This window comes from Camelus dromedarius, unplaced genomic scaffold (assembly GCF_036321535.1).
Source record: "Camelus dromedarius isolate mCamDro1 unplaced genomic scaffold, mCamDro1.pat HAP1_SCAFFOLD_37, whole genome shotgun sequence".
Lineage (NCBI taxonomy): Eukaryota > Metazoa > Chordata > Mammalia > Artiodactyla > Camelidae > Camelus > Camelus dromedarius.
Genome location: NW_026989785.1, coordinates 1,117,845 through 1,248,917, shown reverse-complemented (window position 1 = coordinate 1,248,917; position 131,073 = coordinate 1,117,845). Strand labels below are relative to the sequence as shown.

General features: G+C 42.3%; 1 long non-coding RNA gene and 1 pseudogene across 1 annotated transcript; both read left to right on the top strand.

Annotated features, from left to right (window-relative positions):
* Nucleotides 1-24: 24 nt before the first annotated feature.
* Nucleotides 25-2,656, top strand: LOC135320651 (uncharacterized). Its single transcript, XR_010379906.1, has 2 exons — nucleotides 25-487; nucleotides 855-2,656. It is a non-coding gene; the product is annotated as an uncharacterized LOC135320651 (long non-coding RNA).
* A 7,761-nt stretch (nucleotides 2,657-10,417) lies between these two features.
* On the top strand, nucleotides 10,418-128,307 carry LOC135320654 (trafficking protein particle complex subunit 9-like; annotated as a pseudogene).
* Nucleotides 128,308-131,073: the final 2,766 nt, after the last annotated feature.

The window sequence follows — 131,073 nt, the reverse complement described above, 5'->3', positions numbered from 1 at the left end:
ACAGTCGAGCGCTGCGTGATTTCGTATTCGGATGAGGCTGGGATACACCCAGAGCAGTATAAACCAGGCCCTACCTCCTGTCTCTTGCTGGGGCATCCCTCAGGTCTGTGCCTTCTACTCAAGCCTTTACTGAGCCCAGCTTTTGTCAGGAGCCCAAGTGCCTACCGGGATGGCAGGAGACCTGTCTCTCGTGGTCACGGTGGCAGACATTTCTATTGGTTGTGCTGAAACAGCTCTTCTGAGATCCTCCGGCCACCCTTGCTCCAACCTGAGGACAGACCTACCGTTCCTTTCCTAGGAGGAGGATCAATCCATGGTGCATTTTATGACAATCCTGTCCCCAGGAATGCACGGAAGGTTATCAGCTGAGTGAGGGGAAGTGCCTCTGTGTCTCTGTGTCCCTGTATCTCTGTCTGCTCACAGTGCCCTGCCACCGGCTACTGAACAAGAAAAGTGCTATTCACCATGCTGTGTGTTTTGCAGATGTGTAGGTGATGGTCTTGTGGCTCATGTGTGGGCTTTGTGCTGGGATGGTGAAGGGCTTATAAATACCTCATCAACATGTATTCGAGATGGCCTGGTGCCACACAGACTTGATTCATGAAGGCATCAAGCCTGCACACTGGTTTGGAAACAACTTGGTTTTGATCAGTCACACTGCATGCATGACTCACTGCTGATCTCTGGGTGGTTTTTTCATTTTAGATTTATTCACCCAGTGTCTTGCTTAAGCTGAAAAATACATTTATTTCACTAGAATATTCTCAGATTCTTTGTTTTCACACATCCAGTTGTTTAATTCCTTTAAAAATCATTTTGTGTTTATAATGCCTCCTAATATCGATCATCTCTAGGTTCCCAGTGGCCTGAGCCATGCACCAGATTTGATGTAGGAACTGTTCCACCAAAAGAAATCCCTTTGCCATAATATCTTTTGAGGAAAATATTATTCTTTAAGGCTCTAACAGTAAATCGTAGAACAAAGCATGGAACATTTATTGTAGTTAATACATGTTCATGCAAAAAGAAATGATATTTTCATTAAACAATGTTGATTTTAATAACTTTTACTAATGTGAATATTATTACTCATAATTTAAGTAACCAAATAAAACCAGTTATTTATTATGAAGTTTGAAAACTATTTACACTGTCTCTCAATTAGAGGTAGCTTTATTAGAAGACTGAAGGGTATTTAAAAGATGGAAAAATACCCATGATGACACCATCATTTTTATTAACTAAATATCAAGAACTGTGCAGGGTTAAGATTTAACCCTCTGCAAGCTGTCAAGTTAGCATGAGGTAGTTTGTGGATGCTGCCAGAAGACAGGAGACTCCCCCAGGTTCAGAGACAAAGAACTTCTTGCCAGCACAGCAGGCAGCTTGGGGTTCATGTTCATGTTGGTTCCTGAGTTTCTTTCCTTTTGCTGTTGTAACAAAGGACCACAGACTCAGTGGCTTAAAGCAATACACATTCATCGTCTCACTGTTCTATTGTGCAGAAGTGCAAAGTCATTGTCAGTGGGCTAAAACCAACGTGTGGCCGAGGCTACGTTCCACACCGAGGCTCTAGGGAGGGATTCGTCTTCCTACCTTTCCCAGCTTGCAGAGGTGTTCACACTCCTTGGCCCAGGGCCCTGTGTCACTGTGACCTCTGCTGCCACTTTACATCTCTGTCTCTGACTATATAGATATAAAGGAAGACTCTTCTACATCTGGTATGGACCCTTTTTCCTAAATGGACATTGTATCTCTATTTATGTGCAGATTAAAACCCCTTCCCTCCAGGGTGTGGTGGCATCAGCTCACAAGGTTACCACTCTGGGCTTTAAGTGTCCTCTTTGTATTGTCACCTGGGAACTTCTCTTTCCATAGTTAGCTCTGTGTTACATTTGTTGTTGTATTTTACCCGGCATTACTGAAAGTTTTACTTAAAAGGGATCCTAATTAGCTCTGTTTACCTGTTTCCAGAGCTGAAAGCTTCAGTTCTAGAGTATCTGTTTGATTTCTCTTAAAAATACATTCCAGTATATTTCTCTGGTGAAAGTCTTTACCCTGTTGTCTATTCTCCCATAATTTCCTTATTTTCTTGAATATATTAAAAGTATTTTATAGCCTTTATTGGTAACTCTGATGCCTACATCACCTGGGGGTTTGCATCCTTTGTCTAATGTTTCTTATTCTCATATTATCCGTTATATAGTCTTGACATGTTGCATGTCTTGAAATTCTTTATTACATGGCAGACATTGCAAATGAAAAATCCATATGTTATTTTCCGTGAGAGGTTTTCTACCTTCCTGTTAGGCAAACAGGGTGAGGGACTGATCATGTCGCTCCAATCAGGCGCTGAGGTGGATCAGGACTGAAGTGCCTTTTTTCTTAAAACAGCTTTGAGGTATACTTGGCAAAGTAATTTTCACACGTATAAAGTGTACAGCTAATACGTTTTGACATAAGTATATCCCCAAGAAACCATGACCACATTCAAGAGAGTGAACATACCCATCACCCACAAAGCTTCTCTCCTGCCATTTGTTGTCCCTCCCTCCCTCCCCATCTCTTCCCCTGGAAACCATTGATCTGCTTTCCATCACAACATATTGGTCTGCATTTTCAAGATCCTTGTATGAATGGATTAATGCAGTATCTACTCTATGTTGTCTGACTTCTTTCATTCAGTGTAATTATTTTGAGAGTCATCTGTGTTGCTGTATTAATAGCTTATTTTTCTTATAGCAGAGTATTGTTTAGTGCTGAGTTTTTACTGAAGAGTTTGTTGTGAGCAGTGTTTGGATAGACCATCATTTGTTTCTCCATTTACTTCTTGATGGATGCATGGGTTATTTACAACTTGAGCTATTATAAATAAAATTGCAGTGAATATTTGGTTACAAGTCTTTATATGGACATATGCTTTTCTTTTCTAAATCACCAGATGAGGAATATCTGGGTTATATGGTAGATAGGTATTTACCTTTTTTAAAGAAACTGTTAAAGACTTTTCCAAAATGGTTGTACTATTGTAAATTCCTTGTGGTGTGTATCAGCTCTGGTTGCTCTACTTCCTTACCAGCACTTTGTAAGGTCGGTCTTTCTAATCGTATTCATTCTTGTATGTATGTGTACTAGTATCTCACTGTGGTTTTTAAAAGCATTTCTCTAATGACTAATGGCATCTTTAATCAGCATCTTTTCATATGCTTATTATGCATCTGGATATCTTTACTGAAGTGTGTTTTCTGGCCTCATTCATTCATTCAGGTGTTTGCATTATTATTGAGTTTTGAGACCACTTTATTCTGGATCAGATACAAAGAGAGACCTTTATCAGATATATGATCTGCAAATAGCTTCTGTCTATGGCTTGTCTTTTCATTTGCTTAGCAGTGTTTAGAACAGCTTTGAAGAGTCTTCATTTTGATAAAGTTCACTCTATCACTTTCTTTTTAAAATAGATTATACTTTTGGTGTCATAGCAAAGAAATATTTGCCAAACCCAAGGTCATAAAGCTTAAGCCTATGCTTTTTCTCCTAGCTGTTTTATAGTTTTAGATTTCCTATTAAGATCTATGATCCATTGTGACTTAATTTTTGTATATTTTGTGAGGTGTGGATCAAAGTTCATTTTTTTTTTTTTTTGCATATCACTATCTAATTCTTCCAGCACTACTTGTTGAAAAGATCCTTTCTCCACTGCATCCTTTTTGAGAATCAATTGTCTATATAAGTGTTGGTTTAGTTCTGAACATTCTATTCTGCTCCATTATTCTATTTTCCTGTTTTACACCAACACCATACTTTCTGATTACTGTAGATTAAAAAAAAAAAAAAAAGGCTGAAAATCAGATAGTGCAAGTCTTCCAACTTTGTTTTTCTTGTTCAAAATTGTTTTGGATATTTGGGATCCTTTGAATTTTTATATGAATTTTAGAATCAGTTTTAAAATTCCTTACATCCTGTTCTGCCAAATTTCCACCCATGTCTTTGGCCATCTCCAAAGCCACATTTTCTGAAGAATTCTCTCTAGATCCCAGGTGAAAGGAATTTCTGTTTCATCTGTGCTCCAATCACATTTGATAATATTTGATTACCTTTATTCATATTTGGCTGGATGTACTTGTGTGATATTTCCTGCCGTATAGTAAATCTCTCAAGATTTGGAATCTTGACTTGGTTCCCTCTGTCTGCTGAGAAACCTAGTTCTATGCTTTGCAGGAGTGAGCCCTGCAGTAAGAGGTATCTGCAGCACACATCTAGCTCATTGCTTGCATATCGTCAAGGAATCCTGCAGATTTAGAATTGTTTATTGATTGTTGTCTCCAAGACGGCTCAGCCTTTTTTATTTCTATTGCTACTGCTGCAGTTTCAAAGGAAAATGGGCTAATTATTTTCCAAATATCAAAACATACTGTAATTGAGCTGTGACGCAAATTATGTGCTGCTGTTTCTTAACAACCTGCTTAGTGTTCACAGGTACCTTCACTCATGGAACTTTTGGGAGAATGTCATATCCTCAGAGATAGCAATGCTGTCTTTGGCAACCTGAGCGGTAGTATCTGAACTCCTGCTGTTTTTCCAGTGCCCCCTCTAGCCCTCCTCCAGCCCTCCATGGGGGGCCTGCAGTTCTTCCCTCGAAAATCCTGTTGCTTCTCAGGAAGAATTCCCTATGAAACATATTCATGTCCTTCTTGTGGGGACATTCAGTCCAGAGACCTGACAGCAGGGGAAAATGTTTAGACTGCTTTTGGTAGAACGTAAATTCTTCCATACTTGTTAGAAGCAAATCCAATGAGGAAACTGTGTTGGCATCTAACAAATCAGGATAAATGTCTGATGAGGAAGATCAGCTTCCCCATCCCACTCAGGTGTCATGTTGATGTGACGCTCACCTTGGCTAACATTTTCTCCTGTGAGCAACGTGAAGTTCAAGACGTTATGAATGGCTTTTTGTTTTTCTTCCTTAGTCTTTCCACATTCACTGTGTCTGGTGAGATTATATGAATCCTGCTTATTTTCAGCCCAGCACTAAGCTTTTTAAAAGATCACGTGTTTAAAAGGCTAGTGGACAATTTGTTAGAAGATTGAAATCCTTAGACTTTGGTCCTAGAGTTGAATCTTGGTTACTGGTGAATGAGAATTCCCGTTAAAATTTTAAATTCAGTGATATAAAGTTTTAAAAATAGTTAAATATTAGTCAATTTCATTAAACACTATAGCAGTTATTTACTTTTAAGCCTGTCTCTGGGGCAATTTTGCAATGATTCCCTCCCTTTATTGATTCCCTCTTTATCAGAATCCTTGAGAGGTCCCTGTCATCATTGTCAGTATCATCATCATCATCACCATCATCATGGAACTGATTCCTCTGGGAGATTCTAGGAAAATAAAGAGCTGGACGGGGTTATGTGCAGGTCAGTGTGTGCATATACAGTAAGAACAGTTGTCAGACATCAGATTCAAGATACCCATTCCATTTAGAGAAGAATGTGGTCATGAAATCCTGATGTGCTGAATGAAGGAAGCGATGGGAACAGGGTAGTCAATGGAAAGGAGGAGGAAGTGAGCGAATCGGGGAGCATAGGTCCTTGGTTAGGTGATCAGCACATTGGTGAGAATGAGGGGAGTGTGATGGCAGAATCATGTCCCTCCCCGGCCACAGGGTAGCCACCTGTGACGTTACTGTACATGGCAAAATGCATGACAGATATTTTAGGACAAAAATCTTAGAGGATTTCTGTCTTCTAAATTGTCTATCAGTTAGCATTTTAAACCCATGATACATTATTAAAGATTAGTGCAGGGGGACAAATAAAAAGGATTCATATAATCTCACCAGACATACTGAATGTAGAAAGGCTAAGGAAGAAAAACAAAAAGTCATTCATATGTGCCTTGAACCATAAAATGCTCATGAGAGGAAATGTTACACAAGGTGAGTGTCACAGCCACATTCATAATGCCTGAATGGGATGGGACAAGGGGATCCTGAGATGAGACAATAGGGTGAGTAGCCTGGATTGTCCAGGTGGGCCGAATGTAATCACAGGGGTCCTTGAAATGGAGGACATTTCCCAGCTGAGTTTAAAATCAGAGGGAGGTGTAGCCATAGAGCAATGTTCAGAAAGGCTGCTGACCATGAAAATGGAGGAAGTCGTGGGGCACAAGCTAAGGAAGGTGGGTGACCTCTGGAAACTGGAAAAAAACAACAACAACAAGGAAACATTCTCTTCTAGACCCTCTAGAAGGAAGGAACCCTGCTGCTACCTTGAATTTAGCCCAATGAGAACTGTGTTGGATCTCTGACCTCCACAGCCATAAGCTGATAAATCTGTGCTGGTTTAAGCTCTTAAGCTTATGGAAATTTCATACATTGGTAAGAGGAAAATAACATAGTGAGCCGTAGTGTAACGGATTAAAAGTACAGGATGGGGTGTGGAGAGGATTCTGACATTTACAACTAAAAAACAACCAGGTGAAGTGGGAAGGTGTTTTAAGGAAGACCTACCTGGCAGGGCTGTTAAGCAGACTGGAGCGAGGGGAGCATTGGAGTTAGAGGAATCAATTAAATCTCTACCAGAAAAATAAGGAATAAAATGTAACAGGGCTTCAGTGATAGTGGATGTAGGAATGGAAATGGGCAGAGAGACATAAATATTACTTTGAAATTAGCTACAGGTTTGATGACTGCATGTTGGGGAGACTTAGCCGATGTGTGGACTGAATGTTTGCATCCCCTCAAAATCCATATGTCGAAACCCCATCTCCCAGGGTGATGGTATTGGGAGGCGGGGCCTTTGGGAGGTGATTAGTAGGATAAAATGAGGTCATGAGAGTAGAGCCCTCATGAATGGGATTAGTGTTCTTATACAAGCCCCCAGAGTGCTTGCTTCTCTCTGCTCTCTGGGATATGAAGATATTGGGAAGACAGCCATCTTCGAGCTGGCAATCCTCTCAAGGATACATTGACCTTGAAAGTCTCAGCCTCCAAACCATAAGGAATATGCTGGTTGTTTAAGCCACCCGACCCACGGTAATTTGTTACAGCATCCCAGACTGACGAAGACAGTGGAGAATGCCTCTGAGTTTGGCACTGATTGCCTGGAGAATGCTGAAACCCAGGGAAGTGGGCAGCACAGACGTTTACTCATTTAATCCTGCCAACACAGTAGGAGATAGAGTCTACATATTCCTCGCTACTTAAAAGGTAAGGAAAAAGAGGCACAAATAATAACAACGACAACAAAAACAACAATAATTTGTCCAAGATTCACACAGAACCCCCTGGAGGCAGAGTGAGAATTTATACTCAGGCAGGCTGGCCCCAGAGCCCCTGCTCATAACTAATAAGTCAGATCACCTTGCTTATGTGGATCAGTTTTTTTCAACTGTGATATGAGGGTACTGTGTCCAGTAACTTATAATTTCAAAATACTTCACTGTAACGGAATCATTAGTCACAGGCCTTACAAACCACAGAAACCTACACATAAAAAATAACTCGTTAGGTCAAGATAACCAATAACGTTTTTAAATATTATACCTGCTGGACCTTTGCAATAAAATGTCTTTTTATAATTCTGTCTGGCTACAGAATAACTTCATAATCCTGCATGTTGCTGGTGGCTCCCGTGTTGGAAAGCACGGGCCTAGAGATTTTAAATTACTTGCCCAGACTCGCCCAGGAAGCTCGTGGTGGGATCCGAGCTATAGTCTGGGATTTTCCTTCCTATCCAACAAGTCCCTCATGGAAGTTTAGAAGCTTCTCCTTTGGTGCCCAGCTGTCTATCCGTACTTATAACATCTTGTCAGGTGTTCCAGCCTGCCCCTGAACATCAGCCAGAACCCACTTCTGCTCTATTTTGTCCAGGTAATACCTTCTAGCAACTTCCATTGCCTTCTTGGCATCAGTTCTTACCTGGAAGGGTAGTGGCTAGAGGTGGAAATGTGTCCACATGACAGGTTTTTCATAAACATAGCAGGAGTGGTCAAGAGAATAAAACGTCAGGAAGATGAGTAGAAGCAGGTCATTTAATATACCAAATGGGTACTCTCAATGTCTGTGTTTCCGAGTCCAGGCTTGTTCTGCTCGTGCATTACAGGCCAATAAATCGGGAGACCAGGTTTTGGGGGCAAGAAATAGCGACTTTAATTTGGAAAGCCAGCTGAGAAATGGTAGAATAATGTCCTGGGGAACCATCACCCCAAGTCAGATTTCAGGCTCTTCTTATATTAAAAATGGGAAGTGGGAATGCTTGGTTGTTGCAAACTTGGTGTATGAATTCTTTGTTGTTAGAATCCTTTGTTCTTGCAGCTCTTCACCTGGGTCAGATCCCTGTAAACCTCCAACAAACAAATGTTGTTTTCTATTCTGTAACTTGTTATCTTTATGTGAATAGAAAAGTGTTAATATCCTTTAAAGTCAGAGCCTTGAGAATAGGGTCTCCTGTATATTTCAGGCTCTAGGCAACATTGTTTTACAAAAGGTGCAGAACCAACAAGACTAAGCCTAGGAAACAGGGCACAGGGTTAAAGTCAAAGGAACAGATCTAATATGGAGTCAGATTTTTTCTTTCCTATTTCAGTAGTGCCATGGAGAAGGCAGTTTGGGCAGCTTTTTGTAGGGTCCTGGAGGCTTTCTCTCTCAGCCTCTGTGTGCCTCTGTTGAAAACCCTTCATAGCTATCTGGCCTGCTGGAAAACCACTCCGCCTGTTTTGCCCTGAAGATGTGTTCTGTTTATAACTGATCTCTACTTCTTGGAAAACAACTCAATAAAAACTCAGTTGGTTTTCCACCAGCCATGGGCAGGGGTGAGGAATAGCACTTTATTATTTTATGAAAAAAAATAAAAGAAGTCTTAAAACAGCACTGGGCACATAGGAGAGAGTCAATAAATGCTTCCTGGCTGAAATCAAAAGTGATGGCTCAGTGATTCCATGGCTGCTGTATTTGCTGAGCTTGCTACTCCTTTGCTCCATTACACATTTTTTTTAACTGAAAAAGAAATACATGCATGTGGTTAAAAAATTTCAAACAGAGCACAAAAATACACAAGTGAAAGAAGTTTTCCCTCATCCTCTCTTCTTTCAGCCCTCCCTGGAGATGCCACTGTTTACAATCCTTTGTGTGTTTTCCAGATATGCTATGCACATTCCGACCTATGTATGTAAATTCCTTTAAAGTATTACTTATTTTTAACTTAAAGGGATTTAAATCCTCAAGTGTCTTCTGCCCTGGTAATAGAAAAGAACAAATCTGACTCCATATTAGATCTGTTCCTTTGACTAAACCCTGTGCTCTGTCTCCTAGGCTTCATCTTGCTTGTAAAACAATGTTGCCTAGAGCCTAAAATATACAGGAGAGCCTATTTTGAATGCTCTGAACTTTAAGGATATTTAACACTTTTCCATTCATATAAAGATAACAAGTTACATAATAGAAAATAACGTTTGTTTTGTTGGAGGTTTACAGGGATCTGACCCAGGCAGATAGCTGCAAGAACAAAGGATTCTAACAACAAAGAATTACTACATCAAGAAGATTGCAAAAACCAAGCTCGTAGGAAAGGAGCCTGAATTCTGACTTGGGGAGATGGTTTTCCAGGACATTAGTTTGCCATCTAGGTCTACAGAAAGTTGCTATTTCATGCCCCAACACCTGGTCTCCCAACTTACTGGCCTGTCCTGCATTAAGGAGAATGAATTTGGACTCAGTAACACTCCTATCTTCCTAGCAAGCTGGGCACTGGAATTGAGGGCAGCTATCCCTCACCCAGGGACATACTGTGTGCCCTTGATGGTTCCCCGAGGGTGGGGAGTGGTTTACCCAGGAAGGATGGGGACTATGCACCAAAACTCAGGCAGTATGCTCCTTTTGGGATCTGACCTTGTACCTCCCGCTCCCCGCCAGCACAACACCTGGGACAGTGGAGGTAAGGCAGAGATCTTGCCTGCCTGTGTCCCAGCGTGTAAAAGGGGAATATGTACTCTTTCCAAGGTAGTTCTGAGCGACATCACCTGCGGGTGCTTGGTTCCCAGAGCAAAAGGAAACCCAGCTCCGCTTGGGGGCAACGGGTGTGATCCCCGTAGGGGTCCTGCAGAGGCCTTGGGTGGAGGGCTGGGCCAGGGAGGTAAAATATGAGCTGCGGGCCTTGAAGGGTTAGAGAAGTGTGCAGAGGCAGGACTGCTGCCTCCTTCAGGATGCCCCCAGAGTTAAAACTATTTCTCTCCATCTCTGCTACTCTCCTCCACCCTCCAGATCCCTGCCTTCTCTCTGCTCCTCCTGTCCATGTCTCTCCCTCCACTTTTCCCCTTCTCCCCTCCTCCTCCCATCTTCTCCGTCCCTCGCTTCCCCACCTTCTCTTGCAGAACCCAGAGAGGATCGCTGGCCCTCCTGCGCATGCGCAGGCTGTGCCAGCTGGACCGAGGGTTGGAAGCTGCAACTCCGAGCCGGGGATCGGCCCCAAAGGCTTCTCAGCTCTTTCGCCCGGTAGGACTTTGGCTCCTGCCCTGGCGCCCCGGCCACAGCTGTCCAGGGCCAAGTGTGCACCTGCCGCCTCTCGCCCCAGCCGGGCTCCCCTCAGTCCGCGGCTGGCGTCCCCTTCCCCTCTCCCGCCCGCGAGTCCTCTCCTCCCGGGCTGCCTCTCCTCGGGCGCCGGCCCGTCCCCGCCCCTTGGCGGGCTGTGTCCCGGGCGGGCGGGTTCTGCGGACCCGGACGGGGGCGGGCGGCTGGGGCTGGGGCTGGGGCTGGCCTCCGAGCGGGGCTACAGCCCGCGTCCCCCCCCCCCCCGCTTTCCCTGCCCCGCGACCCCGGGGCTGCCCTCCTCTCCCTTTCCCGCTCCCTGGGGACCAGCTCAGTGGTGTGGGCGCTGCTCCCCGGGCTGAGAGCCTCCGGCTGTGAACCCCAGCTTCTCCTGTTGGAGTCGGGAAAAGGGAGCGTCAGTGCTGAGCGAGCTTCCGTCTCCTCCCTCAGTGTTTCTGCCCCAGGTAAGTACCTTGAACACTTTCACGTGTTTTGATGGCGGTGCTTGATGATGTCACTGTTTTTATAGTGAGAGGGATTACAGTGTTGAAAGCAAGGCTTGGTTCAGTTAAAAATGAGCTGAAGGCATGAGGCTGTGACATCCTCCATCCTTCCCTCTCCCAGGGTGAAACGTGTGGCCGTCGATCTTAAAAAGATAGTTACAGTCCCTAACTAGCCCAGCCCAGCTAGGGTGTGTTAACAGGAACAGCACCACCAGAGGCGTTGGAGACTCAGGGACTTTGCAGTCCTAAAGAGCTCCTGGCAAAATTTGGTTTGTTTTGGTTTTTTTGTTCTTCTTAAATTGTGGGGCAGACTAGTAGTATAGAGGGAAAAATAATTGTCAAGAAATATTTTTTCATTTAACATCTTTATTGTGATATTGTTCACACACCATGAAGTCCACCCACTTAAATGCTACAATTCAGCAGCTTTAGCATATTCACAGTGGTGCAACCATTAATATTCCAGAACGTTTTCATCACTTCAGAAAGACCAGTGGAAATGAATGACCTATCCACCCCTTCCCAGTGCTGGTTCTAAAGAATTTTCTTGGTTGTTCCTGACCATAAATTATCTTGTTACCCATAAAAAATCTGGTAGGAAATCTAAACAGAATTGTATTGAATCTGTCTATCAAAGCAAGAAGAATTAATGTCTTTATGGCATAAATTTCTTCTACCCATGAATATATCTCGGACCCTATATTTTCATATTTCCAGAGCCTGGCCCATGGGAAGTCCTCTTTAATTGTTGGGTTTGTGAATGATGAGATTCTATACATCGTTAGTTGCAACTGTAGCCTTTCACAGAAGAGAAAAGTAAACTCACTGAAGCCAAGTGACTCTCTGATGGTCAGAAAGAGTGACAGCCAGTGCTGGAGTGATCCAGTGGACTTGGTGTTTGTAACCAGAATTCTCCAGCACCTACAGCTAAGGGGATCAGAGTATTCTTTTATTTTTTCTAAATGGCGTTGCTTTTCTTTTTACTTATTTTTTAAAATTATTTTTATTGAAGTGTAGTCAATTTAGAATGTTAGTTTCAGATGTACAGCAGAGATTCAGTTATAAACATATGCATATGTATCTACATATGTTTTAGATTGTTTTTAGTACAACTCATTACAAGAAATTGAATATAGTTCCCTGTGCTATATAGTAGGTCCTTGTCATTTATTTTATATTTATTAATGTGTATCTGTTAATCCCCCTTTTCCTGCCTGCTAAGCACAGTTTGCTTTCTATGTCCATGAGTCTATTTCTAGCAGCACCGTATTTGCTAATAATATATGCTGGTTGGCTGCTTTCAGTTTCAGTAATTCCACCTTATCTGTGGGCATTTTCCTTCTGGTGGACCTGTGTGTGGTTTGCACACGTGATATAAGAGTTGTGTATTTGGGAGAACTCCAGGCCTCATGTAGTGCCTGGTACAGAGTGCCCACTGAGCCGATGCTTGAACTGGGAAAAAAAACATAGTAAACGTTGGAATTTCCACTATGGTTGAGACTTCCAGGTTTCCATAAACTGTTTAGCCCACCTTAATGTTGGCTGCACCCATACTGGGTAATTTGGTGGAACTTCATGGTATGGTGGTGTAGAGACGGGGCCTTGTATGCTTCTTCTCTTTCCGTTTTCTAAGACTCATTCTCCTGGGCCTTCCAGATCCTCCCCCAGAAGTGCCCAAGGCTGGCTTGGTGCTTCGCTGAGGCAATATTTGTTAATAAGGCCCTTTCCTCATCTCTTCTGAGCCTCCGTTTCCTTCTCTGCACAATGAAGAGTTAGACTAGAAAAGTGCTTTTCAGTTTCTTTTAAGCCATGTTTCCTTTGAGAAACCGAATATACAAATCTCTCCTCCCATTCAACATACAGATTTTGACACATCCTCCAAGGAGTGACATAGCTCTTTGTGGAAAATTGAAGTGATTGTGATTCCAGGTGGCACAGAAAAGACTCTTCAGACATTTATTGCAGGGAGAGGGCAGGAAAGGGGCAGTATACCCCACTTTCTAGTGTGAGCACTGGAACAGGGGCTTGGGTTTAAATACAGTGTCCGATGTGGCCTCTCTCTAATCTTTTTTTTTTTTTTGCCTCTCTCTAATCTTGCACAATGTGATAAACCTCTCTCCCTCAGTTTCTTAATGCGTCAAGTTGGGGTGATAATAATTTAAGTCTTTTGTGAAACATTGTACACATAAGACATTTGTTTCTCGGTAGAAACAAAACCTGCGAGAGAATCTGGGATTTCTTTAAAAAAAAAAAAAATCTTGTCCACAGAACTCTGTCTGTGTCTATTTTGAAGTTCCTTGAGGGTGAGTGTTGGGTCTAAAGTCCATCGTGGGACAGGTGGCCCATGGGTCTGTGTGCCGCAGATTGCCCCCTCCTCCCCAGTCCTCTTCCTCTCAGTCCAGGATGAAGTTCCCTAGTAGATTTACACAGAGATCTTGTGGAAATGGCTTTTCATTTTATTGTTTCATGAAGAAGGGCTGCCATCATGATCTCTGTAGTCAGCTTTTGGTGACCTGAAGGCTATGCAATTACGTTTTTCTATTTAATAAAATTAAAAAAAAATTACAAGTACAAAATTAGACCTACGGTGGTGGCAGGGGCTCTTGAAAGTGGGGACCATTAGCTCTGTTAGTTTCAGGTGCAGGGGCCTCTGGCCATGAGGACACATCATCGTGCTCTGAAGTTGGAGGGACCAGTGGGCTCAGTGGGAATGTTTACTGAGTGTATCTCATGGGCTGGGCATTGACCTATTTGTACTGTGTGTTCCTTATTTGAGACAGTGAGCTCATTTAACCTCAATAGCCTCTTTAATAAATTAGACTTTTTATTTTGAGATATAATGTAGATTCCCATGTAGTTGTAAGAGATAATATGGAGAGGGCCTACGGACTTTTTGCCCAAGTTTCTTTAAAGGTTCCATCTTGCAAAGTTGGGATACAATTCAGTAATGACTCACTAACACTTTGAGGTTTGTGTTATTGCCCTCATTTCTATTCATGATTAAACTGGGGTTAAGAGGAGCACACAGGCCTGCCCAGGTCACCCATGGTTAGTGTAGAGTCGGCTGAAACGTGGGCTTGGGATTTACAGGCAGTACCATCATGATGCTCTGTGGCAGGGAGCAGCATTCACTTTGCTTGTTTATTCATTCATTCAACAAGCATTTATTGAGTAAACTCTGTGGGTCAGATGCTATCATAGGTTTATCTGATTCTTCAGCAGTATGGAGAATCCGGTAATGTTTCCTTCTTTTTTTTAATCTGAGAAAATTAGCTCTGAGAGGTTATAAACTCCCCAAAGGAAATATAGCTCATAAATGAGGGATAGTAAATTTGTACAGTTCCTTCTTCTTATGCAGGTGGGACCCTAGGCATTTTACATTTTTAAACTTCCATAATCCAGATATATTCTTGTAAGGCAAGGATTTTTTTTTAATTGAATTATACTCATGTTTACAATGTTGTGTCAATTGCAAGGTGTTTTTTTTTTTTCTTGAATTTGGAATTCAAAAAATATTTTTTGAGGGGGGTAAATAGGTTTATTTATTTGCTTCATTTTTTTTAAAATGAGGTACTGAGGATTCAACCCAGGACCTCATACATGCTAAGCATGTGCTCTACCACTGAACTGTACCCTCCTCCCCAAAGCAAGTTTTCTTATCAAGTATTCTGCAGCTTAGGAGTTCAAATAAATTGGAGTTGAAATCCAGGTCTTTTGATCCTAGTGTGTTTCTTTGCATTATATCCTGCTGAGGGGTGTGGAAGCAGTTCCTTTATTCATTCCTTTATTCAGCAGTTTTGAGCACTGACTTTGCATCAGGGCCTGGCTAGGTGCTTGGAAACAGAAAACAAGAAATGACCCTTTTCTGCAGAGGGCGGAGGCCTAGACCAAAAGCTGCGTAATGTGATCTGAGCTGCGGTAGCCATGTGCAGACGCTGAGGACAAACTGTACCCCCAGCTTTGCTTGGGCTTCCCCTGCCTTCTGACTGGTACACACCAGGTCACCGCAACCCAGTGAGGCCCGCAGCCCGCAGCACAGTATGTACCTCCGTCTCCTCTTCCCTCTCGTCAGGGCCTGCAACATGAACATCCCTGACTACGTGCAGTGTGCTGAGGACCACCAGACTCTCCCCGTGGTGGTCCAACCCGTGGGGATCATCTCAGAGCAGAATTTGTTGTGCATCTATAAGCGAATCTCCTTGGTGAGGCAGATCAGCCCGTGCGGCTCGCAGTGGGCACTCTGTATCCACTAAAGTCACCACTATGCGCCCGAGAATGGGTGGAGCGACTTCCAGACCCACCACAAGGTCGTGGGCCTTGTCACCATTACCGACTGCCTCTTGGCCAAGACCTTCGGGAAGCTCCACGTGCAGAGGAGCTGTATGGCACCACGCTCTATGACTCTCGGCTCTTTGTCTTTGTGCTGCATGGGGAGGTGGCCGAGCAGCCGCGCACCGACGTGGCCTTCAATTTACAAGGACTGCAGGGTGGTGGAGAAGAGGATCGAGGACTTCACTGAGTCTCTCTTCATCATGCTCAAGTCCAAGTGGCTGGACGGTGCATCCGACAAGTCTGGGGACAAGATCCTCCTGCTCTACATCCTGTTTGAAAATGAGGACTTCGTGGGACTGGACACAGAGAGCAGGAAAGTCTACCTGGATGCCCGGCCACCCTGGCTATGTGAAGGGTTGCTTCCCTACATCCAGAAAGGGATCAGCAAGGAGGAGGGCTGTCTTGTAGCCAAGGCGTGAGGGAGGAGCAACCCGCCGGTTTTCAGACGTTTAAAAGTGAATCCGCCTTTGTTTCGGAGAGATTCTTTTAGGGTTATTATGGACACTTACTCCCGCTTTTCAGCCAATTACCCTGGTGTGACCCCTGGAGTTGCTGTCCAATAGAGTAGCCAAAGCCACTGATGCTAGGAGAGCTGGGGAGGAGGCTGCTCTGAGCTGAGATGTGCTCTAGGTCAAATGCACATCAGACGCTGAGACTTGTCTAGTAAAAAGAATGTAAACTATCTTGTTACTTTCTTTATTGATTACATGTCAAAATGATAATATTTTACATACAGTAGAATAAGTAAGATATGTTCTTAAAATCAGTTTCTAGGGGTCTTTTTTGGGGGGTTACCTCTTTAAATGTGGCAACTGGGAAACTTTCTTTACATGGCTCACATTTCATTCCTGTTGGACAGCATGTCCTGGGACAGTCTCATCCCTGTGCTTATAGATGTCATGCTGAATCCTGAGATGCAGAATGAGGCGCTGGTTGAGCTGGGGGTGGAGCCAGTGTCTCCTGCTTCCCAGGTCCAGCACCTGCACGGCTCAGGCCCTCTCTCCCTGCCTGACAACCACCATGCCAATTTAGGACAACAGAAACACTGCCAGGGGCTTCCAAATGAGCTCCTTACGCAGGGAAAGGCGTGTCACGGAGTATGGGGCACAGCAGGGAAAGATTCGTCCTCACTTTGTCCCTGTGATTAGGTCAACGGACCCACTTTGCCTTGGAAGTGCAGACGAGTTCTTCTGGGCTGCCTACCCCCCCAACTTCTGCTCTGTTTCCCTGTGTATCTATTGAGATATCCCTCGAGTAGAAGAGGGTGAGATGTCTTTGCCGAGAGGTGGTCCCCCTTTGCTGGGGAGATTGTGGGAATCTGTGTCCCCCCGGCCTACGGCCTCGGGCCTTGACTCTGGAGAGGCCTCATGGTGGTCCCACAGGTGACGGTCGGAGGACCTGGCACGTGCTGCCGGGCCCGAAGTGGAGGAGGTGTTCTGCGATTCTCTGTGAGTCTAAAATCAGATTCTACTTTCTGGTTGTTGGTAAGTTGGAGGAGAAGATGCCAGAGAATTGATAAAAAGATAGTCCAGACCAGTCCTGTGAGTGACAGGCACAGGGGACCCGAGTCCCACCTGCTTGTGGTGCCTGGCGGGCTCTGGATGAATTTTCACTTCCTCCCCGGACATACCTCTATGGCTTAAGGAAGGGGCGAGGCATATCGTGGCCATGACCTGTACTTGTCCTCGCAGGGCCCTGTGATCTACACGGCTTTCTCCCCTTCTGTTTCTTGTAGATGAGCTGGCAGATGTAGTGGTCTGGGCAAAGCTGAGGGCACAGATGCCAGCACCGTGCCACTCCCAGGCTGGCTCCATTCCCGTCACCTGTCACCTCCTGCTCAGTCCCCAGGCGTCAGTGAATGTAGGTGCATCGGTGCAACGTAAGCAGGGACCACCTTCTCCCCCTGGACAGAATGGTGGGTGAGCAGTGGAAGCCTGGAGCCCTGCCCCAGCCCCCTGGCCAGTGCCTCCTCTTTTGTCACAGGAGGCACTGGTGATATGTTTGCTCAGCAACTGCTTGGCTCTGAGTCTGCAGACCCACCAGAGAATGCCAGCTTGTTTTTGCCTTTTGAAGTGTGTCCTTGGGATTTGGCGGAGTAGCTGGTTGTGTGCTTAGCCCATAGTGGTTGACACTGTCACCATTGTTTACCCAGAACCTCGTGTACCAGGCATGGCTCTCGGCATCAAAATACAGCAGCGCATTAAACCTCCCTCCTGGTGGGTCTGTCTGTTTTGGTACCATAAGGGCTCAGCCAGCATCTGAACGTCAGTGAGATAACGCGGCCAGTGAGCTCGGGTCAAGTACGCTCTCCTCCAGTCACTTTTACTCCATTGTTGCTTTTACTATTCCACAGTCATTACTTTTTTAAACAATGCTTTGGTGCAGGAACAGAGCCTAATTCTCTCCTGTTACTCTTGGTGGGAGTGAGTAAAATTGTCCAGCTTGAAATGCGACCACATTTTGTAGCTCAAAAGCTGTCTACACGCATCTAGGTGAAGTTTAGGTTTGGGGCGCTGACCACGTTGGGGTCCCCCGGCAGCGCCGCTCGCCTCAGGCCCCTGCCTTCCCTGGAACAATAGGTGAGGGTGGGTCTCACCGTCCCCTCGTCCCTGTCCTCACCAAACTCACCTAAATTCTTGTAATTGCTGTCAGTTATTTTTGTTCTCATGTGTTTCTAATTTTCGCTGTTCCTCTTTTCCTTTTTCTATTTCCCTTTCTATCTTGTACCGCCCTGTGAGCATGTTGTTGCGTCTGAAAAGTGGACTGTGCACACCCTGCATTGGAAATAGCCAGATTGTCCTCCGTGCTGTCCCCATCGCTTTAAAAAGCAAAAACCTTAACAGTTGCCTTGATCCATATATTATCCTAGTCATCTTTTTATTTTCTAGTTTTTTGGAATTTTTGCTTTGTTAGCACATCACCCACTGGTGTTTGATACCTGTTAAAATCCTTGCTTTGAGGAACCAGTTTGGTCCTCCTTATGTTTGGTGACAAATGCGCCCTTGTTAAATTTGTTTGATTGTTTTGAAGAAGTGAGATGCGAATTGATTTAGGTGGCTGCTGAGGGATTTTTTTCATGGAGTATTTAAACTTGGAAAGTCAAAATCTACAGCATCTTCCTTGATTCTGGCTTTCACACAAACGTGCTTGGCACGCGGTTCCGGGCTGTTGCCGTGTGACGTGCGTGACGGAGCTTCCTGGCCGGTGGTCACTGGTGAGAAAGTGGCAGGCTCGGAGATGAGCAGCTGCAGGGGATGCTGTTGGAGGAAGCAGTCACCGGTTTATGTTTTTTTGTTTTTTGTTTTTTGTTTTTGCATTCACCTTCCCCGTGCCATTTACTTTACTTTGCCTTCATAGAGAGGCAGGAGCGGGTCTAAACTCCATGCCACTCTTATTTTCCCTTTACGAGGCTGGATTTTCTGAGTATCAGAACAACATGGCCTTCTCCTAAGTAGCTGGCTCACTTGGATCTGGTGGACACAGGGACCGCTTAAGGGGACCGTAGCTTCCTCTCTGCTCCAGCCAGTGGGCATTCAGAGCCGGGTCTGTGGTTTGCCTCAGCAGCCATGCAGGCCTCCCTGTACCAGCCTTTACTATTAACCCATGTTGGCAGTAAATAGCTGACTCCGTGTCTGTTGCAGCTGACGTCCACCACTGACGGCCGTGTCGTTAGTTTGCGGTAGTGAGTCTCCAACACCCCAGTCAGCCGTGAAGTGACCTTGCATTCTCACCCACACCCTGGTTCATCTCACCCGGGGAAAGGGTTTGACCACCACCGTCATGCTGGCCATGAGACCTTGTTTCTCCTTTCATGCCCTGGTCCAATTGTGGACACTTCATCCTTCACTGACTTGGTCTCGCTTGAGACAGGCCAGACTTTCTGAAAGAGTCCATCACATTCTGGGGGGGAACAGAACAGAAGTAAGAGTAGCAAGTAGGTGTCTAGGCTATCTGGGTTGGCAAATGCAGGCTGGGATCTGTGAAGGCTGGGCTGTGCCTTGGACACAGGCCTTTCCCGTGGCTCCCGATAGCCCAGGGGTCGGAGTGAGAACAGCCTTGCCTGGGTTCCCCCATCCTCATCTGCTCACTGGCAGGTGTGTCTGCTAACTCGGAACTGCCCCAAACCTCGGGCCCTTCAAAGTTCAGACCACAGGAGAACCTTGAGTCCCTTCTCCTGGGCCTCCTTTGTGAGAATCCAGTGCCTTCTGAGGTGACCAGCGGCAGGAGATGCCTCCCCCTCCAGGGAGCTCTCTTCGGAGGACTGTGACGCACTGTACCTTGCTATGAGCTTGTGGGGTTCCATCCGTGGTCCTTGCAGAACCAGACTTGAGACTGGCTTAGCGATAGAAATGACAGGACTGATTCCAGGGCAGGGCCGGTGGGAGGAACAGGGGAAATTGAATGTGACCTCAAACACCTAGGTGGGTTCTGGGTCTGTTACTAAAATCGGGAGCCTGGGAGGTACCTGTCAGGAATCGAACTCTAGAGTAAATGGTGGACATGAGGCATTTTTAAGATTCCATTTGTCATCCAAGTTAGGACTTCAAAGAGGCACTCGGGTCTATGGCCCTGGGGCTCAGGTGAAGGGGCCGGACCACAGATACACGTTGGGAGTCGTCATTCTTAGCTGGTGTTCACAGCCGTGCAGGTGGATGAGCTCATCTCGAGAGGTGCAGACTGAGGCTGAGGCGGGGCAGGGCTGTGCCTGGGTTGGAGGAAAACCCAGACCATGCAGCTTTGGTATGTCAGTCAGTGGCGTTTGGGATTTTCAGAGCAATGGCATTTATCCTTAAGGGTCCTGGGGGTGGGCAGGGCCACCCAGGAAGAAATCTGAAGGGAGGGTTGTGGCCACGCGTGCGCGTCTTGGGATGATGCAGAGGCTGCATGGTCCGGGAGGGGAACCTCCTTGGAAGCTGGAGTCGGAGTGGGGAGTGGGGAGAAGGTAGTCACACTCACCTGTGAGGGAGGGACAGAGGCCTAGGGAGTCTCCACCCTAGCGGACTCTCTTTCCCACGAACAAAAGGCCAGCAGACAGAAGATTTGAGGTGAGAAGGGACGGGCACTGGGAGAGGAGCCAAAGTGGGGAATGGTGGTTGGACAGTTCTGGAATAGTCTCCCTGCAAAATAGAGTTAAAAAAACCCAGACTCTTAAGAACATTGATAGTGACGTTGGAGGAGATAGTTCTTTTTCTGGCCTCCTAAAGTTAAGGCATGTATCCGGGGATACACAGAAGAATCGGGCAGTCTGGTCCGGGGGCTTGACCCTTACCAGGGGGAACAATGCAAGTTTAAAGGGGGAGAAGGGCAGCGGAGGGAAACTAGCCAGGCCTCGTGTCAGGTACCAGTCGGCCGCACTACTTGCGTGTTGCATTCACATCCATGTCTCCCAGGTGGGCGGTGGCAGCCCCCTTTTGCAGATTGGGAAGCCTTCTCAGAGGGGTTAAGGGATTGGTCTTTTTAGCGGCTAGTCAATGCTGTAGCAGGATTCAAGCAGGGCCTTGTCCGACTTCAAGGGCATGTTCTATCTACTAATTCCGGTACCTCCCTGTTGTACCTGGATTGGTGAATTGGGTCAGTTTTGGAGCCTTTCTCAAAAAGTACGATTTAAGTGCCTCAGGACTGTTTCACAAAGCTCAGTGTTCTTTAATGGTTCAGAAGCACCGCAGTGATTTTCGCCCCACAGAAGTAAGGTCTTACTCCTTTGACGCTGACGTGGTTGCAAATGACGTACAGGTGCAAAACCAGACTTAGCAGCTTCTGAAGGGAAACTCTCCATTTCTCCCTTGATAGGCTTTCTTCCACGGGATGTAAACTGCTGCAGCGTAGATCTGAGCTTTCCGTATGGAGTGAGGGTTTGATATCCAAAGTTAGCAAAGAAGGGTCAGATGGAGAAAATCGACGTTAACAATTTATTTTGGGGTTTCATTAGACAAGATGCACCATCGCTTAATGGCCCATATAACGTATGTAATTGAATACAGAATATTGCATTCCTTACTTTCTAATGAGAGATGTCTTGCAACGTAAGGTTGTCTGCTTTGGAACTTCAGCACAGCCACTAGGGCGCCTGTCAGTGTGTTGGTGTGATTGTATTTACACAGTGCATGTAATCTGGGCTTCCTCAGCCCCAAACACTCCAGTGCAGAATCATAGGCTGTAGCCATCACTTACTTACACAAATACTTCTACAACTATATGATACAAAAAAAAAAAAAAAGAGAGAGAGAGAGAGAGAGATTGCCTTTATCATAGTTCCTTTGATTTTGACTGCAAACTGTTATTGAGCAGCTCTGGTTTCCTTTGGATATGAATATGTACATTTCTTTGCATGTAACTTGGATTTTAGACTAGAACACCAACCTCTTGCTTTCCATGAGCCACAAATCTCATAGCCAAATGACATACGTATGAAACATTTTATTCTTTTCTTCTGAGACAGAATCCTTGAATCTGGGACTTGGGCTGTGATTTTGCTTTTTGCTCTTCCCACCCCTCTTGTTGTCTCACTCCTTTTTCCCACGTGGCCTCCAAGAGGTCATGGTCTCCGAGGAGCAGGTGGACAAACACCAGTTGGTCGCCAAGCAGTCCTGCTGTAGAGGGAGCCCAGCCAAGAGCTAAAGGACATCATCAGAGAGGGCTTCCTTGAAGAAATGGGCTCTACATTCAGTTATGAGGGCAGAGTAAGAGTCAGCCAGGAGAAGGAATCAAGAGGGTGACTCAGGTGGCAGGAGCAGCCCGGGTAGAGGCCTGGAGGCTTGTGGGGTGGGGACTCGGGGAGAGTGCACTGTGTGGTCCAGGGTGGAGGGTGCCCCTGCTTGGAAGGACCCTGCAGTGGGCCTAGGGATGGAGGGCTTTGGAGGAGCTTGGTTTTTTACTAGAACTGACACAGAAGAGGCAGTGAAGGGTGTCAGCAGAAAGTGACCCTCAGGAGAGGTACTCCTGGTTTTGCTTCTGATGTTCTACAGAAAGAAGGGGTCGGGGTGGGCGAGAGCAGCTCTGCCCGTCCCTTTGAGACCCACCCCTTCATTCATTTATTCATAACACATGCAATTCTGAGTGTCCAGGGGAGAGAGGGTGGACTCACAGTAGTAAGCAAAGTGTATTGCTTCTTGAGAGCTTAGCAGTGTCAGAAGTTGTCTTAGAGTAGAATGTTCTAGGAACACAGCAGGGGCACCTAACCCAAAGTGCAGAGGTTCGAGGGAAGGAAGGCTTCCTTGACAAACCGTCAAAATGAGCCTGGAGGCAAGTGGGAAGTAGCAGCAGGTCAGGGGGCACCTGAGGTCATTGGGGACCTGGGTACTGAGGTGAGGCTGGGCGAGCAGGGTCGGGGGTGGGGCTAGAACTCTACCAGGGAGTCTCTGAAGGGTTTGAAGTGGGGGTGACGTAATCAAATTTGTGCTTTGGGAAGGCTGTCCTGGCTGTGTGTGTGTGTGTGTGTGTGTGTGTGTGTGTGTGTGTGTGAAGCGGGGAAGAGGGGGAGAGTGCCACCAACTGGGAGGGTCATTAGAAGACCATTGACAGGCTGGGGGGCCACCAGTGGGAGAGGGGCATCGGGGCTGCTTGGGGACGGCAGGGGCATTGTGGATGCCGGATTTCCTCATGGGGAGGGCTTATTAACGGGGACCCCCTAGCGGCACCTTGTGGCTGGAAGAAAACGGATGCAGCCAGGTGGACCTTTCTCTTCTTCCCTGCCTTGTGTGATGATCTTAGCTCAGCCAACATTTGGAACAGAAGAGCTAAGTTTCAGGGTAGTCCAGGACTTTATTGAGCTCGTTCGAGTGAGATCTCATAGGATTTATGCTTGTGTTGAGATCTGCATGTTCACTTAGCTAGAAACGTCCCGTCTTTTGGATTTCCATAGGGGTATTTATTCTTGATAAAGATTGCTTTCTTGGTGAGAGGAAATTTAATACACCTGCTGTCTTTCTCAAAAAAAAATCTTATCTTTTAAGAAATTTAATATTCAAAACAATAGCAAAATTTAAAAATGATAAAGTAAGGCTTTGGTGTAGTTTCTTTGGATTCTGAGTTAATGTAGAGTTAGAGCCTCTGCATTACTTAAATAGCACATCCTTGTCAGTATTTAAAGAGCTGTTAGTGAGCGTCCCAGGCCCCACTTCTCAAAGCATCATTAAATCTTGCTCTGAAATAGTGAAGTCATAAAGTTCTTGTTGGCAGAATCCAAACAGTTGGTTTATAATTTGCAGCATAGCACCCTTTATAAAATAATAATAGGTTCAAAATTAAGAAAGTGGAAGATAATTAATTTTTTTATAGCTGAAACATAAACTCTCTTGTGTTAATGTTGCAACTGGAAATTTCGAAAAGAAAAATCCTACTGTAATATCATCTACGTGGAATACATATATGTCTATCACGTTTGCAATGTAACTGCGCAGTGGTTTTTGAAGACAGGACCATTCCAGCTGAGATACTGGCAGTGATGCTTGCTGGTTTTCAATGGAAGACCCTAAATTTGCCTACTTAGCTTTATTCTTTTCTTTTCTGTTCTCTCTCTCTATCTTTTTTTTTTTTTTTTTTTTTTGTAGTGAGAGGGCTCAGTAGTGCTTTGCCAGCATGATTTTGGGGCAATTTGGGGGCAGATATCGTGCACAAGCAGTGAGATATTTCCATGCATTTTACTTTCCGGACATCACCATGGAACATGTGGGGGTTTGTGCCTGCAGGCCGGGATGCTGCAGGACTCCCTGGTCCATCACCGTTATGTCTTGGAGCTGCTCCAGTCAGTGAATGACTTTCTGTGCCTTGGAGGTAAGGTGATCTGATGCAGATGATCAGATGTGTAACAAAGTACTGTTACTTGAAATAGAAAACCTATCAAAAATGGCTCTAAAATACAGGATGAAGGAGGAGAAATGGCTGAGCTGCTTGCATGGGGAATATTCTCAGGTGACTCCCTCATTGTGACTCCTGTCACTCCCCACCCCCCCAGCCCTGCACGGCAGTCATGCTGAAGCAAGCATGCACTTTCTCAGAAACACGCTGAATTTCCTTGTGCCTCTGTTTGTTGGCTTTTTTTTTTTTCAAAGCACATCTTGCCCTTTGCTTAAATGCCATCCCTGCCTAGTCACCTCTTACACTCATTCTTCTGGACCTCGTCCGTACATAGCTGCTGAATGGATGAACAGAATGTAGTATCTCCATGTAGTGGAACATTATTCAGATGTAAGAGTGAATAAAAAAGGAAAAATAAATAAAGGGGAATATGAAAAAGGCCACCTGCTCTGGGAAGTCCACCCTGACTGCTCAACCCGCCCTTTTCCCTTTGAAACCCAATCACTTATGCTCCTCTCTACTCTTTTTCATAGTACTTACCAACTTCTAATAAACTTTAACACTTTCAAAAAAAAAAAAAAAGAGATGCTGATACCACTTCAACATGGACGAGCCTTCATAACAGCACGTTAAGTGAAAGGAAGCAGACACAAACGGCCACATATTGTTGACTTCAGTGATCTGAAATGCTCAGAATAGGCACATGCAGAGGCAGGGAGCAGGTGATGGTTGCAAGGGGCTGGGTGGAGGGGGGTTGGGGATTGACTGCTAGTGACAGGGGTGTTCTTCTGGGGTGATGAAGTGTTCTGGAAATAGATGGTGGTGAGGGCTGCACAACCGTGAGTGTGCAGAAGACTGCTGAGCGCTGTCTCTGGGAGTGCCTGTGGTTGGGGGCGGATTTATTTTGTTCTCATCCGTGAAGAGTCATCTTGTGCTGAGGCCATTCTACTCCTGTGAGTGGTGAGGCTCAGAGACTTTGCAGAGTCATGTGTTATTTTCCCCCTTGCTGAGTGTAAGCAAAAAATTTTTAAGCCTGAGAAAGTGCTCCATCTGCAGAAATGTCTTTCAGTTTTGCATGGTGTAAAAATCTTGAGAGATTTTTAATCGTTGAGGACAGCCTGTGGGGGGAAACAGCCCGTGAAGCCTGGGTGACACTGGGAAGAGCCGCGCTTCCATCCCTGACAGGGGTGGGGATTTCACCCCCGTTCAGGCAGTGAAGGGCCCAGACCCGTGAGCGGAGTTGACAATCGTGAATATTTACGTGTATCCGCTGCTTCATCTTGGATATTAATTTCAAGCTGAGTCAGTTTGTGGCGGCAGCCTCATCCTACATCAGGAATCTATACTATCTGCTCTTTGAGGTGAAGACCTGACAGACTTGATTATTTAACAGTCTCCCTTGAATTGATATCTCAGATTCCTTTGTCAATAGTAAAACAGCAGAAATATAGACGTCCTTTAATGCCGATGTGACCTGGAGCAGGTTTAGTCTCTGTGCCTCAGTGGCCTTATCTGCGGGTGGGGAAGATGATAACAGTGCTTCCCTCAGAGGGGCTGGTGAGGGGAGAGTGAGGAGCACAAAGGGAGGACTTACACGAGATGCTCATGAATGACAAAATTTAGTGCTCTCAGCCTGGTGAGGCCTCAGGGGCCGAGATGGCCGAACAGAGCAGTCCTAGCCGGAGCTCGATCCGTGTTGGCAGCTGTTATGATCAGTATCACCACTGTGGGTTATCAGGCAGTTTTAAGACTTGGTAATAGGAATTCATGAATAATGTTAAAGATTAGACAACTCAGATCCGGTTTACTTAGTTCTCAAGATTTCCTATGAGAAATGGATATTTTTCCCCCATCTTTAATCTGAGTTGAGTCTCTAAAAAACTTCTGTATTCCTCCATCTTTTTTATTTAATTCTCCATTTCTTGAAAAAAAAAGTCTTTAAATGGAGTTACTGGTGTCTGAACTGAGGGTCTCATGCATGCTGAGCACATACTCTCTCAAGTGAGGTATAATCCCCCCCGTGATTTTTTTTAAACTTTTCTTTCTTAGTATTCAGAGGTTAGAGGCCTCTAATTCTTTTTCTGGAGACATGTCCATGAACCTGTAAATCTATAATTAGTGGACAAAATTTGGTTTATGAAAAAATTCTATAAAACTTTCTGCAATCCATTCAAAAGGAAATGCTCATTGACATAAAATGTTTCTCCTTTATGGTGATTTCTAATTTTTTGTCTGCCTTAACTTATTAAAAGTAATCCTCATCATCATAATGACCAAGCTTGCTCTGAGTGGACACCTCCCTAAGGCTAAAATGCTTTCCTCATGATTTACCTCATAGCAAGTGTTTAAGGGTAGGTATCAGTGTCTCCTTTTTTGCAGCTGAGGGATTGAGAGATGGGGCAGCTTGTCCAAAATCTCACACAGCTGGCGCTGGCAGACTCAGGGCTGGAACCCAGGCTGTACAGGATGCTTTCTCAATGGCTCCTCTGATCAGCCCCGTGTTGAGTGGTTTCCCGAAATACTGTGAGTCCATAAATGAACGACTTTAGCGGTCTCAGTTGGATGAAGCCTTCAAAGGAGACACACCAGTGAGAATGTGAGACAGAGTGGCATAAATTGAAATTGTACATTTTCACAAATGTTGCATTCTCAGGCAATGACTTAAAAAGTTTATATATTTTTATTTTAGTGCTCTGTAAACACTAAAAACAAAACATTACAAATGATTATAATGCAAAATAGGAGTGGGCTTTGAAAGTCCAACCATTGCTAATGATGTTGCTTGTTTTTCTCTAGTGGTGCTTATTGACAGAAAAATTTACAAAGACTGAATATGTTCTATGTAGTCTTAGTATGGAGGAAAGTTTTGTCAGTGAATATTGTAAGTAAAATCTTTACTCTTTTCTTTCCTGATGATGAATATGTAAGTTGTTTTCATGGCTTAAGTACATTTCCTCATTTGTGAAATTTGAGTGATGCCGTTTACCTTGTTTGACTGTGAGATGTAGACGCCTTGTATACGAAGCACCCAAGAGCTGCTTAGTAAAAATATGCTGTCACAAGGACAGATAGTTTAGAAGGATCAACTCTGAATACTAAAGAGGGTGGCTTGTTTCTGATGCATATTCAATATGCATATATATGAATATATGAATATGGCTTAAAGTAACAAGGATTCAGGGTTTTGTGTGTGTGTGCAGTATGAAGGTTTAATGAAATCTGTATCATTCTAGTGAGACAGGGACTTGTTAAATCACCTTAAGCAGACGGCCTTGAAGATTATTTACACAGAATGTGTGTTGTTACAACTCAGAATTCATGTTGCCGTGTAACCATCCACTCAGACATTTAAATTCATAGAAATCTGACCAGAACTATTAAGTTTAGAAAAATCCACATTGATCACTTTAAGGGAATAAGCTTCTTTCTTTTGTGATTAGAGAAATTTTGATTTATTTTTCTGCATGCTTAATAGGTTTTAAAATATCAAAACATTGATTTGACATGTCACTTTTTTTAATAGAATAAAGCTCATGCTGTTTTAATGTGCAAATAAATGTTTTTGTATTTCAATACACTTGTATGATTTCCTGGCTCTTTGAGAAGTATTTTGCAAGATACTTAGATTACCTACTGTTGGAAAAATACAGATGTGACTTTTATGAATAGAGGTCTAGTACAGATCTGTTGGTTTTTGCTACAGTGCATGACATGAGGCCTAGGAGAGAGAGCTTTGCTGCTGATTGCCGGAAGGACAGATCCCAGATCTCAGTCTCCCCTCCTGTAAAATGAAGTGGCTGGACTGGATTCTTTCCTCTTCTAAGATGAGTTTCCATGAGCCTGTGTCTTTTGTTTATATTCAAGAGTATTAGCAATGTCAGATTAAATACTGAATACCCCTCCCTTCCCCGAAGCAAACTGCAGTATGTGCTACATAAGCTTTTAGTTATCTGATTCTTGTTTCTGATTCAACAGGCAATTTTTGTGTTGCATCTTTCCCGGCAACCTGGAAGGTCTTTTTAGCCATAGGAGGCGCTGTTGCACCTTCATACAGTCTTAATTTTCCTGTTTGTAAAAGAAGGCTTAACAAATATTTTTTTGCTTTGATTCCTTTGCTTAGTGCTTCAGAATAGCACAATGTCTATTATGTCTGTCTACCTGGAAAAATTATTCTGCTTATGTCTTTGTTTTATTCTGTCATCTCGCTGTGAACATTTCAGACTTGCTGTGCAAACAATGGCAAAATCGGTCTTTTATTCCAGTGTTAGCAACCAGTGAGCCGGGATTTCATAAAGCAGCTAGAAGCGGCCTCTTGAGCACCTTAAAGCTGAAAAGTGTACTGAGTTCCCTGAGTATTGACCCAGCCGCTGTGTGTCATTTGGTGGGAGGTGATTTTGTACATAGAAGAAGGGGTGTAGTGATTTGACTTGGGTTTGCGTGCACGCGCTGCCACTGAGCCACGTGAGCCTGAGTCAGTTTGTTCTGAGTTTCTCCCTCGTCTGTGAGATGGGGATGCTCGTATATGCTTTGCAGAATTGTGAGAATTAGAAATTATGTAAATTGTTTAGCACAGTGGGAATGTCAAAGGGCTCATAAAGTTTAGCTCCTGTTTTGTATGAAGCCATCATTTTAGAGTCTTTGGCAATTACTAAGAAACAGGAAAATAAGAAAAGCTGGTTTTATGATGAAAGATATTTGAGGGGGTTCCATAGTTCCTATACCCATAATTTAGCATCAGCAAAGTCAGGACCGTTACACAGTCGCCCTGAACCAATGTTAAGCCACAGAATTTTTTGGTACTTCATATATATTGGGGCTTAAGTGGACCCAATACTTATACACATGTTTTCTCCAGCAGCCAACTGAGAGATGACACAGAAGAACAGACAGGCGATAAATGTCTCCTTTATTACTGATGAAGCCACGTTCTCCATGAAATTCAGGGCTGTGGGAAAATGCGTGTCATGATACTGTGTCCCAGAATTAGAGACTCACGCAGTCCCAGGTAACTCTGGGCCACAGCGAGCCTTCCCTTAAGATGATCAGCCCCATCCTGCACAGGGCTGCCCTGCCATGGAGCTGAGCATCCCGGGTGCTTCCCAAGGGTGGCCAACACTGGAGGGAAAGGAAAGGTTTCATATGCCCTGCTTGTCTCTCCGGACTCACACCTCAATCTGTTATTGTGAAGAGTGCTAGCCGTTGGCCAGTGGTCAGGGGTGTGAAGGGGGAAGCACTCTCCATGGACCAGAGGAGTGTGGAGGAGGCATCCCTTCTCTCAGTTTAAACAGGTGGTGAGATGCAAGAGAAGGGTGCTCTCCAAGAGTTTATAAGAGGGGAAATAAGGATTTCATTTGGGACTCAGACTAGCCATGAAACACAGAAGATGATTAGTAGGGAGACTTGTAAATCACTTTCTTATTAAATTCACATTTGTTGAGCACCAAAAATGTGCTACATTCTTTTCTGAGCGTTTTACAGAAATGAATCCTTCAATCTTCACAACAAGTGAGTAAGGGAGATTTGATTGTTATCCCAGGTTTACAATGTGGAAATTGAGGCACGGAGAGAGTAAGTAAGTTGGCCAAGGTCACAGAGCTAGTAAGTGGCAGAGCTGGTATTTAAACCCTGGCTGTCTGGTTTCCAGGCTCCCAGGGATGGGCTTTGGGTGTTTAGAGGTATCTGCATCCCTGGATCTCTGTACCTCTGTGCATCACTTAGCCCAGAAAGGACAGGGAAAGGAGAGTTACACAGGTGCTCACAGTCGTGCCTCAGCCACTGTCCACGGACAGTGCACCGTGATTGGCGTTAAATGTCTTCTGGGCAGCAGATCTGTTCGTATAACAGAAATTTAGTCCATTGAGTTAATCTAGAAACCCTTCCTGCTCTGCTTCTGTCCATGGTTGCCATGTGACTGCCTGCCCGTGATTGGGCCGTTGAGGAGAATCTGTACTCATAGTTGAACTCTGATATTTCAGTCTGGTTCGTAGTTTCACATCTCCTGTTACATTAATAAATTCAATTTCTGGTTTTCTTGCATCAGTCTCTCATGAGTTTGGTTAATGTGACATCAGTCCATGGGAGCCCAGGGTTGTTGACGGTATATTTTCCGAGCACGTCGTGGCACTTCTACCCGTGCGGACCTGGGTGGAAGATTTCCGCCTTCTGCACTGATTTCTCCAAACAGCAGGGTCCTCTCCCACCCCCGGATGTGAGGCTGGGAGCTCTCAGAGTAGGCCAGTCAGAGGCCAAGTCCACCAAACAGAAAATAATGAAGTCGTTGGAAGTGGGTTTAATAGAATAAAAGGGCTTCCAGGTAGTCCGATGGGCTGTTCGAGTCCATTTGGTGAAAAGCTATCCACTGTTTCTGGTTGAGCTGCTTCTTTGTTGTTGAAAAGTCTGGATTACATGGAGGGATTTTAAAAAGCAGAAAGGTGTGATTTCATGTGGTACATCCACACCGGTGAGAAGTTATGGATGACCGCCTGTGTGAGGCACACAGTCTTACAAACTTCATAAAACAGCTTTAAAAGCTCTGCCATCTGAGTGTACTTCATATGGGGTCCAATTCATGACTGGGCATGCTGAGAGGGCAAATAATTGATAATGGCAGAAAGGACACGGAGGCATCAAAAAGGTCTCAGTATTGTTCCCTGTTTAAAGGATGTGGCACAATGTAATATATTTGAGCTGGTTCTTCACTGAACAGTTTTGAGTGTTTTCTGGGACTCCCCAGTGCACCAAGGTTCCGTGCAACTGGGTGTCCCCTCAGTGCAGCTCTGTCAGCGCTCATCCTGGGCTGACGTGGTGTCACGGGGAGCAGGACGGTCAGCGTCCCCGGCTCCTCCGAGCTCCGTTTCTTCATCCGCAATGCTGGGTTTCTCTTCAGTGTCTACTTAGTAGGGTTGCTGAGAATCACACGTGATGGTTTTCAGGGGCGATTTGTGGTTGTCTCTTTGATTGTCATACAGTGAATATTTGATAGAAACTCTTGTTTTTATTAAAATTATGGCTCCTAGATTGCAGTGGTTTTTAGTCTGCATTTACTCTTTTTATAAATTTATTCTTATTTTTAAATAAGCACTTATTTTTATTTATTTTTATGAAGGTACTGGGGACTGAAGCCAGCACATTGTGCATGCTAAGCAGGTGTTCTACAACTGAGTAATACAGACCCTCCTTGTCTGAACTTAAAAATAAATATTTCAATACACAAAATAGCTCTTAAACACCATCATGGGACCTATTTTCTGTATAGACAATTGAATACATATGCTATTTCAATAAGAATAAATGTTGTTGGGTCATACTTTCTGAATCTGTTTACGTGTTTAAAAACGATCATAGGTAGTGATAAACACGAGTCTTGGATCCACTACTTAGGGTCTGTTTTTCCATCATGGGAAATTATATTCTACAGAGAAGGCTAATTGGGTCTCGTTGATATTTGGATGATTTAGCAGATGATGAAGGCTTTCAAAAGCTAACAGTTTTGTATTTTAAACTAACTACAAAGTTATCTTCTATAAATTGGAAGTCCTCAGCTTGTGAATTGCCCAGTAATTCAGTGTGTACATGTCTGTGTCTCTGTGAACGTGTGTGTGTGTGTGTGTGATTTCAGGAAGGTAGAAATAAGTTCCATATAGCCTTCTGATACCTCTCTCTTCCAGTTCAAGGTGTAGGCATATATTTATACAAATAAATTGATACTCTTTTGTCATTTGGCATATTGGTGGGAATAAAAGGATCTCATACTTGTTTCAGAAGGGTTGGGGAGAATGAGCTTAGAAAATAGGAGGAGATAGAGGCAGGAAGGTTCTTTACACTTTGTGCAGGATGAGAAACAGTAGCTTTTCTTTTTTCTACTAAAGCAAACTGGCACTGAATTGTAACATACTATTACTCAGAATTGCTTTTCTGATCAGATACGAGTGCCTCAGATTTTTCAAGGCAACATGAATGATGAAATGTGTTTTAGCAGTTATCTTTAAATGTAGTTTTATTTTTTAAGTAAAAGGCTATAGACTGTTCTTTCTTCCAGCGTTACAAGAAGTTCCCATTGATCCAGGTACATGAAAATTGTGCTTAATTTCTCCGGGTTATTGTTTTTTTTTAAGTGCTTGTTTCATTGTGGTGTGAATGAATGTTTAAAATTTCTGGATTTTGATGTTTAGAACATGCTGATTTATCAGAACTGTTAAAAAACTGATTGCTGTTTGGTCCTCGTTTGGTGGGGCCACCTATTGATTTCTGTTGTCTGTTAAAGAGGGAAATTCTTCCTCTAGCCTGTAGATCATTAAGCGAATGGTTTGCAGTGTGCCTTTAAAATTCTTTGAATGCATTGAGCATGTTTGTCCAGTGAATTTTGAATTGACTCATAGTAATGACTTTGTTTGATTCTGTGGCTTTTGCTTCTCACCACATGAATTTGAATTCTCTGTTGCATTTTGTATACGTGTTCTTAACAGGGGAAGAAATTTTGCATTTTTTACATAGGTCGGTTTTCCTATCCCCTCTGAATGCCTTCTGTAATTGATACAGCGAAAATCTGTTATTGCAGTGCTTAATTATTTCATAAACTATTTTTTGGCTTAATCAGAAACAATGACAAAAAATGATAATAAAAAACATGAAAAACTTCCTTCCTTTGAAGAATAGAAATGAGGTGGTCAGGCTCACGCGTGCTTTGTACCTGACACCCTTAATTTCATGTCATTGTGTATCATGATTCGGAGATGGAGTTGCTTCAGGTTTGTAGATTTTTGTTTTAACATTTGTGTTGAATTCATTCTCTAGGCTGATGTTTCCTGTTGCGTTTGTGGAAAGTGTAGGTGAAGGGAAACAGATGCTACGTTTTGTATTCAGGAGGCCTGAGTTGCTGAAGAGAATAGAGTAGAGGGTGGGCTGAGGAACAGAGTGACACTCCCTCACCTCCAGGCTGAAATTGATGAACAATGAAATCAATTAGGTGTATCGGTATTTATTTGACCAATAGAAGTCAGAGGGCCCAGACTGTCTAGTTATGCGCAATGGATAGTACTGAATTCACCTGCAGAATTAGGTGATTTACCAAGTAGAAGCAGCTTAGAGCAATCAGAAAAATCAGTTCTATGATGAGATATAAAAAGAATATAATATCTATTATTTCTGAAACTTTTCTATGTTAAGTTGTGTAGAGCTAAAATTAAGTTCCAAGCACCAGGAGTTACGAGTCTGGGTGGTTCTGTGGGATCGTTATTCAGGGATGTGTCTAGACCCTGCTGGAATGGCCGAAGCTGGCAGGAAAAGACCCAGAGCCAGGATTTGTCATCCTTGGGTGTCCTCCATAATGGTTCCATGTGATAGCCCATGATTGGGTTAACAAATTTAACAGACTCCAGACGCATGTGAACCTTAAGAAGAAAAAGTGTGCTTAGTAACTGCTTTCAAGCAAGCACCTGTGCATCCTCACTCCTGTCTCCTTGCCATAAAAAGCAGAGACAATGCCTTGCTTGCATATTTGAGGTTTTAGATAGCACTCTGTTCATTGCACAGCAATGACCCAGGCCCTCAGCTATAAATGCTGGGCGTGCGTGCTGTTAGATAGTCTATTATCCCCAAAACACGGACCTGGCTGGACTGGTGGTCTGCTTTGTAATGAATATCTAAACAATTTATCTTGTTCCCCTCTCCCCATGACTCCCCTAAAGTAAACTAAGCCTTTTTACTCATTGTGGATTCTACAATCTCTGTCTCATCCTGTCTTTCCCCAAGTTCCTGTTTACTATCACACAACTGTTAAAGACTATTTTCTTTGATTATACACAATAAATATGGGAGCATTTGAGAGGCTCTTGGAGTTGGCTCCCTACTCCCTCTCGCTTTCTTTCCTTTTTCCACAGTCTTGAGTCATTCATTCCATGTCGGTAAGACTTCTGCCAGCCAGAACCCACAGTTCCAGGTGAGAAGGATGCAGACTTTATCTCTCCTACCCGAGGGAGAGAGAGAAGAGAATTGAGATCTGCTCCCCCGTGGTCCCTTCCTGCCCCAGGGCCATTCCAGTTCACCTGCAGCCTTCTGGCCTCTGCTCTCAGGGCCTCTGTCCCAAGACTGACATCAGCCTTTTTTTCCCTTGTCAATATTTCCTGTGCCTTTCAGGAGTTGGTCTCTTCTCTGCAATTCCACCCTGGCAGATGTGATGGTGGTCAGCGTGCTGGTGGGCCGTCATTTGGGGACTCCCAGGAGCCATTCTGATACTCCTGAGTCTCTCATTCGGGGTTACAAAACTGTCGAGAACCGGAGGAAGCCCATTCACGTGAGGTCAACACAATATTACATCACTTTCATTTTATTTTTGAATTTTCATTGGAGAAATTATTTGTAACAAACTTTTCCAGATTTTCGGCCGCCTGCTTTCCTCACCACTATTTCCTTGTTGGCTCTGGTGCTTGTTTAAAGAGCCAGGTTTCTTCTCTGGTCATTTCTAGCAGCTGGGCTTGCCGAATCCTTGATCTGCATTTGAAGCAGAATGCTTCTTCGTGATGTCAAACTGATTTTCCTTGTCATGTCTTAATATTTTGTGTACACTCAGCAACTGTTTCAAGTGAAATGCTCTTGTCCAATTTCGGTTAACTCACATTTGCTGATCTCCTGCTTTCATGCTGAGGGCAGTTTCTTCTTCCTGTAATAAAATTTAGCAATTTGCATTTACTATGGGAAGGTACTGGCCCGAGGTGCTCTAGTTCTTAACAGTTTTAATAACAATTCACCCATTAAAATGTACAGTGGTTTTTACTCTATGCCCAGAATTGTGCATCCCATTCAATCTTAGAACATTTTCATCCCCCCAACAGGAAGCTCCTTACGCATAAGCAGACATCCCCATCTTCCCCATCCTCCCACAGCCCCAGGGAGCCACTTTTCTCTCTCTGTGGGTTTGCCTCTGCTGGAAATTTCATGTAAATCGAGTTACTTCATGTAAGTGGAAGCATCTATTGTGACTGACTTCTTTCACACTGAGTAACGTTTTCAATATTTGTCCACGTTGTGGCCTGGGTCAGTACACTATGCTTTGCTATTGCTGAATAATATTCCTCTGTATGGCTGGGCCCCTCTGTTTACCCATTCATCACGTGATAGGCATTTGTGTTGTTTCTGCTTTTTGGCTGTGATGAGTAATGGCACCGTGAATATTCCTGTAGGAGTTTTTATGTGAACATTTGTTTTCAGTTCTCTTACGTGTGTGCCCAGGAAGCAAAATTGCCTGGTTATTCAGAAACCAAATGTTCAACTCTCTAAGGACCTGCCAGGCGTTTTTCCAAAGTGGCCAGGCTGTGTTACACCCTCACCAGCAACGGCTGCGACCTCTGCATCTTCTGTGTCCTCATTAGTGCTTGTTACTCTTTTTTTGATTATAACCTATTGTAGTGAGTGTGAAGCAGTTTCTCCTAGTGGTTTTGACTTGATTTCCCTTACAGCTAATGATATTGAACATCGTTTCGTTGTGCTTATTGGTCATTTGTATATTTTCCTTGATAAATGTTTTTCAGATCCTCTATTCATTTTTTAATTGAGTTGCCTTTTTATTGTTGAGTTGTAGGAGGTTCTTTTTGTTTTTGTTTTTGTTTTTTTTTTTTTTTTTTTTGGTAGATACAAATTCCTTATCAGATAAATGATTTGAAAAAATTTCTGCTGTGTGTTGTTTTTTCACTTTCTGGATGGTGTCTTTGAAGCAAAGTTTTGAAATTTGATGAACTCCAATTTATCTCTGTTTTCTTTTTCCTTGTCCTTTTGGGGTAATATTTAATATCTGAGGTATTTTATTTAAACTTTTATATATAAAATAACTTAATTATTAGGACCGTTCTAGGAGACGGGTGCTGTTGTTGTCCCCAGTCTATGGATAGGAGACTGGGATGCAGAAAATTTCACTGACTTATCAGTGTCAAAGCTACCCAGTGCTGTGGGAGTTCAGACCCTCATGTTTGTCCCCAGCATCTGTGCTCTTCACCACCATGCTCCACTCCTTCCTGGAATCGTTAATGAAAAAGTATTTTTTGATTTCTTGTTAGTTTTTGTTTTTCTCATTGGGGCCTCATCTCCTCATTTTCCTTTAAGAGATCAGTGTAGGTTTATTTTAGGTCTCATGTAGGCAGAAGCATTGCTATCAGTTAACTTCTTTATTATTCACTCCCCAGTGATGGCTGTTGCTAATTGACCTAATGAAGTCTTGCTTTAGTCTTTCCTTCTCATGACACTAACAACAGAGTCATGACTTACAGAATGCTTAAAGAAGAAAGTACTTGATTGATTTTATTTTGCTACCCAATCAAACCAATCAAATAAAAACCCCAGAGTTGACACAGACGGTAAGACCTCCAGAATAGGGTCACTGTCTTCCTTGTGTTTCATTTGTTTGGTCACAGTGTCTGGATAGTGCCTTGCTGTCCAGCAGTTTTGTTAGGATACAGTGCTCATGAATCATTGTAAGGACAGAATTTTGACAACAGACTGTGCTGTTCATTTCACGAGGGAAAAGTTAATATAGAAATACTGCTCAGATCTATTTTAAAATTAAGCTTGGAATTTTGAGAAGAGTTCAAGAAACCATACAAAGATCTTTTTCACTAATTTTAGATCTATCTTAGACACATTATGGTTACATAGCAGAGTACCTTATCAAGTAGATTTGACAAGAGGTGTGTATTATTGATTATTTGTTTTAGTTGAAATATTCTACCTGGGATAAAATATTCAGTGCCCATAAATGAACAAATATGTTTGTATTTCTATGCAACAAGGGAGCAGACTTCATATGTTTCTATATAATATATATGACTGTGTGTTTTAATCTGTCTTTCAGTGTTTTTATAGTTTTTCAGCAATGTTGTAACTTTAGAATTCTTCTAAGAAAATCACCCCAGATTCTAGTGCAGTTTGTACTGTGTATCCTGTCTTATGCATGGGATTCCACTGTCCCCACAGGGAGGAATTTCCTCTTCTATTGAGTTAGTATCAGAGTTAAAGGAACTGTGATTTCTAGGCCTTTGCTCTCCATGTGTTTGCAGTTGGCTGTCAATCGCGATTTTCCCTTTCTTGAGTTTTCATTGTTCAATTAGAATTTTTGAAAATAACTATTAATATGTTGCATCGATCTCCCTAGAAACTTGATGTGTTTGTGCTTTTCAGTTTTCAATCTATGAAAAATGTAAATACACACTTGTTTTTAAGTAGTCCTTTTTCACTAGATATTTGGTTACCTCTTTATAGTTAAAATATTTTTTCCCAATGAATGAATCGGTGTGCATTTTTAAAAGATACCTTACTTTTTATTTTTCTTATTGTAACAGTTATATTCATTGTAGAGAATGTAGAAAATACGGATAAACACATTAATAACTTAAAATGGCCTCTAATCTCACCTAGACATACAGTTGTAAGGTTTGAAATTGAGAATTACAAGTCCTCTCACATTGTTCTTCTTTTTCAAGTACGTTTTGGTTACTGAGACCCTCGAATTCCCATATGAATTGTAGCAGCAGCTAGTCAGTTTCTGCAGAGGAGACCGCAGGGATTGTGATCGAGACCACGTTGAATATACAGATCGTTCTGGGGAGCACTGCCATTCCAAGAGCGCTGTCTTCTGATCCAGCAATGTGCTTGGTTTGTCTGTCCAGGTATTTAGGTTTTGTTCATATTTTTTTTTTAACAATGCTTTGAGTTTACAGAGTTATTTTACTTTTTTTTTTTTTTTTGCCTTTATACTGAGGACAAGTGTGGCAGGTACCGGGATCAGAAGTGTATTTGAGCCCCGCCACTTGCTGCCACCATGGTCGCTGCGCTCTTGCTTCACCCGCTCTACAATCTTGCACAGAATAGGACCTCAGTAACTCTCTCTCTCGAATGATTATATGCTTGTTGGATGATGCTTGAGAGTCCGTGTGATGATTTTATTTCCCCAGCCTTTCCCCACTTCTTTACTATGCCCTTTCTCTTCCTTTCCTCCAGCCTGGGTTTCAGTTTACCTGTGGCATTGATTTTTCTTGTCTGTAGACAATTCCTTTCACTGGTTCACGATAATTTTACATGAGGGCTGTGGAAACTTGCTAGATGTCAAGAAAGAGCCAATCCATTGCATGCTAGTATTTTTAGAGTGCATTATTGTTTTATCGATTGAAATTAAATCAGGGTGACCCCCTGAGCCCTCCCGTGAGCTGTTTTTGCCTTCCTACATGTGATAAAGCTCTGGTTGCTGAATGTGCCCTTTCCCCAGACTTGGTTTTGGAGTTAAGTCACCATCAGTGGAGCCCTCTCTTTAAAAGATGAAGAAAACATTTGCTCCTTCTCCCTGGTTGGGGACTTGGATGAGATGAGGTACCAGATAAAGAATGGAGCCCCACCTCATTCTAACACCCGCTCGTTCCTTTCCTTTCTCCACGGAAAAAGAGTACAATTCAACACTATAAAGATTGATTGTGAGCAAATGAGATAGACAGGACAACCGATCATTTATTAAATATACTTTCATGCCAGAAACAAATGTATTATACACACAAAAAGCACACAAAGCACGGTAGTACCGTGATTACAAACGTGGGTCCGAGTTCGAGTCCTGCTCTGGAGTGACCAATCCTGTGAGATGGAGAACTGGTAGGTCGGCTTAGCCTCTCTCGGGCTTGTATTCTGTCCTGCAGAGACGGGGCTCGCTAGGCGTCCCTCCCCCGTAGAGGTGCTGTAGGGTGCAAATAATGCGCGTGGGCAGCCCGAGCACAGCTGCTCGTTCCTCGTAAGTGCAGAAGAGCATAGCTTTTGTGGTGAAGGCTTTATAACAGCCCCGTGTAGACTCTCAGTGCTCCGAAGGGATGCCTTGTGGTTTGGAGATGGGATTCTCATTTCTGTAAATACCCAAGGATTGTGTAATTGGGCCCTGCTGATTTGAATCTATTCTTTAGAAAGTACATATTGTAGATATATTTTTCAAGCATGCATGCTTTTTTCTTTTATTATTTATAGTTCAACCCTCTCCCTTGGTGGGACTTTTCATGGAATCCAGGAAACAGCCCTAAGCCACCTGCCTCTTCACACGTCTCCTTGGCGGTTTTCTTCCCTGACTAGAAGAGGATTCTGCATAGGGAATTTTCTTTGTTCCCCTTTTCTTGGAGTCTCTCTGTCTGTCTGCCCATCTCTCACCTGTCCAACTGTCCATTTCTCTACCCACTCATTCTTCTGACTTGTTCCAAAAAGCATTTCAGGCAGCTTACAGAAGAACAGATACCAAATAAACAGGTGAGAAAGTGGGGCCAAGTTCAGACAGTGAGGCTAGGAGGCGAGCCTGTGTGAGGGTGGCAGGCATGAGAGACACGCGTCTGCCCTGTGACTTATAAGATCGACAGCAACAGTGTGCCTGAGGCTCCCAGCAGACACAGGGAAACAGGGTGTGTGGGAGATGCTCACTGGCTGTGAAATAAATAAGTGGCTGAGGAGAAGCCCAGCCTTTCCAGCTACTAAGGCTTAGGAGAATATTTTGAGTGTCTTCAACATCAGATTATTTCATCTTTTCTTTTGTCAGATTTCTACATATAGTTGGTTACATTCTGTACCTTGAAATTTCTACAAAATTTCTTCCCACGTGAGTCCCATGACTCGGGAATGGGGTGGTTCTGCTCATTGACTGGGGATGGCCAGAAACCGAAAATGACAGCTTCAAAGGAGCCTGGGATTTGTCAGTTATGTTTTGTCAGTACTGTAGAGTTCAAAAAATGCTTTCACAGTATCTCTCCATCTGAGGCGGCAGCGTGCTCTCTTACCAGCATCAGGAGCTCAGGGCCACGGGATGGTGGGGGCTGACTGCTTTGCCGTCAAGACAGCTGAGCTAGTCACTGCAGGTGTGGTTCTTTTACGTAAGGCCTTTCATGTTCTTTACTTGAATGTTTCAACAGGGAGTTAATTAACTGAGTCAATTAACATTTAATGAATATGATGCTTTGTTGTAAAGACAGTTATAGCAGAATATAAGCTCTGAAGCCTTTAAAAACGGTTTCATTACTGAAATTTCAGTAGCGGAGGTACACAGTTTATCTTATTTATGCCTCTCTTTTAAAGTAACAAAGAAACAAGACAGAAAATGCAGAGGATGGTTTCTGTTCTTCCTTTCTGCTTACAGGTGCCCTCACCTCCAGTAGCATCCATCCAGACACCGGAACTGACACTGGCCGTGCTCAGAACTGCCTCAGCCCTGAAGACACAACTGACAAATAGAAGGGGACCACGCCCTGTTACAGCAGGTGCTCTCACTTTCTGGATCCTTATGTAACTGAGCGGTGTCAATCAGGATTGCCCGTTTTACATTGTGTGGCGCTGCTGCGGTGTCTCCTAGTTATTTGTTTCTGTAAGTATTCATGTATTATTCCCCAATGCGTGGTACTACACGTCTAAAAATGCTTTTTTCAGATGAAAAATAATGTGCATTTAATATAATATGTCTGAAAAAAGGGGCAAAAGATTCTATCCTGGTCCCGCTACTCAGAGATAATAATTAACAATTTAACATTTATTTTCTGTTCTTTTCATCAGTGTGTAGCATCTCTGTCATAAAAACCAGTGAGCACTCCGTCCCTGTTTACTGTTCGGAGACCTCCATTTTCCATTCGGCTTATTACATGTTTTTCTACAATATTCTATCTCCCCTGGCATGATTTTTAAAGACTAGTGTAGCATTCTGTCTTATGGAGGCATCGTCCATTTTACTTCGGACTTAAATAAACTTTTAAATTCCAAGTATACTTAACTGAAATACTGAAAAGAGAACTGTGGTGGTACAGGAAGGCCCCTAACTCCCTTCCCATTATTTCCTGAGAGTAAAAGCTGTTGAAAATTTGGTATATATATTTCATGACCTTTAGGCCTATGAGATACATATATATACACATATGAGAAATCAATGTATAGGTGTGTGTATATATGCTTTATTTAAAAATGAGACCATACTATATGTTTTTCTGCAGCTCGCTTTATTCACTCAGGGGTATATCATGGACATCCTCCCACTCCAGACTCACCCGGCCCTTTCAGATAGATTGGAGGGGTCTCCTGATGTGTGGGTGTCGTCTCTTGTCCACGGACACATTTGGTGGGAGAGTGCTGTGGACAAGGCCCTGGACCACGGCGAAACGCCGGCTCCCTCAGCGCCCGCAGCTCGCCTTGATTTACCGCATCATTGTCTTGATGGTGGACAGTTAAGTTTTCTCCATTTTCCACTGTCAGAAAGAATGTTTGAGTTGCATCCTTCTTGTACAGAACTTCCTGTGATCTTGTATGTGTATTCCTTTAGTTAAGGCTTCTGGAAATTTAGTCCCTGGATGTGACATTTACATTCATCACAGACTCCTTTCAAGTGACTAGAAATTCCTTCTCCATTGGGGAATGAAAAAATGCACAATTAATTATGTAACCAATTCTCTATCGCTGGATATGATTTCACTTTAGTTTTTCTTCCCACCTTTGTAAACAGTGCTGTGTAAATGCCCTGATGGGTACATCTTTTTGGACTGATTTTTTTTTCCTAAAGGAAACGATTCCTAGAAGTGGAGTTGAGTCAGTGTGTATGTACGTTTTTCAGAGCTTACAAATCCATTGATATGTCATCCTCTGAAAAAGTCGCTTATGATTTGTTCTCCCACAGATGGACACTAGCTAGAATATCTTAAAAATATTTGCCAATATGATAAGCAAAAATGCTTTTTCATTGTTTTTGTTTGCATTTGATGACCAGTGAAGTTTTGAGCATTTTTCACTCATTAGCCATTTGACTTTTTTAAAATGAATGATTCCTTCTGTCCTTTGCCCACATTTAAGTGAGGGAGCTTCTTGTTGCTTTGTGACAGCTTTTTGTATGTTATGAAAATTAACTTCGTGAATTCATCAACATGTATCACAGAGCTTTTTCTTGTCATTTCTTTCCTTTCATTTTGTTCAGGAAGTTTTCTGATTTTTGTTGTGGCTCAAACTATTCTTAGGATAGTAAATGTCTTCCTTATGGGTTTTATCTTTCACATTATTCTTAGAAATACTCTCTTATAATGGAATAAATCTCTTCTGTAGGTTTTTTTAATCTCTAAGATGGAGATTATAATAGTACATGTTATAGTGAGGAGAAGTTGAGTTAATAAGAGCAAAGAGTTGTATTTGCTGTTACTAGTACTTTTTAATATTTACATCGCTATCTGCAATTTATCTTGTGGTCATTATGACAGGAGTAGAATTTATTCTTTCCAGGTGATTCTCTGTCCCAGGACAATTATCGAATTCATAATTTTCTCTTTGATTTGAAATCCCACCTGTACAAAATACTTACATACACTAGAGTCTTTTTTGAGCTCATGGTTCCCTTCTGTCAATCTCCTTTCCTTACTCCAGCACCATATCTTACATGTTGTAAAAATTTATTTAATAACTGGCAGTCTGATTTTTTTTGATTCTTTTCTTCCATCCCAAATTTTCTTGTCAAGTATTATGACTTTATTATTCCTGAAGAATTCCAAAATATTTTGTTCAAGTTATAAAAAATCAGATTGGAATTTTCATGGGATTTTTTAGTAAGTTTTGAATTATTCTTAGGAGAACTTACATCTTTACAAAACTGCTTTTCTCCATGCAATATGTTTATGTCTCTACATTCATACCTCTTACTTTAACCCTCAGTACAGTCCTGAAGTTTCTCCATTTAGAATATGGGCATTATTTTTGAATTTATTCCAGATTATTGTTTATGTTTTTGTTAATTTTGTAAGTGAGAATTTTTTGCTATTATATTTTTAAATGTTTAAAACTGACATTTAGAAAGGAAGATTCGGTTTGTCAATACTCACTTTGTAACTTGTCATTTAAAATTGTAAGTATTAAGTACTTGTTCCAGAATCCTTTCTTTTCTGTTTTTTAAAATTTGTTTCCAAGATTCTCAAAATGTTCATAGCTAAGTAGTATAGGTGGGGACACAGATGGAGAGAGGAAGTGTGGCTCACGAACAAACTGTGAGCACTTTCATGGCTGCCTTTAGGCTGGAGAAGCCACAGAAGAGCCCAGGTTAGACCAAGGGTGGCTTTGTATGCACTTGAAAGCCAGCTTTCCTGCCTGTATGGTGAAGCCTGGTGGGCGTGGCAGGTAGATGATCAAGGTCTGATCAAGGTCATTGGCTGCACAGAGCACTGTGTCTGTGAGAACTGGAGACCATTACCATGGGAAATGCTTGGCGCCAGGAACACTGCAGGGGAGCTGGGGAGCCTGTGTGTTAAGGATTTTCCAGTCCTGGGAGTGGGAAGATGAGACTCTGCATTCAGATCTGAGTTTGAATTCATCCTCTCTTGTTTACTGGTCCTCTGACTTTTGTCAAGTTATCTACCCGCTTTGAACTCCTGTTTTCTTGTCTCTCAAAACAGGAGAATTACAGCCTGCTGCTAGAGTGTTTGATCAGGGTAAATGATTTGTGTCTATAAGATGCCACGTACAGTCACAATCTCAGTGAGAAATGGGCTGTCGCCTCTTCTTCTGCAACTCAGTGCTCGATAAGACATCGGGGGAAAGCCAGTCCCTAATTTGTATGTGATGCAATGAGGAACAAAATTAACGTCTTGCCTTTCCCTAGCAGTATTCTTATTTCTTTGCTTCATTTACCTCTTTCCTCCTTTACTCTCCCCTTTCACCTCCTCCACCAAAAGAGACTGAGTCTGACTCAGGACACTACATTCAAATTACTTTAAATGTTGGCTCATCCCCATGAAATTACAGTGAAATTAAAAATAATCTGTACACGTCCCAGACATGATTATATTTGATTTACACACACACACACACACACACACACACACACACAATCAGGCTACCTCCCATTTGCTGAGGGAGAAGGACCACTTTTTCTGAGTTTTCATTCACTGAGCGTGAGAGCAAAGTCTCTTAAGCAGAAATTCGCCTGGCTTCTTGCATGGTTTTTTAAATTGGATTTCTGCTTTGTGTCCACAGAAATAGACTCCTATTAGAAGAGGGGAAGTGGAGACATAGATATTCTGCTGAGATATTGGTGTCATCATATTTGAGTTCGAAAGGACTTACGACAGCATAGAGTCGTACCTTTTTATGGGTGAGAATCCATGATAGTGTAACTTGGACAAGAACCCGGGTCTTCTGTCTTCATGTCCAAGCGGATGAAGAGGCAACTGGGTGGGGGATGGCAGGGATCCTTGCTTGAGTTCCGGGGTCTTGCTAGTTTCCATTGTTCAGCTGCCTTTAATTTATGTCCATGTGGCCTCTCATGGGAAGGTCCCTCTATCCTGATAGATTGAGTTTCTAATCAGCAAAAAGGTCTGGACCCACTCATGTTTCCCAGTGATTTTCTGCTGACCTGCTGACACTTTATATACATGAGATCTAAGAAACTGCTGGATATAAAATCCTTATTGTTATCATTTGCCCTCGAGTTCCACAGGAATGGGGTGCTGTCTCAGGCTGTCTAAGGCCAGCTCTGAACAAAGATAGGGTGATAGGCTGTGCAGCTGGACACTGCCCAGTCGAATGGGATTTCCACCTTAGTTTTTAGAATCAGGCAGATGAGTTCAAATCTTACCTTTACCAGTTATTAGCTTTGTGACCTTGAGGAAGAAACTTTACTTTTTTGGGGACAAATTTTCTTTATCTGTAAATTAGTTCAGTATTTATTTTAGGGTTTTTGTTTTAGAATTGAATGAGCTAATTCCCTCATTTATTCCTAAAATACTGATCACATGGTTCTATGCTGGTGACTTAGTGGTTGATTACTAAGGGACTCAGTAGTGAGAATGTGGGTGAGGCTCCCTGGATAAAAGAGCTTATATTCCATGATATGCTTGTAAAAGACTGGATTGCAGTGGATTTTTAGTAAATGTCCATTCCTTTCCTAATCCCCATTGATTGTGTATATATCTTTATACTAATATATGAACAATTTTTTATTGCAATTTAAATATCTTTGTAGTATTTAAAGTATGTAGCTATAACAAAAATACGTGAAATAAAATGATTTGACTTTTATTTTCTTTTCAATAAGCAAAACAAAATAAAATAGAAAAGAAAAGAAAAAGTTTTGAAGGAGTAGAAATAATTATATTTCCGTGGAATCGACTCTCTATGTTAGGTTTTTCCGTTGTGTTCTTAAATAGCATATAAAATTGACAGGTTTTGACTTCAGTGTTGATAGCTGGGTGAGTATAGTTTCTTTTTGTGGTTGTCTTTGATGAATTATTTGCACTAGATCATAAATAATGTGCATGTTACATATTGGAAACGAGGAAAGAGTGGAGACATACTACCTCCAATGCAGTCATTTTGTTACCGAGTCCAAACTCATTCTGCTCACCAAATGACAGGCCAATAAACTGGGAGATGAGGTGTTGGAGCAAGGAATAGTGACTTTATTTGCAAAGCTGGCAGACCCAAAAGATGGCAGACTGATGTCCTGGAGAACCATCTTCCCCAAGTCAGAATTGAGTCTCCTTTTATACTAAAAAGGGGCGGGGCTGCAGTTGGTTGTTGGAAACTTCTTGTTGTATGAATTGCTTGTCCTTTGAATCCGCTGTTCTTGCAGCTGTCCATGTGGATCAAATCATGTTGCCCCTGTAAAACCTCCAAAAATAAAACAAAGTTATTCTCTATTTTGCAACTTGCCATCTCTACATAAGTGCAGATTAGTTAGCATCCTTCAAGATCACGGCCAGGAGTAGAGGCTGTCCTGGATATTTCAGTCTAAAGGCAACTTTCTTTTACAAATGGTGCAGAGATAGCAAGTCTGAGCCTAGAAAACAGGGCACAGGGTTAAAGCCAAAGGAACAGACCTAACATGGGGTCAAAATTGTTCTTTTCTATTACAATTCCCTTTTCCGCTTCATAGATAATTTTAGTAAGAAACATGAGCAATTTTGTATTTTTGCTCCTTAATAACCGATAAGTGGGCCAACTATATTTTTGTGAGCAGGGATGCTGTGCGGGCATAGGGGTCACAGCAAACTCTTGTTGGGGGTGGCCGACCCTGGAACATGTCTGATGCCCCGTGAGTGTTGGTGAGGGTCCCCCTAGCCAGCGGCTCTCTTCAGGAGCCAGCATATGGGCATTGATATCTGGAGACCTCATTTTCGGCTGCAGGAAATTTTTTAGATACTGCGATTGATAAATCACTCCAGCTGGGGATAATTAGGGAAAAAAGGAAAAGGAAAAGGGTTTGGAGTAGAGTAGAAGAGAAGGACATCAGATCACGGAGCCTGAGTGCTTGGCAGCGTGGCTTCGGTGGAGAGGGGAGCAGACGTGGGGAGGGGCCTGGCCCCGGAACCAGCTCCTGCACCTGTCCCCGTGCCCAAGCCACATAGCTTTTAATTGGGCCACCTCTCTGGGCTGGATGTCACCCTGGGCAGAACCTTGAGAATCGAAGGTAAGGGGTGGGCAGCACTCACCTAGGGGGTCACTGTGGATTTCGGTCAAGTCCACAGTGCCTTTCCTGGTCATGTGTCTTCACTTGTCCTTTATCTCAGGATCTGAGGAGGAGGAGAAAGGAACTCAGGTAGAGATCCAGGAAGATATCCGACTGTGTTAAGAGAGGACAGACACAGTGACACGGGGAGCGAGGACACTTGCAGCAAATTAAAATGACTTCACAACTATTGCTTCAGAGTTGCAGGTGTGAGAAATCCTAAGCCTGTCTCAGAGTGCAGGGGACAAGTGGAAAGGAATGGCAAAATTTCCGCTGAAAATTGAAATTTTGTTAAATAGCCTGCTACTGTTGCTTGTATCTCTTGAATGAATGCAGGCATATTTCTGTGGGCATGTATAGGTTCACTCAACCCCACCAGCCCCTCTTGCCCCTATCGGGGATGGGATTTCTCAAGCACAGTGCCCCTCCTGCTTGGGTGGGCCACGCTGCGTGTCCTCGCCTGGGGCCGGGCTGCTGCAGGGCACTGAGTCCCCGAGGCGCGGCCTGGGAGACACGTCAGGAATATCTCTGCTCTCGACTGAGGGCCTCCTTTTCTCCCTGCAGTGTAAGAATGCCGGTGACTGAGTTAGAAGCATACTCCCAAGCTGTCCACGTCCTTGCCATTAAGAAGCGGACCCTGGAAGCTTCCAAATTTCTCCAGAATGCGTTCTACATTCACCTTCGGCAGGTGAGGGTATGTCTTTACACAAGTGGAGGAATTACTGCCGTTTTCCTGGAACTTACTCACCACTAGTCCATCTGATTTTTCTCTGCTAGGATTCAGTATGGCCTGCTAAAATATCTGGAGTCAGATCTTGAAACACTGATGAAGAGGATCATTTATTTTATTTCTATATATGATAGCCTTTTACTTTCAAAATTCAGAATTTTTGGTTCTTTCAGGAATTTTTGGGGGGTTGGCGAAACAACTTTGCTCTTACCATCTTTAAGACCTGTTGCTTTGTGCCTCTCACCTGTCTTCTGTCACTTGTGAGGCGATTCCATTTGTGACCCTGTCCGTGTTGTTCATGTTATAAAACATATAGTCTGTTAAAGTACAGTCCCTTTTACTCCGAAGACATTCCACAAATACTACTAAAACCTGGGTGTGGTTTTAAGAAGACAGAATCATTAGAACATGTACTTGCAGGTTGCTAGTGCAAAATCCCCAAATCAATAGTCTAGCTCAACATCTAAAATCTTTCTAATCTACCTTGGATTTGTATGGATAAGTGAAGCAGTTTGCTAAGAACTCAAGACCAGGGTTAGAATACAGGCTGGTGTAGCTCAGCAGGTCCTCCTGAGCCAGCGCTGTGCCAGAGGGCGGAGCTGAGGGGGAGAGGGCTGGGCCTTGGGGAAAGGGGAGGGCCAAGAAGGAGGGGTGTCCTTCCGTTCCTGAGCTCAAAGTTTCTTGGCAAACACCTTCACCAGGTGAAAAACTTGGAGTTTCTTCTAAGAACAGTAGGTTTGAAAAGAGTCATAAAAGCACAGGAGTGACAATATCCCTTTTGTGTCTAGTATTGGAGAGCGGCTGTGGGGCCACATGTGAGACTCGTGAGTCCAGGTGTGCAGTGTTGGTGGCTTCCACCTGAGCGGTGGGACAGTCAGTGGGACAGTCACTGGGAAAAAACGAACAGACTTTAGGCATGTTTAGATGGTAAAAAGGAAAGGATGAATGATGTCTGTGAAGGTAGGATGGAGTTAGGCCCAGGTTTCTGGGTGGATTAATGAGGTAAGTGATGGTCCTGCTGTGCTCTGAGGAGGGAAAGCTGCAGAGGGAGCTCTAGGGGAAAACTGATGAGTTCAGCTGTGGGTAAAGTGAAAGGCTGTTCGATGTGTGGTCTGGGAGCTCAGGTGAGAGCCAGTAGCGAGTAGCGGGAGGGGAGAGAGACTGTCAAATCATTTTCTGAGCATACAAATAATTATGATTAATGATACCCTTACGTGTCTACATTCTGGATTTAAAACCCATTAACATTTTGCTATATTGACTGCAGAGGTTCCTAATTTTTTTTAACAGAAATAAAAAAATTGAAACAAAATAGTGGAGTTAATGAACATCATAGAGTTGATGTGTGTCCTTGTATGTATTTTGATACCTCATCTGTTTATAACCATAATCTATAAAAAGTTAACTAGTTTAGCATAAGAGTTAAACAGAGGGACGTGACACACAGTGTTGGGGCTTGAAGCTGATCTTCTCAGGCAAATTATGTCGCCTGTCTGTGCCTTAGTTCCATCTTCTGTGACTGCCCCCGGACCCCTCATCACAGCTGATTTCCTAGACTAGATGTTGGGAGGGAGGCTGCTGAAGGGAGTAAAAAGTGGCAACTGCTAGGGACACTGAAGAGAGACAGAAAAAGTGATTAAAGCCGATAAACTCAGTACAAACTAATACTCTCAAAAGAGGAAGAATCCCGCAGTGTTTTGAGCCACTTAGCGTATGGGAAACAAAACCACGTGGACCCAAAGCTCTTGAGCATGTGAATATTGTGGGTGGGAGGGTGTCATCAGAAAAGGGTTGAGAAAAGGCCTTTTGGTTTCCCTTGACGTGTCCAGTAAGAATGGGGAGCAGAAGAGAAAACCCCCTGCTTCACAGTGGAAGCTGCTGTTTTGTGCAAAACTGACCAAAGTTTGGAGACCAGTCATCAGCGGTGCTGGCAAATGAAGAGACTTCGGGATTGGGTGGGGCACTTGCTGCGACTTCCAGGTGACCTGCTGGCTGGGGGCTGTATGGCGGGCAGTAGGTTTTCAGAGTGACCCGGGCATAAACCCTGGCTCTGAGGCTGCTGGTCTGACTAGCAAACCTGGGCACCCGCAGTCCTAATGGGGCAGCTCGGGATGTGGCCTGGGACACTTGCTGTGCTGAGGGTGAAAAGAGGGCTTCCCTGTGGGGGTGTCCCTGTGGAGAGTGGGAACGTGATCCTGCAGGGGAGGAAGAGCCTCTGAGCAGGGTACTGGATGCACAGGCAAGACCACCCTGAGCACGGAGGGTTTGGGGAGCCGGAAGTCACACAGTGTCCCGAGCAGCCTTGTTCCTGAGAAACTAGAGGGAGAAGAGGCTGAAAAGTCAGGCTAGTGTCAGACCCTGTGGTGTTTTATGAGTGACAGTAAAGGACTGGTCCGGCAGGCACGAGAGAACCCTGTGGGAGTCCCAGCGGGAGCGTCACACCGGACGGTGTAGCTGGGTTACCGACTTTGCCACTTATTAGCTGTGTGACTTTGAGCAAGATCACCCCACCTCTCTCTATATATCTTCATCTGTAAAATGACACAGTGACAAGCTCGTGTCATCAGAAGGCTTAGTTTAGCTCTGATCCTCTGTGTCCAGTCTTGTCAGTGCTTCCCTGCAATGTTCTGCATTGGCTGCTCTTACCCTCAGATGGGAGGGCGTAGAGGCATATTGTAGCACCTGACGGCAGGAAGGGGTTGCTCTAAAAACAGACATGTAGCCGCCTGCAGCTTCAGGCCTGCAGACAGTTTGATTGATGGTCCTGGAGAGGAGTTTGGAGGCCTTAGCATCGTTTTAAGACTTGTTTTCCGTTGGGGGCAGCATTTGCCTTTGCAGATTAATGTTGAAGATTTGGGCTTCTTGCAAAGCTGTCTTCAGAGATGGTTATATACGTAACATATCGTATAAAATAAAACGCTTTTATTTAATGTGTGGGACTTTGCAGCTGTTGGGAACCGCTCTGTTGGCCTGGTCTCCACGGAGGACACTAGGGGTCAGCAGAGCGTGCGGGAGGGCAGGCAGCCCGCCATGCTGCTGCGGGGTGTTCTCCCCAGCACGGCACTCTGCTGAGTTGACTCTTCTCTGAGTTTGGTTGCCAGATGAGCAGACAGCAAATTAATGAGTTCTGGTGGGATTGTATAATGACAGGAAGAAAGAGGGTCCCGTAGTTTTTCTGGACTAGAACATGCTTTTGGTTCCTGATCCAGTGTGTTCCATTACAGAATTGATGAGTTGTGTCTATTCTGGGACTTGTCGACTGAAAGAAATGTGTAGCCTGAAAGTTTAGAGTTATGCTTTATTTGGCGGGAGGACTCGAGGCGGGATGACAGCCTTCAAATCTGTCTGAGGGACTGCTCCCAAGAAGTAGGGGAGGAGCTAGGATTATATAGGAACTTTACAACAAAGACCAGGGAGTTGGAAGAATAAAATATTGCTTGTTATCTAAAGAAATCCAGGCATCTCAAGTTCAAGAATTTAGTGATTTTCTTTGTATGGGAAGAAGTAAACATTTTGGCTCATTGAATTCATTCCTTTTACAAGCACCTAGTTATCTAGGGCCAGTATTCTGTCCTTTCTTATTCTGAGTCCCCTCAGAGGGCACCATTCTGAGTGGCTGCCTAGGCTGAGCAGGGGAGGAAGAGCCTCTGAGCAGGGTGCTGGATGCACAGGCCTGTCCTCCCTGGGAGATGGTGGCAGCTGCTGATGACTTGGTTTCAGCATTCTTTGTTTACTGACATGGTTGCCGTATTTTCATTCACATTGTAGTATTTTCATTCACAGTGCTCCCCCTTGGTCCTAAATTCGACCAATATTTTGAGAGACATTTCATGACCAATTTTGTCCCAGGGTGCTATGAAGGCTCATTCCTAGTTCAGGTTGAAGAAACTTCTGACCTGCCATTCAAGGTGTTAGGTGTTTTTATCAGGCCCTGTTGATACTAAAAGTTCTCTGGATGGCCTGTCTTACTAGTCTGTTATGATCCAGGAAATGTTTACCCTTCGTTGCTCATTCCCATACCTAGAATCACACTGTTATAATTATTTTATGCAGGGTTATAAATTTTATGTATTTCTTCAATATGATTTGCCATCATCAATCTGGTTGTAGGCCTAGCTACACTTTGGGAAATGTAAGAGAAAACAATCTTATAAAATAGACAGGATATAAGTAATACAGCTAGTAACGTTAATAAAGTCACGATTAAGAATTTAATAGTCAAGTAGTTATATTTTTGGGTTAAAATTTTTCTTGTGTTTCTGACTGAGTTTGAGTGATCTTACGAGAAATTTCGTATTTATGGTCAGGCTTCGAACAGGTATTAATTGGCCAGGTGAGTTCTCCCACCTTGTAAGATCAACAGTGGCCTAAACAGAACTATAATTTCCTTTTTAGAATAACGTTTCTGAGGGCTATCTAGTTAGAGCCTTGGAGTAGGGAAACCCACCAAGGTAACACAGAAGTACTAGACATAGGTAATTTACCATAAACTTAACAATTGGAGTAGTTCATAATCAAAGGTAGGAGAAATTATCAAAGTAATTGGTATACAGGCCTGATCTGGTGTCTTGGGTCAGCTGTCTACCTCATATGTCGTCGTCTTCTCATCCTGGCCTGGTAGCTTTTTCTCCAATTGGGCCTTGTTTTAAGGTGAGCAGTGCTCTATAGGCCAGTGCACTGCAGGGCTCTTTCTGATTGGAAATGAATCTGAAAGTCAGTTTCCTTCAGCTTTGCTGTGTATGGTCTAGTTAAGAGTACCTGATAGAGTCTTTCCATTCATGTTGGAGACAGTTTTTAAAGTCATGCCTGTTCCAGTATTTATAATCCCCTGGCCGCATGTCATGGGGCATTGGATCTTTACCCAAGGATATATTACTAAGCTTCAGAAAGAAACATACAGTGTCCTTTTAATAATTCAATTAAACTTTGCAGCAATGTAACATGACAGCAAGGAATGATCTGGGAAGTGTCTTAGTAAATATAGACCTCAATTAACAAAACGAGAATTTAATATCCACTAAAATATAATCTTTTTCTCTCTAAAGTTCCCTCATTTTTATCAAATATAGTCAAATCAAGGTGAATTTGTTTACAAGTTAAGTCTGATTATTTGATCATATAGGCTCTTTTAAATTGGCTGTGTTGGAACTTTTAATAAGGACTTTTAAGCTAGAATGTTAATAAGGTTTGCTAAGGCCAGGAAAGCCCCGTCAAGGGCTTGTCATAGATTTCTGCCTAACAGATTTAGGTAAATTCTTTTCTTTTTGAAGTGCTTAAAATACCTTGATGTTCCTATACCTGTTAGGAGACGATCTTCCTAATTTATCTCATAGAGCCACTGGGGACCTTAAAGATTTTAGTCTCTTGAGGGATCAGATAGAGAGAAAAGATAACTGTTCTAAGTCTGCTTACATAGGTATAATTTATCAAATTGACGTGAATCATAACTAGTTTAAGGAGAAGAGTTTCTTTATGTCTGGTAAACAGGTTAAAAGCCAGTAGTATTTCAGACAAAATCAAAAATTGTAACCATATTCATCAGTTTATTCGGCCCCATGTAACTAATTCTTTTAATCAGAGTTTTCATTAGACCTTTAAAATTTCTTACCCAGTTTATTTCAGTGCTATAGTTTGAAATTTATTAGAAATCAGTAAATCTCCTTGAAGAGAGAGTATCTTGCAAAATCATCAGAAGAAAACAATTACCTGCCTATAAATGACAACAGAATTAACAGCATGGTTAAACAACATTACACTGTAATCTATAAAGAAACCTGGTCACAATAACCAGAATTATGACTGGTAACATTTCAGATATACCAGAATGTTAGGGAGTCCATATAATTTCTAGAATATCTATATTAATAATATTTTCTCATACAATACAACCTAGGAAGATTTATTATTCATTTGACAATACTTCCCATGTTAGTTAACATGCCAAATGAAACTTACTACTTTAAAATCTCTCTTTGAGATGTTTCAGGGACCCTTTGTAGCATCCCATAGTTAACTGGAGACTAAAAGAATTTTAATGAGAAATTGATACTTGGGGAGCTTGTTAAAAGTTTTCAAAACACTTGATCAGATAAATGTATAGATCACTGTAAAGTAGTACTTACTCATTAACAAGAAAATATTTCAAAGGTAAAGACACAACAGATCACTTAATTCGCATAAGAAGCTTTACAATTTGTTACTGAAGGTGGATTAATATTTTAAGAAAATTTTGTCCCCTTAACAGAGAGAAAACCAAATGTAGTCTTGTACCAGCTTACTTCTAAGATTCATTTACTTTGCCCAAATTGATTCTAAACTTAGCCAATTCTGACCACGTACAAAACTCTTTCCTCAGGGTTCCTCTTCCACAAGCCTTCCCCAGCTTTCTATACTCGTATTAGTGTGTCCCTTATTTTTTCTTCCATTCAGAAGTAACCAGATTCAGGACAAAGTCACTATTTTTCATTAACAAAATATAATTCCATTCCTTATATCTTCCCTTACACATTTATCTTACCTTCCTAGGTTACTGAGATCTTTCCCTTAATATTAGAGACTATTTCAGAGTGGCACCAAGCATTTATTAATATTTCTAAACACCTTTAGTTTCTCTGTAAGAGGAAGTCATATGTTAAGTAATTCATATTTCAATCTTATTTTATCTGAAAATGGTATAGCTATTAAATAAAATCCTATCATTTAACTTAATTTAGCACAACTCTAGAATTTAGATACCAAACATTTAGAGATTATCTTAAGCATACATTTTAAATATATATTTTAAAAAATTTACCCAAAACTCTCATCTCATTTGCATTTAATTTACTTCAAATTTTATCACACCACATTACTATTATTTTTTTTGACAAATCTGTAACATATATAACAGGATCTTATTTGACTTTCATTAAACCTAGGTACAGTAAAGGTATTATACTTAATATTGATGACTTTAAAGATGTCTATATTAATTAGAACATACTTAAACTAAACAATACCAAGTGTTACCTTAATATTGAATATTTTCCAGTTCACGTGAAACTGAAGGTCAACTTAGTCAGTTTTTATTTTAAAAATACTTAATTTGTAAGCTATTACTTTTTACATCAATTAAGCAGAGCTCTTTGACTTTGTTTTATTTTTTTTTTAGCTGTAGAAATATCTCACATCTATAATGTGTACTCAGGCTTTTAAACAGACCAAATTTAGAGATCTCATAGCTTCACTTTAAAACTTACTTATAAGATAGGTATAATAATAGTTGGAGTAAGCTTAATTTGCTTGCTCAAATCACTAAGGCTTACTATTTATGAAAAAGACATTTAAGATTTCTTGACAAAGTCTGACGGACCCATCAGAGTTCTGAGCTCTAAAATGCCAAAAATTTCTTTGGACTTAAGTTTTCTCTCATTGAGCTAATTAGGCTCAGTCCTAGGTCACTGTTTGCTGTATATACATTTCTGATCTGCAAGAAAATGACAGACACTTCCAGTTCCCCAGAGAACTGCTCTGTCACACAGGCCCAATTGTATCTCCTTATTTGGCTTTTTTGTATCAGTGAAAAGAGCTGTAAACAAAGAATTCCATGTTTTAAAACTTTAAGGTTCAATTTATCTTGTCTTCCACAGCTTGCATAAGGCATTTAGTAAGGTCTCTTTTCCTTGAGTTATAAGTTAAACCCAGGGTAAACCTCTTATTGTATTTTTCTATTAGCCACTGAATATTAGTTTTTAGTTTTACATTATATTGGACGGCTCATGTAACTCTATTGGTTTCCTTTATTTTGTTCAATTAATATTTTCTGAGGGACAGAAATGTGCCCAGCCTTGTAATACCAAGAAGAGGAAGCGTTTTTCCATTGAAACATATCTATCCCACAACATAATTAAGCAAAAAGTTTATATAAAGCCCATTTAAACATACCAATTTTACAAACTTTTATCTCAATTTTATTAACTCTTATACCTTTAATTTTAATATTTATTAGGTTTAATCAATAATTTTTATTTCTAGAAGGAATGCCAGAAGCCTTTTTCTTCTTTTCTTTCTTTTTTTTTTTTTTTTCACTGTATCTAATTTTATAGAAAAGTCTCTGGGATCCCCAAGTTTGAGCCAAAGAACTTAGGCCCTTCTCAACTTTTAATTTGATTAATTGTACTGTTGCCCCAGTCATTGATCAAATATCACAGTCTAAATATATTATATGTATCTATCCCTATAAATACATACATTTTAAACTGGGGTAAATAAAACGGACTTGTTTGAACTTTAATTTTGGGGGGCAGTAGGTGATCTCTTTGGCCACTTTTTTTTTAACTTTACGTAGTGTAGTATTAAAACCTTGTCTCTAAATCCAAAAATGTCCATTTTATTTATCTCATTCAAAATAACCATCAAAAATATTTACCCATTTTGGATAAGCCCCTTATCTTTTTTTTTTTTCCGTTAAGAAAAAAATCTTTCGACATTTTTACATTCTTTTTTCCAGTTACTCAACCTAATTAACATTAATTATTCTTAGATTTTATTAACATCTGTAAAACCATTAATGGGAAAGAAAAACATAAATGTAGCTATTTAAACCAGTTTTTTTAAATTAAGTTCTTAGATTAACCATTAGATATATTTTCTACCTTTAAACTTGATTTTAATAGGTACCAATAAAACGGCTGTTTATAATGAGAGCTCTTTCAACTCTCACCAATTTAAAAGATTTTCCAAATTAAGGGATCCATCATTTGGCCATCAATTTATATATATATATAATGATTTTAAACGAATAAGATTAAGAGGGTTTTCCAAATGAGAGTAGGTGTGCTGCCTAAATAAAATTCAAAAGTTTACTCTCCAAAAGGTAAAGCAATTCATGGTCCAGACTGATGCAACAAAGGTTAAGATGGCAAAATGCCTGAAAATTGGTACAAAGGACTGTTGAGAATCCCAATTTATTTGTGTGGCCACCATATGTACAAAATACTTGTACCTTTTGCATGGCAGAGTCCAAATTTTCCATTAAAAACATAAAGGAAACACATATATACATACATACACACACATAAAACACCCAGCGAAAGATAAAACGTTTATATTTCAAGGACACATGAAGAGAAATCCAAGTTCCCCCTAAAAGGGTTTTGGTTTTTATAAGTCCAGAATTCCAAAAAATGTTTTTATCAGGCCTGGTTAGTTACTTTAAGAGTGAGAATTTTTTTTAATTCCCAATTAAATTTGTAAGTTTTGTATGTATATAAACCTGGCTGGGGAATTAGTTGGAGGCTGGCAATCTGTCATTTATTTTTCTTTTTTTCCTTTTCTTTCTTCCTTTCTTACTTTCTTTTTTTTCTTTTGAAAGTTCTATTCCCCATTCTAAGGTAGGGTTGTCAGAATAAAATTGCTAGTAGGTTTTCCCGCAGGGACAACTCTATGGCATGAAGTCTTTGCCTATACCACTCCTGCAAGTTTCTCAGTCATCCAAGAAAACTGTTACCAGCCAGGAAGAGGGTCCCATTTTTGGAGTTGAAAGGTTCCTCATAAGAGTTTTACTTTTATACCGAAAAATTCAATGGAGGTAACCAAATTGAGGAAAACATTAGACCAGCCTCTTACCTAACCACTCAGTCCTGACCCCAGTGTCTTTCAACATGGACCCACTCTGGATGTCTCCACTGGGTATTTTCCTGGTATCTTTCAACCAGCCCCAACTTGGACGTCTCCTAAAGATGGGTGTTTCCCATTATCTTTCAACCAGAACCCACCCAGTATGTCTCCACTGGGTGGGTTATTCCACCCCAGTATCTTTCAACTGGAGGGCCAGGTACCTGGATACACCGCCAAATAAAACTCAGGATTATCACCCAATATGGGAGATCTGAGAACCAAGATAGACTCACCCAAATTCATCTGGACTCCCCGAGGAGGTGGATGGGAACAAAGGGCCACTGCTGGTACCAAGGCTCCGGATACTCGGAGAGTTCAGGTGGAGAAAGTCTGCTCTGGGTCCCTTCATGGTGTCCAAAACTGTTGACTGAAATACATGTGCAGCCTAAAAGTTAAGAGTTATGTTTATTTGGCGGGAGGACTCGAGCCGGGATGACAGCCTCTCAGATCGCTCTGAGGGACTGCTCCCAAGAGGTTGGGGAGGAGCTAGGATATATAGGAGCTTTACAACAAAGACCAGGTAGTAGGAACAATAAAACATTGTTATCTAAAGAAAGCCAGGTATGTCAAGTTAAAGAGTTTAGTGATTTTCTATGTATCATTTGGGCTCACTGGATTCATTCTTTAGACAAGCACCTAGCTATCTAGGGCAAGTATCCTGTCTTGTCTTATTCTCATTCTGTTCAGAGGGCACTGTTGTGAGTGGCTGTAGAGGCTGGTCTTCAGGCCTGTCCTCGCTGGGGGATGGCGGCAGCCGCTGATGACTTGGTTTCAGCATTATTTGTTTCCTGACATGGTTGCAGTATTTTCATTCACATTGTAGTATTTTCATTCACAGACTGATTGTGGATAATCTGGATACGTGGAAAGGAACCGAGATAGAATTACTGCAGGTACCTTCTACTTTAATATTCCGTGTGCAAACATAAACACGGATGAAGCATACATTTGAATTTGGTGGTGTAGGGAAGGGTTTCTGCACATTACAGGAGAAGGCAAGGCAGAATTCCTCTACTTTGTTGGCAGGGATGTGGGTCCACCTGTCTTTTCTGTAGCAGTTTCTGAGAGCAGTTTATGGTAATTAACAAATATTGACAAACGGTGGCACACATTGCATTTAAGAGCTGGCCTGTGCAAACTTGTGTATTGGACAGGTGGATTGGAGAGAGATGTAGCCCAGGCCTGGGCTCAGATACAGGTTTAAATCGCCATTTCCTCACCAAAGGGCCTTGGACTAGAGTGTAACCTCCCTTAATCTGTTGGTGAATCTGTGAAATGTGCATTATAATATTCATTTCTTCCTGGGTTTGTTGTAAGTTGTAAACAGTATTATAACACTCATGAAACACTTAACAAACAGGCACTTAGCAGTGTTCACTGTGTCTGACCGCCCCGCTTAGCGTGTGTCACAGCCATAAAGGTAGCATGTGCCTGTTGAGGATGCACTGGTAGCCCCTTGAATAGGTTGTGAATTTGGTGATTTCCTTTAATCCTTGAAACTCTATATGCCATGGGCAGTTATTTTCATGGACAGATGAGGAATCTCAGGGTAAAGAAGACTGTGTAATTTGCCCAAAGTCAGACCATAATTTTGGGTGCTGGGGCCTCGGTTCAGCATGGGCCCCTGGGCCTTCTGCCCTCTCCGTTCAGCCCCAGAGCCAGACGTGTGGTCGCCTGTCTCCCAGCCCAGAATATCCAGTAGGCAGCAACACAAACCTGGACCTGTGCTGCTTAAGCAAAACTCCGGAGGGGAGGCAGGTACTAAGGGAAAAAATGTAAAAACAGACGACTGCAAAGTGTGATCAGCTCTGAGAAGGAAAGGAACACGCCTCGCCACGCAGAGCTGGGAGCTTTCCCTTCGGGGCTGCTCTGGGGGCGTTCATCTCAGCTAAACAAACTCCGGTCCTGCACCAACGCAGGAAGGCAGGGCGCGTGTGACCAGGTTGACTTGGCCTCGTTGATCATACTCATTCCCCATTCAGCGGCAGCTCTTACGGGCACTTACCTAGTAAACAGATTTCGGCCATAATCATCACGCACTTTGCTTGGTAGTTTTATTGGCCTCACATTTGAGATGAGGTAATTGAAGCTGGGGAGTTTGTTGCATGCCCGGGATTACCTTGGAAATAACCCCACTGGTCTTTCAACCTAGACTGGTGTGGCTGTTATATCCCAGCCCTGTGAATGGCATCGTGTAGCTTCTACCAAGTGGCACAAATGACTGACATTGATTTTTCTTAATTCGTAGGAAATGGTATGTGACAATAAGAGAAAAAGGTAGTCAGAAATTGTTTGGAAAACTAGAACAAAATCCAATTCTTCCCCAGCTGGGGAAGCGTACCCAGTGTCACTCACCCCACTCACTGCCTGGCATCTCCTCCCTGCCGACTCCGTGTTCAGAAGCCACTCTGAGCCTTTGAAGAACATTTTGCCTCATGACACTGTTGACTAGGACCTGCGGCTTCTCTGTCCCTGGTTAACTCTCTCTTCAAAGCCATTTAAATTTTATGCAGGCTCCTCAGCTCAGATGTAAGAATACCCTCTTTAAACTTCTTGATGCAGCTCCTTAGTGAAGATCTTTCGAAGGAAAACTAGCCAAAACCTGGGAGGTATGCACACAGTGACTGCAAACTCAGCACTTTGTGAAGTTCAGAATCAGAGGGGTGGGAGACTCAGGAAAGGCTTTTTAAGGTAGAAAAGGGAAAGTGAAAGGACGCAGGCTGTGTGAGACTGAAGCATCTCGGTCCCAGGTAGCAAGGAAGCTGCGTTCAGGATGGTATGTGAGGAGTACAGGGTTCTCACAAAGAAAGAAGTGGTGGGATGGGAGGGAGGACAGATAGATTCTTTACTAGGGAAGGAAAAAGTGCGCTGAAAACTTCCTGGTTGAATAAGAGGACTGTGACATGATGTGCTTGTATTTTGGAGAGAAGGGTTTTGTGGGGACAGGCCTAGGAGAACGCTGTCTGGCTAGGGGGTCAGCACAAAAGGGAACCACAGAGAACAGGGCCGACCTCAGGGCCCCTGCTGGGGGAGGGCCTGCCCGCCATTTTGAGCCCTGGGGGCTGCTTCTGTCCCTTAGCTGGGGCCTCAGAACACCCTTCATATCCCAGTACTGTTGATACAAGAAAACACATGTGGGGCATGAGAAGGGCTGTGTCCCAGGCTTTGGTTGAGCCCCTGGAATGTGCCCCACCAGACATGGGTCCTTGGCTTCCTGCAGGAAAGATTTCAAGAGCAAGCCACTGTTGAGTAATGGTAGATTTATTCACAGAAACACATTGAAAGGCAAGAGAAAGGCCACGAGTTGTGGGGTTCGGGTGCTCAGATTAAAAGTAGGTACACACTCCACAGACAGAGTGTGGGCCTTCTCGGAAGAGGGAGAGAGAGTGGTGACCGCGAGGTGGCGCTGTGTTGCTCGTTTTCTTGGGCTTGGTTGTTTCATATGCTAATAAGTAGACTGAGCAGCCTAAGGGCAAGGGGCTGGGATTCCCAGGGAGTTGGCCATTTCCCACCCTGTGACCTTTTGTGGCTAGCCTTGGGTTGGCCATGGTGCCTTGGGGCATGTAAATTCACCATGTTACTATTACAATGGGTGTATAATGAAGCTCAAGCTCTGCTAGAAGTTATATCTCTTCATCTTGAGCCTCAAAGCTTATTGGGGATTGAATCCTTCACCATTTTGATGTTAATTGTTGTGGCCTTCCTTGAATGGCTGTGCTCTGCCCCCTTCCATCCTGTCTCACTGTGATGACACAGAGAGAGCAAAGGCCGGGCCCTACCCGTGCTCCTGTATTTAACAGGGGGAGGGGTGGTGTGGGCTGAGGATGACTCTGAGTGGTGAGAAGGATGTTTCAGATTTTCCCACGTGGGACATGGGTACCTGCCAGCAGCCACTGCAGATTTATCTCACGGGCATTATCGCTTGTGTCACTCATCGTTTCTATTTTTCTTTTATTGTTTTCTAGTATTTAATCTAAATTTAATATCAGGTTTTTTTAGTAAAGAAATTTCTCTTTTTCTTTTCCTTGGGGCTCTTTAGGGGGTAGGTAATTAGGTGTATTTATCTGTTCATGGAGGCCCTGGCACTTGAACCCAGGAAACCGTGCACGCTAAACACACGCTCTACCACTGAGCTCTACCACCAGTCCCATCATCTTTTACTTTTTGCTTTAGCTGCCAAGAATCTTACAGCTGAATTTCTAGTCCGCCTTTAACACTTACCCTAAATTCATGGCATTCATTTTTATGAATTTACCTTCCCCTGGTTTCATTTAAGTATTCAATCTCCATTTTGTCTTCACTCTCACTTTTGTCTTTTTGTTGTTATGGTTGTTAAGCCGTGTTTAAAAAAATTGTTTAATTTCTCTTTTAGCAGGAGGCTGAAAGTAAATAAATATGTAAACAAACATCACACTTAAATATTTTATACTTTCTAAGCTGTTTAGTAGTTACTTAAAAACCGAATTTAATACTAAAGTGATAAAATTTTTAAATTATTTTTTAATTTTTTATAAAGGTATAGCTGATTTACAATATGATATGTTTCAGGTGTACAATAGTTGCACAATTTTTATTTTTATGTTACATTTATAGTTATTGTAAAACATTGGCTATATTCCCTGTGTTGTAAGATCCATCCCTGTAGCTTGTTTATGTTAGATGGAGCAGTTTGTATAAGAAAGCTGGGTAATGCAGAGTCTGGGGAGTGGCTCTGTCTAACCCATGTTCATGGTCAACCTTCCTGTCAGAGCCCAGGCCCTCACTCCTCTCTGCAGGGCAGCGAGTGGAGGCAGCCCTCATCAGCGCTGGCACCACCCTCTGAGTGGCAGTGACAACACTGACTCTCTGTGGACATGCAAATTGTTGTTCCAGGATCTTTACATGCATTTCTGCATTTAATAATTAAAGCCCTCCTGTGAGGAATCATTTTATGTTTTTAATGAATAATACATTTTATTTTGATTTTGATAGACTTCAAACCTCCAGAAAATGTACTGGAATAGTACAATAAACGCTTAGAGCATTTCACCTAAAAGGGCACTATTTGCCCTTTTGTGTGTGGCTTATTTTAGTATAAACTTTCGAGGTCCATCCATGTTGTAGCCTCAATCAGTAATTTATTCTTTTGATTTGATAATATCTTTTTTCATTTTCTCATTTTTGTCTATTTAAAAATATTTTCATTGAATTCTAGTCAGTTTATAATGTTGCATCAGTTTCTTGTGTACAGCACAACACTTCATTTATATAGAAACATACCTGTATTCATTTTCATATTCTTTTTCAACATGTTACTATAAGATACTAAATATATTCTCCTGTGCTATACAGTATAAACTTGCTGTTTACTCTATACATACTATCTGCAAATCTTGAACTCCCAATTTATTCCTTCCCACACCCTCTCCCCTCTGGTAACCATAGATTGGTTTCGATGTCTCTGTGTCTGTTTCTATTCTGTAGATAAGTTTATCTTTTTATTTTGTTGTTTTTTCATTTTTTGTTTTTTTTTAGATTCCACATGTGAGCGATCTCATATGGTATTTTTCTCTCTCTTTCTGGGTTACTTCAATTAGAATGACATTCTCCAGGTCCATTCATGTTGCTACAAATGGCATTATTTTATTATTATTTTTTATGGTGAAAAGTAGTCTATTGTACAAATATACTACAACCTCTTTATCCAGTCATCTGTCAGTGGACATTTAGGTTGTTTCCATGTCTTGCTATTGTAAACAGTGCTGCTGTGAACATTGGGGTGTAGGTGTCTTTTTGAATTAGGGTTCCTTCTGGATATGTGCCTAGGAGTGGGATTGCTGGGTCATATGGGAGGTCAATTTTTTGTCTTCTGAGGAACCTCTATACTGTTTTCCACAATGGCTCCACCAAACTGCATTCCCACCACAGTGTAGGAGGGTTCCCTATTCTCCACAGACTCTCCAGCATTTATTGTTTGTGAACTTCTGAATGATGGCTATTCGGACTGGCGAGATGTGATATTTGATTGCAGTTTTGATTTGCATTTCTCTGATAATGATATTGAGCATTTTTTCATGTGCCTATCGGCCATTTGTATGTCTTCATTGGAGAAAAGTCTCTTTAGGACTTCTGCCCATTTTTGGATTGAGTTGTTTGTTTTTCTTTCTTATGAAGTGTAAAAGCTGTTTATATATTCTGGGAATTAAGCCCTTGTCAGTCTCATTTATTGCAAATATTTTCTCTCATTCCATAGGTTGTCTTTTTGTTTTGCTTACTGTTTCCTTTGCTGTGAAAAAGCTTGTAAGTTTAATTACATCCCACTTGTATATTTTTGCTTGTATTTGTATTGCTTGAGTAGACTGCTCTAGGAGAACATTGCTGAGATGTATGCCAGATGTTTTGCCTATGTTTTCTTCTAAGAGGTTTATAGTGTCTTGTCTACATGTTTAAGTCTTTAAGCCATTTTGAATTTATTTTTGTGTATGCTGTGAGGGAGTAGTCTAACTTCATTGATTTACATGCAGCTGTCCAGTTTTCCCTACACCATTTTCTGAAGAGGCTGTCTTTATTCCATTGTATGTTCTCACCTCCTTTGTCAAAGATTCAATGACCAAAAGTTTGTGGGACTATTCTTGGTAATTTTCTTTATCCGTTCATTGATGGATGGATATTGTTTGTAACCTTTGGCTACTCTGAATGATACTGCCATGAATATTGATGTGCAAGTTTTTGTGAGAATATGTTTTCATTCTGTTGGCTGTACAGTTGGCCCGCCATATCTGCAGTTTCCACTTCATGGATCCAGATGGCTGATTGTAAAGGGACTCGAACATCCTTGGATTATGGAATCCAGGATGGGGGGTTCCTGAAACCAACCCCTCGAGGATACTAAGGGATGACTCTACATGTAGGAGTGAAATTGTTGAGCCATATAACTCTAACCTTTTGAGGAAACAACAGACTTCTCCAAAGAAGCTGCACCATTGTCCCTTTCCACTGGCCGCATATGAGGTATCTCTGCTTCCTGAACAACACTTGTTATTGTGCATGTTTTGATTATAACCATCCTGGTGGTTGTAAAATAAGATCTCATTTTCATTTTGATATGGCTAGTGATGCTGAGCTTCTTTTCATATGCTTATTGGCCATTTGTGTATTTTTTTAAATCCTTGGAAATTTTAAAAATTGGGTCGATTTTCTTTGTATTGTTCAGGTGTAAGCATTTGTTATATATCCTGAATACTAGTCTCTTATTAGATACATGCTTTGTAAAATTTTTCTCCTATTCTGCAGATTGTGCTTTCACTTTAGTTCTTTTAAACATTAAAACAATTTCTTTACAGGTGAGGTAATTAGATGTATTGATTTATATTATTTTTCTTGCTAAGCACGCCCTCTATCAGTTGAGATACCCCCTTCCCCTGTCATTTCCCTTTCTTGATGATGTCCTCTGTAACAAAAAGGTTTTAATTTTGATGAAGTCCAGTTTATCTGCTTTTTTCTTCTATCACTTGTGCTCTTCGTATTGTATCTAGGAAACCAAAGCCTATCCTAGGACCTCAAAGATTTATACTGTGTCTTCTTTTAGAAAGTTTATAGGTTTAGTTTTTATGTTTCTGTCTCTGATCCATTTTGAATTAATTTTTATTTATTATATAAAATATGGGGGTCCAGATTCCAGATTCATTCTTTTGCCTGCAGATACCCAGCTTTCCCTGCACCATTTGTTGAATAGACAATTCTTTCCATGGAGTGTTGTTGGCACCCTTGTGGAAAACTGACTGTAAATGTAAGTTTTTTCCCCCTGGGATTTTATTGTGTCTCATAGATTTATTTATCCAAACTTATGCCAGTACCATACTGACTTAGTACTATAGCTTTTTAGTACACTTTAAAGTGAGTCATCCCACTTTGCTCTGCTTCTTCAAGATTGCTTTGGCTGTCCTGGGCCCCTTGCACTTCCATATGAATTTTGGGATAAGTTTTTCAATTTTTGCAAAGAAGTCAGCTGGAATTTTGATAGGGATTCCACTGAATTTGTAAATCACTTTGGGGAGTCTTAACATTTTTAACAATATTGTCTACCATTCCATCAACATGAGATGTCTTCCATATATGTAGATCTTTTAAAATGTTTTGGTGATACTTCAAAATATTCAATGTACAAATCTTGTAAATTTTTGTTAAATGTATCTCTCATTTAATTTTTAATGCTGTTGTAAATGGAAAGTTTGAGCTTCTTGAGGTAGGACTATATATCAATTTGTTTATTTCTAGGATTTCTACGCAGCAACTACCCTAGGTTTATATTTGCAACATAAATCTATCCACAACTCTTCCCACCCCCATGTTATAAGAAACCAAGACCCAGGTTAAGCTACCTGAACACCTATGTGGAAGTGAGAAATGAGACCCTTGGGTGGGGCTTTGTGAAGATGATACTGAGAGCTTATTTAGGATGGCTTCATCTTAATTTCTTTTAAACAACACTTTCGGTGTAGTCAGATATATTAAGAACATGCCCTTTTGATGTGCAGAGGAGCTAAGACTATTATCAAATAATTTTTAGAGAGAGTGTTGTACTTGAAATCTAATTTGCATCAATCTTTGAAGATTTATGTTTCAGGAGCTTTGACTGAAGAACACCTGTCTTTATTCATTAGTGACAATTAAATGCTCAAGCAACATGTAATAGTCTGAGAAACTGCCCCCGCCCCGTAGTGCTGGGTGGCTGCAGCTGTAACCGGAGTCAGCGCTTACCTTTCCCAGTATGCTTGTGCTGATCCGCTCAAAGCGGTTCGTCCAACAGTGTGTCTGTAGTCTGTTGGACATAGCCATAAAACATTGAGTTAAGGTTGCTGGAATGCATTATATTCTTATTAATAATAAGTAAGCACATATTGAGTGCTTACTGTATGTTGGGAATTGTCCCTCAGCCTCACATGAATATTATTTCTCTTAAAACCTCACATATTTTCTTGTTATTCTCACTTTACAGATAAGGAGACTGAGAATTAAGTCTTCTCTCTTTGGGTGGAGCTCATTATAAATGACGGGAAGTTGTAAGGAAAATGATATTGATTCATCCTGAGAAAACATTTTTCTGAGAGTCAGCAGTGAAGAAGGTGGACACTGAAGAAGGTGATCATTGTTCGATTGAGACGAGCCCCGGGTTGTACGGAGTCAGCATCCCTGTCCTGGACACAGCCAGTGTAGAGCTGTGTGGTGGGTGAGGCGGCGATGCCGCGCAGGGAACGCAGATGCCGGGCCATTGGGCTGTGCTCAGGCCCGGTGGGGCTTTCTCCTAAGGGCAGTGGACAGTCATTGACAGATTTTAAGTAGGGGAGTGGGGTGCTCTCGTAGATCTCTTTTGTCTTGTAGAATGCTTAGAAACATTTAGAAGGCTCAGCTGGAGGTGATGTGATGAGTCAGATTAGGGTGGCTGCCAGGTGTAGGAGTGTAGAATTTTCAAGTGGTTTTCAGTCCCAGTTTTGTGGCTCAGTAGCCGTGTCACTTTGTATGATGCACTCAAGGAAGAGAAACAATTTATCTAATCAATAAATGCAGTGATGTACCGACCTCCCAGGACTGCTGTGGAGATCCAGTGAGATAACGTGTGCACAGTGTGCAGCATGGTACCCAGCACAGAGTCAGTGCTGAGTGAGTGCCAGTGAGTATCTGGTAGGACAGGTGTGGGTGGTTGGACTCGGTGACTGAGGAAATCTGGGCCCTGAAGGAGGGGTCCAGTCACACCTGTGAGTGACGGGCCTGAGCTCGGAGAGGCAGAGACACCTTGCCCCCCGACCAGGGGCCCTAGGCAGGACGGCTATGAGAGGAGCATCATGAAGTCAGCTCTTTGCAGGTGGAGTTGGAGTTGCCCTTGCGACATCTAAGTGCAGTGTCACGAGCTCAAAGAGGAGGTCTGGGCCCAGGCTGTGAATTTTCCTATAATCTTAATCCCTGAGGACGCTGAGGTAGTGATCACTGAATGTGAAGACATACTTTACAGGACAAGTGAATAGTAGTATCATCTCTGTCATCAAAGCTCACGTCTCTTTATTCATCACCCACTTTGCTAATTGGGTACTTACAGAGCTCACTTCACCGTCCTCCCATGGGCTCAGGCTCCACAGTAAAGAGCTGGTGAGCCTCCCTCCTTTCCAGAAGACGACACATTTTGCTGGTAGCCTTCTGTACCTCGCCAGACGTAGAATTTTAGATTGTTGATTTAATTCTATTTTCTATTAGCCATCTCCTGACAAGGGAGACCTTTTACCTCATGGTCATATTTCAAATAGCTGTTACTGAGAATTGCTGATCTGATCCATAGAGTAAGTATTATATTAACATTGTAGAGTACTTATCATTTTTCTGTCTTTGCCCTTTAATTTTGTATGCCCTTTCTCTATCCTATTTGGGGCCTTAATTTTTTTTAATTAAAAGATGTCTGTTTGCAGTTAAGAAAACAAAAGAAAAAATACACATGATAGCTAAACATAGAAAATATCTAGTGTGTTTTCTGTCTCGGCAATGGAGGGTTGTAGAAACTTGTGAAAACCTTCATTACACAAGTTTCTTAAAATGCGGATTAAGAAATAAAACCTTCCTTCCTCATCTTTCAAGCTGCACAGCTAATTGTCAAGAAACTGAGGGGAAATCCTCAGAAGCCAAGACAAACCAGAAAGCAGGGATTCTGGGTGATACATGAGCCTTAGAAGCCCTGGGGTGTCTGTTGGCTCCTGTACTGAGTTTCAGTTGCCTTGACAGTAGGGCAGGAGGTGAGCCCGAAGCCTCTCACACTGGGAGTTGGATGACTGATCATATGTAAGGCCAAGCCCATTCCGAGAAGCATGGTTTACTTAAGGGTGAACTAGGAAAAAAAAATTCCTCAAGGCAAGACAGTAAGGAAAGTCAATTTTGTTGGAAGAGGGGAAAAATTACAAATCCAAAGTAAGGATATAGTTTAAAGCTCTTCTGGCATGAGAGTGACCACAAACTCCTGGCAGAGAAGCACAGCTACTCCTGGAATGAGAAGCTGTGGTTTGAATGAATCAGTGAGCAGCCATTCCGAAAAAGGCCTCCGGAGTCTTGTGGATCAAGATACTGGACGGCAAACACCTCTCTTCCAAGGTCTCATTCAAATAACTGGAAATGTTTTAAAGGAAAGAAGACATAATCATAGTTCTATTTATTAACATTACTATATGCTAGGAATTCAGAGGTGACTATGGAGTTGACTCCTCATTTATGGACCTTACTTTCTCTTTGGGGAGAAAAACTGACATAGTTGGGGAGCTTGGTAGAGGGAGGTGTTAGTCTGTTGCAATTAGCCAGGAGAGGAGATTAAGAAAGCAGTGAAGGGTGGGTGAAAGTTTTAGCTGAGGACAGACAGTCTTGTTCAGTTGGCTTTTAATTGCAGGCTCAATGAGTTGTCACTGGAGGGAATAGATATTTCGGAGGATGGACTTAGCTCAGGCCTCTTTAGAATGGACACGTGAAACTGGAGAAAGACAGTCAAATCTGTGCAGACATTAAAGTTCACTTGAACATGCTCCATCCCTGAGCCAAAGATAGGACAAATATGCAGCACTTCTTAAGGACAGAGGAGTGGTTTCTAAGATTCTCCAAGAATGAATCCCAGGGAACCGGGATGGCCAGTTGTCAAACTGTGACTTTGCTCTTTGGACGGTGTACCCACCAAGGGTATTGGACTTTTATAAGTTTCCATTTCTCTTTAATACACGTCAGGTGATTAGGACGTGGGCACAAGTATTTGACACCTTGTCGAGGCGACTTTGGTTACCTGCCTAGAAGCATGGGCACTGCTATGGCTGCGTCATACATCTTGCCGCCCATCCCGTTCCCCGGCTCAGTGATCACGGCAGAGTGGTCCCTTGTTGACCTGTCCGTCTCCTCTGTGACATCATAACCCATGAAAAGACCGGAGCGTATTAACGTGGTTTTCTTAAATTCAAAGGAACAGATCAAATATGGAGTCAGATTTGTTTTTTCCTACTTCAGTAGTGCCATGGAGAAGGCAGTTTGGGCAGCTTTTTGTAGGGCCCTAGAGGCTTTCTCTCTCAGACTCTGGGCACCTTTATTGAAAACCCTTCATAGCTGTCTGGAGTGCTGTAAAACCACTCCGCCTGTTTTGCCCTGAAGATGTGTTCAGTTTATAACTCATCTCTACTCCTTGGAAAACAACTCAATAAAAACTCAGTTGGTTTCCCACCAGCCATGGGCAGGGGTGGGGGATACCGTGTTATTATTTCATAAAATAAAAATAACAATAATAATAATAATAGTAATAATAATAATTAATAATAATAATAAAAGAATTCTTAAAACAGCACTGGGCACATTGGAGAGAGTCAATAAATGCTTCCTGGCTTAAGTCAAAAGTGATGACTCAGTGATTCCATGGCTGCTGTATTTGCTGAGCTAATTACTCCTTTGCTCCATTACACATTTTTTTTTTAACTGAAAAAGAAATACATGCAAATGGTTAAAAAATATTCAAACAGAGCACAAAACTACACAAGTGAAAGAAGTTTAACCTCATCCTCTTTTCTTCCAGCCCTCCCTGGAGATGCAACTGTTTACTATCCTTTGGATGCTTTTCCAGATATGCTATGCACATTCCCAAATATGTATGTAAATTCCTTTAAAGTTTTAGTTATTTTTAACTTAAAGGGATTTAAATCCTCAAGTGGCTTCTGCCCAGGTAATAGAACAGAACAAATCTGACTGCATATTAGATCTTTTCATTTGACTTAAACCCTATGCTCTGTCTCCTAGGCTTCATCTTGCTTGTAAAACAATGTTGCTTAGAGCCTGAAATATACAGGAGAGCCTATTCTGAAGGCTCTGACCTTTAAGGATATTTAACACTTTTTCATTCATAAAAAGATAACAAATTACAGAATAGAAAATAACGTTTGTTTTGTTCGAGGTTTACAGAGATTTGACCCAGGCAGATAGCTGCAAGAACAAAGGATTCTAACAACAAGGAATTCCTACACCAGGAAGATTGCAACAACCAAGCACGTAGGAAAGGAGCCTGAATTCTGACTTGGGGAGATGGTTTTCCAGGACATTAGTTTGCCATCTAGGTCTACAGAGACTTGCTATTCCTTGCCCCAACACCTGGTCTCCCAACTTCTTGGCCTGTCCTGCACTGAGGAGAATTAATTTGGACTCGGTAACACTCCTATCTACCTAGCAAGCAGGGCACTGGAACTGAGTGTTATGGAAACAACAGGCCAGCCAAGAAACAAGCACCACTGGGAGGGTTGGAGTACTCAGATTTATTATGCCGGCGGGCTCAGAGGGGCTTCTGCTCCGAAGTTCTGAGCCACTCCAAGACATGCACATGAGGTTTTAAAGGGTTAATTACAAGTAAGGGGTATTAGCCAATAAGGCTCAAACAACATAAAGCAAGGAATCAGTACACTGGAGCTTATCAACTTGTAATAGATCACGTTACTGACACATGTTGCGGTTGGATTTACGAGTTAGCTTGTTAGCCCAGTAAACTGACACTAAACTTCAGATTTACGAGTTAGCCCAGCAGAATTTAGATCAGTAAACCGACACTTATCACACTTAGATTTGTGACTTAGCTTGTTAGCCCAGCTGGGCTTTTCCTTTACATGAGGATAGCTCTCCCACACCCAGGGAACTACTGTGAGCCCTTGATGGTTCCACTAGGGTGGGGTGTGGTTTACCCAGGAGGGATGGGGACTGTGCACCAACACTCAGGCAGTCTGCTCTGTCTGGGGCTCTGATCTTGTACCACCCCGCTCCCCGCCAGCCCAACACCTGGGAGAGTGGAACTAAGGCAGAGATCATGCCTGCCTGTTTCCCAGCGTGTAAAAGGGGAATAGGTACTCTTCCCAAGGTAGTTCTGAGCGACAACACCTGCGGGTGCTTGGTTCCCAGAGCAACAGAAAACCCAGCTCCGGGTGGGGGCAACGGGTGTGATACCCATAGGGATTCTGCAGAAGCATCGGATGGAGGGCTGGATCCGAGAGGTAAAACATGAGCTGCGGGCCTTGAAGGGTAACAGAATGGTACAGAGGCAAGACTGCCGCCTCCTTCGGGGTGCCCCCAGAGGTAAAGCTTTTTCTCTCCATCTCCGCTACGACCCTCCCCTCTCCAGATCCATCCCTTTTCTCTGCTCTTCCGGTCCATCTGTCTCCCGCCACTTTTTCCCTCCTCTCCTCCCCCTCCCATCTTCTCCCTCCCTCGCTGCCCCACCTTCTCTCGCAGAACCCAGAGTGGATCGCTGGCCCTCCTGCGCATGGGCAGTCGGTGCCAGCTGGACCACGGATTGGAAGCTCCAGCTCCGAGCCGGGGATCGGCCCCAAAGGCTTCTCAGCTCTGTCGACCGGTAGGCCTTTAGCTCCTGCCCGGGGCCGGGGCCTCTGGCTGTGGAAGTGCAAGCTGGGGGGCTCCCGGGAAAGGGGTCAGGCGGCTGCGGGAGGGCGGTCGGCATGTCACAGCCCCCCAGGGAGCCAGTCAACCTGTGTTCAGCTGAATTGCTCTGGCCAGACCCCTCTGCCCGCGCCACCTACCCCGGCGCCCCGGCCACACCTTTCCATGGCCAGGTGTGCACCTGCAGCCTCTCACCCAGCCGGGCTCCCCTCAGTCCGTGGCTGGCGTCCCCTTCCCCTCTCCCGCCCGCGAGTCCTCTCCTCCCGGGCTGCCTCTCCTCGGCCGCCGGCCCGTCCCCGCCCCTGGGCGGGCTGTGTCCCGGGCGGGTGGGGTCTGCGGACCCGAACGGGGGCAGGCGGCTGGGGCTGGGGCTGGCCTCCGAGCGGGGCTGCAGCCCGCGTTTCCACCAACCCCCCCCCCGCTTTCCCTACCCCGCGACCCCGGGGCTGCCCTGCTCTTCCTTTCCTGCTCCCTGAGGACAAGCTCAGCGGCGTGGGCGCTGCTCCCTGGGCTGAGAGCCTCCGGCTGTAAAGCGCAGCCTCTGGTGGAGTCGGGAAAGTGGATCCTCAGTGCTGAGCGAGCTTCTGTCTCCTCCCTCAGTGTTTCTGCCCCAGGTAAGTACCTTGAACACTTTCAGGTGTAATGATGGCGGTGCTTGTTGATGTCACGTGTTTTTATAGTGCCAGGGATTACAGTGTTGAAAGCAGGGCTTGGTTCAGTTAAAAATGAGCTGAAGGCATGAGGCTGTGACATGGTCCTTCCTTCCCACTCCCAGGGTGAAACGTGTAACCGTCGATTTTAAAAAGATAGTTACGGTCCCTAACTAGCCCAGCCCAGCTAGGGTGCGTTAACAGGAACAGCACCACCAGAGGCGTTGGAGACCCAGGGACATTGCAGTCCTAAAGAGCTCCTGGCACAGTTTGGTTTGTTTTGGTTTTTTGTTTTTCTTAAATCGTGGGGCAGACTAGTAGTATAGAGGGAAAAATAATTGTCAAGAAATATTTTTTCATATAACAGCTTTATTGTGATATTGTTCACACACCATGAAGTCCATCCATTTAAATGGTACAATTCAGCAACTTTTAGCATATTCACAGTGGTGCAACAATTATTATTCCAGAACGTTTTCATCACATCAGAAAGACCAGTGAAAATGAGTGACATACCCACCCCTCCTCAGTGGTGTTTCTAAAGAAGTTTCATGCCTATTCCTGACCATAAAATAACTTGTTACATTCCATGAAATATCTGGTAGGAATTCTAATCAGAACTGCAATGAATCTGTGTATCAAAACAGGAAGAATTAATGTCTTTATGGCATAAATTTCTTCTACCCATGAATATATCTGGGACTGTATCTTTTCATCTCTCCAGAGCCTGGCCCATGGGAAGTCCTCACTAATTGTTGGGCTTGTGAATGATGAGATTCTATACATCGTTAGTTGCTACTGTAGCCTTTCACAGAAGAGAAAAGTAACCTCAGTGAAGCCAAGTGTCTCTGTAATGGTCAGAAAGAGTGACAGCCAGTGCTGGAGTGATCCAGTGGACTTGGTGCTTGCAACCAGGATTCTCCAGCACCTACAGCTAAGGGGATTACAGTATTCTTTTTTTTTTCTTAATGGCGTTGCTTTTATTTTTAATTATTTTTTTAATTTATTTTTTATTGAAGTGTAGTCAATTTACAATGTTAGTTTCAGGTGTACAGCAGAGATTCAGTTATAAACATATGCATATGTATATACATATGTATTATATTGTTTTTAGTAGAACTCATTACAAGAAATTGAATATAGTTCCCTGTGCTATATAGTAGGCCCTTGTCATTTATTTTATATTTATTAACGTGTATCTGTTAATCTCCCCTTTCCTGCCTGCTAAGCACAGTTTGCTTTCTATGTCCATGAGTCCATTTGTAGCAGCACCATTTTTCCTAGTAATCTATGCTCTTTGGCTGCTTTCAGTTTCAGTAATTCCATGTTATCTGTGAGCGCTTTTCTTCTGGTGGCCTTTATGTGCTTTGCACACGTGGTAATAGAGATCTGTATTTGGGAGAACTCCAGGCCTCGTGTAGTCCCTGGTACAGAGTGCCCACTGAGTTGATGCTTGAACTGGGAAAAAAAACATAGTAAATGTTGGAATTTCCACTATGGTTGAGACTTCCAGGTTTCTGTAACCTGTTTACCCCACCTTATTATTGGCTGCCCCCATACTGGGTAATTTGGTGGAATTTCATGGCATGGTGGTGTAGAGACAGGGCCTTGTATGCTTCTTCTCTTTCCGTTTTCTAACACTCATTCTCCTGGGCCTCCCAGATCCTCCCCCAGTAGTTCCCAGCGCTGGCTTGGTGTTGTGCTGAGGAAATATTAGTTAATAAGGCCCTTTCCTCATCTCTTCTGACCCTCCGTTTCTTTCTCTGCACAATGAGGGCTTAGACTAGATAAGTGCTTTTCAGTTTCTTTTAAAGCCATGTTTCCTTTGAGAAACAGAAAATGCAAATCTCTCCTCCCATCCCAACACTTTAGATTTTGTTACTTCCTGCAAGGAGTCACATAGCTCTTTGTGGAAAATTGATGTGATTGTGATTCCAGGTTGCACAGAAAATACTCTTCAGAGATTTATTGCAGGGAGAGGGCAGAAAAGGGGCAGTATGTCACACTTTCTAGTGTGAGCACTGGAGCAGGGGCTTGGATTTAAATATGGTGTCTGTCGTGGCCTCTCTTTAATCTTGCACAATGTGACAAACTTCTCTACCTCAGTTTCTTGATGTGTCAAGTTGGGGTGATAATATTTTAAGGCTTTTGTGAAATAATATACACATAATCTATTTGTGTCTCAGTAGAAACAAGACCTGCAAGGGATTCAGGGATTTAAAAAAAAAAAATCTTGCCCATAGCACTATGTCGCTGTGTATTTTAAATTTCCTGGAGGGTGATGGTTGAGTCTAAAGTCCATCGTGGGACAGGTGGCCCATAGTTCTCTATGCCCCAGATTGCCCCCTCCTCCCCAGTCCTCTTCCTCAGTCCAGGATGAAGTTCCCTAGTAGATTTACACAGAGGTCTTGTGGAAATGGCTTTTCATTTTATTGTTTCACCAAGAAGGGCTGCCATCATGATCTCTGTGGTCAGGTTTTGAAGGGCTGCCATCTTGATGTCTAGTCAGGTGAAGGCTATGCAATTGGGAGTTTCTATGTAATAAAAAGGAAAAAAATTACAAATAGAAAATTAGAACAAGGTTGGTGACAGGGACTCTTGGAAGTGAGCACCATTAGCTTTGTTAGCTTCAGGTGCAGTGGCTTCTTGCCACGAGGACCCATCCTCTTGCTCTGAATTTGGAGGGACCTGTGGGTTCAGTGGGAATTTTAACTGAGTGTATCTCATGTGCTGGGCATTGTCCTATTTTTTCTGTGTGTTCCTTTTTTGACACAGTGAGCACATTTAACCTCAATACCTTCTTTAAAAAAGTAGAAATTTTATTTTGAGATATAATGTAGATTCCCATGTAGTTGTAAGAGATAATATGGAGAGGGCCTATGGACCCTTTTCCCAGTTTTCCTTAATGGTTCCATCTTGCAAATTTGGGGTACGATTAATTACTGACTCACTAACAATTTGAGGTTTGTGTTATTGCCATCATTTCTATTCACGATTAAACTGGGGCTTAGAGAAGCACACACGCCTGCCCAGGTCACCCACATGGTTAGTGTAGAGACGGGTGGAATGTGGGTTTGGGATTTCCAAGCAGTACCATTATGATGGTCTGTGGCAGGGAGCAGCATTCATTTTGCTTGTTTATTCATTCATTCAACAAACATTTATTGAGTAACCTCTGTGGGTCAGATGCTTTCATAGGGTTATCTGATTCTTCAGCAGTACTGAGAATCAGGTAATATTTACTTTTTTTTAAATCTGAGAAAATTAGCTCAGAGAGTTTATTACCCCCCCCGAAGGAAATATAGCTCATAAAGGAGGGATAGTAAATTTGTAGTCACCCGTTTTTATGCAGGTGGTACCCTAGGCATTTTACATTTGCAAACTTCCGTAATCCAGATATATTCTTGTAAGGCAAGGATTTTTTTTTTTTAATTGAAGTATAGTCAAGTTTACAATGTTGTGTCAATTGCAAGGTGTTTTTTGAATTTTGAATTAAAAAGTATTTTTTGAGGAGGGTAATTAGGTTTATTTATTTGTTTCATTTATTAAAATGAGGTACTGGGACCTCGTACATGATAAGCATGTGCTCTACCACTGAACTGTACCCTCCTCCCCAAGGCAAGTTTTCTTATCCATTATTCTGCAGCTTAGGGGTTCAATTAAATTGGAATTGAAATCCACATCTTTTGCTCCTACTGTTGTCCTTTTCTTTATATTCTGCTGAAGGGGGTTGCGGAAAGCAGTTCCTTTTTTCATTTCTTTATTCCGCATTTTTGAGCAGTGACTTTGCATCAGGGCCTTGCTAGACTTGCTAGGTGCTTTGAAACAGAAAACAAGAAATGACCCTTCTCTGCAGGGGCAGGAAGCCTAGACCAAAAGCTGGGTAAAGTGATCCGAGCTACGGTAGCCATGTGCAGGCTCTGAAGGACAAACTGTACCCCTGGATTTGCTTGGGCTTCCCCTGCCTTCTGGCTGGTACACACCAGGTTACCGCAACCCAGAGGCGCCCACAGCACACAGCACAATATTTACCTCGATCTCCTCTCCCCTCTCGGCAGGGCCTGCAACATGAGCATTCCTGACTACGTGCAGTGTGCTGAGGACTATGAGGCTCTTCCCGTGGTGGTTAAACCAGTGGGGATCATCTCAGAGGAGAATTTCTTTTGCATCTATAAGCGAATCTCCTTGGTGAGCCAGATCAGCCCGTGCAGCTCCCAGGGCGCACTCTGTACGCACTACAGGCACCACTATGCGCCCAAGAATGGATGGAGCGTCTTCCAGACCCACCGCATGGTTGTGGGCCTTGTCAACATTACCGACTGCCTCTCTGCCAAGGCCTTCGAGAAGCTCCACGTGCAGAGGAGCTGTATGGCATCACGCTTAATGACTCTCAGCTCTTTGTCTTTGTGCTGCATGGGGAGGTAAGACAAGCAGCCGCGCACCGACGTGGCCTTCAATCTACGAGGACTGCAGGGTGGTGGAGAAGAGGATCGAGGACTTCACTGAGTCACTCTTCATCTTGCTCAAGTCCAAGTGGCTGGATGGGGCCCCTGACAATCCTGGGGACAAGATCCCACTCCTCTGCATGCCGTTTGAGAAGGAGGACTTCATGGGACTGGACACAGACAGCAGGTAAGTTTACCTGGAGGCCAGTCCACCCTGGCTGTGTGCCGGGTTTCTTCTCTCCATCCAGAAAGGGATCAGCAAGGAATAGGACTCTTTTGTATCCAAGGGGGGAGGGAGGTGCAGCCCGCCGGTTTACAGACATTTAAAAGTGAATCCGCCTTTGTTTCAGAGAGATCCTTTTAGTGATAGTGTTAGAGCACTTACTCCTGCTTTTCAGCCAGGACCCTGGTGGGACCCCTGGAGTTGCTGTTCAATAGAGTAGCCACAGCCACTGATGCTAGGAGCACTGGGGAGGAGGCTGGTCTGAGCTGAGATGTGCTGTAGTTCAAATGCACATGAGACGCTGAGGCTTGTCTACTAAAAGCATATAAACTATCTTGTTACTTCCTCTATTGATTACATGTCAAAATGATAGTATTTTACATACAGTAGATTATGTAAGATATGTTCTTAAAATCAGTTTCTAGTACTTGTTTTTTGTTTGTTGGTTTGTTTCTTTGTTTACCGTTTTAAATGTGGCAACTGGGAAACTTTCTTTACATGGCTCTCATTTCATTTCTGTTGGGCAGCGTTTCCTGGGACAGTCTCATCCCTTTGCTTATAGATGAGATGCTGAATCCCGAGAGGCAGAACGAGGCGCTGGTTGAGCTGGCTTGGAGCCAGTGTCTCCTGCCTCCCAGGCTCAGCACCTGTTCGGCTCAGGCCCTCTCTTCCTGCCCGACAGGCAGCATGCCATGTTAGGATATCAGAAACACCGCCAGGGACCTCCGAATGAACTCCTTATGCAGGGAAAGGCGTATCACGGAGGATGGGAAAGAGCAGAGAAATGTTCATCCTCACTTTGTCCCTGTGATTAAGTCAACGGCCCCACTTTGCCTCGGAATTACAGACGAGCTCTTCTGGGCTGCCTAACCCCCCAACTTCTGCTCTGTTTCCCCGTGTATCTATTGTGCTGTCCCTCGGGCAGAAGAGGGTGAGATGCCTTTGCCGAGAGGTGGTCCCCCTTTGCTGGGGAGAGTGAGGGAATCTGTGTACCCCCGGCCTACGGCCTCGGTCCTTGAGTCTGGAGAGGGCTCATGGCGGTCCCACAGGTGATGGTCGGACGACCTTGCACTTGCTGCCGGGCCCGCTGTGGAGGCGGTGCTCTGTGATTCTTGAACTTAATTAAGATCAGATTCTACTTTCTGGTTGTTGGGAAGTTGGAGGAGAAGATGCCAGAGAATTGATAAAAAGAATATCCAGATCAGCCCTGTGAGTGATAGGCAAGAGGACCCGAGTCCCACCTGCGTGAGGTGCCTAGCGGGCTCTGGATGAATTTCCTGTTCCTCCCGGACATGCTTAAGGAAGGGGCAAGGCATGTCGTGGCCATGATCTGTTCTTGTCCTCACAGGGCCCTGTGATCTACAAGCCCGCGCTCCCATCTGCTCCTTGGAGATGAGGTGTCAGGTTTAGGAGCCTGGGCACTGCTGAGGGCACAGCTGCCAGCACCGGGCTACACCGAGGCTGGCTCCGTTCACCTCACATGTCACCGCCTGCTGATCCCCCAGGCGTCAGTCAAGGTAGGTGCATCGGTGCAACGTAAGCAGGGACCAACTTCTCCCCCTGGACAGACTGGTGGGTGAGCAGTGGAAGCCTGGAGCCCTGCCCAAGCGCTCAGGCCAGTGCCTCCTCTTTTGTCACAGGAGGCACTGGTGAAATTATTGCTCAGCAACTGCTTGGCTCTGGGTCTGCAGACCCACCAGAGAATTCCTGCTTGTTTTTGCCTTTTGAAGTCTGCCCTTGGGATTTGGAGGAGTAGCTGGATATGTGCTTAGCCCATAGTGGTTGACACAGTCACCATTGTTTACCCAGAACCTCGTGTACCAGGCATGGCTCCCGGCATCAAAATATAGCAGCGCATTAAACCTCCCTCCTGGTGCGTCTGTCTGTTTTGGTACCGTAAGGTCTCAGCCAGCATCTTAACGTCAGTGAGATAAAGCGGCCAGTGAGCTAGGGTCAAGCACGTTCTCCTCCAGTCACTTTTACTCCATTGTTGCTTTTACTATTCCGCAGACATTAATTTTTTAAACAATGCTTTGGTGCAGGAACAGAGCCTAATTTTCTCCTGCTACTCTTGGTGGAAGTGCGTAAAACTGTCCAGCCTGAAATGTGACCACAATTTGTAGCTTAAGACCTGCCTAGACCCATGTATGTGGAGTTTTGGTTAGGGGCGCTGACCACGTTGGGGTCCCCCGGCAGCGCCGCTCCCCTCAGGCCCCTGCTCTCCCTGGAGCAGGAGGTGAGGGTGGGTCTCACCATCCCCGCGTCCCTGGCCTCACACACTCACGTAAATTCTTGTACGTGCTGTCAAAGCCATTTTTGTTCTTGTGTGTTTCTAATTTTCTCTTGTTCCTCTTTTCCTTTTTCTTTATTCCTTTTTCTCTTGTACTGCCCTGTGAGCATGTTGTTGCGTCTGAAAATGTGGGCTGTGCACACCCTGCATTGGAAATAGCTAGATCGCCCTCCGTGCTGTCTCCATCGCTTTAAAAAGCAAAAACTTAACAGCTGCCTTAATCCATGTATTATCCTTGTCATCTTTTTATTTTCTAATTTTTTTTAGCACATCACCCACTGGTGTTTGATACCTCTTAAAATCCTTGCTATAAGGAACCAGTTTGGTCCTCCTTATATTTGGTGACAAATGCGCCCTTATTAAATTTGTTTGATTGTTTTGAAGAAGTGAGATGCGAATTCATTTAGGCGGCTGCTGAGGGATATTTTTCATGGAGTATTTAATCTTGTAAAGTCAAATTCTGCAGCATCTTGCTCCATTCCTTCTTTTACACAAACGTGCTTGGCACTCAGTTCCTGGCTGTCGCTTTGTGACGCGCGTGACGGCGCTGCCTGGCCGGCGGTCACTGGTGAGGAAGTGGCAGGCTCGGGGGTGAGCAGCTGTTGGAGGAAGCAGTCACCGTTTTGTTATTTAATTTTTTTTTTTTTTGCATTTTACTTCCCGTGCCATTTACTTTACTTTGCCTTCACAAAGAGGCAGAATTTGGTCTAAAATCCATGCCACTCTTTTGTTCCCTTTACGAGGCTGGTTTATCTGAGTATCAGGACAACATGTCCTTCTCCTAAGTAGCTGGTTCACCTGGATCTGGTGGACATAGGGACTGCTAAAGGGGACCATAGCTTCCACCCTGCTCCAGCCAGTGGGCATTCAGAGCCGGGTCTGCGGTTTGCCTCAGCAGTCGTGCAGGCCTCCCTGCAACGGCCTTTACTTTTAACCCATGTTGGCAGTAAATAGCTGACTCCGTGTCTGTTGCAGCTGACGTCCACCTCTGTCGGCCTTGTCGTTAGTTTGCGGGAGTGAGTCTCCAACACCCCAGTCAACTGTGAAGGAAGATGCTTTGGCCGACCTAGGACCTTGGATTCTCACCCCCACCATGGTTCATCTCACCCGGTGAAAGTGTTTGGCCACCACCATCATGCTGACCATGAGGCCTTGTTTCTCCTTTCATGCTCTGGTCCAAATGTGGACACTTCATTTTTCACTGAATTTGTCTCGCTTCAGACAGGAGAGAATATCTGAAGGAGTCCATCACATTGTGGGTGGGGAACAGATCAGAAGTAAATGTCGTAAGTAGAAGGAGTCTAGTCTGTCCGGGTTGGCAAATGCAGGCTGGGATCTGTGATGGCCGGGCTATGCCCTGGACACAGGCCTTTCCTGTGGCTCCCGAGAGCCCAGGGGTCGGAGTGAGAACAGCCTTGCCTGGGTTCCTCCATCCTCGTCTGCTTACTGACAACTGTGTCTGCTAATTAGGAGCTCCCCCACACCTCGGGCCCTTCAAAACTCAGACCACGGGAGAACCTTGAGTCCCTTCTCCTGGGCCTCCTTTGTGAGAATACAGTGCCTTCTGAGGTGACCAGTGGCAGGAGATGCCTCCCCCTCCAGGGAGCACCCTTTGGAGGACTGTGACTCAGTGCACCATGCTGTGAGCTTGTGGGGTTCCGGCCGTGGTCCCTGCAGAACCAGACTTGAGATGGGCTTAGTGACGGATATAACAGGACTGATTCCAGGGCAGGGCTTGGGGGAGGGAACAGTGGAAATTGAATGTGACCTCAAACACATAGGTGGGTGCTGGGGCTGTTACTAAAATGGGGTGTCTGGGAGGTACCTGCCAGGAATCGAATTCCAGAGTAAATGGCGGACATGAGGCATTTTTAAGATTCCATTTGTCATCCAAGTTAGGACTTCAAAGAGGCACTCGGGTCTATGGCCCTGGGGCTCAGGTGAAGGAGCCGGACTAGAGATACACGTTGGGAGTCGTCATTCTTAGCTGGTGTTCACAGACGCGCATGTGAACAGTCGAGCGCTGCGTGCTGCAGACTGAGGCTGAGGCGGGGCAGGGCTGTGCCTGGGTTGGAGGAAAGCCCAGACCATGCAACTTTGGTGTGTCAGTCTGCGGCGTTTGCGATTTTCAGACTAATGCCATTTATCCATAAGGGGCCTGGGGTTGGGCAGGGCCAGCCTGGAAGAAATCTGAAAGGAGGGTCGTGGCCACGTGTGTGTCTTGGGATGATGCAGAGTCTGCAGGGTCCGGGAAAGTAGACTTCTAAGAAGCTGAAGTTGGAGTGGGGAGAAAGTAGTCACACTCACCTGTGAGGGAGGGAGGGCGTCTTTGGGAGTCGCCACCTTACTGGACTCGCTTTCCAATGAACAGAAGGCAATCAGACAGAGGATCTGAGGTGAGAAGAGATGGGTACTGGGAGGGGAGCCAACCTGGAGAATGGTGCTTGCAAAGTTCTGGAATAGTCTCCCTGAAAAATTGAGTTAAAAATACCCAGACTCTTAAGAACTTTGATAGTGACTGGGGAGGAGGCAGTTGTTTTTCTGGCCTCCTAAGGGTAATGCATGTATTCAGGGATACACAGAAGATTCGGGCAGTCTTTTCCAGGGGTTTGATCCTTACCAGGGGGAACAGTGAAAGTTTAAAGGGGAAGAAGGGCAGCGGAGGGAAGCTAGTCAGGCCCCGTGTCAGATACCAGTCGGCAGCCCTACTTGCGTGTTGCATTCTCATCCATGCCTCCCAGGTGGGCGGTGGCAGCCCCCTTTTGCGGATTGGGAAGCCTTCTTAGAGGGGTTAAGGAATTGGTCCGTTTAGCGGCTAGTAAATGCTGTAGCAGGATTCAAGCAGGGCCTTGTCAGACTTCAAGGGCATGTTCTCTCTACTAATTCCGGTACCTCCCTGTTGTACCTGGATTGGTGAATTGGGTCAGTTTTTGAGCCTTTCATAAAAAATACGATTTAAGTGCCTCAGGACTGTTTCACAAAGCTCAGTGTTCTTTAATGGTTCAGAAGCACCGCAGTGCTTTTCGCCCCACAGAGGTAAGGTCTTACTCCTTTGACACTGACGTGGTTGCAAATGACGTACAGGTGCAAAACCAGACTTAGCAGCTTCTGAAGGGAAACTCTCCAGTTCTCCCTTGATCGACTTTCTTCCACGGGATGTAACTGCTGCAGCGTAGGCCTGAGCTTTCCATATGGAGTGAGGGTTTGATATCCAAAGTTAGCATAAAACGGTCAGATGAAGAAAATCGACTTTGACAATTTATTTTTGGGTTACATTAGTGAAGATATTCTATCAGTTAATGACCCATATGTTGAATGAAATTGAGTACAGAACATTGCAATTCTTACTTTTTATTTAGAGTTCTCTTACAGAGTAAGGTTGCCTGCTTTGGAACATCAGCTCCACCACCACGGCAACTATCAGTGTGTTGGTGTGATTGCATTTACGCAGTGAATGTAATCTGGGCTTCATCAGCCCCAAACCCTCCAGTGCAGAATCACGGGCTGTAGCCATCTCTTAGTCACGCAAATACTTCTAAAATTATATGATGCCAGAAAAGAAAGAAGAGGGAGAGAGAGATTGCCTTTATCAAAGTTCCTTTCTATTCTAACTGCAAACTGTTGTTGAACAGCTCTGGTTTCCTTTGGATATGAATATATACATTTCTTTGCATGTAATCTGGGTTTTGGACTAGAACACCAAGCTCTTGCTGTTCACAAGCCACAAAAATAGTAGCCAAATTGCACAGGTGTGAAATAGTTTATACTTTTTTCTGAGAAAGAATCCTTGAATTTGGGACTTGGGCTGTGATTTTTGCTTTTTGCTTCCCCCACACCTCTTGTAATCTCTCACTCCTTCCCACGTGGCCCCCAAGATTTCGTGGTTTCAAAGGAGTGGGCAAACACCCAGTTGGTCACCATGTACTGTTGCTATAGATGGAGCCCTGCCAAGACCTAAAGGACATTATCAGAGAGGACTTCCTGGAAGAAATGGGCTCTACATTCAATCGTGAGGACAGAGTAAGTGTCAGCCAGGAGAAGGAGTCAAGAGTGTGGCTCAGGTGGCAGGTGCAGCCAGGGCAGAGGCCTGGAGGCTTGTGGGGTGGGGACCTGGGGAGAGTGCCCTGTGTGGTCCAGGGTGGAGTGTTCCCCTGCTTGGGAGGACCCTGGAGAGAGCCTGGGGTGAAGGGCTTTGGAAGACGTTGGGTTTTATTTGAACAGACACTGGAGGCAGTGAAGGTTGTCAGCAGGAAGTGACCTTCAGGAAAGGTACTTCTGGTTTTGCTTCTGATATTCTACAGACAGAAGGGTCGGGACGGGCGAGAGCAGGTCTGTCTGTCCCTTTGAGATCCACCCCGTCATTCATTTATTCATAACACGCGCACTTCTGTGTGTCTAAGGGAGAGTGGGTGGACCCACATTAGTAAGCAAAATGTATTTGCTTCTTGTGAGCTTAGCAGTGTCAGAAGTTGACTTAGCCTAGAATGTTCTAGGAATAGAGGAACAAGTTGCGGAGGTTGGAGGGAGGGAAGTCTTCCTTGGGAAACAATCAAAATGAGCCTGGAGGCAAGTGGGAAGTAGGAGCAGGACAGGGGGTCCCTGAAGTCACTGGGGACCTGGGAACTGTGGTGAGGCTGGGTGAGCAGTGTCGGGGGCGGAGCTAGAATTCCACCAGGGAGCCTCTGAAGGGTTTGAAGTGGGGTGATGTAGTCAACTTTGTGATTTGGGAAGGCTGCCGTTGCTCTGGGTGTGTGTGCGTGTGTGTGTAGCGGGGAAGAAGGGGAGGGTGCCACCAACTGGGGGGCCACTAGAAGACCATTCACAGGCTGGGAGAGGGGCATCAGGTCTGCTTTGGGACGGCAGGGGCAGTGTGGATGCCGGATTTCCTTATGGGGAGGGCTTGTTATCGGGGTCGCCCGAGAGGCGACTTTTGGCTGGAAGAAAAGAGATGGAGGCTGCCAAGTGGACTTTCCTCTTCTCTCCTTCCCTGCCTTGTGTGATGATCTTAGCTCAGCCAACTTTTGGAACAGAAGAGCTAAGTTCCAGGGTAGCCCAGGACTTTGTTGAGCTCGTTCGAGTGAGATCTGATAGGATTTAGATTTCTGTTCAGATCTGCATGTTCACTTAGCTAGAAACCTCCCGTCATTTCGATTTCCATGGGGTATTTATTCTTGATAAAGTTTGCTTTCTTGGTGAGAGGAAATTTAATACAGCTGTTGTCTTTCTCAAAAAAAAAATCATATCTTTAAAGAAATTTAATATTCCAAAGAATAGCAAAATTTAAAAATGATAAAGTAAGGCTTTGGTGTAGTTTCTTTGGTTTCTGAGCTAATGTGGAGTTAGAGCCTTTGCATTACTTAATAGCACATCCTTGTCAGTATTTAAAGAGGTGTTAGTGAGCACCCCAGGCCCCACCTCTCAAAACATCATTAAAGTTTGCTCTGAAATAGTGAGGTCATAAAGGTCTTGTTTGCAGATTTCAAACAGTTTGTTTATATTATGCAGCATAGCTCCATTTATAAAATAATAATAGGTTCAAAATTAAGAAAGTGGAAGATAATTGATTTTATTAAAGCTGAAACATAAACTTTCTTGTGCTAATGTTGCAACTGGAAGTTTTGAAAAGAAAAATCCTACTGTAATATCATCTACGTGGTATACATATATGACTTCCACATTTGAAAAGTAACGGCGCAGTGGTTTTAGAAGTCAGGAGCATTCCAGCTCACATACTGGAATTGATGGTTGCTGGTTTTCAATGGAAGAGCCTAAATTTGCCTTCTTAGCATTTTTTTTTCTTTTGTAGTGAGAGGGCTGAGTAGTGCTTTGCCAGCATGAGTTTGGGGCAATTTGAGGGCAGATGTCGTGTACCAGCAGTGAGATATTTCCATGCGTTTAATTTTCCGGACATCACCAGGGCACATGTGGGGTTTGTGCATGCAGGCTGGGATGCTGCAGGACTCCCTAATCCATCACCGTTATGTCCTGGAGCTGCTCCGGTTAGTGAATAATTTTCTGTGCCTTGGAGGTAAAGTGGTCTGATGCAGATGATCAGATATGTAGTTAAAGTGCTATTACTTGAAATAAGATAAACCTAGAAACATGGCTCTAACTATACAGGATGAGGGAGGAGATATGGCTGAGCTGTGTGCAGTGGGGAGTCTCCTCAGGTGACTCCCACGCCGTGATTCCTGCCAATATCCGCCCCAGCCCTGCACGGTTGTCCTGCCGAAGCAAGCATGCACTTTGTTCAGAAACGCACTGAATTTCCTTGCGCCTCTGTTTGTTGGCTTTTTTTTGAAAGCACATCTTGCCCTTTGCTTAAATGCCATCCCTGCAAGTCGCCTCTTACACTCATCCTTCTGGACCTCGTCCATACATAGCTGCTGAATGGATGAACAGAATGTAGAATCTCCATTTAGTGAAACATTATTCAGACGTAAGAGTGAATAAAAAAGAAAAAGAGGAAAATGAAAAAGGCCACCTCTTCTGGGAAGTCCACTCTGACTGCTCAACCCGCCCTTTTCCCTTTGAAACACAATCACTTATGCTCCACTCTACTCTTTTTGATAGTACTTAAAACCCTCTAATAAACTTTAACGTTTTCAAAAAAAAAAGAGATGCTGATACCACTTCAACATGGACGAGACTTGACAAGAGCATGTTTAGTGAAAGGAAGCAGACACACACGGCCACATATTGACTTCAGTGATCTGAAATGCCCAGAATAGGCACATGCAGAGGCGGAGACCAGGTGATGGTTGCAAAGGCCTAGGTGGAGGGGGGTTAGGGAGTGACTGCTAGTGACAGGGGTGTTCTTCTGGGGTGATGAAGTGTTCTGGAAATAGATGGTGATGAGGGCTGCACAACCGTGAGTGTGCAGAAGACTGCTGAGCTCTGTCTCTGGGAGTGCCTGTGGTTGGGGGCGGCTTTATTTTCTTCTCACCCTGCACTCTGAAGAGACATCTTGTGCAGTTGCCTTTCTACTAGTGTGAGTGGTGAGAATCAGAGACTTTGCAGAGACTTGTTTCTTTCCCCCCCCCCTGCTGAGTGTAGGCAAAATAATTTTAAGCCTGAGAAAGTGCTCCATCTGCAGAAATGTATTTCAGTTTTGCATGGTGTAAAAATCTTGAGAGCTTTTTAATTGTTGAGGACAGTCTGTGGGGGGAAATAGCCCGTGAAGCCTTGGGGAAACCTGGAAAAGCCGCGCTTCCCTCCCTGACACGGGTGGACTATTCACCCCAGTTCAGGCAGTGAAGGGCCCAGACCCGTGAGCGGAGTTGACAATAGTGAGTATTTACGTGTATCCGCTGCTTCATCTTGGATATTAATGTCAAGCTGAGTCATTTTGTGGCGGCAGCCTCATCCTACATCGGGAATTTATATTATCTACTCTTTGAGGTGAAGACCTGACAGAGTTTATTATTTAACAGTCTCCCTTGAATTGATATCTCAGATTCCTTTGTCAAAAGCAAAACAGCAGAAATACATACGTCCTTTAATGCCAATATGACCTGGAGCAGGTTTAGTCTCTGTGCCTCAGTGGCCTTATCTTCGGGTGGGGATGATGATAACAGTGTTTCCCTCAGAGGGGCTGGTGAGGGGAGAGTGAGGAGCACAAAGGGAGGACTTACAGGAGATGCTCATGAATGACTGAATTTAGTGCTCTCAGCCTGGTGAGGCCTCAGGGGCAGAGATGTCAGAACAGAGCATTCCTAGCCAGAGCTAGATCCGTGTTGGCAGCTGTTATGGTCAGTATCACAACTGTGGGTTATCAGGTAGTTTTAAGACTTGGTAATATGAATTCATGAATAATGTTAGAAGACTGGACATCTCAGATTCAGTTTACATAGTTCTCAAGATTTCCTCTGAGAAATGGATGGTTTTTTCCCCATCTTAAATCTGAGATGAGTCTCTAAAAAATTTCCGTATCCCTCCATCTTTTTGCTTTAATTCTCCATTTCTTAAAAAAAAAAGTTTTTAAATTGAGTTAGTGGGGACTGAACTGCGGGCCTCATGCATGCTAAGCACATACTCTCCGAAATGAGGTATAATCTCCCCCCTGATTTTTTTTAAAATTTACTTTCTTAGTATTCAGAGGTTAGAGGCCTCTAATTCTTTCTTTGGAGACTTGTCCATGAACCTGTAAATCTATTATTAATGGACAAAACTTGGTTTATTAAAAAAATGAATAGTATATTCTGCAATCCATCCAAAAGGAAATGTTCATTGGCTTAAAATGTTTCTCCTTTAATGTGATTTCTCCTTTTTGGTCTAGCTCAATTTATTAACAGATATCCTCATCATCATAATGACCAAACTCGCTCTGAGTGGACACCTACCTAAGGCTAAAATACTTTCCTCATGTTTTACTTCATAGCAAGTGTTTGACGGTAGGTATCAGTGTCTCCTTTTTTGCAGCTGAGGGATTGAGAGATGGAGCAGCTTGTCCCAAATCACATGCAGCTGGCGGTGGCTAGCTCGGTGCTGGAACCCAGGCTGCACAGGATGCATTCTTAATTGCTCCTCTAATCAGCCTCCCGTTGAGTGGTTACCCGAACTCCTGTGACTGCAAAAATGGCCGATTTTAGTGATCTCAGCCTGATGAGGCCTTCAAAGGAGAGACAGCAGTGAGAATGTGAGACAGAGTGGCATAAATTAAAATTGTACATTTTCACAGATGTTTAATTCTCAGGTAGTGGCATGAAAAGTTAATTTTTATGTATTTTAGTGCTCTGTAAGCACTAAAAACAAAACATTAAAAATAATTATAGTGCAAATGAGAAGGGGGCTTTGAAAGTAAAACGACTGCTGATGATGTTACTTGTTTTTCTCTAGTGGCCCTTATTGACAGAAATACTTACAAAGACTGAATTGGTTTTATGTAGTCTTAATATGGAAGAAAAGATTGTCAGTGAATATTTTAAGAAAATCTTTATTCTTTTCTTTCCTGATGATGTATATATAAGTTGTTTTCATGGCTTAAGTACATTTCCTCATTTGTGAAATTTGAGTAATATCGTTTAACTTGTCTGACTGTGAGAGTTAGTAGCCTTGTATACAAAGAACCCAAGAGGTGCTTAGTAAAAATGTGCTGTCAAAATGACAGATATTTTAGAAGGATCAACTCTGAATACTAAAGAGGGTGGCTTATTACTGATGCATATTTAATATGTATATATGTGTTATATATGAATATGGCTTAAAGTAACAAGGATTCATTTATTTTTTAGTGCACTATGAAGTTTTAATGAAATCTGTATCATTCTAGTGAGACAGGGACTAGTTAAATTGCCTTAAGCAGACGACCTTGAAGGTTATTTACACAGAATGTGTATTGTTAGAACTCAGATGTCATGTTGCCATGTAACCATCCACTCAGACATTTAAATTCGTTGGATTCTGACATCCACATTGATCATTTTCAGGGAATAAGCTTCTCCCTTTTGTGATTTAAGAAAATTTTGATCTTTTTTCCTGCACTCTTAACAGGTTTAAAATATCAAAACATTGATTTGACATGTAACTTTTTTAATAGAGACAATAAAGCTCATGCTGTTTTATTATGTAAATAAATGTTTTTGTATTTCAACAAACGTATGATTTCCTGGATTTTGAGAAGTATGTTGCAAGATACTTAGATAACCTACTTTCGGAAAAATACAGACGCGACTTTTATGAATATAGGCCTAGTACAGATCTGTTCATTTTTCCTACAGTGCAAGACATGAACCCTAGGAGAGATTTGTTGCCGATTGCAAGGAGGACAGATCCCATGTCTCAGTCTCCCCTCCTGTAAAATGAAGTGGCTGGACTGGATTCTTTCCTCTTCTAAGATGAGTTTCCATGAGCCTGTGTCTTTTGTTTATATTCAGGAGTATTAGCAATATCAGATTAAATACTGAGTTACCCTCGCTTCCCCCGAAGCAAAGTGCAGTATGTGCTACAGAAGCTTTTAGTTATCTGATTCTCGTTTCTTATCCTACAGGCAATTTTTGTGTTGCATGCTTCCTGGCAACCTGGAAGGTCTTTTTAGCCATAGGTGGCGCTTGTTGCCCCTTCTTACCGTCTTAATTTTCCTGTTTGTTAAAGAAGGCTTAAACAACGTTATTTTGTTTTGATTTCTTTGCTTGATGCTTCAGAATAGCACAATGTCCATTATGTCTGTCTACGTGGAAAAATTGTTCTGCTTATATTTTAGTTTTATTCTGTCATCTCGCTGTGAACATCTCAGACTTGCTGTGTGAACAGTGGCAAAATCGGACTTTCTTCCAGTGTTAGAAACCAGTGAGCCGGGAACTTATAAAACAGCCAGTAGCGGCCTCTGGAGAACCTTATAGCTGAAAAGTGTACTGAGTTCCCTGAGTATTGACCCCGCTGCTGTGTGTTAATTGGTGGTAGGACATTTGGTACATATAGGAAGGGGTGTAGTTCTTTGACTTGGGTTTGCGTGCACGCGCTGCCACTGAGCCATGTGAGCCTGAGTCAGTTCATTCTGAGTTTTTCCCTCGTCTGTGAGTTTGGGACGTTGGTATCTGCTTTGTAGAATTGTGAGAATTAGAAATTATGTAAATTGTTTACCACAGTGGGTATGTCAAGAGGGCTCATAATCTTTAGCTGCTGTTTGGTGTGAAGCCATCATTTTATAGTCTTTGTCAATTACTAAGAAACAGGAAAACAAGAAAAGCTGGTTTATGATGAAAGATATTTGAGGAGGTTCCATAGTTCCTATACCCATAATTAAGCATCAGCAGAGTCAGAAGTGTTACACAGTCACCCTGAACCAACATTAAGCCACAGAATTTTTTGTTACTTCATATATGTTGGGGCCTAAGGGGATCCAATACTTATATGCATGTTGTCTCCAGCAGCCAACTGAGAGATGACACAAAAGAGTATGCAGGCGATAAATGTCTTCTATGTTACTGATAAAGCCACGTTCTCCATGAACTTCAGGGCTGTGGGAAAATGTGTGTCATGATACTGTGTCCCAGAATTAGAGACTCACCCTGTCCCAGGTAGCTCTGGGCCACAGCGAGCCTTCCCTTGAGAGGACCTGCCCCTTCATGCACAGGGCTGTCCTGACATGGAGCTGAGCATCCCAGGTGCTTCCCAATGGTGACCAACACTGGAGGGAAAGATAGGGTTTCACATTCCCTGCTTGTCTCCCCGGATTCACACCTCACCCTGTTAGTGTGACGAGGGCTAGCTGTGATCCAGCGGCCAGGGGTATGAAGGGAGAAGCACTCTCCATGGCCCAGAGGAATGGGGAGGAGGCATCCCCTACCTAGTTTAAACAGGTGGTGGAATGGAATGGGAGGGTGCTCCCCAAGAGTTTATAAAAGGAGAAATAAGGATTTTCTTTGGGACTTATACTAGCCAGGAAACACATAATATTATTAGAAGGGAGACTTGTAAATCACTTTTATATTAAGTTGACATTTGTTGAACAACAAAAATGTGCTACATTCTTTTCTGAGAGTTTTACAGAAATGAATCCTTCAATCTTCTCAACAAATGAGTAAGGAAGGATTGAATGTTATCCCAGTTTTACAGTGTGGAAATTTCGGCACGGAGAGGGTAAGTAAGTTGGCCAAGTTCACAGAGCTAGTAAGTGGCAGAGCTGGTATTTAAACCCTGGCTGTCTGGTTTTGAGGCTCCCAGAGATGGGCTTTGGGTGTTTAGAGGTATCTGCATCCCTGAATCTTTGTACCACTTTGCATCAGTTAGCCCAGAAAGGACAGGGAAAGGAGAGTTACACAGGTGCTCACTGTCATGTCTCGGCCACTGTCCACGAACAGTGCACCGTGATTGGCGTTAAATGTCTTCTGGGCAGCAGATCTGTTCGTATAACAGAAATTTAGTCCATTGAGTTAATCTAGAAACCCTTCCTGCTCTGCTTCTGTCCATGGTTGCCATGTGACTGCCTGCCCGTGATTGGGCTGTGGAGGAGAAAATGTACTCATGGTTGAACTCTGATATTTCAGTCTGGTTTATAGTTTCACTTCTTCTGTTACATTAATAAGTTTCTGGTTTTCTTGCATCAGTGTGTCATGAGTTTGGTTAATGTGAAACCAGTCCATGGGAGCCCAGGGATGCTAACGGTATAATTTCTGAGCACACTGTCACACTTCTACCCATGCAGACCTGGCTGGAGGATGTCCGCCTTCCTCACTGATTTCTCCAAACAGCAGGGTCCTCTCCCACCCCCGGATGTGAGGCTGGGAGCTCTATGAGTTGGCCACTCGGTGGCCAAGTCCACCAATCAGAAAATGATGAAGTGCCCGGAAGTGGGCTTAATAGAAGAAAAGGGCTTCCAGGTAGTCCGATGGGCTGTTCGAGTCCATTTGGTGAGAAGCTGTCCACTGTCTGTGGTTGAGCTGCTGCTTTGCTGTTGAAAAGTCTGGATTAGATGAAGGGATTTTAAAAAGGAGAAAGGAGTGATTTCAGGTGGTACGTCCCCACCGGTGAGAAGTGATGGATGACCGCCTGTGTGAGGCATAGACAGAGTCTTACAAACTTCATAAAACAGCTTTAAAAGCTCTGCCATCTGAGTGCACTTCATATGGGGTCCAGTTCATCACTGGTCACGCTGAGAGGGCAAATAATTGATGATGGCGGAAAGGACACGGAGGCATCAAAAAGTCTCAGTCATATTCCCTGTTTAAAGTATGTGGCACAATGTAGTATATTTGAGCTGGTTTATCACTGAACAATTTTTAGTGTTTTCTGGGACTCCCCAGTGCCCCAAGGCTCCATGCAGCTGGGTGTCCCATCAGAGCAGCTCTGTCAGCGCTTGCCCTGGGCTGACGTGGTGTCACGGGGAGCAGGACGGTCAGCGTCCACGGCTCCTCCGAGATCCGTCTCCTCATCCGCAGTGCCGGGTTGCTCATCCGTGTTTACTTAGTAGGTTAGCTGAGAATCACACGTGATGGTTGTCAGGTGTGATTTGTGATTGTCTCTGTGATTGGCATATACTCAGTGTTTGATAGAAACCCTTGTTTTTTTAGTATAATTGTAGCAGCTAGATTGCAGTGGTTTTTAGTCTGTATTTTTTATAACTTTATTCTTATTTTTAAATATGCACTTATTTTTATTTATTTTTTTGGAGGTACTGGGGACTGAAGCCAGGACATTGTGCATGCTAATTAGGTGCTCTACAACTGAGTAATACACACCCTCCTTGTCTGCACTTGAAAATAAATATTGCAATACACAAAATAGATCTTAAACACCATCATGGGACCTAGTCTATTTATAGACAATTGAACACGTATGCTATTTCAATAAGAATAAATGTTGTTGAGACATACATTTCTGAATCTGTTAATGTGCTTAAAAACGATCATAGGTAGTGATAAACACGAGTCTTTGATCCAGTACTTCTTAGGGTCTGTTTTGCCGTCAATGGAAATTACATTCTACAGAGAAGGCTAATTGGGTCTCTTTGATATTTGGATGGTTTAGCAGATGATCAAGGCTTTCAAAAGCTGACAGAATTGTATTTTAAACTAACTACAAAGTTATCTTCTAGAAGTTGGAATTCCTAAGCTTTTGAAGTGTCCAGTAATCCAGGGGGTATGTGTCTGTGTCTGTGTGAACGTTTGTGTGTGTGATTTCAGGAAAGTAGAAATAAGTTCCATATAGACTTCTGATACCTTTTTCCTCCAGTTCAAGGTGTAGGCATATATTTACACAAATAAATTGATATTCTTTTGTCATTTGGCATATTGGGAATAAGAGGTTGTCATAATTGTTTCAGAAGAGTTGGGGAGCATGAGCTTAGAAAACGGGAGGAGAAAGAGGCCGGGAGGCACTTCACACTCTGTGAAGGATTTGAGGAACAGTAGCTTTTCTTTTTTCTTCTAAAGCAAACTGGCGCTGAATTGTAACATACTATTACTCAGAATTGCTATTCTGATCAGATACAAGTGCCTCAGATTTTTGAAGGCAACTTGAATGATGAAATGTGTTTTAGCAGTTATCTTTAAAAGTTGTTTTATTTTTCAAGTAAAAGGCTATAGCCTGTTCTTTCTTCCAGCGGTACAAGACATGCTCATTAATCTATGTACATGATCTGTGTGCTTAGTTTTTTTTTTTTTTTTTTGAAATGCTTGTTTCATTGTGGTTTGAATGAATGTTTAAAATTTCTGGATTTTGATGTTTAGAACATGCTGATATATGAGAACCGTTAAAAACCTGATTGTTCTTTGGTCCTTGTTTGTTGGGGCACCTTATTGATTTCTGTTGTCTGTTAAAGAGGGAAATGCTTCCTCTAGCCTGCAGATCATTAAGTGAATGGTTTGCAGTGTGCCTTTAAAATTCTTTGAATGCATTGAGCATGTTTGTCCAGTGAATTTTGAATCGACTTATTTTAATGACTTTGCTTTTGTTCTGTGGCTTTTGCTCCTCTCCACAAGAATTTGAATACTCTGTTGCATTTTGTATACGTGTTCTTAACAGGGGAAGAAATTTTGCATTTTTTACAGAGCTGGGTTTTCATATCCCCTCTGAATGCCATCTATAATTGATACAATAAAAATCAGTTATTGCAGTGCATAATTATTTCATAAACTATTTTTGGCATATTCAGAAACAATGACAAAGAATGATAAAAAAAATACAAAAACCTTCCTTCCTTTGAAGAATAGAAATGAGGTGGTCAGTCTCACGCATGCTTTGTGCCTGACACACTTACTCTCATTTCATTGTGTATCATGATTCGGAGATGGAGTTGCTTTAGGTTTGTAGATGTTTGTTTTAACATTTGTGTTGAATTCTTTCTCCAGGCTGATGTTTCCTGTTGTGTTTGTGGAAAGAGTAGAAGGGAAACAAATACTTTGTTTTGTTTTCAGGAGTCCTGAGTTGATGAGAAAAGAGTTGAGGTTGGGCTGAGGAAAAGAGTGACACTCCCTCTCCTCCTGATAAATAAATAAATCAATTAAGTGTATCGATATTTGACCAATAGTAGTTAGCGAGCCCAAAATGGATAGATATGCCCAATGGAAATTACTGAGTTCACCTGTAGAATTATGTGCTTTACCAAGTAGAAGCAGCTTAGAGCAATCAGAAAAATCAGTAATATGATGAGATATAAAAGGGATATCATATCTTTTATTTCTGAAACTTTTCTACGTTAAGTTGTGTAGAGCTAAAATTAAGTTTCAAGAACCAGGATTTAAGAGTGTGGGTGGTTCTGTAGGATCGTTATTCACGGATGTGCCTAGACCCTGCTAGAGTAGCTGAAGATGGCAGGAAAAGACCCAGAGGCAGGATTTGTCATCCTAGGGTGTCCTCCATAATGGTTCCATGTGAAAGCCCATGACTGGTTTAACAAACTGTAACACACCCCAGCCGCCTGTGAACTTTGATAAGAAAAAAATATGCTTAGAAACTGCTTTGCAAGCAAGTGCCTGTGCATCCTCACACCAGTCTCCTTGCCTTAAAAAGCAGAGACAATGCTTTGCTTGCATAGTTGAGGTTTTAGATAGCACTCTGCTGGTTGCAAAGCAAGGACCGTGGCCCTCAGCTATAAAGGCTGGGCTTGTGTGCTGTTAGATAGCCTATTATCCCCAAAACAAGGACCTGGCTGGTCTGGTGGTCTGCTTTGTAATTCACATATCTAAAAATCTATCTTGTTCCCCTCACCCCATGACTTCCCTAAAGATACACTAATCCTTTGTACTCATTGTGGATTTTACAATCTCTGCCTCATCCCGTCTTTCCCGAAGTTCCTCCTTACTATCTCACAACTGTTGATGAATTTTTCCTTTGATTATACACAATAAATATGGGAGCATTTGAGAGGCTCGTGGAGTTGACTCCCGACTCCCTCTCGATTTCTTGACTTTTTACACAGAGTCTTGAATAATCATTCCGTGCTGGTAAGACTTCTGCCAGCCAGATGCCACAGTTCAAGGTGAGAAGTATGCAGGCTTTATCTCTCCTACCCGAGGGAGAGAGAGAAGAGAATTGAGATATGCTCCCCCGTGGTCCCTTCCTGCCCAAGGGCCACTGCAGCTCACCTGAAGCCTTCTGGCTTCTGCTCAGAGGGTCTCTGTCCCAGGACTGACTGCAGCCTTTCCTTCCCTTGTCAACATTTCCTTTCAGAATTTGGTCTGTTCTCTGCAATTCAACCCTGGCAGATGTGATGGTGGTCAGCGTGCTGGTGGGCAGTCATTTGGGGACTCCCAGGAGCCATGCTGATTCTCCTGAGTCTCTCAATCGGGGTTACAGAACAGTCGAGAACCGAAGGAAGCCCATTCACGTGAGGTCAACAGAGCATTACATAACTTTCATTTTATTTTTGAATTTTCAGTGGAGAAATTATTTGTAGCAAATTGTTCCAGATTTTCGGCCGCCTGCTTTCCTCACCACTATTTCCTTGTTGGCTCTGGTGCTTGTTTAAAGAGCCAGGTTTCTTCTCTGGTCATTTCTAGCAGCTGGGCTTGCCGAATCCTTGATCTGCATTTGAAGCAGAATGCTTCTTCGTGATGTCAAACTGATTTTCCTTGTCATGTCTTAATATTTTGTGTACACTCAGCAACTGTTTCAAGTGAAATGCTCTTGTCCAATTTCGGTTAACTCACATTTGCTGATCTCCTGCTTTCATGCTGAGGGCAGTTTCTTCTTCCTGTAATAAAATTTAGCAATTTGCATTTACTATGGGAAGGTACTGGCCCGAGGTGCTTTTTTTCTTAACAATTTTAATACAATTCACCCATTAAAATGTACAGCGGTTTTTACTCTATGCCCAGAATTGTGCATCCCATTCAATCTTAGAACATTTTCTTCCCCCCAACAGGAAGCCCCGTATGCATAAGCAGATATTCCCATCTTCCCCATCCTCCCCCTTCCCCAATGAGCCACTCTTCTCTCTCTGTGGATTTGCCTGTACTGGACATTTCATTTAAATCGAGTCACTTCATGTAAGTGGAACCGTCTATTGTGACTGACTTCTTTCACACTGAGTAACGTTTTCAATGTTTGTCCACGTTGTGGCCTGGGTCAGTACTCTATGCTTTGCTATTGCTGAATAATATTCCACTGTATGGCTGGGCCCCACTCTTTACCCATTCATCAGGTGATAGGCATTTGTGTTGTTTCTGCTTTTTGGCTGTGATGAGTAGTGTCGCCGCGAACATTCCTTTATGAGTTATTATGTGGACATTTGTTTTCAGTTCTCTTACGTGTGTGCCCAGACAGCAGAATTGCTGGGTCATTCAGAAACCAAATGTTCAACTCCCTGAGGACCTGCCAGGCTGTTTACCAAAGTGGCCACTCTGTGTTACGTCCTCACCAGCAACTGCTGCGAGCTCCGCTTCCTCTGTGTCCTCATTAGTGCTTGTTATATTTTTTTTTATTATAACCTATTGTTGTGGGTGTGAAGTGGTTTCTTCTAGTGGTTTTGACTTGATTTCCCTTAGAGCTAATGATATTGAACATCGTTTCATTGTGCTTATTGGCCATTTGTATATTTTCCTTGAAAAATACCTTTTCAGATCCTTTATTGACTTTTTAATTGAGTTGCCTTTTTATTGTTGAGTTGTAGGGTTTTTTTTTTTTTTCATTTGGAGATACAAATTCCTAATGAGATAAATGATTTGAAAAAATTTTCTCCTGTGTATTGGTTTTTCACTTTCTGGATGGTGCTCTTTGAAGCAAAGTTTTAAATTTTGAGGAACTCCAATTTATCTCTGTTTTCTTTGTTCCTTGTGCTTTTGGGGTATTATTTAAAATCTGAGGTATTTTATTTAAAATTTTATATATAAAATAACTTAATTCGTAGGACCGTTCTAGGAGATGGGTGCGGTTGTTGTCCCCAGTCTATGGATAGGAGACTGAGATGTAGAAAATTTCACTGACATATCAGTGTCACAGCTACCCAGTGCTGTGGGTGTTCAGACCCTCATGTTTGTCCCCAACATCTGTGCTTTTCACCAACATGCTCCACTCCTTCCTGGAATCGTTAATGAAAAAGTTTTTCCGTTTTTGATTTCTTGTTAGTTTGTTTTCTCTTTGGTGACCTCATCTCCTCATTTTCCTTTCGAATATTAGTGTAGATTTATTTTAGGTCTCATGTAGGCAGAAGTATTGCTATCAGTTAACTTCTTTATTACTCACTCTCCGATGATGATTGTTGCTATTTAACCTAATCAAGTCATGCTTAACTCTTTCCTGCTCATGACACTGAAAAGTGTCATGACTTAAAGAATGCTCAAAAAGAAAGTACTTGATTGATTTCATCTTGCTACCCGATCAAACCAATCAAATGAAAACCCGGTGTTGACACAGATTATAAGCCCTCCAGAATAGGGTCACTGTCTTCCTTGTGTTTCATTTGTTTGGTCACAGTGTCTGGATAGCGCCTTGCTGTCCAGCAGTTTTGTGAGGATACGGTGCTCGTGAATCATTGTAAGGACAGTATTTTGACAACAGACTATGTTGTTCATTTCACAAGGGAAAAGATAATATAGAAATACTGCTCAGATCTATTTTAAAATTAAGCTTGGAATTTTGAGAAGAATTCAAGAAACCATACAAAGATCTTTTTCACTAATTTTAGATGTATCTTAGACACATTATGGTTACATAGCAGAGTAACTTATGAACAAGATTTGACAAGAGGTGTGTATTATTGATTTTTTGTTTTAGTTGAAATATTCTATCTGAGATAAAGTAATCAGTGCCTATAAATGCACAAATATGTTTGTATTTCTATGCAACATGGGAGCAGACTTCATATGTTTCTATATAATACATATGACTGTGTGTTTTAATCTGTCTGTCAGTGTTTTTATAGTTTTTCAGCAATGTTGTAACTTTAGAATTCTTCTAAGAAATTCACTCCCAATACTACTGCAGTTTGTACTGTGTATCCTGTCTTATGCATGGGATTCCACTGTCCCCTCAGGGAGGAATTTCCACTCCTATTGAGTTAGTAGCAGATTTAAAGGAACTGTGATTTCTAGGCCTTTGCTCTCCATGTGTTTGCAGTTGGCTGTCAATCACGATTTTCCCTTTCTTGAGTTTTCATTCTTCAATTAGAATTTTTGAAAATAACTACTAATATGTTTCACAGGTCTCCCTAGAAACTTGATGTGTTTGTGCTTTTCAGTTTTCAATTTATGAAAAATGTAAATGCACCCTTGTTTTTAAGTAGTCCTTTTTCACTAGATATTTGTTTATCTCTTTATAGTTAAAATAATTTTTTTCCCAATGAATGAATCGTTGTGCATGTTTTAAAAAACCTTACTTTTTACTTTTCTTATTCTAACAGTTATATTCGTTGTAGAGAATTTATAAAATAAGGATAAACACAGTAATAACTTAAAATGGCCTCTAATCTCACCTGGAGATACAGTTGTAAGGTTTGAAATTGAGAATTACAAGTCCTCTCACGTTTTTCTTCTTTTTCAAGTACGTTTTGGTTACTGAGACCCTCGAATTCCCATATGAATTGTAGCAGCAGCTAGCCAGTTACTGCAGAGGAGCCCACTGGGATTGTGATCGAGACCACGTTGAATATGTGGATCGCTCTGTGGAGCACTGACATTCCAAGAGCGCTGTCATCTGATCCAGGAATGTGCGTGGTGTGTCTGTCCAGGTATTTAGGTCTTCTTTAATTTTTTTTCAACAACGTGTAGAGTTTACATAGTATTATTTTATTTATTTTTTCCCTTTATACTGAGTAAAAGTGTGCAACGTACCGGAATCAGAACTGTATTATAGCCCCAACACTTGCTGCTACAATGGACGCTGCGGTCTTTCTTTGCCCTCTGTAAAATCTTGCACAAAATAGGACCTAAGTAACTCTTTCTTGAATGAATGATTTTATGATTGCTGAATGATGCTTGAGAGTCCTTGTGATGATATCTTTTTCCCAGACTTTCCCCTTTTCTTAACTATGCCCTTTCTCTTCCTTTCCTCCAGCCTGGGTTTCAGCCTGCCTGTGGCATTGATTTTCCCTATCTGTGGACTCTTCCTTTCACTAGTTCACGATAATGTTACATGTGGGCTGTGGAAACTTGCTAGATGTCAAGAAAGAACCAATCCATTGCATGCTAGTATTTTTAGAGTGTGGTATTCTTTTATCTATTGAAATTAAATCAGGCTGACCCCCTGAGCTCTTTTCACCTTCCTACACATGATACTGCTCTGGTTGCTGCATGTGCCCTTCCCCCAGACTTGGTTTTGGAATTGAGTAAGTCACCATCACTGGAGACCACTCTTTTAAAGATGAAGAGGACATTTGATCCTTCTCCCTGGTTGGGGACTTGGATGAGATGAGGTAACAGATAAAGAATGGAGCCCCAGCACATTCTGACCACTGCTTTTTCCGTTCCTTTCTCCAGGGGAAAAGAGTACAATTCAAAAATATAAAGATTGTGAGCTAATGAGATAGAAAAGACAACCGATCATTTATTAAATATCCTTTCATGCCAGAAACAAATGTATTATACACAAAATAAGCACACAAATCACGGTAGAACCGTGATTAAAAACGTGGTTCCTAGTTCGAGTCCTGCTCTGGAATGACCAGTCCTGTGAGATAGAGAACTGGTAGGCCGGCTTAGCGTCTCTCGGACTAGTTTTCTGTCCTGCAGAGACGGGGCTCGCTAGGCGTCCCCCCCATAGAGGTGCTGGGGGGTGTAAGTGACGCACGTGGGCAGCCCTAGCACAGCTGCTCGTTCCTCGTAAGTGCAGGAGGGCATAGCTTTTGCGGTGACGGCTTTATGACCGCCCCGTGAAGACTCTCAGTGCTCCTAAGGGATGCCTTGTGGTTTGGAGATGGGATTCTCACTTCTGTAAATACCCAAGGATTGTGTTATTGGGCCCTGCTGATTTGAATCTATTCTTTAGAAAGTACATATTGTAGATATATTTTTCAAGCATGCATGCTTTTTTCTTTTATTATTTATAGTTCTACCCTCTCTCTTGGTGGGACTTTTCATGGAATCCAGGAAACAGCCCTAAGCCACCTGCCTCTTCACACGTCTCCGTGGCGGTTTTCTTCCCTGACTAGAAGAGGGTTCTGCATAGGGAATTTTCTTTGTTCCCCTTTTCTTGGAGTCTCTCTGTCTGTCTGCCCACCTCTCACCTGTCCAACTGTCCATTTCTCTACCCACTAATTCTTCTGACTTGTTCCAAAAAGCATTTCAGGCAGCTTACAGAAGAACAGATTCCAAATAAGCAGGTGAGAAAATGGGGCCAAGTTCAGACAGTGAGGCTAGGAGGCGAGCCTGTGTGAGGGTGGCAGGCATGAGAGACACGCGTCTGCCCTGTGACTTATAAGATCGTCAGCATAAGTGTGAATGAGGCTCCCAGCAGACACAGGGAAACAGGGTGTGTGGGAGATGCTCACTGGCTGTGAAATAAATAAGTGGCTGAGGAGAAGCCCAGCCTTTCCAGCTACTAAGGCTTAGGAAAATATTTTGAGTGTCTTCCAAAATCAGAGTATTTCATCTTTTCCTTTTTCAGAGTTCTATGTATAGTTGGTTGCATTCTATACATGGAAATTTCTCCAAAACTGCTTCCCACGTGTGTCCCATGGCTCGGAATGGGGTGGTTCTGCTCATTGACGCGTGTTGGCCAGAAACCGAAAATGACATTCTCCAAGAAGCCTGGGATTTGTCAGTTATGTTTTGTCAGTGCTGATGACTTCAGAAAATGCTTTCACAGTTCCTCTCCATCTGAGGCGGCAGCATGCTCTCTTAGCAGCATCAGGAGCTCAGGGCCACGGGATGGTGGGGGCTGACTGCACTGCCATCAAGACAGCTGAGGTAGTCACTGCAGGCGTGGTGCTTTCAAGTAGTGCATTTCATGTTCTTTAATAGGTTTCAACAGTGAGTTAATTGAGTTAATTAACATGTAATAAATATGATGCTTTGTTGAAAAGACAGTTATAGGCAGAATATAAGCTGTGAAGACTTTAAAAAATGTTTCATTACTTAAATTTCAGCAGGGAAGATTTAGTTTATCTTATTTATGCCTCTCTTTAAAAGTAACAAAGAAACAAGACAGAAAAAGCAGAGGATGATTTCTGTTCTTCCTCTCGGCTTGCAGGTGCCCTCACCTCCAGTGGCATCCATCCAGACACCAGCACTGACACTGGCCGTGCTCAGAACTGCCTCAGCCCTGAAGATACAACTGACAAATAGAAGGGGGCCATGCCCTGTTACAGCAGGTGCTCTCACTTTGTGGGTCCTTATGTAACTGTGCGTTGTTATTCAGGATCGCCCATTCTACATTGTGTGACGCTGCTGCGGTGTCTCCTAGTTATTTATTTATGTATGTACTCATGTATTTTCTCCAATGCATGGTACTAGACATCTAAAAATTATTTTTTCAGATGAAAAATAATGTGTATTTAATATAATAAGTCTGAAAAAAGGGGCAAAATAGGGTATCCTTGTCCCACTACTCAGAGACAGTAATTAACACTTTAACTTCTATTTTCTGTTCTTTTCATCAGTGTGTATCACCTCTGTCATAAAAACCAGCGATCACTCTGTGCCTGTTTTCTGTGTGGAGACCTCCATTTTCCATTCGGCTTATTACATGTTTTTCTGCAATATTCTATCACCCCTGGCATGATTTTTAATGACCAGTATAGCATTCTGTCTTGTGGAGGCATCGTCCACTTTACTTCGGACTTAAATAAACTTTTAAATTCATGTATACTTAACTGAAATACTGAAAAGGGAACTGTGGTGGTACTTAAAGGCCCCTAACCCCCTTCCCCTTATTTCCTGAGTGTAAAAGCTGTTGACAATGTGGTGTATATATTTCATGACCTTTATGCCTATGACATATATATATATACCCATAAATACATACATACCTACATACATACACGTATATGAGAACTCTATGTATATGTGTGTATATATATGCTTTATTGAAAAATAAGACCGTAGTATATGTGTTCTGCAGCTCGCTTTATTCACTCACGGGTATATCATAGACGTCCTCCCACTCCAGACTCACCCGGTCCTTTCAGATAGAATGGAGGGGTCTCCTGATGTGCAGGTGTGGTCTCTTGTGGAAGGACACCTTTGGTGGGAGAGTGATGTGGACAAGGCCCTGGACAATGCCGAATCGCCGGCCCCTTCAGAGCCCACGTCTCGCCGTGATTTACCGCATCATTTTCTTGATGTTGGACCCTTAAGTTTTCTCCATTTTCCACTTTCAGAAAGGATGTTTGACTGGCATCCCTCTTGTACAAACATACCTGTGATCTTGTATGAGTATTCCTTTAGTTAAGGCTTCTGGAAATTTTGTCCCTGGATGTGATATTTACATTCATCACAGGCTCCTTTCAAGTGACTCTAGAAATTGCTTCTCCAGTGGGGAATGAAAATCTGTAGAATAACTTATGTAACCAATTCTCTATCACAGGATATGATTTCACTTCAGCTTTTCATCCCACCATTGTAAACAGTGCTGTGTAAATGCTCTGATGAGTACATCTTTTGAACTGATTTTTTTTCTAAATGAAATGATTCCTAGAAGTTGAGTTGAGTCTGTGTGTACACACGTTTTTCAGAGTTTACATATCCATTGACATGTCGTCCTCCAAAATGTCGCTCACAGTTTGTTCTCTCACAGATAGACACTAGCTAGAATATCTTTTACAAATATTTGCCGATATGATGAGCAAAATTGCTTTTTCATTGTTTTAGTTTGTATTTGATGACCAGTGAGTTATTGAGCATTTTTCACTCATTAGTCATCTGACTTTTTAAAAGTGAATGATCCCTTTTGTCCTTTGCACACATTTAAGTGAGGGAGCTTCTTGTTGCTTTGTGACAGCTCTTTGTATGTTATGAACATTAACCCCTTGTCTTCATCAACATGTATCACAGAGCTTTTTCTTGTCATTTCTTGCCTTTCATTTTGTTCAGTAGGTTTTTTATTTTCGTTGTGGCTCAAAATATTCTTAAGATAGTAAATGTCTTCCTTTTGGGTTTTATCTTTGTTATTATTCTTAGAAATACTTTCTTATAATGGTATAAATCTCTTATATAGGTTTATTTAATGTCTAAGATGGAGATGATAATAGTACTTGTTATAGTGAGGAGAACTTGAATTAATGTGAGCAAAGAGTTGTATTTGCTGTTATTAGTATTTTAATATTTAAACCACTATCTGTAATTTTTTTGTGGTCATTATGACAGGAATAGAATTTGTTCTTTCCAGGTGATTCTCTGATTGTCCCAGGAGAATTATTGAATTCATACTTTGCTCTTTGATTTGAAATCCCAAATGCACAAAATACTTATGTACACTAGAGTCTCTTTTTGAGCTCATGCTGTATTTCTGTCAATCTTACTTCCTTACTCCAGTGCCATATCTTACATATTGTAAAAATTAATTATTATCTGACAGTGTGATACTTTTTTGTTCTTTTCTTCCATCCCAAACTTTCTTGGCTATTATTATGACTTTATTATTCCTGAAGAATTGTAAAATATTTTGTTCAAGTTAAAAAAAAGTCAGATAAGAGTATTCATGGGATTTTTATTAAGTTTTGAATTATTTTTAGGAGAACTTACATCTTTACAAAACTGTTTTCCTCCATGCAATATGTTGATGTCTCTACATTCATACCTCTTATTTACCCCTCAGTACAGTCCTGTAGTTTTCTCCATGTACAACATGGGCATTAATTTTGAGTTTATTCCAGATTATTGTTGATGTTTCTGTTAATTTTGTAAGTGAGATTTTTTGCTATTATATTTTTTAACTGTTTAAACTGACACCTAGGAAGGCAGATTCGGTTTGTAAATACTCACTTTGTAACAAATCATTTAAAATTGTAAGTATTAAGTAATTGTTCGAGGATCCTTTCTTTTGTGTTTTTAAAAATTTGTTTCCAATATTATCAAAATGGTCATAGCTAAGAAGTATAGGTGTGGAGACAGATGGAGAGAGGTAGTGTGGCTCATGTACAAACTGTGAGCACTTTCATGGCTGCCTTTAGGCTGGAGAAGCCCCAGAAGAGCCCAGGTTAGACCAAGGGTGGCTTTGTATTCACTTGAAAGCCAGCTTTCCTACCTGTATGGTGAAGCCTGGTGGGCGTGGCAGGTAGATGATCAAGGTCTGATCAAGGTCATTGGCTGCACAGAGCGCTGTGTCTGTGAGAACTGGAGTCCATCGCCATGGGAAATGCTTGGCGCCAGGATCACTGCAGGGGAGCTGGGGAGTCTGTGTGTTAAGGATTTTCCAGTCCTGGGAGTGGGAAGATCAGACTCTGCATTCAGATCTGAGTTTGAATTCATCCTCTCTTATTTACTGGTCCTCTGACTTTTGTCAAGTTATCTACCCTCTTTGAACTCCTATTTTCTTATCTCTCAAAATAGGAGAATTACGGCCTGCTGCTAGAGTGTTTGATCAGGGTAAATGATTTGTTTCTATAAGATGCCACGTACAGTCACAAGCTCAGTGAGAAATGGGCTGTCACCTCTTCATCTGCAACTCAGTGCTCGACAGGACATCGGGGCAAAGCCAGTCCGTAATTTGTTTGTGATGCAATGAGGAACAAAATTAATGTCTTGCCTTTCCCTTGCAGTATCCTTACTCCTTTGCTTCATTTACTTCTTTCCTCCTTTCCTTTTCCCTCCTCCACCAAAAGATCCTGAGACTCTCTCAGAAAACTAGATTCAAATTACTTTAAATGGTGTCTCATTCCATGATATGACAGTAACATAAAAAAAATCTGTACAGATCCCAGACGTCATTGTATTTGATTTACACACACACATGCACACCCACACACACACACAATCAGCCTACCTACAACTTGCTGAGGGAGAAGGACCAATTTTTCTGAGTTTTCATTCACTGAGCGTGAGAGCAAAGTCTCTTACGCAGACTTTCACCTTGCTTAGTGCATGGTGTTTTTAATTGGATTTCTGCTTTGTGGCCATAGAACTATTCTTATAGAAGAGAGTTTGTGGAGACATAGACATTCTGCTGAGATATTGGTGTCAACATATTTGAGTTGGAAAGGACTTAGGACAGCATAGAGTCGTAACTTTTTATGGGTGAGAATCCATGATGGTGTAACTTGGACAAGAACCTGGGTCTTCTGTCTTCGTGTCCACGTAGATGAAGAGGCAACAGGGCGGGAGATGGCAGGGATCCTTCTTGCTTGAGTTCCAGGGTCTTGCTAGTTTTCATTCCTCAGCTGCCTTTAGTTTAGGTCCGTGTGGCCTCTCATGGGAAGGTCACTCTGTCCTGAAAGACTGAGTTTCTAATCAGCAAAAAGCCCTGGACCCACTCATATTTCCCAGAGTTTTTCTGCTGTCCTGCTGACAGTTTATATAAATGATACCTAAGAAACTACTGGATACAAAATCCTTATTGTTATCATTTGCCCTCAAGTTCCATAGGAATGGGGTGCTGTCTCAGGCTGTCTAAGGCTAGATCTGAACAAAGATAGGGTGATAGGCTGTGCTGCTGGACCCTTCCCATTCGAAAGGGTTTTCCAACTTAGTTTTTAGAATCAGACAGATGAGTTCAAATCTTGCCTTTACCAGTTATTAGCTTTGTGAACTTGGGGAAGAAACTGTACTTGTTTGTGTCCAATTTTCTTTATCTGTAAATAAGTTCAGTATTTACTTTAGGGTTTTTGTTTTAGAACTGAATGAGCTAATTTCCTCATTTATACCTAAAATACTGATCACGTGGTTCTATGCTGGTGCCTTGGTAGAAGATTACTAAGGGACTCAACAGTGAGAATGCAGGTGGGGGACCCCTGGATCATAGAGCTTATATTCCAGGATATGCTTGTAAAAGACTGGATGTGCAGTGGATTTTTAGTAAATATCCATTCCTTTCCTTATCCACATTGATTGTGTATATATCTTTGTACAATATATGAACAATTTTTTATTGCAATTTAAATATCTTTGTAGTATTTATATTATGTAGCTATAACAAAATACGTGAAATAAAATGATTTGTCTTTTATTTTCTTTTCAATATGCAAAACAAAATAAAATAGAAAAGAAAAAAAGGTTTTGAAGGAGTAGAAATAATTTTATTTCTGTGGAATCAATTCCCTATGTTAGGTTTTTTAGTTGTGTTGTTAATAAGCATATAAAATTGATAGGTTGTGACTTCAGTGTTGATAGCTAGGTGAGTGTAGTTTCTTTTTGTGGTTGTCTTTGATGAATTATTTGCACTAGATCATAAATGATGTGCATGTTACATATTGGAAACGAGGAAAAAGTGGAGACATACTACCTCCAATGCAGTCATCTTGTTACCAAGTCGAAACTCGTACTGCTTGCTGTATGACAGGCCAATAAATCGGGAGATTGAGGTGTTGGAGCAAGGAATAGTGACTTTATTTGAAAAGCTGGCAGACCCAGAAGATGGCTGAATGACATGCTGGAGAACCGTCTCCCCCAAGTCAGAAATCAGTCCACTTTTATACTAAAAAGGGGCGGGGATGCCCTGTTGATACTAAAAATTCTCTGGATCACCTGTCTTACTTGTTTGTTATGATCCAGGAAGTGTTTTCCCTTCATTGCTTATTCCCATACTTAGAATCACACTATTACAATTACTTTATTCAGGGTTATAAATTTTTTCTATTTCTTCAAGATGTTTAGCCATCATCAATTTTGTAGGCCTAGTTACACTTTGGGAAATGTAACAGACAATTTTATAAAATAGACAGGATATAAGTAATACAGCTAGTAACGTTAATAAAGTCATGATTAAGAATTTAATAATCGGGAAGTTGTATTTTGGGGTTAAAATTTTGCTTGTGTTTCTGATTGAGTTTGAGTGATCTTATGAGAAAGTTCATATTTATGGTCAGTCTCAGAGCAGGTATTAATTGGTCAGGTGACGTCTCCCACCTTGTAAGATCAACAGAGGTCTAAACAGAACTATAATTTCTTTTTAGAATAACGTTTCTGAGGGCTATCTAGTTAGAGCCTTGGAGTAGGGAAACCCACCAAGGTAACACAGAAGAACTAGACATAGGTAATTTACCATAAACTTAACAATTGGAGTAGTTCATAATCAAAGGTAGGAGAAATTATCACAGTAATTTTTATGCAGGCCTGGTACGGTGTCTTGGGTCAGCTGTCTACCTCAGATATCGTCTTCTTGTCATCCTGGCCTGGTAGCTTTTTCTCCATTTGGGCATTGTTTTAAGGTGAGCAGTGCTCTATAGGCCAGTGCATTGCAGGGGCTATTTCTGATAGGAAATGAACCCGAAAGTCCGTTTCCTTCAGCTTTGGTGTGTATGGTCTATTTAAGAGTACCTGATAAAGGGTCCTTCCATTCAGGTTGGAGACAGTTCTTTAAGTCATGCCTGTTCCAGTTTGTATAATCCCCTGGCTGCAGGTCATGGGGCATTGGAATTTTACCCAAGGATAGATTAGTGAGCTTCAGAAACAAAGCTAGAGTATCCTATTAATAATTCAGTTAAACTGTACAGCAATGTGACATAACAGCAAGGAATGGTTGGGAAGTGTGTTAGTAAATACGGACGTCAACAAAACTAGAATTTAATATCCACTAAAATATAATCTTTTTTCTCTCTAAAGTTACCCTCATTTTTCTCAAATAAAGCCATGTCAAGATTAATTGCTTTACAAGTTGTCTGATTATTTGATCATATAAGCTTTTTTAAATTGGCTGTGTTGGAACTTTTAATTAGGAGTCTCAGGGTAGAATGTTAATAAGGTTTGCTAAGGCCAGGAAAGCCCCGTCAAGGGCTTGTCATGGATTTCTGCCTTACAGATTTAGGTAAATTCTTTTCTCTTTAAAATCCTTAAAATACCTTGAGATTCCTATATCTGTTAGGAGATGATCTTCCTCATTTGTCTGATAGAGCCACTGGGGACCTAAGAGTTTTTAGTCTATTGAGGGATCAGATAGAGAGAAAAGATAACTGTTCCAAGTCTGATTACATAGGTATAATTTATCAAATTGCTGTGAATCATAGCTAGCTTAAAGAGAAGAGCTTCTTTATGTCTGGGAAACAGGTTAAAAGCCAGTAGTATTTTAAACAAAATCAAAAATTATAACCATATTCACCAGTTTACTCAGTCCCATGTAACTAATTCTTTTAATCACAGTTTTCATTGGAAATTTAAAATTTCTTACCCAGTTTATTTCACTGCTATAGTTTGAAATTTTTTAGAAATCAGTAAATCTCCTTGAAGAGCAAGCATTTTGCAAAACCATCAGAAGACAACCATTAACTGTCTATAAATGACAAAAGATTTAAAATCATGGTTAAACACCGTTACACTATAATCGATAAAGAAACCTGGTCACTATACCCAGAATTATCACTGGTAACATTTCAGATATACCAGAATTTTAGGGAGTCCATATAATTTCTACAATATCTATATTAATAACATTTTCTCATACAATATAACCTTAGAAGATTTATTATTCATTTGACAATACCATGTTATTTAACATGCCAAATGAAATTTACTAGATTAAAATCTCTCTTTGGGATGTTTCAGGGGCCCTCTGTAGCATCCCAAACTTAACTGGAGATTAAAAGAACTTTAATTAGAAATTGATATTTGGGGAGCTTGTTTAAAGATTTCAGAACACTTGGTCAGATAAACATATAGATCACTGTAACGTAGTACTAATTCATTAACAAGAAAATGCGTCAAAGGTAATGGCAGAACAGATCAGTTAAGTGGTATAAGAAGTTTTACAATCTGTTACTGAAGGTGGATTAACATTTTAAGAAAATTTTTTCCTCTTAACAGCGAGAAAACCAAATCTAGTCTTGTACCTGCTTACTTCTAAGATTCATTTACTTTGCCCAAGTTGATTCTAAACTTAGCCAATTCTGACCACGTATGAAACTCTTTCCTCAGGGTTCCACTTCCACAAGCCTTCCATAGCTTTCTATACTCATATTAGTGTGTCCCTTATTTTCTCTTCCATTCAGAAGTAACCAGCTTCAGGAGAAATCCACTATTTTTCATTAACAAAATATAATTCCATTCTTATATCTTCCTTTACACATTTATCTTACTTTCCTAGGATACTGAGATCATTCCCTTAATAATAGAGACTATTTCAGGGTGGCATCATCCATTTATTAGTATTTCTAAACACCTTTATTTTCTCTGTAAGAGGAAGTTACATGTTAAGTAATTCATATTTCAATCTTATTTTATCTGAAAATGGCATAGCTATTTAATAAAATCCTATCATTTGACTTAATTTAGCACAACTCTAGAATTTAAAGTTACCAAACATTTAGAGATTATCTTAAGCATACGTTTTAAAAATATATTTTAAAAATTTACCCAAAGCTCTCATCTCATTTGCATTTAATTTACTTAAAATTTTACCACACCACATTACTGTTTTTTTTTCTTGAAATATCTGCAACAGATATAACAGGATCTTATTTGACTTTCATTAAACCTAGGTACAGTAAAAGCATTATACTTAATATTGATGACTTTAAAGATGTCTATATTAATTAGGACATTCTTAAACTAAACAATATCAAATATTATCTTAATATTGAATATTTTCCAGTTCACGTGACGCTGAAAGTCAATTTGTTCAGTTTTTATTTTAAAAATACTTAATTTTCAAGCTCCTATTTTTTACGTCAATTAAGCTGATCTCTTTGACTTTGATTTTTTTAGCTGTAGAAATATCTCACATCAATAATGTGTACACAGTCTTATAAACAGACAAAAGCTAGAGATCTCACAGCTTCACTTTAAAACTTACTTATAAGATAGGTATAATAATAGTTGGAGTAAAGTGAATTTGCTTGCTCAAATCACTAAGGCTTGCTATTTATGAAACAGACATTTAAGATTTCTTGACAAAGTCTGAAGGACACGTCAGAGTTCTGAGTTCTAAGTTTTAAAATGCCAAAAATTTCTTGGCCTTAAATTTTATTTCGTTGAGCTAATTAGGCTCAGTATTAGGTCATTGTTTGCTGTATTTACATTTCTGATCTGCAAGACAAAGACACAATCTTCCAATTCCCCAGAGAACTGCTCTGTCACCCAGACCCAATTTTCCCTCCTTAATTGGCATTTTTTATCAGTGAGAAGAGCTGTAAACAAAGAATTCCGTGTTTTAAAACCTTAAGGTTTAATTTATCATGTTTTCCAAAGCTTGCATAAGGCATTTAGTAAGGTCTCTTTTTCTTGAGTTATAAGTTAAACCCAGGGTAAAACTCTTATTATATTTTTTTATTAGCCACTGAATATTAGTTTTTAGTTTTACGTTATACTGGACAGCTCATGTAACTCTGTTGGTTTCTTTTACTTTGTTCAATTAATATTTTCTGAGGGACAGATTTGTGCCCAGACTTATAACACCAAGAAGGGGACGCGTTTTTCCATTGAAACATATCTATCCCACAACATAATTAAGCAAAAGTTTTATATAAAGACCATTTAAATATACCAATTTTACAAACTTTTATCTCAATTTTATTAAATCTTATACCTTTAATTTTTATATTTATGTTTTAATCAATAATTCTTATTTCTAGAAGGAGTGCCAGAAGCCTTTTTTTTTTTTTTGTGCATTGTATCTAATTTTATAGAAAAGTCTCTAGGATGCCCAAGTTTCAGCCAAAGAGCTTAGACCCTTCTCAATTTTTACTTTGATTAATTGGTCTGTTGTCCCAATCATTGATCAAATATTTCAGTCTATATATATATATATTTTAAACTGCGACAAATAAAACGGACTTGTTTGAACTTTAATGTTGGGGGGCAGTAGGTGATCTCTTTGGCCCTTTTTTTTACTTTATGTAGTGTAGTATCAAAACCTTGTACCTAAATCCAAAAATGTCCATTTTATTTATCTCATTCAAAATAACCATATAAAAATATTTATCCACTTGGGATAAGCCCCTTATCTTTTATTTTTCGACCTTTTAACAATCCTTTTTCCAGTTATTCAACCTAATTAACATTAATTATTCTAAGATTTTATTAGCATCCCTAGAACCATTTATCGGAAAGGAAAAACACAAATGTAGCTTTTCAAACCAGTTTTATTTTTTTCACTAAGTTCTTAGCTTAAACATTAGATATATTTTTCTACCTTTAAAATTGATTTTAATAGATACCAATAAAACAGCTGTTTATAATGAGATCTCTTTCAACTTTCACCAATTTAAAAGTTTTTCCAAATTAAAGGATCCATCATATGGCCATCATTTTATATATATATATATATATAATAATATATATATTATTATTATACAATATATATATATAATATATATATAGTGATTTTAAACCAATAAGATGAAGAGGCTCTTCCACATGAGAGTGGGGGTGTTGCCTAAATAAAATTCAAAGGTTTACTCTTCAAAAGCTAAAGGCCTTTGTGGTCCAGGCTGATGAAACAAAGTTTAAGATGGCAAAATATCTGACAATTGGTACAAAGAATTGCTTAGAATCCCAATTTATTTGCGTGGCCACCATATGTACACAATACTTGAACCTTTTGTATGGCAGAGTCCAAGGTTTCCTTTAAAAAAAAGTAAACTTATATATACATACATACACACATTTAAAACACCCAGAGAAAGATAAAACATTTACATTTCAAGGACACAGGAAGAGAAATCTAAGTTCCCCCTAACGGGGATTTTGTTTTTATAAGTTCAGAATTCCAAAAAATATTTTTATCAGGCCTGGTTAGTTACCTTCATAGTGAGTTGTTTTTTTTTTTTTTTTTCTAATTCCCAATTAATGCTGTATGTTTTGTATGTACATAAACCTGGCTGGGGTAATAGTTGGAGGCTGGCAATCTGTCATTTTTTCTTTTCTTTTCTGTTTTTTATTTTTTTTTTGAAAGTTCTATTCCACATTGTAAGTTCGGGTTCTCAGAATAAATTTTCTAGTAAGATTTCCCTCAGGGACAACTCTATGGCATGAAGTCTTTGCCTCTACCACTCCTGCAAGATTCTCTGTCACCAGAGAAAGCTGTTACCAGCCAGGAGGATGGTCCCATTTTTGGAGTTGAAAGGTTACTCATAAGAGTTTTACTTTTATCCTGAAAAATTCAATGGAGGTAACCAAATTGAGGAAAACATTAGAACAACCTCTTACCTAACCACTCAGCCCTGAACCCAGTGTCTTTCAACTTGGACACACTCGGGACGTCTCCACTGGGTGAGTATTTTCCTGGTATGTTTCCACCAGCCCCACTTCGGACGTCTCTGCAAGGTGGGTATTTCCCATTATATTTCAACCAGGCCCCACCCAGTATGTCTCCACTGGGTGGGTAATTCACCCCAGTATCTTTCAACTGGAGGGCCAGTTACCTGGAAACTCCGCCAAATAAAACTCAGGATCATCAAACAATATGTGATTTCCGAGAAACAAGAGAGACTCACCCAAATTCATCTGGACTCCCCGAGGAGGCAGATGGGCACAAAGGGCCACTTATGGTACCAAGGCTCCAGATACTCGGAGAGTTCAGGTGGAGAAAGTCTGCTCTGGGTCCCTTCATGGTGTCCAAAACTGTTGACTGAAATACATGTGCAGCCTAAAGGTTAAGAGTTATGTTTTATTTGGCGAGACGACTCGAGCCATGATGACAGCCTCTCAGATCTCTCTGAGGGACTGCTCCCAAGAGGTTGAGGAGGAGCTAGGATATATAGGAGCTTTACAACAAAGACCAGGTTGTTGGAACAGTAAAAGATTGCTTGTTATCTAAAGAAAGCCAGGTATCTCAAGTTCAAGAATTTAGTGCTTTTCTATGTATGGGAGGAAGCAAATATTTTGGACTCCCTGAATTCATTCTTTAAACAAGCACCTAGCTACCTAGGGCCAGTATCCTGTCCTTTCTTATTCTGAGTCTGCTCAGAGGGCACCATTGTGAGTTGCTGCAGCTGCTGGGCTGCAGGCCTGTCCTCGCTGGGAGTTGGCGGCAGCCGCTAATGACTTGGTTTCAGCACTCTTTGTTTACTGACATGGTTGCAGTATTTTCATTCACATTGTAGTATTTTCATTCACGGACTGATTATGGATAATCTGCAACCTTGGAAAGGAACCGAGATGGAATTACTGCAGGTACCTTCTTCTTTAATAAGCCGTGTGCAAACATAAACATGGAGGAAGCATACATTTGGATTTGGTGGTGTAGGGAAGGGTTTCTGCACATTACAGGAGAACGCAATGCAGAATTCCTTAAGTCCACCTTTTTTTTCTGTAGTGGTTTCTGAGAACAGTTTATGGTAATTAACCAACATTTACAAATGGTGGCACACATTGCATTTAAGAGCTGGCCGGCTGCAAACTTGTGTATTGGACAGGTGGAATTCATAGGCAAATGGTCAGGTGGATGGGAGAGAGATGGAGCCTAGGCCTGGGCCCAGATTCCGGTTTAAATCGCCATTTCCTCACCATACGGCCTTGGACTAGAATGCAACCTCTCTTAACCTGTTGGTGAATCTGTGAAATGGGCATGATAATATTCGTTTCTTCCTGGGATTGTTGTAAGTTCTAAAGTGTATTGTAGCACACATGAAGCACTTAGCAGTGTTCACTGTGTGTGGCCGCCCCGCTTGGCGTGTGTCAGAGCCGTAAAGGCAGCATTTGTCTGTTGAGGATGCACTGGTAGCCCCTTGAATATGTTGTGAATTTGGTGATTTCCTTTAATCTTGGTAACTCTGTGTGCCATGGGCAGTTATTTTCATGGACAGATGAGGAATCTCAGGGTAAAGAAGACTGTGTAATTTGCCCAAAGTCAGACCATAATTTTGGGTGCATGGGCCTCGGTTCAGCATGGGCCCCAGGGCCTTCTGCCCTCTCCGTTCAGCACCAGAGCCAGATGTGTGATCGGCTCTTTCCCAGCCCAGAATATCGGGCAGGCCGCAAGACACACCTGGCCCTGCGCTGCTTGAGCAAAAACTCTGGAGGAGAGGAAATTACAAAAGGGATAAACATAAAAACAGATGACAGCAAACTGTGATCAGCACTGAGAAGGAAAGGAACACACCTCACAATGCAGAGCTGCGAGCTTTCCCTTCGGGGCTGCTCTGGGGGCGTTCATCTCAGCTAAACAAACTCTGCTGCTCCACCAAGGCAGGAAGGCAGGGAGCGTGTGGCCAGGTAGACAGGGCCTTGTTAATCATACACATTCCCCATTAAGCTGCAGCTGTCACGGGCACTTACCTAGTAAACAGATGTCTTCCATAATCATCACGCACTTTTCTTGGTAGTTTTATTGCCCCACCTTTGAGATGAGGTCATTGAAGCTGGGGAGATTGCTGCATGCCCGTGATCACCATGGAAATACCCCCACTGGTCTTTCAACCTAGACTGGTGTGGCTGTCATGTCCCAGCCCTGTGAATGGCATCATGTTGCCTCTCCCAAGCGGCCCAAATGACTGACATTGATATTCTTAATTCATAGGAAATGGTATGTGACAATAGGAGAAAAAGCTATTAAGAAATTGTTTGGAAAACTAGAACAAAATCCAATTCTTCCCCAGCTGGGGGAGCGTACCCTGTGTCACTCACCCCACTCACTGCGTGTCACCTCCTCCCTGCCGACTCTACGTTCAGAAGCCACTCTGAGTCTTTGAAGAACATTTTGCCTCATGACATTGTTGACTAGGACCTGCGACCTCTCTGTCCCTGGTTAACTCTCTCTTGAAAGCCATTTAAATTTCTTGCAGGCTCCTCCGCTCAGATGTAAGAATATCCTCTTTCGACTTCTTGATGCAGCTCCTTAATGAAGATCTCGTGAAGGAAACTTAGTCAAAACCTGGGAGGTATGCACGCAGTGACTGCAACTTCAGCACTTTATGAAGTTCAGAATCAGATTTGTGGGTGACTCAGGAAAGGCTTTTTTATGGTAACAAGGGGAAAGTGAAAGGATGCAGGCTGTGTGAGACTGAAACATCTCGTTCCCAGCCAGCAAGGCACCTGCGTTCAGGATGGTGTGTGGGGAGTGCAGAGTTCTCACAAAGAAAGAAGAGTTGTGATGGGAGGGAGGACAGTTAGGTACTTTACTGTGGAGGGAAAAAGTGGGTTAAGCATTTCCTGGTTGAACAAGAGGATTGTGACATGATGTGCTTGTATTTTGGAGAGAAGGGTTTTGTGGGGATAGGCCTAGGGAGAACGCTCTGTGGCTGGGGAGTCAGCACAACAGAGAAACACAGAGAACCGTGCAGACCCCAAGGCCCCTGCTGGGGAAGAGGCTGCCCGCCAATTCGAGCCCTGGGGGCAGCTTCTGTCCCTTAGCTGGGGCCTCAGAGCTCCCTTCAAAACCCAGTCCTGTTGATACAAGGAAAAAAACGTGAGGCATGAGAAGGGCTGTTTCCCAGGCTTTTGTTGAGCCCCTGGGATGTGTCCCACCAGATTTTGTTCCTTGGCTTTGTGCAGTAAAGTATTCAAGAGCAAGCCAGTGTTGAGGAAAGGTAGATTTATTCACAGAGACACATTGAAAGGCAAGAGAAAGGCCACGAGGTGTGGGGTTTGGGTGCTCAGATTAAAAGTAGGTACACACTCCACAGAGTGTGGGCTTTCTCCGAAGAGGGAGAGAGAGGGGTGACCGCGAGGTGGCGCTGTGTTGCTCGTTTTCTTGGGCTTGGTGGTTTCATTTGCTAATATGTAGAAGGACCAGCCTAAGGGCAAGGGGCTGGGATTCCCAGGGAGTTGGCCATTTCCCACCCTTTGACCTTTTGTGGCTAGCCTTGGGACTGCCATGGTGCCTTGGGGCATGTTATTCACCATGTTACTATTACAATGGGTGTATAATGATGCTCAAGCTCTGCTAGAAGTTAAATCTCTTCATCCTGAGCCTCAAGGCCTACTGGGGTTTGAATCCTTCACCATTTTGATGTTAATTGCTGTGGCCTTCCTTGAATGGCTGTGCTCTGCCTCTTCCATCCTGTCTCACTATGATGACACAGAGAGAGCAAAGGCAGGGCCCTGCCTGTGGCTCCTGCATTTAACAGCAGGATGTGTGGAGTGGGCTTATGATGACTCTGAGTAGTTAGAAAGGTGTTTCAGATTTTGCCACGTGAGACATGGGGACCTGCCAGCAGCCATCACAGATTTATCTCAAGGGCATTATCGCTTGTGTTGTTACGGAAACAACAGGCCAGCCAAGAAACATGCACTGAGATTTATTACGCCGGCGGGCTCAGAGGGGCTTCTGTTCCGAAGCTCTGAGCACCTCCAAGACCTGCACATGAGGTTCTATAGGGTTAGTTACAAGTAAGGGGCTATTAGCCAATAAGGCTCAAACAACAAAAAGCAAGGAATCAGTACACTGAAGCTTATGAATTTGGAACAGATCACTTTACTGACAATTGTTGACCTTGGATTTACCAGTTAGCTTATTAGCCCAGTCAACTGACACTAAACTTCAGATTTACGAGTTAGCCCAGCAATACTTAGATCAGTAAACCGACATTTATCACACTTAGATTTGTGACTTAGCTCGTTAGCCCAGCTGGGCTTTTCCTTCACAGTGTCATTCATCTTTTCTATATTTCTTTTTTTTTTTTTAAGTATTTAATTCAAATTTAATATCAGGTTTTTTTGGAAAGAAATTTCTCTTTTTCTTTTCTTTGGGACTCTTTTGGGGGTGTAGGTAATTAGGTGTATTTATCTGTTAGTGGAAGCCCTGGGGCTTGAACCCGGGACCCCGTGCACGCTAAGCACACCCTCTACCACCCCCCCATGATCTTTTGTTTTTGCTTTAGCTGCCAAGAATCTTACAGCTGAATTTCTAGTCGGCCTTTAACACTTGCCCTGACTCCAGGGAATCCATTTTTATGACTTTACCTCCCCCAGGTTTCATTTAAGTATTGAATCTCCAATTTCTCTTCACTCTCAGTTTTGCCTTTTTGTTGTTATGGTTGTTAAGGTGTGTTTAAAAAAATTGTTTAATTTCTCTTTTAGCAGGAGATTGAAAGTAAATAAATATGTAAACAAACAGCACACTTAAATGCTTTTATACATTCTAAGCTGTTTAGTAGTTACTTAAAAACCGAATTGAATATTAAATTGATAACATTTTTAAGTTATTTTTTAATTTTTTACAAAGATATAGCTGATTTAAAATATGATATGTTTCAGGTGTACAATAGATGCTCCATTTATAGTTACTGTAAACATTGGCTGTATTCCCTGTGTTGTAAGATACATCCCTGTAGCGTGTTTACATAACTTGTTGCAGTTTGTATAAGAAAGTTGGGTAACGCAGAGTCTGGGGCATGGCTGTGTCTGACCCAGGGTCACGCTCACCCTGCCTGTCAGAGCCCAGGCCCTCACTCCTGTCTGCAGGGCAGCGAGTGGAGGCAGCCCTCATCAGCGCTGGCACCACCCTCTGAGCGGCAGTGACAGCAGTGTCTGTGTGTGGAGGTGCATAGTGTTTTTCCAGGAGCTTTACATGCATTTCTGCATTTAATAATTAAAGCCCTCCTGTGAGGAAGCGTTTTATGATTTTAATGAATAATACATTTTATTTTGATATTGATAGACTTCAAACCTCCGGAAAATTTACAGGAGTAGTACAGTAAACGCTTAGATACAGTTCACCTTAAAGGGCACTATTTGTCCTTTTGTGTCTGGCTTATTTTAACATAAAGTTTCAAGGTTCATCCATATTGTAGCCTGAGTCAGTACTTTATTCTTTTGGTTTCATAATATCCTTTTTCTTTTTTTTCGTTTTTGGTCGATTTAAAAATATTTTCATTGAAGTCTAGTCAGTTTATAATGTTGTGTCAGTTTCTTGTGTACAGCACAACAATTCAGTTAAATAGGAACATACCTGTATTCATTTTCATATTCTTTTAAACATAAGTTACTATAAGATGTTAAATATATTCTCCTGTGCTATACAGTATAAACTTGCGGTTTATTCTATACATACTCAGTATCTGCAAATCTTGAACTCCCAATATATTCCTTCCCACACCCTCTCCCCTCTGGTAACCATAGTTTGGTTTCTATGTCTCTGTGTCTGTTTCTGTTCTGTAGATAAGTTTATCTTTTTGTGTCTTTGTTTTTTGATTTTTTTTTTTTTAAGATTCCACATGTGAGCGATCTCATATGGTATTTTTCTTTGTCTTTCGGGCTTACTTTTCTTTGAATGACATTCTCCAGGTCCATTCTTGTTGCTGCAAATGGCATTACTTTATTATTATTTCATGGCTGAATAGTAGTTTATTGGAGAAATATACTACAGTCTCTTTATCCAGTCATCTTTCAGTGGATATTTAGGTTGTTTCCATGTCTTGCTATTGTAAATAGTGCTGCTGTGAACATTGGGGTGAAAGTGTCTTTTTGAGTTAGGGTTCCTTCTGGATTTATGTCCAGGAGTGGGATTGCTGAGTCATATGGGAGGTCAATTTTTTGTCTTTTGAGGAACCTCTGTACAGTTTTCCACAATGGCTCCACCAAACTGCATTCCCACCACAGTGCAGGAGGGTTCCCAATTCTCCGTAGCCTCTCCAGCATTTACTGTCTGTGAACTTCTGAATGATGGCTATTCGGATTGGTGAGAGGTGAGTCTTGATTGCAGTTTTGATTTGCATTTCTCTGATAATGATATTGAGCATTTTTTTCATGTGCCTATTGGCCATTTGTATGTCTTCATTGGAGAAAAGTTTCTTTAGGACTTCTGCCCATTTTTGAATTGAATTGTTTGTTTTTCTTTCTTATTAAGTGTAAAAGCTGTTTACATATTCTGGGAATTAAGCCCTTGTCAATTTCATTTATTGCAACTATTTTCTCTCATTCCATAGATTGTCTTTTTGTTTTGCTTTTTGTTTCCTTTCCTGTGCAAAAGCTTGTAAGTTTAATTAGATCCTACTTGTATTATTTTGCTTGTATTTCTATTGCTTGAGTAGACTGCTCCAGGAAAACATTGTTGAGATGTATGTCAGATGTTTTGCCTATGTTTTCTTCTAAGAGGTTTATAGTGTCTTGTCTACATGTTTAAGTCTTTAAGCCATTTTAAATTTATTTTTGTGTATGCTGTGAGGGAGTAGACTAACTTCATTGATTTACATGCAGCTGTCCACTTTTCCCTACACCATTTTCTGAAGAGGCTGTCTTTACTCCATTGTATGTTCTCACCTCCTTTGTCAAAGATTCAATGACCAAAAGTTTGTGGGACTATTCTTGGTAATTTTGTTTATCCGTTCATTGATGGATGGATATTGTTTGTAACCTTTGGTTACTCTGAATGATACTGCCATGAATATTGAGGTGCAACTTTTTGTGAGAATATATTTTCATTCTGTTGGCTGTACAGTTGGCCCGCCATATCTGTAGTTTCCACTTTATGGATCCAGATGGCTGATTGTAAAGGGACTCGAACATCCTTGGATTATGGTATCCAGGGTGGGGGTTTCCTTAAACGAACCCCCCAAGGATACTGAGGAATGACTCTATATGTAGGAGTTGAATTGCTGTGCCATATAATTCTAACCTTTTGAGGAAACACCAGGCTTTTCCAAAGAAGCTGCACCATTGCCCCTTTCCAATGGCTGCGTATTGAGGGTTCCCATTTCTCTGCCTCCTGACCGACACTTGTTATTGTCCATGTTTTGATTATAACCATCCTAGTGAGTGTAAAATCAGATATCATTTTGATGTTGATTTCGCTAGTGATGCTGAGCATCTTTTCATATGCTTATTGGCCAATTGTGTATCTATTTAAATACTTGGCATATTTAAAAATTGGGTCGATTTTCTTTGTATTGGTCAGTTGTAAGCATTTGTTTTATATCCTGGATACTAGTCTCTTATTAGATATAGGCTTTGCAAAATTTTTCTCCTATTCTGCAGATTGTCGTTTCACTTTAGTTTTTTAAACATTAAAACAATTTCTTTCTAGGGGAGGTAATTAGATTTATTCATTTTATTTTTCTTGCTAAGCACGCACTCTATCACTTGAGCTACCCCCTTCCCCTTCATTTCACTTTCTTGATGATGTCCTTTGTAACAAATGGTTTTAATTGTGATGAAGTCCATTTTATCTTTCTTGTTTTTCACTTGTGCTCTTGGTATTGTATCTAGGAAGCCATAGCATATCCTTGAACCACAAGGATTTAAACTATGTCTTTATTAGAAAGTTTATATATTTAGTTTTTACGTTTCCGTCTGTGATCCATTTTGAATTAATATTTTATTTGTTATATAAAATACGGGGGTCCAGATTCCAGATTAATTCTTTTGCCTTCAGATACCCAGGTGTCTCTGCACCATTTGTTGAATAGACTGTTCTTTCAATGGAGTTTTGTTGGCACATTTCTGGAAAAATGACTGTAAATGTAAGTTTCCCCCCTAGATTTTTTATTGTGTCTCATAGATTTATGCACCCAAACTTATGCCAGTACCGTAATGACTTGAGTACTATAGATTTGTAGTAACCTTTGAGTGAGTCCTCCAACTTTGCTCTTCTTTTTCAAGATTGTTTTGGCTGACCTGGGTCCCTTGCACTTCCATATGAAATTTGGCATCAGTTCTTCAATTTTTGCAAAGAAGTCAGCTGGAATTTTGATAGGGATTCCATTAAATTTGTAGATCACTTTCGGGAGTCTTAACATTTTTAACAATATTGTCTAACATTCCATGAACATGGGATGCCTTCCATATATGTAGATCTTTTAATTTTTTTTTGATGATACTTCAAAATGTTCAATGTGCAAATCTTGTAAAATTTTGTTAAATATATCTCTCATTTTATTTTTAATGCTGTTGTAATTGGAAAGGCTGAGCTTCCTAAGGGTGGGACTATATATCAATTTATTTATTTCTAGGATTCCCACACAGCAAATACCCTAGATTTATATTTGCTACATAAATCTATCCACAATTCTTCCCACCCCCGTGTCATAAGAAACCAAGACCCAGGTTAAGCTACCTGAACACCTATGTGGAAGTGAGAAGTGAGACCCTTGTTTGGGGCTTTGTGCAGATTATACTGAAAGCTTATTCATTATGGCTTCATCTTAATTTCTTTTAAACAATCCTTTCAGTGTATATAGTCAGATACATTAAGAAAATGCCCTTTCGATGTGTGGAGGAGCTAAGACTATAATTTTCAAATAATTTCTAGTGAGAGTGTTGTACTTGAAACTAATTTGCATCAATCTTTGAAGATTTATGTTTCAGGAACTTTGACTATATAATACCTGTCTTTATTCAATAACTACAACTAAATGCACAAACAACATGTAAGAGTTTGAGCAAACTGCCCCCGCCCCATACTGCTGGTTGGCTGCAGCTGTAACTGGAGTCAAGTCTTACCTATCCCAGTACGCTTGGGCGGATCTGCTCAAAGGGGTTCGTCCAATAGTTTGTCGGTAGTCTTTTGGACAAAGCCATAAAGCATTGATTTAAGGTTGCTGGAATGGAATCTATTTTATTAATATTAAGTAAGCACATATTGAGTGCTTATTGTATGTTGGGAATTGTCCCTTAGCTTCACATGAATATTATTTCGCTTAAAACCTCTCATATTTCCTTGTTATTCACACTTTACAGATAAGGAGTCTGAGGATTAGGTTTTCTCTCTTTTGGGGGGAGCTCATTATCAATGATGGGAAGTTGTAAGGAAAAAGATACTGATTCATCCAGAGAAAACATTTTTCTGAGAGTCAGCACTGAAGAGGGTGATCATTGTTTGAGTAAGACGAGCCACGGGTTGTACGGAGTCAGCATCCCTGTCCTGGTCACGGCACGTGTAGTGCTGCGTGGTGGGTGAGGCAGCGCGGCCGCGCAGGGAACGCGGATGCCGGGCCGTTGGTCTGTGCTCAGGATCAGTGGGGCTTTCTCCTAAGGGAAGTGGAAAGTCATTGTCAGATTTTAAGTAGGGGAGAGAGGTGCTCTCGTAGATCACTTTTGTCTTGTAGAATGCTTAGAAACATTTAGAAGGCTCGGCAGGAGGTGATGTGATAAGTCAGAGTAGGGTGGCTCTTAGGTGTAGCAGTGTTCAATTTTCAAGTGGTTTTCAGTCCCAGGTTTGTGGCTCAGTAGCCGTGTCACTTTGGATGACGCACTCAAGGAAGTAAAACAATTTATCTTATTAATTGAAGCAGTGATATACCGACTTCCCAGGACTTCTGTGGAGATCCAGTGAGGTAACGTGTGCACAATGTGCAGCGTGGTCCCCAGCACAGAGTCAGTGCTGAGGGAGTGCCAGTGAGAACCTGGTAGTTGAGGTTTGGGTGGTGTGACTCGTTGACTGAGGAAATTGGGCCCTGAAGGAGGGGTCCAGTCACATCTGTGAGTGATGGGACTGAGCTGGGAGAGGCAGAGAGACCTTGCCCCCCGACAAGAGGCCCTGGGCAGGACCGCTATGGGAGGAGCACCGTGAAGTCAGCTATTTGCAGGTGGAGTTGGAGGTTCCCTTGAAACATCTAAGTGCAGTTCCACAATCACAGAGGAGGTCTAGGCCCGGGCTGTGCATTTTCCTATAATCTCAATCCCTGAGGACGCCAAGTTATTGATCATTGAACGTGAAGACATACTTACAGGACAAGTGAATAGTAAGTATCATCTCTGTCATCAAAGCTCAGGTCTCTTTATTCATCACTCACTTTGCTAATTGGGTACTTACAGAGCTCACTTCACCATCCTCACCTGGGCTCAGGCTCCACAGAAAAGATCTTGTGAGTCTCCCTCTTTTCCAGAAGAAAACACATTTAGCTGGTAGACTTCTCTACTTCGCCAGACTTAGAATTTTAGTTTGTTGATTTAATTCTGTTTTCTGTTGGCCGTCTCCTGACAGGAGAGACATTTTACCTCATGGTCAGGTTTCAATTAGCTGTTACTGAGAACTGCTGATCTGATCTATAGTGTATTTTTTCTATTAACTTTGTAGAGTACTTATCATTTTTCTGTCTTTGTCCTTTAATTTTGTTTCCTCTTCAATGTTCTATCCTATTTGGGGCCTTATTTTATTTTTTAATTAAAAAATGTCTGTTAGCAGTTTAGAAAACAAAAGCAAATAAAAAATGCACATGATAGCTAGATTTAGAATATATCTAGTGTGTTTTCTGTCTCGGCATTTGAGGGTTCTAGAAACTCTTGAAAACCTTCATTACATAAGTTCCTTAAAATGCTGATTAAGAAATTATACCTTCCTTCCTCATCTTTCAAGCTGCACAGCTAATTGTCAAGAAAGTGAGGGGAAATCCTCAGAAGCCAAGTCAAACCAGAAAGCAGGGATTCTGGGAGATACGCGAGCCTTAGAAGCCCTGGGGAACAGTTGGCTCCTGAACTGAGTTTCAGTTGCCTTGACAGGAGTGCAGGAGATTAGCCCCAGGCCTCTCACACTGGGAGTTGGATGGCTGTTCTTATGTAAGGCCAAGCACATCCTGAGAATTCTGCTTTATAAAAGGGTGAATTAGAAAGAAAATTAAAAAAGCATTCCTCAAGGCAAGGAAGTAAGGAAAGTCAATTTTTTTGGAAGCAGGGAAAAATAACATATCCAATGTAAGTATTTAGTTTAAATCTATTCTGGCATGAGAGTGACAACAAACTCCTGGCAGAAAATCACAGCTCCTCCCGGAAAGAGAAGTTGTGTTTTGAATGAATCAGTGGGCAGCCATTCCGAAAAAGGTCTCCAGAGTCTTCTGGATCAAGATACTGGACCCAAACACCTCCCTTCCATGGTCTCATTTAAATAACCAGAAAGGTTTTAAAGGAAAGAAGCCATAATCATAGTTCTATTTATTGACATTAATATATGCTAGGAATTCAGAGGTGACTATGGAGTTGTCTCCTCTTTTATGGACCTTACTTTCTATTTGACATAGTTGGGGAACTTGGTGGAGGGTGGTGTTAGTCTGTTGCAATTAGCCAGGATAGGAGATTAAGAAAGCAGTGAAGGGCGGGTGACATTTTTAGCTGAGGACAGTCCTGTTCAGTTGGTTTGTAATTGCAGGCTCGTTGAGTTGTCACTGGAGGGAATTGATCTTATGGAATTTGGACTTAACTCAGGCCTCTTCAGAATGGACAAGTGAACCTGGAAAAAGACAGTCAAATTTGTGCAGGCATTAAAGTCCACGTGAACGTGCTGTATCCCTGAGCCAAAGATAGGACAAGTAGGCAGCACTTCTTGAGGACAGAGGAGTGGTTTTTAAGGTTCTTCAATAATGAACCAGGGAACCGGGATGGCCAGTTGTCAAACTGTGACGTTGCTCTTTGGACGGTGTACCCACCGAGGTTATTGGCCGTTTATAGGTTTCCATTTCTCTTTAATGCATGACAGGTGATGAGGACGTGGGCATACTATTTTGACACCTTGTACCTGCCTAGAAGCGCGGGCACAGCTACGGCTGCGCCTTACATCTTGCCTCCCATCCCGCTCCCTGGTTCCGTGATCACGGCCGAGTGGTTCCTTGATGACCTGTCCGTCTCCTCTGTGACAACGTAACCCAACAAAATACCGGAGCGTATTAGCTTGGCTTTGTTTTTTTCCATCCTTCCCTTCGAATGATGATGACTGATAATGGACCCAGTTACTTTTGCAGATGATTTACACATAGGGCTTTCAGTACAAACCTCGTAATCCCCACTGTGTGATCTAGAGAAGAAAGTGACATTCTTTCCAAATTGTTTTGATGCACTTATGTGGGAAAATGATGTACGTTTGAATATGTATTTCCTCTATGAATCATCATGGCTAGAGATGAATATTTGTAGACATGGAATGAGTTTACTGTATTTGAACTGTATGGTCCCCTAAATTCTCCCCAGCTTTTTAAAGTCATCACTGGAGTGCTACCTCCAGAGTGTCCCAAAGCATCCACCACTGCCTGTTCTTCGGACACTGTGAGTTTCCAAGTTGGAGAAGGCTGCTGGCTGTTGAGGCATTCTCTGGCACATCTCTGGCTGGCTGATGTGAGCTTAGCACACAAGACTTGGCAGACAGTATCTAACCATGGTCACGTCCATTTCTGGAACACTCATTTAGGATTTTACACCTATGCTAGGGGCATACGTTATTTCATTTAGTTTTCCCAACAATCATAATTAGATTTTATCACCTGTATTAATAAGGAAACTGTGAAAGCGAGTGACGTGCAGACTTTGGACTGGAACACGGGTCTTTCTGATCCCTGTCTCTGTTCCCTCCCCAGCCTATCCTTCCAAATGGCCAGGAGACTCTTCCTCAGTCTTGAGTTTCCCGCTGATGTTACCACTCTCTTTGTTTCTGGAGAGGAAAACAAGTCTAAACTTACTTTCCAGTTGGAAATGGAATGGAGAGTTAACGTTGGAAGCCGGGAGAGTCTGTCCTGTGATGAAGCGGTCTCCGAGCCACTTCCATTGGGACGTCACGTCACTGTCTGGTCCCCTTGCACAGCCTGTGCACAGGTGACAGCACAGATGTGCCGAGCAGTCCTCCCGGACAGGGCAGCGGGTTGGAAATGAGTTTGGGTATTTGGTTTCATTACATAGGTTCCTGAGGGCCTTGGCCTGGCACTTCGAGTGGGACCACTCCCTGTCCCACAGACTCATGCTCTGGGCCCGTGCAGACCTAACGTGGCCTCAGCCTGAGACTCAGTGCCTGTGGTGATGAGGAGCATTTTAGTCCAGGGTCTGCCGGAGGCTCTGACACTTCTGGGCAGTGGGAATTTGTCCAGGATGATAATAAATCCTCCCCGAGATTCAGATTTCCTTGCCTGTGAGCCTGGGTAGTAATATTTTCTGAAATGATTGTAATGATTCAGTAACGGGCACAGCGTGTGCTGGCAGGTAGCTGGTGTTTAAGGAGCAGAAGTCGCAGTCACTCTGTCAGCCTCTCACTGTGTGCTCTGTGCTTTGAGAGGTTGTGTGTTTGGTGAAAGTCCCGCCCAAAACATAGGGTGTAGATGAACTGTTGTTCCTTTACTTTCCCGTCCTTTTCCTCATTCCCTTCTCTGTGTCCCATGTTTAGGTAGCAGATTCCTCTGTTTCAGGTAATACGGGCCTTTCTAGTAAAAGGAGAGGAGGAACGCGAAAAGGTGGGGCCCAGAGGGGGTCTGGAGCGTCTGCACAGCGCTGCTTCCCTGCATTTCTGCATCTGGTCCCATCAGTGCACGAAGTCAGCCTTCCTCTTCCTTCCTGTGTCATTGGGTCTCTGTTTTAAGGGAAAATTTTTACGGGTTTTTTTCACTTACATGTTTCGTTCAGATGCTTGTTGCTTTTCTCCCTGTGCTTCAGCATTCCTAGGAGAGAATTCAGCAGTGCAGCATCCTCTCCGAGCTCTATGAGTTGATCGGCTTCCACCGCAAGTCCGCCTTCTGCAAGCGGGTGGCCCCCGTGCAGCGCGCGGCCCCCGGTATCACGGAGCCTGGCGGGAAGGCCTGCTACGGACTCCTTCTGCAGACGCTTCCTGGCTACAGTCTGTCGCTGGATCTGCAGGACTTCAGCAAAGGTGTTGGAACTAAAACATTGCTTCAGTCCCATTAACCATGCCTGGTTTGGGCCCTGCTGTCCTGTCTCATCAGGGTGAATCCTGATTCGTTTAGAACAGGGCTCAGCAGAATTTTTCTGTCAAGGGCTTGGGAGTAAGTATTTCAGTGTCTGCAAACCTCCTGATCTCTGGTGCAGCTGCTCAGCTCTGCTGTTCAGACGCCAGAGCAGCCGGACATTCCACACACACACAGAGTTTTATTAACAGCGTTGGCTGGGGATGGATTAGGTGTATGAACTGCAGTTTGTCCCCACAGCTCCTCAATATTGACGCCTGCACCAGAGCGTGCATTTGTGACAATGGGTGAACCTGCACTGACACGTCATCATCACCCAGAGCCCAGACTTGACACTAGGATTTACACTTGGTGGTGTGCACTCTGTGGGTTTGGACAGATGTGCAATGACATGTATCCACCGTCACAGCATCATACAGAGTAGTCTGTCTTAGTGACCTTAAAATGCTCCGTGCTGCACCTCATTCATTGCTCCTTCCCCTCTAGCCTCTGACAGCCACAGATCTTTTAGTCTCTTTGGTGTTCCCTTTCCCAGAACACCATACAGTTGGAATCAGACAGTTGCGGAACCTTCCCAGATTGGCTTCTTTCACTTAGTAATATGCATTTAAGGTTCCTCCATGTCTTTTCCATGCCTTGATAACTCATTTCATTTTAGCACCAAATAGTCCATTTTCTGGCTGGACCACAGTTTATCCATTCACCTACTGAAGAACAGCTTATTTGTTTCTGAGTTCTGGTGATTATGAATAAAGCTGCTATTAACATCTGTATGCAGATTTCTTTGTGGACATAAGTTTCCATTTCGTCGAGTAAACACCAAGGAGCACAGTTGCCGGATCATATGTTAGGAGTACGTTTAGTTTTGTAAAAAATTGCCAGACCGTCTTCCAAAATATCTGGGCCATTTTACATTCCCACCAGCAATGCATGAGAATTCCTGACGCTCCACATCCTCACCAGCATTCGGTGCTGTCAGTGTTCTGCGTTTTGGCAGTTCTGACAGGTGTGCAGTGATACCTCGCTGTTTCAGTCTGCATCCCCTTGATGACAGATGCTGTGAAGCATCTTTCCATAGACTTCTTTGGCATCTAGATTTCTTCTTTGATGAGGTGTGTGTTCAGGCATTTTGCTCAATTTTTAATCAGGTTGTTCATCCTTCTTATTGAGTTTAAAGAGATTTTGGTATATTCTGGATATCAGCACTTTATCAATGTGTCCCTGCCCTTCACCTGCAGCACCGGAGTTGTCCTTTGGGTCTCAGTGGAGTGTCAGCTCTTCAAAGAGGTTCCCTGTCTTCCCTCAGCCTAAATACTGTCCTTGTATTTTTCACTTTAATTGACTCATTTTGTTGTTTTTAAATAGCATTTCCCATAATTTGTAAGTACATTAAAAAAAAGGGCAATGATTGAACACCACCTCCCCCACCAGGCTGTGTGCCCTGTGAGAGCAGAGGCCCTGTCCCCACTCACCGTTTCCCATGACAGCACATGGCACATGTCCATGTAAAAGTGTGTAACGTGGGGCCAAACCTGATGAGCAGCTATGATGACATGTGTTGGCTACCATTTATTGAGTAGACTTTGTTTCTGATCTTAATTATTAAATCACATGAATGAAACTTGTTTGTTTTGAAAAATAAACAACAAAGCACACCTCCATTTGATTGGTACTTTCCACTTAGCCTTCTGACCCAGGAGGGGATGTTCACCATCATTTTGTGGAGGAGGTTGGGGAGGTAAAGTAAGAGAGTGAGATCAAATAAAGTAAAAATGATAACTATCAGTTGGCTTTATTTTCACTAAGACATAAAAGTTACTTTAAACCCTATCTCAGGTGTTGTTCTGTTGTTTTAAACATTTCTCATAGAATAAAATGGAAGCCCACTAAACCCTGAAAGGGAAATTGTGTGCTCAGGTCCTGAAAATTGTTTATGTCTATTTCTTGAAATGCACATTTTCCCTGCTGGTTACAGAAATTCGAGGCGAGAACACAGCCGTGCGCTGTGTTTCTGCTGGCTTCACGGGCTGCTCACTTTCATTTTCATTTTCTTGTGTTGCAGTTTATGAAGGTTTTCCATGAGATATATTGCTCAGCCTTTTCCTGAATGAAGGATTGAATTTTCCACAGGAAATCTTATGAAAGAGAGTGACAAGGCACATGGGTTTCCCAAAAAGGAATACTTGATGTAATAAATTCTCACTATGGTGAACTTTTTTAATACAAGCCAGTTGAAAATTCTATCACTAGGTCATAGGCCACAAATCTGTCTTAAGAATAAAAAGATTCAAATTTTATAGAAGAAGCAGTTTGAATCAAGTAGAAATTATGATTTGTACACTAGTTGGTGTTAGAACTTATACTCAGTCTTATCATAATTGCCTGTGGTAGGAACTGGATCATTATTTATTTATTAAAAAAAAAAATCCACTAGGTGCTATTTGCCCCATTCTTGATGCAGCAGTGCTGAGGTTAGTAAAGTTGGGCCATTTAGGATTGTTAGCTAGGTTTTCCGGACATTGATTTCAGCCTCTTTATCTTTTTTACAATCTCTTCTTTTGTATCGGCCTTTGGTTTTTTGACAACGTGGAAATAGTCCACGGATCTGCATTTCCCTTTTTTCCTGTCTTTATGGGAAAAGATTTCTGAAAGACAAACTACTAGGATATTAAGGATTTTGTGTGGGGTAAGTTTATTCAGTTCTAAGGATTTCAATTAATACGTATTAATACTTGCTATTCAGCTAATGACAGTAAAATTATAAACTAAATTAAGTGTACATCAGTAAGTATAGTACAATCAGCCCATCACCCAGATTAAGGTATTCACAAACTTTTCCATATTTCCTTTATTCAGACCTTTGTTCTTTTATTTGTCCTTTGTTGAAGTACTTGACAGCAAATCCAAGAAGACATGTCATTTTACCCTATGTGCTCAAGTAGGCATGTCTGAAAAATGAGGGCCTTTTTTTGATCAGGTTTTTCCATTTGACCCATGTGCTCGTTAAGTATCAGCTTTATCAGGCATCTCACTAGGCATTAGGGATCCTTGGGGCAATGAGACAGTCCTGGCTCCCAAGGAAGTTAAGGGCTGATGGAAGAAACCAACACAGGAGCTTGGGTGCCTCACTTAAGGTCCCTTCTGGATGACATCAATTGGACAAAATTTGTGCACAATACAGTAGGATTCACAGAAGGGACTGGTCAGACTTGTAGGGCAGGCCGTGAGAGAGGCGGTCAGCAGGGCTACAAGAGGAGAACTCATTTGATCAGAATCTGAAATCCTTTCTGCCAACCTTTCTACCAAGCCCCCAGGGCCCATCACACACAACCCTGTGCTGTAACTGTTTTTGATTCCAGTTACCACATCTCCTTCAGGAAGGATTTTAAGGTGGAAAATATTTAAAATCCGTAATTGTTGCCAGAAGAGACATAGAACAAGGAACATGTAAACAACACAAATGTCCATCAGCACATGACTGGATAAAGACGAGGTGATACATATACACAATGGAATACTACTCAGCCATAAAAGATACCATTTGCAGCAATATGGATGGACCTGAAGACTGTCATTCTAAGTGAAGTGGGGTGGAAAGAGAAAGAAAAATTCCATATGATTTCATTTATGAGGAATCTAAAATTAATAGCAATAATAATAAGACCACAAATGAACTAAATATTGTTTTGATTTTTTGAATATATGCAAGCACATCTGACTGTCCTTTGTGATTGGATTACCATATTCTGTTTATTCTTTTGTAGATGTCCTTAATCCTCTGGTAACTAATTTTAAAAATCTAAAGCTCTAATCTGTTCTTAGAAACAATAATTAGTACATATATGTAAACTAAAAAATGCAGTATGCTCTATACATATATTTGCATGCAATATGTGTATGTGAAGTTGAACTGTAAAAATTCTACCTAATAAAACTGAAAAAGGAAAAAAATAAAAAATTTATTTTAAAAAATCACCCCTCTTTAGATATTAAAACGTTCATTTCTGGGATTCTGTGAAAGACAGCATTGAAGTAGGTTTTTAAGATTTTCTCCTTGTTCCTCGGTGAGCAGCCTGGGCTGCACAGCTTGGCCGCCACAGGCCCCCAGGACTTGCCGGCTTCCTCCTCACTTGTTGGGAGGAAGATTAGCTGCTTCAGGAATATTTATGTTCTTAGAAGTTGCTGAAAACCCCACAGAGCTTCTGTTTACATGGAGTTTATCTGTCAATATACCCCATTATAGAAATTAGAACAGAAAATTTAAACCCAAGAACTGACAAGCACACGCTGTCCCAGCACGTGGTCAAAGCAGTGCTGCCACGGTGGCGTGTGTTGGTTCTAGAAAAAATGCACCATACACTCAAGAATGAGGGTGAACCCACAGATCTCATCTCAGCAATGCTATGAAGAGGTGGGACCCAAAGCCCCTAAAACAGTGCTGAAGTCCCCAGATGTCTCAGAACACACAGAGCCATGAGATCAAGAATCCAGTACCTCATGGATCATCAGCTGTGGGGACTGCGTCCTGGGTCAGGAGGAGCAGAATTAGGGATAGAAGGCACACATTCCTATTGAAAGCAATGCTTTAAAGGTATT